The sequence below is a fragment of the Hyperoodon ampullatus genome (assembly GCF_949752795.1).
Source record: "Hyperoodon ampullatus genome assembly, chromosome: 1".
Taxonomy (NCBI): Eukaryota; Metazoa; Chordata; class Mammalia; order Artiodactyla; family Ziphiidae; genus Hyperoodon; species Hyperoodon ampullatus.
In genome coordinates, this window is record NC_136914.1 from 105,905,202 (window position 1) to 106,049,380 (window position 144,179).

General features: G+C 36.4%; 2 protein-coding genes across 2 annotated transcripts in view; both read right to left on the reverse strand.

Annotated features, from left to right (window-relative positions):
- Nucleotides 1–14,378: 14,378 nt before the first annotated feature.
- On the reverse strand, nucleotides 14,379–63,300 carry LOC307057796 (transmembrane protease serine 11D-like; the record flags this gene model as incomplete). The annotated part of the gene is made up of 10 exons (XM_079711063.1): nucleotides 14,379–16,309; nucleotides 19,862–20,004; nucleotides 21,123–21,382; nucleotides 23,748–23,925; nucleotides 26,561–26,599; nucleotides 29,902–30,059; nucleotides 43,201–43,268; nucleotides 60,778–60,896; nucleotides 62,776–62,897; nucleotides 63,290–63,300. 10 exons carry the CDS (start codon nucleotides 63,298–63,300, stop codon nucleotides 16,148–16,150), a joined length of 1,260 nt encoding a protein of 419 aa, XP_079567189.1. The 3' UTR covers nucleotides 14,379–16,147.
- Nucleotides 63,301–105,280: 41,980 nt separating this feature from the next.
- LOC307057805 (transmembrane protease serine 11A-like) overlaps nucleotides 105,281–144,179 on the reverse strand; it is a gene marked incomplete at its 5' end in the record, with an annotated part of 41,908 nt that continues 3,009 nt past the window's right edge. The window contains 10 exons of the mRNA XM_079711073.1: nucleotides 105,281–105,553; nucleotides 107,338–107,480; nucleotides 111,518–111,777; nucleotides 113,976–114,147; nucleotides 116,069–116,107; nucleotides 120,441–120,601; nucleotides 122,550–122,617; nucleotides 124,553–124,624; nucleotides 134,906–135,024; nucleotides 137,040–137,158. Of these exons, the coding sequence (XP_079567199.1) occupies nucleotides 105,392–105,553; nucleotides 107,338–107,480; nucleotides 111,518–111,777; nucleotides 113,976–114,147; nucleotides 116,069–116,107; nucleotides 120,441–120,601; nucleotides 122,550–122,617; nucleotides 124,553–124,624; nucleotides 134,906–135,024; nucleotides 137,040–137,158 (1,315 nt within the window). The 3' untranslated portion in view covers nucleotides 105,281–105,391. The remainder of the gene's footprint in view (nucleotides 105,554–107,337; nucleotides 107,481–111,517; nucleotides 111,778–113,975; nucleotides 114,148–116,068; nucleotides 116,108–120,440; nucleotides 120,602–122,549; nucleotides 122,618–124,552; nucleotides 124,625–134,905; nucleotides 135,025–137,039; nucleotides 137,159–144,179) is intronic.

Consider the following 144,179-nt stretch of genomic DNA (forward strand, 5'->3'; position numbering starts at 1 on the left):
CTGCCCAATATTAAACTGTTCACCTAGAATCTAGATGCTGGCAAGATCAAAACCAGAAAAGTTGTTTAAAAATTGTTAAAAACACGAGTCGGGTCCAATGTGTTTATCAAGGTGTGCATTTTGGAGTGACAGGAAGGACTGTAATTTGTACGTGAACATTTATTTTTGTGTGCTAATTTGATTAGCTTAAGAATCAAAAATTATTTGTCCATCTGTGTGCTATGGATCCAGTCAGCACATTTCTTTAACTTTCAGGCCAGTTGCTATCTAAGCATGTGGCACTGCTAATGGAAAGAAATAAAATGTTTTTGTTCTTGTTTCCAACTGAAATATTAAATTACACCAGTAAAAATGTATAGCAGTGAAACAGTGTGATGTTTCAATGATTAACATTAAGACCTAAACTTTTATGTACCACTTTCTATAGGTAAAATAGCATATTATAAACATAAATATTAATGTCTCTGTATCAACACACATCAAGAATAGATACATATAACTATCTTGTGTTCTTTCAATTTTCAAAGTGAAATTATCTTTTAAAAAGTAGAATGCCCCAATTTTACTTCAGAAATTTCAGCAATTTATACATATACTTCTCATGAATGTTTTAATTGTGATGGAAATATTTCTCACAAAAACTAATAAGCAAAAAAGACTCTAATGATTAAAATTTATCAATCATTCTTATTTTTCTTTTATTTAGAGTACACATTGTTTCTTCTTCCATATAAAGTTCATTTTGAGACTATAAAATACAAATGAAGCTACTTTAATGAATTTGATCCCTTCATAAAATTTCCCTGAGGAGCAAGGGCAAGCCCTCCTGCTGCCCAGCCCATTAAGCCCACCTGTTCTGTGGTGGTGTCCATGCCTGCTCTCTCCACAGAGGTTGTTCCTTTGTCATCATCTCCCCAAGTGCTGTGCAGCACAGTCATTCTCCACCTATTTAGCTTACAAGATACTGTGACTTTTACGTGTTTTATGATAATGGTGTAATGATAATACTTAGCACTCATACAACTTTTCATCTTCAAAGTACTTTCTGAGCATTTCCTATTTGTACATTAGTAAAACATGAGCTGTATATATGCTGTTCCATAAATAATAATCATATGACCCAAGTTAAAACTCTCAGTTGTTGCGACTGAGGAAACAATAAGGTCACGTGGTTTGAGAAGGACAGTCAGCCTTTATTTAGTTTTGCATTTTGTGAATCTAAAGAGAGCAGCTGCCCTTCTTATTCCCTAGATTGTGGCAGTTTCTTTATTGCTTTTTGGTGGAAGACCAATGGCTCTCCAAGTTCTCACCCTCCACCAGAATCTGAATGCTTTCCAACTCATAACTCTTGTCTCCTTTGACTCATATCATCCTTTCTGAATTCCTCCCTGAAATTTTTACTGCTACCCTAACACTAGCACTCATTAAAGAATTTTTCATTCCCTGATATCCAAAGGGTGTTGATTTTTTATTAAAAGTATACATGGGTTTAACCAGTAATTTTTCAAATTTTTAGATAGCATTCTTGTTCTTAGCAGCAAATTTAGATAGTGTTGTGGAGACTAGATTTGACACATTCTAATGTTTACCCACTTGGAAGAAAATGAATTTGCCAGAGGCCAGGGACCAGCAGTAAGGGAAAATCCAGTTATGCTGGGAGAGAAGGCTTCCTTGGATAACAGTCTTTGTTAAAGAGATTCAAACTTATATGGTCGAGTAGAATCATTGTTCTAACCTGTGCTTCCCCTCTTTTTTTCCTCCCAAACATTAAAGGTAAAGGTCATCAGAGTAATGATATTTGTATCAGAATGAAAAACCATAATGGTGGTTCTCGTATCAATTATTAATAGGACCTGGATCAGAAACATTTGCATTCTTTAACAATTTCTACTTTAATTGTATTTATTTGAGTATTCTAGGCTAGGCTTTTGTACTTTTCTTCAAAATATCTAGTATGCTCTTCTCACTCGTCTATGTAAATCTATTCATCCTTTAAGATTAGGTCAGTCCCTACTTTTTCCATGTGAGCTTCTCAAAATATACTGCTTAATCATTTGAAGTTCATAAAGTCATGGGATCTTGCACCTTCCTGAGTTCTTTGTGCCATCATGGTGTTTAAGCCCTTGAATAGAGAGACTTCACAGTGTATTAAGGCAGTGAGATTCTGAGGTAGGCTTGATGAGTGTGATGGTGACTGAGAAGAGTGGGGGATAATAGTCTATTTATTCTATGCTTCTAAGCACTGTGTAGAAATGAACGTGTGAGAAAGCTGACTGACCTGTAGATTGTGCCAGTGAGGTGACAGTCTGGACAGATTATGACTGTAGATCAGCCCCCTCAACCCAGTGCTTTGACACTATGTAAGCTGGGTCACCTGGAACTTAGAGAACAGGGAGGAGTATGGTAACTTGCTTGAGAAAACCCCAGACTGCCTAAGAAAAGCCTGAATTGGCTAAATCTACCAAAAATAGAGTGTACAGCTGCAGTCATTAGGCAGAATGGGAGTTTGAAAGAGAAATAATTAAGAAAATTACTTTTCTGGGGAGTATACTTGAGTTTATGGCAAGAAAATATCATACCAGCTAAAGAAGCACGTTTGAGTATGAGCTTTAAAAGGCAGATTTTAAGTTATACAAAAAGGGGTTTTCACACTAATTTGAAAAGATTCATGCACCCCAATGTTCATAGCAGCATTATTTACAATTGTCAAGATATGGAAGCAACCTAAGTGTCCATCAACAGATGAATGGATAAAGAAGATGTGGTATGTATATACAATGGAACAGTACTCAGCCATAAAAAAGAATGAAATTTTGCCATTTGCAACAACATGGATGGATTTGGAGGGTATTATGCTAAGTGAAATAAGTCAGACAGGGAAAGATAAATACTGTATGATATCACCTACATGTGGAATATAAAAAATACAACAAACTAGTGGATATAACAAAAAAGAATTAGACTCACAGATTAGAGAACAAACTAGTGGTTACCAACGAGGAAAGGAAAGGGGGGGGCAATTCAGGGGTAGGGGATTAAGAGGTACAAACTATTATGTGTAAAATAACCTGCAAGGATATATTGTACAACACAGAAAATATAGCCAATATTTTAGAATAACTATAAATGGAGTATAACCTTTTTAAAAATTGTGAATATGTAAAGCAACCATACTCCAATAAAAATTAATTTAAAAATTGTGAATCACTATATTGTACACCTGTAACTTATATAATATTGTACAGCAACTATACCTCAATAAATTTTTTTAAAAAGCAAAAAAAGGGGGTTTTCATAAAAGTATTAGTTTTTAAGCAATGAGTATCAAGGAAAAACACAGGGTCATAGCTTTAAAAAATTATATAGAAGAAAGATTCCAGAGAAAGGGGCTATATGGAAGTTACAACTCCAAGTTTCTTTTTAAATGCCATAATTTTATGTGTTTGAAAGTGTCTTCTCTATATATCTAACATTTGTGATGATGTACACTAGAACACTTTCAAAAACTCATTTTTTTTCTTATTTTCTTATTATAAATCTAAGTGTCCACTTCAAAAGCTATCATTAAAAATCAACCAATCAATCATTGGATTGAGATGAGAATTATTTAAAAACGATTTTTTAAGTAAATATTAATGGACGCATTGACATATAAAGTAAGTGAAAACCTAAAACCTTTTGATCATTATCATGAAACAGCATAAACTAATGTCAAAGATAAAATATAAAGTGAATAAGGCAGAATACAAAATTGTTCTGTATTGTTGGAGGAGGTCATGGAAAGGACATGACTGCCAGCTGACTCACAATCTGGACCTGGGCAACTGGAGGCTCCTCGCCCCTCTCCTGTCCTTGGGATGTATGTTCTTCCCACTGTTCCCATAGTGGGAGCCATTTTCAAGGACACAGCCTTGAGAGAGCAATGTGTTGCTGAGATCATCCGGACTGTATATGTGACTGAGCTCAGTTAAGGCCTCTAAATACTGTAAACTTTAAAGATTTTGGTGGACAGGTGTGGAGATCTGCTCTTCTTGCGGCCATCCAAGACAAGCCTTGAGTGTAAGTTCTCTTGTTTACTAAAATTGCCACCTACCAGTCTGAGGTGGTCTGCCTCTTTCTTCAGTCTGTCCTTTCCTTCTGTGTACAGGGGCTAGTTTGGTAACCAAAATTATGATTACAAACTAAGTAAAATTATACATATATTTGGATGAGAACTGGAAGAGAATATGAGAAAGTGAAAATTGATATTATTAGCAGTCACTGTTTTTTAAAGCTTTTCATTCTTTTCCATTATTATAACATTGTTTACACAATACATTCCTTTAAAGTATATATTTTTAAAAATTATGACTTATTCATGTATAGCCTTTTTTTTTTTTTTTTGCGGTACGCGGGCCTCTGACTGCCGTGGCCTCTCCCGTTACAGAGCACAGGCTCCGGACGCGCAGGCTCAGTGGCCACGGCCCAAGGGCCTAGCCACTCCATGGCACGTGGGATCTTCCTGTACCGGGGCACGAACCCGTGTCCCCTACATCGGCAGGCGGACTCTCAACCACTGCGCCACCAGGGAAGCCTTCATGTACAGCCATTTTTAACATTTCCGGTGAAATTTTAAAATGGATCTCTCTTTTTTTTTTAAAAAAAAAATCTGTATTGGATTATAATTGCTTTACAATGGTGTGTTAGTTTCTGCTTTATAAAATGGATCTCTTTTAAAAATAAGTATAAAATACATGTTATGCACTTTTCTGTCTAGTTTTCAAATAGAAGACATTTAATGAAGGGAAAGTTTGAAAAATCACAAAGGTTAAAACATAAAGATATTTCCATCTTTAAAAAGTACTTGGGGCTTCCCTGGTGGAGCAGTGGTTGAGAGTCCAGCTGCTGATGCAGGGGACGCGGGTTTGTGCCCCGGTCCGGGGGGATCCCACGTGCTGCGGAGTGGCTGGGCCCGTGGGCCGTGGCCACTGGGCCTGCGCATCCGGAGCCTGTGCTCTGCAACGGGAGAGGCCACGGCAGTGAGAGGCCCGCGTACCGCAAAAAAAAAAAAAAAAAAACTTGGGAAAGAATAAATTTTATTGGTTTTTAAATTTAATAAATAAGCCATTTCAAAGATACTGTTCTATGCAAAAATTTTTATTTAGAATACCTTAGATGAGGGCTAGTCTAAGAGGTAATCCTGGAATACATGCAATTCATGATTTGAGAAACAGTATTTTTTTTTGTTTTGTTTTGTGGTACGTGGGTCTCTCACTATTGTGGCCTTTCCCGTTGCGGAGCACAGACTCTGGACGTGCAGGTTCCACAGCCTGCATTTTCTTAATGAATATATATTGTGTATACTCACTGTTGATAATTCTTATTTTAACTATTTTTGTAAAAATTGTTTAACTCATAAAAACTAATTATTCAGGGCTTCCCTGGTGGCGCAGTGGTTGAGAGTCTACCTGCCGATGCGGGGGACATGGGTTCATGCCCCGGTCCGGGAAGATCCCACATGCCGCGGAGGGGCTAGGCCTTTGAGCCATGGCCGCTGAGCCTGCGCGTTCGGAGCCTGTGCTCTGCAATGGGAGAGGCCACAACAGTGAGAGGGCTGCGTACCGCAAAAAAAAAAAAAAAAAAAAAAACCAAAAAAAAACTAATTAGTCAAATTCTCTATTCTTATCTGAGAATACTTTCTTTGATCTTTTTGTTAATGTTCATATGATTGTGTTGCTATGAATATATATAATTCCTTTAAGTTCCATAATTGTATATGTTTGAAAGTATCTATGTCTCTGTGTCTGTATCTCTGTATGTACTTGTCTCATCCATTAGCTCTGTAACCTTTAGTAACTCAGGCTATACACTTGGGAAATTTTTGACAGAATGTTTATTAAAATTTAGAACAAATGTATTCTAGATTTTTTTTTCGAAATGTACTTTGATTTTGGAGGCCATAATAAAAAAAATGACTGCATGTAAGATAAAGTTTTTTTGTGGCTACAATCTCCATCCACTTTGAGAAAAAAAAAATTAATTTTTCCTTCAATGCCATTGAATTTGAATTTTCATTCATTCATGTATACAAGCATTCACTGAATGTCTATTTTCTGTTATGCATCATGATGGGATTTCTGAGATGAAAGGCAACTATGTCTTAATTTATTGAAAATTTAAATGCTGTAAGAATTTTGTGGAAAGTCTGTGTACATCTTCTGTGTGATTGTGTAAATCTCATGAGAAACCTGTGACATAAACTGGTCATAAGGTTAATTGCTATATATTTTTGTTTCCTCAGTCCCAATGATTATATCATTCACTATTATTGAGTTCCATAAGAAACCTAACCTGTAAATATACATACACACATCTTGCTTTCTTAAATGTTAAAAATTTACTTGAACAATTAAAATCCAATATGTCAAAATGTAGGATCCTATTAAACTTCTCCATATGTATGTAATTTGAAATATATACTCACATATTAGTAAATATTTTCTCTTAAGTGTTGGATATCAAGTCTGCTTGAGGCAAACATTATCCTGGAGAATATTCTCATAGACTATAGGCCCTCTAGTTCTTATTCCTCCTTTTTCTTTGTCTCATTTATGAGCCTGTTTATTTGGTCCAATTTTAAATTATTATTTAAAATTTTTCAATTTTAGTTTTAAAATTTAAGAACGTATTTTATAGGAGTCTGATTAAAAAAATCTTATTTTTGAGTCAGGGTAGAAGAATCCCTTTAATTAGAGGGGTCCTTCTCTTAGAGTTATTCTAATTTTCTTAATGTTTGCCTTGAGTTGAGTCCTACAATTATATCTCTAAGCTGGCATTTATCTAACAGATTATATGAACCTACAGAGAAATGAAAGTCACACTTACATCTGGGTATCTAGAAAGGAAGTCTTCATTTCAATCTCATGCCATTGCTACTGACCCTTTGGAGTCGGGCCCCAACAAGGGTCCTCCTGACCGATGTTTTACTCACTAATATAATGAGACCGAGTTTGGTTCAGAAGCAAAGGAAAGCGTCGTTCTAGGATCCAAGAACGGAGAGTTTCGAGCTCCAGCTGTAGCATACCGTTCTCCCTGACAGGCCGGCATCAGGACTGCTTTATAGGATTCTCATAGGCTGGCAGAGTTCTCTCAGGTGGGCGCAGTTCTCGCGAGGTGGGCGCAGTTCTCGCGAGGTGGGCGCAGCTGTGCTGCTCACGCCCAGATCACAGTGCCGGGCGGGCGCAGCCTCTCTGCACACGGACCTCCGCCGCCATCTTGGACTGGGGTGGTGTGTGTGGTGCTTCTGCATACAGCCGCTGAAGTGTTCGGCACAGCGTTTTTATTCTGGGAGTGCTAACCCAACGTGTTAGGTGCAAGACTTCTGCACGCAGCTTCTATAGACAAGTGAAACTAGACTAAGCACAAAAGAAGGTAAACCTTATCACCTAGGTTCCATCGAATTTTTCCCAGGGGTCCCAGAGGGCTTTGCCGGCGACACCATGGGTAAGTGTTGCCCTAAAGTTAAGGGCATTTCATTTTGCAATTGATGTTTCCTGAGCCAGGTTTGGAAAAATAATGAAGTTACAGTAGATTTATATAAGACATGCTTGACAAGTCTTCTATAGAGAAAAGTTTTAGAGAAGGGATTGTAAAAATCTTCAGAGTTTTAGAAGAAAAAAGTTTTCTTGTTCTGATAAGTGCTACAAACCAAATGGAGATTTCTTTTTTTTAACCAGAATAATATAATTATATAGACCTTAACATCTGTAGGATAATTTTAAAGTTTTTTTTTTTTAATTCGTCCAAGTATGTGGTATAAACATCTTTGGAGCTAGTGTTGATGAGTTCTTTATAATCCTATTTTTATTGCTTATGATTTTGACAGTTCATTCAAATTTATATCTTTCTCATAAAATTGCTCTGTGAAAAGTAGAGAGAAGGTGATATATTTAAGGTTGAAAAGAAACAAGGTTGCATCCTAAGCCTGTTCAGGACGACAAAATGTCAGTGAAATTACCCTGTGAGGATGCATAAAATCATCACAAAAGGAGCAAAAAGCAGGTTTTTTTTCAAGTGGCCCATACGAGTATGAGAGGTATTGAGTTAGGACAGCATTAGAACTAGAAAGGAAGTTTAAAAACTCAGAAAAAGCTACAGTAGTTTAAAAACTGTAATAGAACAAACACTACTTATGGCTGACTCACTTGAAACCCAGAAGATTTTACCAGTACCTTTTGTACCTTCCCTCTCAGCATCTGCTTTCATTGCATTGATATGTATGGACGCTTTAGTTTTCTTTCCTTCCATCAAGGGAGTTTTATTGGAGGCAGTGGCTAGGGGGAGTTCAGAGGATGTATCAAGTCGCTGGGGTTGTCCACTCTTATAAGAGTTAAGGCCCAAAACAGAAGCACATTTTTAGTATAATAAGGAGTTCGGTGAGATTTTAAGGAAGGGGTGTATTAGTACAAGCTGAATGAAATGTTCAAGAAATATTCTGTTTACAAACAAACAAAACACACAACCTTTTATTAAACCATTTTTATTATTTCAAGTACAATTATTTAACCTGAATCATTTAACATGAATAATTTAACTCTGAATCATTTGATCTGGCCTCTTGTTACAAAATGGGATTTTATGTATCTTTTTATTTTACCCTCAAAAACTTACAGTTTAGGAAAATTAACTAATTGTGGAAGAAATAGAATCAGATGTTTGAATAATACCATGCACATTAGAAATGTTTAAGTATAGTAACAATGTTAACACTAATAGGCGATCCTGCTAGATGTTTAAAATTCAAATAAAAACAGGTTTTAAAAGATTAGTGTGGATCATGAACAGAAAGAAAATGCTTTTTTTCTGCTGTCATGATATATACCTTAAAAAAAGTTTCATATATTTCCTTCAAAGATTCTTTCCTGAATGACCTAAGAATTACAGATTGCTTCCCCTCACCATGTTTGGAATGCCCACAGATGTTCTGCATCAGAGATGTGAGAAACAATACACATATACGAAAGCATGTAAAACATAAACGTACAACTTAATGGCTTGCTATAAAGTATATATCCATTGAAGTTTACTAACAAACCAGCCTTTCCCTTCGTGATTACAATTCTACCCTTCTTCTCTAAAGGTAAATATTGTCTTGTATTTTTTGGTAATAAATTACTTGCTTAAAAAAAAAAAAAAGCTTTTAATGAGTAAGAATGAATCCTAAACAATGTAGACCTTTAAACAAATAGTATAGTATGCATTCTTTAGTGACTGACTTCTTTTGTTTAACTTTGTGTTTTTTTAAAGTTCAGCCTTGTTGTTAGGTATGACTCTAGTCCATTCATTTTTTTTGCTGTATTGTATTCCATTGTATGAATATAACAAGATTTATTTATCCATTTTACTGTTGATGGGCATTTGGTCGTCTCACTGTTTGGCTATGAAGAATAATGCTGCTTTGAATATTCCTGCACATGTGCACCCATTTCTAGAGTATTCACTTTGGAGTAGAATTGCTAGATCATAGGATATGCATATGATATCCATTATTTGATAATGCCAATTTTTTTTCCAAGTTAAAGCAATTTACACTCCTCCATCCTTACCAGTGCTTGATATCCTCAGACTTTCCATTTTTATCCATTGGTAAGTGTGTAGTTGTGATACATTACAGTGGCTTTATTTTACATTTCCTTATTTCTAATAAGCTTGAGCCCCTTGTCTTACATTTATTAGCCATTAAAATTTCTCTTTTGTTCTGATATGCCTGTTGCAATCATTTGTCCATTTTTCTATTGAGTTATCTTTTTCCTTTTGATCTGTGGTCATTCTCTACACATTCTAGATACAAGGTATTTGTCATGTGTATTGCAAATATCTTCTCACTCTGTCATTTTACCTTTTCATTCCTTAATAGTGTCTTTTGAATAGAAAGTTCTTAATTTTAATAAAATCAAATTTAACTTTCCTTTAAATCCCGTTTCGTTCTGATACTAAAATCACTCTTTCATCTTCTTTAGATATCAAAATATTTCTTGATCATTAAGATATTTCCTTATATTTTCTAAAAGCTACATTTCCCACTCCCTCTTCTAATCATCCAATATGGCTTTTGTCTCCTACTTCCCTGAAATTGTAAATGCCATCAGATAGATATTTCAGGTCTCAGTCCCTCCCCTGAGCTACAGATGTGTGTTCATAGTTGTTTACCTCACGTTATTGCTTGCAAATTTCAAACGTAACAGATTCAGAAAGAAACTGTTATAGTTTCCCCACACCCCAAACTTGCTCCTCCCAAATTTCCTATCTCAGTGGTTCAGGCCCCAAATTTGAGTCAACCTAGATCTCTTCCTTTCCCTCAGTCCCTAAATCTAGTCTATTAGAAATTCCTATTATTTCTCCCTACAAATATTTTCTGAATTCCACTATTTGTCACCGTCTTCACTGTTAACTCCTTAATCCAAGTCAGTCCCATCTTTTCCCTGGATTACTGCATTAGTCTTCTGACTCATCTCCCTTCTTTTGTACTCTTGTAGCTCTTTCTCTTTAGGGTAGCCAGTGTTACCACACCAAGTTCATTTGCCTGATGCACAGCAAGTCAAATATCGAGACTGCAGAGGGTTGCAGCAGAGAAAGGGTGTATTTGTTGTTGAACTCAAGTTTGTGTGCCTGATGCACAGTGAGACCAAACAAGCTGACACATTGGAATTTGAGACAGAAAGGTTTATTGCAAGGGCCAAGCAAGGAGTATGGGAGGCTCATGCTCAAAACACCCAAATTCCCCAATAGTCTTCTGGGAAGAATTTTTTTTAAAATTTATTTATTTTTGCTGTGTTGCGTCTTTGTTTCTGTGCGAGGGCTTTCTCTAGTTGTGGCAAGCGGGGGCCACTCTTCATCGCGGTGCGCGGGCCTCTCACTGTTGCGGCCTCTCTTGTTGTGGAGCACAGGCTCCAGACACGCAGGCTCAGTAGTTGTGGCTAACGGGCCTAGTTGCTCTGTGGCATGTGGTATCCTCCCAGACCAGGGCTCGAACCCGTGTCCCCTGCATTAGTAGGCAGATTCTCAACCACTGCGCCGCCAGGGGATCCCTGGGAAGAATTTTTAAAGACAAATTTAGGGGGAGGGCTGCAGGATGCATGATTGGTTGGTGGTGAGGTAACAGGGTGGTGGTCCAGGAATCTCAGTCATCAGCCTCCTGGTTCTAACTGGTCTGGGGTCAATGTGCTTATGCTCAGCCTGAAGTTACCACCCTCCACCTGGGTGAGGGTTTTAGTTCCTGTCAAAGAACTCAAAAAAAAGTATCAGACTGTTGTGTATATACTTTGAGGAGGAACTAGTATTCTACTTTATCACTGCACAGTTTTCTCTTCACTGCTTTTCTTTGTTTCTGTATTCCCTCACCTCCCTAATTAGTAACTGTTTGAATCTGCTCTTTGGAAATCAGGGAAGGCCTATGAGCAAGAAACAGAGGGGACATGGTAAGACTTCTGTGCCTAGGAGGACCCCATAGGGTCTTTCTCAGTGTCAGTCCCCCATTTTCTTTGATACTTCTCAATCTTGAGGGGGAATAGGTATGGGGCAAAAAAGGGAACAAGTTTTGGATAGAAAGGTTAATGATAAACTCAGCAGAGGAACTCAGCTTTACAGGGACTGTTTCATATTCATGAGACAGCCAAGTGAGGAGATGGGAGAACAAAATCTCAAATCGGCCTCCCCAAAGGGAGGAGGGAGAGGCTTGGGATATTTATGGGATAAAGAAGCAGGGTGGTGTGAGGTGTGGGGAGCATGGGGAAAGATGATTGGAAATAAGAAAAAGGTGAGGTAATCGTGGTGCTGCACAAGTGTAACTAAGCTACAGGCTTCTTCACAGTACTCATGGTCAGAAAATGGTGGTGTTGGCATGTTCTGAGGGTGCCAGAACACCTAGCCCTCTGACATTAAAAGGTCACCAGGTGGTCATTCAGGCATGTGCAGTTGGAGGGTCAGTGGTCCCAACCAGTCTTAATTGGCTGGAGCTTGAACTGGACACAACTTGGGCAAACATCTTATTGTTTAGGTTACATGCCACTTGGAGGGCATGCATGTTTTTGTAGTAACAATTAAAGGGAGCTTGATTAGTGAAGGCAGGTTACAGGTTTAACAGATATAACTGATGATTAACCTTGGTTTCACCAGTTTAATCTTTAGAAAATAGATCATATAATTTCCCTTCAGAATTTTGCCTTCACATTTAGAATAAAATAAAAAGTTCTTTAGATGGCCCCCACACCTATTTCTTCAACCTCTTCTAACACTAGTCTCATATTAGTTTTGCTCTAGTCACATTGACTTCTTACTGTTCCTCAAACCCACAAACTTGTAGTCACCTCAGGACTTTTACACTTGCTTCTTCCTCTGCCTTTCTTGTTCTTTCCTTGAAGTTGACTTGGCTAGCCTACAGTAGTGCCTGGCAAGTTGTCAGTGCTCAAAAGCTATTGATAAACAAATGAATGGGTTAAAAAATGAATGGTTAGATGGATGAATTTTGCAGGGAAAAAACTTTTATTAATACTATATCAACAGATTTTTATTGCATAAGTAATTTCAGTCTAAGTTGTATGATTGGAGGTAGGAAAATGCCTGAGCTCTGTCTGCTTTTTGAATTAATTTCTCATTTCATTCAGTTCTCTTTTTCTCCAGAATGGTTTTCTACTTAATTTGAATTTTGATCAGTTTGATTTCTTTGCTCTGGATGATTTGTTTCATGGTTGTGAACCAGATTAAACAAACATATCCTAATATGCTGAAATTCTTCTTTATCTCAGATGTTATGCTCCCTCAAAACTATTTGCTTATCATGGGTAGAATCTTAGTCTGGAAATCACCATGGAAATAATCTGCTTTTAAGCCTGACCCATTGCAGAAATCTTCTAAAACATTTCTTCAGGTTATTATCCAGCTTCTGCTTAATTATCTCTCATGATAAGAAAACTGTTCCTTCAAAAGACAGCTGATTCTTACAGAAATGAATCACTGGAAATGTGGGGGAGTGGGGATGATCTGTTTTCCCCAAAGGAGATTAATTAAACTGATTAGAAGCAGAATGGACTGGATTTTGAGATTTGGATTATGTGGACATAAAAAATATAAAAAATTGTATTTTGGCTCTGTTTGAAGATTAATGTTTAGCAAATAGGAAAATAGGAATTGAATTGTATAAATTAGAGCTTGTGACATATTTAAATAAATAACCTGAGGAGTTCTTAGCTCCCTTCTCTCTAACCACACAGTAATTAGTATCATTCATGGCAAATTGATGGTCTGGAAGACTCACTTTTGATATTATTATAAGATATTTTCCCTGAGTCTTATAGAACTACCCCTTTTTTGTTATCCTATAATAAATATCCTACTCTTTATCATTGCCTCCATTATATTATATTTCTGTTTGTCATTACAGTATATTGAGTGTCTTAAAGACAGGGACTATGTCTTGTTTATCTTAGTTTCATTAGTGTATAGTAGAGAGTAGTGTAGTAGAGAGCCTGAAATATATAGGGCTCAATAAATTTGCCAAATGAATGATCTACACTCTGTAATTAACACTTCCCAGGAGTGAAATAGTCAATTGCTGGCTCTAAACTTTCTTGAATAATACCCTTTTTATTAGTTCTGTTGACTATTTTAAACTCAGGAGTATTCAGTTTGAACATCAAATATTCACTTTGTTTGCCATTTTAAAAAATTGGTTCATCTGTGTGTTTTCTCTATGATGAAAAGGATTCTCCCTGGTATTAATAACTCTTCCTGGCACTGAATTAAGGTTCTAGAATGTTTCTTCCAGAGTTTCCAGAATGATTTTTTAAGAACCGAAAAGATTTATGAATCACCATGCCTTCCATAAATATTCAAAATTGCTTTCATGGAGTTACTTAGCTATCAAGAAGATAGATCTCATCAGAACATTAAAAAAATCTCTTAAAATAGGTGTTCTTCTGGTGTTCAAATATCTTTTCATAAAACTATGAATATTTACTATTTTATTTTCAATAAATAATTGAATTTGCTCTATTTTCTGCTAAATAAGTACTTTCCTTTATATAGCTTTCAATGTCTAGAAATAAACTAGTATGTTTATGATTATGTGAAGGCATATGCACACACATACAAACACACCAACACACCCATGCACAAACACGCTCCCCTGAGGCTTACTGTAAATGGCCAGTTTAATATTGTCCTCACAGGGCGCAGCCAGGGAGTTTCAAGCTGGACGCTTGCCTTAGTTACAGAGCTTGATTATAAGACAGCAGAAAGTGCCAAGCCTTCAGAATCTAGTTGGCCATTCTATTTGAGAACCAGTTAAATTGTTTTGGATTGTCCTTCATAAGTCATAACTTCCGTAAATACTTAGGCAGAGAAATGATTTTAAAATAGTTTATTTGAAGTAAGGTATACCAATGATTTATTTGTACATTTCACAGAGTTGGTTAAATTTTCAACTTCTGTAAAGTAAGTGACTTCAGTGTAGGTCTCTTCACAATTTTACATGAAGAAATACAAGACATTTTCATCACAATGCATGTAGTTGTTCTGATACCCAGGTGTCATAAGTTAGCTTTTAGAATGAGGAAGCTCTGACACATAGATGATCATGCGTAAGCGAACTTTAACTCTGCTAGAATCCCGTAAAAATTCAGTAACAGTCATAATTCAGACTGTATAAATTGCTGTGCCATTAAATGTTAATAAATTTTATTTGTGTTCTTTTGGTGTGTGTGTGTGTGTGTGTGTGTGTGTTTAAGGGAGGGAGGGCAGGAGAGAGGGAGAAAGAGAAAGAAAGAAGGAGAGAGAAAAGTTTCTTCATTAAGATAATTTTATTGAAATTAAGCTATTTAACTTTTTGGGTTTTTTTTGCAAACCAACTCTTGCCATTCCCCCCGCCCCCCCCATGGAGGCGATAAATTCTCTCATTCACATAGATAAAGAATATTTTAAATAAAAGTTATCATGAAAATTATAATTCTTTGGGTCTATGGTGAGGAGTGAATATTCTAGCTTTGATCGTAAATGCCTGAAATTCATTGGTTAGTTCCTATGGGAGCATGTTCCTACAGGGTAATTAAGATTGCTGTAGGACTGTACAATGACTTCGTACTTGTACTTTTAGGATGTAACACTTCCTATAAAATATTAAGTAACCAAAAATGTTAAAAAATAGTATTTTTCTTTTCTTTTCTTTTTACATCTTTATTGGAGTATAATTGCTTTTTACATTGTTGTGTTAGTTGCTGCTGTATAACAGAGTAAATCAGCTATACGTATACATATATCCCCATATCCCCTCCCTCTTGAGTCTCCCTCCCACCCTCTCTATCCCACCCTTCTAGGTAGACACAAGGTAACGAGCTGATCTCCCTGTGCTTTGCGGCTGCTTCCCACTAGCTATCTATTTTACATTTGGTAGTGTATATATGTCCATGCCACTCTCTCACTTCGTCCCAGCTTACCATTCACCCTCCCCGTGTCCTCAAGTCCATTCTCTATGTCTGCATCTTTATTCCTGTCCTACCCCTAGTTTCTTCAGAACCATTTTTTTTAAGATTCCATGTATATGTGTTAGCATACAGTATTTGTTTTTCTCTTTCTGACTTACTTCACTCTGTATGACAGACTCTAGGTCCATCCACCTCACTACAAATAACTCAATTTCGTCTCTCAAAATATAGTATTTTTCTTGTCTCATACTGTTCTGTCTTAAATGTTATCTACAACTTCTTCCTTTGCAAGTTTGTATACTTTGCCCATTTATCAGCTTTGATGAGACTTCCACAGAGGAACCTCCTCTGACCTTGCAGACTTGTGCAGTTTCCTTTAGTTTCCACCCTCAGGATATCTGTTTCTCTCACTACTAGTATTTATGTTATCACAAGTATAGTATAATTGTTACCTCTGTAACTAGTTTACAGTGTTCCCTCTGGCACATTACTATGCAACATTCATATAATTTTCTTGAGAAAATATAAAACCCATTGTAAAAGCTAAAAGTTAAATAGTATTTAATCTTTAGTATTTATGTAACAGAATGTTAAAATAGGACACCTTATTTCTTTTTGCAGCTGAAAAGTTTTAGAATTTTAGACAGGCACATCTGCATTCAGACTCTGCAACAGAGATGTTGTTTATTGCACTAGATCTCAGCGTGTTGGTATATCCAGTCACGGTAGGCTGTCACTAGAGTATACACTCCTGGCTTATCTGGCAGAGCACACTGATACCCCCAGCTTACTATCCCCACGAGGAACCAGAGCTGCCGTGCGTCTTCTTGTACGAGTGGGCCACCAGAGTCCCCCTGAAGGAAACAGAATGATTGATTATTTAAGTGTGAAAACAATGCCAAAGTATTCAGTTTACTTCTATGGCAGTAGAAGTCACATCCAGTATGACAATAAAGTTAGTCTGACATTTCCTGTTGAAATACTAAATACCAAGTCATGCGAAAATTAACAGAATCTTCCAAGTACACGTGTTGTTCCTTCAGCAACTGTGAGAAGATGAGAAGCATATTTTCCAGACTCCACCAGTCTGCTACCCATCCCAGGCTCACCTCCTTCAGGGGGCCATCCCTCACCAGCACCTTTCCTCCCCACTGTCACCGCTTCCAGCTTTGGGCTAGATTAGTTTTTCACTGCCTGCATTCCCACATCCTGTGGGTACTTTCACTGCTGCTTCATTATTTTGTACATGCACATTTGTGTGCCTGTTTGAACTTACTCCCACTGGATCAGCTCCCCTCGTTGTAGCAGCTGCACATCTCTGCAACTCTCATTGCATTTATGATACTTGTTCAGTGTCTGTTTTTCAGGCTCTACTGTAAGGTCCATAAGGGAAGGGGGCATACATATCTGGACACTGCTATATGCTAAGCCTCTAGCCTAAAGGAAATGCTAAGAAAATGTCTGTTGAATGAATAAGTTTTTAGAAATCTCACTTATCTTCCTATTCATAGCATAATGCATGGTGTTTGATATACAGTGTATCAAAAAGTATTCTTTTGGTGAATAATAGAAATTTAAATGGCAATGAGTAAAACACTCCTTATGAAATATTTACCAGCAAATTATAATAATAAGCCAACCAACTAAATATTTGTGCATGTAATAATCTATTTGGGGAGAAAAATTAGGATATCTTACATGCTGTATAATGGGTTAAGTCTGTGGGTTCTGGAGTTAGCGTAGGTTTGAATCCTCTACTTACTAGCTATATGATTTTCAGTAAGCTACTTAATAGCCCTTTGTACCTCAGCTTCCTCATCTGTAAATAATATTTTTATGTGTTTAAATGAGTTTAACATGCGTAGCAATCTGAGTATAGACTGGTAAATAGTACTAATAAAACTCAGCTGTTATTACCAAGTGTGCTTCTAGAATAGTTTGCTATTCATTTGATTGCTCTTAATAGTAGCTAGTTCTTCCATGCCTACTTAATTACTGGTTTAGATGGGGAGAAGGGTTAGTGTCTGAATTACCAGCTTGATGGCAAGCACTGCATGGAGGTGATTGGCATCTGCCTCCTTTAGATCTTGCACGTGTGCTCCAGTTTACCAGTTCTCAGCACTCTCCCATCATTGTGTTTTTCTTCTACTTCTTCTATAGTAAGATATTTCTTTGCATAATGTCTTACCAAGAGTGGGAAAGCAAATATTAAACTAAGTGGGACATGTAATTTTTCCTATATCTGGGCAGCTTCACTGCCTGATTGGGCAGATATCTGAGCCTGTGGTCTCTCTTCTAGACCATAGACTTACTGAGTTCAGGTGATACTGTGTAAGCACAGAGTGTGGCACATAAAAAGTAAATAATGCAATATAAAAAAATGAATGAACAAAAACAAATAGGATCTCATAAGCTCTTATGTAAAGTGCTATTTTTTTGAGGCATAAACTCTATGCATTATATATAGTATTTCAGCTGAAAATCAGTGAGACCCAGAGTGGAACACACAGGAAAGTTTCATGGTGAGTTATGGCCTGAACTGAGCTTGGAGGAAGAGCAGAATCTGTATATGCAGAAGGTAAAGTGTATCATGAGTAAAGCATGAATAAACACCCTTTTATATCTCATGTATATCCTTAAGTCAGTTCTAATTGATGCTCTTAGTAGATCTGAAATTATCGTGTAGAGGTTTGTTGCTTACTTGATTGGTGAATTCTTTGTAAAACTACTATGAAAGTTGAGAATTTGTTGTTACAGGGCTAGCACTAGAAAATAATAAAATGGGAAGTGGAACAAGAAGCATTCCCTACCATCAAGACATCTCCACTTAAAGTGAATAAAAACCAGTGGGTAATTAACAGTGTCTTGAAAATTGATAAACAATTTCCCTCCACCCCCACACAGCTTGTAGTCAAGAAAAATGTTTCATTTTGGGGAAAGTGCTCATGGATTGGGGTCTTTGCCAAAACTATGTAAGAACTACTACTTATCCTCTTTTTCAAGAGTGTAAACACTAAATATAAAAGTGAGCAATGTTTGAGAAAAGAATAAACCTAATTTTTCTGCTTATGTAGTCAGGAAAGCAGTAGCAGATTCATCAAGAAAACAGATTGATTTTTCTTAATTCCAAAAATGTAATTTTGGATACTAAGTAGTTGTTGCTGTTACTGTATGGGGTTGGGTTTCAGACATAGGAATAAAATCTAGTAAAAAATAAAACCACATCAGTTTAGTTTAATTAAAAATTTAGTATTAAAATCTTATTCTAAGAGAAAAACAAATACTGTATGCTAACGCATATATATGGAATCTAAAAAAAAAAAAAAAAGGTACCGGTGAACCTAGTTGCAGGGCAGGAATAAAGAGGCATATAGAACGGACTTGATGACATGGGGTGGGAGGGTGAAGCTGGGCTGAAGTGAGAGTAACATCGACATATGTACACTACCAGATGTAAAATAGTTGGCTGGTGGGAAGCAGCAGCATAGCACAGGGAGATCGGCTCGGTGTTTTGCAATGACCTAGAAGGGAGGGATAGGGAAGATGGGAGGGAGGCTGAAGAGGGAGGGGATATGGTGACATGTGTATGCATATGGCTGATTCGCTTTGTTGTGCAACAGAAACTAACATGGTATTGTGAAGCAATTATACTACAGTAAAGATCTATTCAAAGTAAATAAATAAATAGCAACATATCTTCCAAAAAATCTTATTCTAATTACATTAGAGTAAGAATTCATATTTATTGTTAGTGTTTTTATATTTGGTTGAAAAGTACAAAGTAGATTTAAATAGTTTTTTTTTTCCTTCATTAGTGCTATTTTACAATTGTGGGAGCTATGGTGACTCAAGTAACTAAGCTCTTTGTATAAATTTTTTATATTCAGGTGTTATTTATATTTTTAAAATCAATTTTCTACAACTCTTAGATGAGTGATTTATTTAAGTCTTCATAGTAGAAGGTTGAGGTGAAAGTTACTGATGTCAGTGATCATGGTCTAGTAGAAATACAACAGTAGAAATATCTGAGATAGCTGAGCTTTCTTGCTTAGTGTGTGCCTGACATATTTAATCTCTATCTAATCTTTAGTGGTACCTAAAAAGTTAGATACTATACTTATCCCGATTTTATAGATAAAAGGATTGGTAATAGAGGTTAAGGAATTCAAACCCGAGTCTGTCTGGTTCTTGAGCTTGATAGTTAACCACTTTGCAACTTGGCTTCTCAGAATCAGTGTTTCATGATAGATCAACTTCATATAAGAATCTGTAAAATCTAGACCATACATTTTTAGAGGATCAGGGCTGTGTATTATAATGATACCTCTATGTCTATCACAATATGACATGCTAGTAAGTGCTTATAAACTTGGCTGAGGACATGGATAACACTGTCTTGAACTTACCTGGCATGCATCCACTCCACCTTGAAGTAGTCCAGCACATAGCATTCCAGGCAGGATGGCTCCATTATAACTAGATGGTGCATTACATACATTAGTACTTATTATATTGACCTGTGCTTGTTCTAGATCTGGAACTGTGCTGCCTGTTAAGTATAAAAGCAGAATGAAAATGGACTTCAGGGTAGATACATTAATGATTCTATGGTGAATATAGGAAGGAATAATTGTACTCCAAACATTATCTCTTATTCAGCAAAGAAGGCTATTGAAATGTACTAGTAGTTTTTTCTCAGCAAAGATTTCCATAGTAGAGATGGATTACCCCTTTACATAGATCGGTGTTTTTCTTTTTTTGCTTTAGGTCTGTGATACAGTGCCCCTTAGACCTTAAGAAGGGGAAAAAATCTGCTTACTTAAAATTGACTAGTAGATTTTGAAATATCCACTGATTAACTTTGAATTAGAAAATTAAATATTGATTAACCTTTAATATAGTAACAAAAGAGAAACAAATCTTGTTTCATGGCTAAAGAATGAATTTATTTTATATTGATATTCCTTCAATATGGCACTGCCGTTTTTGTGATTGGCACAAATTTTATTTACTACACCAGATTACTTTGGGCCATGAAAACACAATGAAATATTTTCTAGGACAATTCAGCCTTTGTTTTGTTTCTTGGAGACATGATCTACAACATAGTTAGAAACCCATGGATATTGTTAATGCTATCCTTCCACTCCCTAGCTGATACTCATTTTCCCCTTGGCTATATTTGCTCTTTCATGTCACCCTTATTTCTTTTTCTCATTTTATTTGCTTCATAAATAAGTGTGAACAATACTTATGTACACACAGAGTTTCTTGTTCTGAAGGCAGGATTTCTTTCACTTCAGAATACCTTAAAACCCTTAGAGAATACCTATCTAAACCCTCTCATAAATTTTTAAAATTTTCTTTATAGGGGAGCTATTCAAGTCTGTAGAGTCTCTGGATTATGGAAGAACTCATGTTTCTGTATCACTTGCTTTTACATTTTCCTATTACTGTGTGTGAGAATTCTGTATAGTTTCTAGGGACATTGCTTTGATTTGCTGAAGGAACTCTAGTTAAATCTTAGGATGACCAGACTGTAGCATGGTTCTGTATAGAACCATAGAACCTACCCTTCAGGTGTTCCTTAATTTAAAAAAAATGCGTACTAGCAAGTACCAGGAGATATTGCTGTTGTTTTTGTTTTATTTTTCCTGAGATACTCACCGGTGTATCTTTGAGATCCCCATCCTGTTACATAAGCAGTGGTACCAGGTGGAATATTCTGGCTAGCGTCTGGGAGGCACACCATACGGATATTTCTGGTAAAGGTGACTTCTCTATCAAGTTGTAAAAGTGCAATATCATTTTCATGAGTTTCAGGTTTATAATTGTTATGGATTAAAATAGTCTTTATTCCTCTTCTCTCTTTAGGAAATGTTGTGGAAATACCAAAGGTGACAGTCCATTGAAGAGTATCAGAGCGGCTAAAAATATGAAAACATGTTATTTGAATACAGAACTTGGGAGAATTTCAAATACTTGGTTTTTGTGTTTGTCCCCTCCACCCCCAATCTAGGAAGTATTCGACCAACATTTCTTTGTGATCTATTTCTGTAATTCTTTACTGGCACAATGAGTGATCATTTGTCTAAAGAAACATAGAAATATTTTAGAAAACATATCTTGGGGTGATGAACGTCCTGGTGTTCCGTTATTCCAATAAGGATATACTGACACTTTGATGAACACTAGTATAACACAAAACTTTTCTTTGATTTCTCCCTTTTCTACATCCTTCCATTCAAGCAACTGAGAAATCTGAAATAATGTTCACTTTAGTTTTAACTCTTTCCTTCCAACTGTTATTTTTTTCCTTTCCTTTAGCCAGAAGTTCCATTTAAATAGTAGTGATGATAAGGGGCTCCTTGTCTTATTAATTGATGAATGATTTTTCTGTACTAAGTGTGATGCTTCTTGAAGATTTTGGTGTGTGTGTGTGTGTGTATGTATTCATACACACACACACACACAGAGAGAGAGAGAGAGAGAGAGAGAGCGAGAGAGAGCACTAATATAAAAAAATATAAGGCATTATCTTGCTGACCTAGGAATAGGGACTTTTTAGTCAAACTCCCAAAATAGAAACCATACAGTTAAGAATGGATGAATTTCATGAGATCAAAATTAAGTGTATCATATATAGAGAACAAACTAATGGTTACTAGGGGGAGAGAGAGGGGGTAGGGGCAAGATAGGTATAGGGGATTAAGAGGTACAAACTATTATATATAAAATAAATAAGCTACAAGGATATGGTACAATGCAGGGAATATAGCCAACATTTTATAATAAATGGAGTATAACCTTTATAAATTGTGAATTACTATACATACACTTACAATATATAATATTGTGTATCAACTATACTTCAATAAAAAGTATGTAGCATAAAAAAGAAAATCAATTAAAAGACATAAAAAACTGAAAACAAAATTAACTGTACCATAGACATATTTATCAGATGAATGAGAAAAGACTTGCAATGTTTAATATCTAAAATTTTTGTAGAATATACAGAAGTCTGTAAACCAGCAATAAATGGAGGGAAAAACCATTATACAATGAGCAAAAAATATTAATAGGTATTTCATGGGAGAAGCCCAGACAGCCTGTAGACATATGAAAAGATACTCAAACTCACTAATAAGCAGAGAAATGGAAATTATAACAATAATGAGCATCTAATGTATATTCATAAGAATGACAAAAAATTGAAAAAATAGTATTGTGTTGGTGAGAAAGAAGTTCGAACTCTTTTGCATTACATGTGAAGATGTAACATTCTGGAAAGCATTGTAGTGTATTTAGCACACTGTATATATACTTCTGGGTATGTATGTCAGAGAAATTCTTGAAGGTTTATAGAGAGGCACATATGAAGGCATGAGAGAAAGTGTATATGTGTTGCTCTTTGTGGCAGTGGGAAGTTGTAGCAACCTAGCTGGATGAAGGGATATGGTGGATGCAGTGGTGAACCAGATTAAAATTCCCAGGATTGAGCAAAAACAGTAAGGAAATATGAGACTTATACACAATGCTACTCATATAAATTAAAGACACACACACCCACACACCCCAAAGTTTTGCAGGTAACTGCATATTTAAAGACATGTCAAATATTTGTGTGAGGCCTATGGGGGCAGGGAAGGTAACAGAAGTGGAATACAGGTATGACAGGAGAAAAATAAAAGGAGAGCAAGGTCTTGTACAAACTGATGAAAATAAGGATCTATGAATTGGAAGGTTGATTAATGCAACATGCTTTTAAGGTTGAATGAAAGCAAAATGTAACCAAATAATTGGAGGGTTTTGTGGAGTTTAGATAGTGGAGTTATACAGAAAATAGAAATTATATATCCAGGAGATACTTTCATGAGGTACAGTAGCTTGCAAAAGAGTAAATGCTAATTAAAAATTCTAAAGAAAAAATATTTGACAACAAGAAAATACATGAATTTTTTATATTAAACTTCTTTTGCCTCAGGGTCTTTATAGTGAAGATTTTAAAAGCTACTCTTCTTTCTTTCTTCCCTGTCTGCCTCCCTCCCTCCCTTCCTTTCCTTTCTTTCAGCAAATGAATAAGAGCATGGTTTTGGAACCAGTTGAATTTAGATTTGAATCTTGGCTGTGTCGCATATTGGCAGTGTTATTCAGGGCAAGTTATTTGATATCGCTAATGATCAATTTTTTATGCATAAAATGTGATTGATTGATACCCTCTAACACAGATGTAAGTATTAATTGAGACAACTAAGGTATGCCAAGATGGGTAGGTAACTGTGGTCTTACCTTGTGAAGCAGTGAGCTGCTGACAGGATCCACTTTTTACTGATCAAGACACCTCCGCAGTGGTGAAGATTACTCCACTGTAAACTGACTTGCCATGGCCAGTCTCCTTCCTTAGCTTTAGTGCCTCCTATGATTCTCTCATCAGACAATGTTGTTAGGTCTGGACGGAGCCCACATTCTAATGGGAAAAGGGAATTAATGTACTGAGAAGATCATGATTCTTACACTTGGCAGATGCTTTAAGAATTTCACCATCATTTATGACTTTTATGTCTTTTATGTATTCTTTCCCAGGACATGCTAGGCTTTCCAAAAGCATGATCAATATGTTATATTTTTAGAGTACTTATGTGACTGTTGCCTATAGACTGCATTTTAGAGAACATTGCTGAACTTAATTGGCATGGAGGTTTCAAATTCTGGAGCAGCTTCAGAGTTCTCTGGAATTCCTCATGAGTGGGGGTTAAGATAGGTCAGTGCTGGAGGCACCAGTTCAGGCTACAGGTTCCCAAGGAAATTTCCATCTTCTCAGTAGCCTTGCTACTCAAAGTGTGGTCTGTGGATCTGCAGCACGGGCCTCCCCTAGGAACTTTTTAGAAATTTTGGCTCTGTGTAGAAACAACCTAAGTGTCTGTCAGTGGATAAGTGGATCAAGAAATAGTGGTATATATGTGCACATAAGCATGCACACACACAGGAATGTTATTCGGCCTTAAAAGAGAAGGAAATCGTGTCACTTGAAACAACGTGGATGAAACTGTAGGGTATTGTGCTAAGGGAATTTGCCAGACAAAGACAAATACTGCATGGTATACTTCACCTATATGTGGAAATTAAAGTTGAACTCCTAGAAACAGTAGAAAGTGGTGGCCAGCGGGTCGGAGAAATAGGGAGAGTTTGGTAAAAGGGTATAAACTTTCAGCTGTAAGATGAATAAGGTCTGAGAATATAATGTATAACATAGTGACTATAGTTGACAACAGTGTATTGTATAATTGAAATTTGCTGAGAGAGTAGCAAATTTGCTGAGTTCTCGCTAAAAAAAAAAAAGAGAGGTGATAAATACATAAGGTGATGAATGTGTTAATTATCTGGATGAGGGGAATCTTTTCATAATGTATACATGTATAAAATCATGACATTGTACACTTTAAATATCTTGTAATTTTATTTGTCAGTTGTCCCACAGGAAAGATGAACAACAATGACAAAAAAAAAATGTTGACTCTCAGAGCCACATCAGGGAACAAATCAAAAGCTGCATTTTTTTTCCTCCAACTTTATTAAGGAATAATTGACAAATATTGATACAATGTATATATATTTAAAGTATACAGTGCGATGATTTGATATACATATACATTGTTGAATGATTACCAAGTTCAAGATAGTTAACACATCTAACACCTCACATAGTTCTCTTTTGTGTGTGTGTGTGTAAGTGTGACGGGAATACTTATGATCTACTCTCAGCAACTTTCAAGTGTACAATACCATATTACTAACTCTAGTCACCAAGCTGGGCATTAGGTTCTCAGAACTTACTAGAAGCTGCATTTTAACAAGTGATTCATGTGCACAATGAAGTTGGAGGGAAACTGCTCTCATCATGCAGACTGTAGAGGTAATTCAGGTTCACTGTGGACAGTTCAGTCCACATCTGTAACTTACTCTATCTTACCAAGTGTGCCCTGGAAAAGGAGTTACTTTAGGTCCACAGAATATTCTCGAGGGTAACTGAAGGTTTCTAAGTATCTAGATGAGGTTTATTTAAATATTTTAAGAGAGCCCATGACTCTCTAATGGTCAAAGCTGAAATGGGCTGGAGTGGGCTGGATCACTCAACTCCTCTTAACTCCCACTCCCATGGTTTATTTCCTCTTGTTTAGTCTATTACTGAGAAATTAGTGGTAAATCACCACCAACAGTTTCTATTGCTGGACCAGCTCTGAAGTAGTGACATTGCTTCAATAGGACACCATCCAAAGGCATTTTTTCTAACAGATCTCCCAGATAGATTAGGACTAGACTTCCATTAAGAATATACATGGAATATAGGTTCCTTTGCTACATTCTCCAACCAAATTCTCTAGTAAATTATTTAAGCACATTTTAATGAAAAAGAAGCATGAATTAAATATATAATGAAGTTGAAAAACACCCACAGAGGAAGCATTAACTTTAACATCACTTAAGTATGTGAGATAGGCCAGCTATCAAGATATATTGAACTAATTTCTAACTACCTTTTATTAGCCAGAGAAGTAAACTGCTGTTTTCTAGGGGCTATATTTCTGCTATCCTAGCCTGAGAGTATACATAAGGACATTGGAAAGCAGTGACTTTTCTAATATGTTATAGACATAAAACTGATATTGCTTTTTGTAATTTTTTTTTATTATACTTTATGATTAACTTAAATCCACAACAAAGCAAGCTATTCTGGTGGTTAGGAGAAGGCATATAAATGATGCAACTAAACATAATTTGCAAGTCTACTGAAATGCTGCCATGGAACCAGGACAGGAAAAACTTCCTAAAGCTGCCAAGAAAACTTTAATGAGACCAAACTTGATACAGAGTGGTGGAATGGCATTGCTACTTCTTCCTTCTAAAAGGAGGGGAAAACTTAAACATCACTTCATAGGCCAACAGAATCAGCAATATCTTATCTCAACAACAACCCACATGAGTGAACTAAGAATAAAGATACCATCTCAATAGACACTGCCTTGGCAAAGACTACAAATCACTTGAACATTTACTCTTTTTATTTTGGTAAACCACGTTTACAAAGTAATTTAAAAGCTTACCTTGAGTTAAAATATTTTCTGTATCCTCGTCAGTTATTTCTGGTGTTAAAAAAGAGAGAGAGAGTAGGATCAATACAAAAAGGACTGTATACCATTTGACCTTAATTTCTTAACGTGTAGTCCTCAGACAACCATAATCAGAATCATTTAGAGGACTGCTAAAGTACAGACTCCTTGGCTCCATCCCAGACCTGCTGAAAGAATCTGAGTCATGGGCTTCAGAAAACTGTTTATAATATTCCCTTAATTTATTGTTTGCACACTAAAGTTTGTGCTTTAATTTCTCATCAAATGCTTAAAAGATAGTTAAAAGTTATTTAAAAGATATTTCTGCTCTCAAGTCACTCAGTTTACTTGGGAAAACAGCAACATAGTCATGGAGATACAATGTAGTAAATGCTGTAAGAGAAGTTAATTTTTCATTTTTTTCTAATATATATTTATGTACATATAACTATATCTGTATTACTTTTCTGATACTATTTGTAGTACTGCAGGTATAACAAAATACAGGGGGTCTGCCATCACATAATTTATAGGTAGAAATTGATCAAGAAATCATTCAAATAAATTTAAGTGCAAAGTAGAGAGGATAAAGGAGAGAGTTACTAATGATTCTGGTTCACAGATGTTATCATGATGAAAATAACATTTGAGTTGTATTTTGAATACCTAAAAGGAGTTTTTCAGGCAGGCAAGAGGTGAAAAGGCATTCCAGATGAGAGATATAGTGGGCACAAATGCATGGAGCTGTAAGATGTTTGTGGAGCAATAAAGTCAGTAGAGCTAATACAAGTGTTGCATGTAGGGAAGTGGTGGGAGAGCACAGAAAGGAAAACATGTTGGTGCCAGATGGTGATAGTTTGTATATTCCAGTTTAATGTCTGCTTATAGAACAGTTTTCTCTGCATGTCCTACAGCCATCGCAAACTCAATGTCACCAAATTTTACTCCAAATTTGCTACTTATATTTCCTCCTTTAGTAAATGACACCACTTCCACCAATAGCTAGAAATCTGAAATGGTCTCTAACTCCTTCTTTCTCATCATTTCCCACATCTTATTGCTTTCCAGATTTTGTACCTTCTACCCTCTAACCATCCTTTGCATTAGCACCATCTTCCCCCTCCCTTTGGCTGCTACTTTAGTTCATGCTTTCATCATTTGACACCTATTCCCTGCCTCCACTTTTGCCCTTTTTAATGCATCCACCTCTACTTTACCAGACTGACATTTCTAAAAATGTAGATCATGTCAGAGTATATTCTCTGCTTGAAATCTTTTAATGAGAAATCAGCTTCTTATTTCCTATAAGATAAATCTAAACCTCTCAGACAGGTGTTCATGTTCTCTAAAGTCAACTTAAACAAACTTTTTTGCTGCCAGAAGTTTCACAGGGCTTGGGTATCACACCTGCTTTGTAAGTGTTAGAGGAGGCAAAACATCCTTTTGGAGAAAGGAAATAAAAAGAGCTGACCATTCCTTTTCATTCTTTGAGCAAGAAAGGCTTTATTTCAATACTGGCTCCCCTACATGCTGCCTGTATGCCCTGGGCAATTATCTATCTTTTCTGAGTGCAGACAATAGAAGGATCCATAACATGTGGTTGTTGTGAGGGTTAAACAAACTGTAATGCATGAGCATCAGCTAGTCAGGAAGGACACAGCCACCCATGGAGCTGGATCAGTGTCTTGGAGGTCCTTGCTGTGCTAAGCATTAATGCTGTAGTTGCAAGGGGAGAAGCTGGGAGTCCAAGATAGGGATGGGAGAATTTGGAGGGGTTGGGAAGGCACCTTTGTAGGCCTGGTGCAGTGGTTATTTACCAACAGATAGGAAAGAATTTCAATATTTTAACAACTAGTAAAACTATAACAGGTATTTGCTTATTAACTACCAGTCCAATGTGGGGGCCACCAAAATCCCTTAATTGTGAGCTTATTATGAGGGGAATCATGGTTTCTTAAGCTAGCAGTACATGACAAAGTTGAAGGAGTGTCCTTAAATTCTATGCATATATTAAGTAATTCCTTCTTTTTAAAAGTCATGCAAAAATATGAATGGAGTACTTATTATGTGCTAGACACTGGGCAGCAGAAGGACAGTAGGATGAACAAGGCAGACTGGCCCTTGCCTTTAGAAAACTAACAGAGTAGGATGAAGACACAGAAATAATATTGTAGTTTCAATTGTGATAAACTCTGTGAAGGAAAATGAAGGTGTGTATGACAGAGGTAAATAATTTAGTACTGGAAGTTAGAAAAGACTTACATTAGAAAGAAATGATTCAGATGATACTTGACAGATGCAAGGGGGTGATCTAACCTGTGTTATAAGAAACTGGAATAATGTATGCAAAGGCCCTGAGGCACGGAGAGAATTTTTACAAGCAGAGAAAGTGAAGGTGTGGCCAGATTGTGGTGAATGAGGAGGAGAATGGTATAATAAATGGCTAGAGGGGTAAGTATGAACCAGATCATACAGTGCTTTAGATGAGATCACCATATCATTTATTGTCCAAACCAGAAAACATAAAGGCTAATATTAATAATGGTTCTTGGACAATTGGCATGAACCCAGGACTGTCCTGGGTAAACCAGGAAATATGGCATTCTTCTTACATGTGGTGTTTATGTTTTGTTTTTATTTTTGTTTTGTTTTGTGGGAAGCCATGGGAGCTTTTAAGCAAGATTGTATTTATATTTTAAAATATTTCCTTGATCAGTATGTGTACAATACATTGGAAAGGGCCAAGAAAGTATAGAAGCAGAGTAGCTTGGAGGCTAGTGCTGTAGTTCCAGTAAGAAATGATGTTGGCTTAGACCAGAGTGATAGCAATAGGGATGAAAAACAATGGAAATAGATTCCATTCTAGGCAGAAGTAGAGAGGATTTTCAGAGAGGAGGTAGGAATATTGTTAAATCTTCTAATTTCCTTCTTTATTCTACAAGTATTTACCAGACACCTTCCAATTGCATGCTCTGTTCTCAGATGGATAGATCCTTAATTAAATTGTTCTCTGACCTCGAACAGCTATTTACCATTCTTATAACATACCTACAAATTGAACATCTGACAGCAACATCCCTTACAAGGAGGGTTGAGAGGGAAATATAATAAAGAATTTTTAGCAAATAAAACTTACTCAATGAATGCTAAATGATTCTTTAAAACTTTAGAATATTTTATATTGGAGAGCTATATATTATAGTTAGCTTCATAATACATTGTTTTCATAGTTTAATTCCAAGGGAAAAAAGTCAGTCTCTCATTAAATCGAAGCATGAATTAGAACTGGTAGAGAGATATATTGAAATGAGATGGCTAAAGAAAATGATACTTGCGTGCTAACTCTCCTGAAGTGTTCATTTCCAAGTTTTCAGAGTTATTCAGAATTTGTTGTAAAACAGACTCAATTCTCCTTTTCACTGATGGTTCATTGTTATTCTTCGTGAATTTAAATTTCATGACAATATCTGCTATCACATCACTACCACTTTGCCTGAAAAACCATAAAGATATTTTTTTAAATGTATAATTATGATAATTTTCTGTCGTTCTCTTTATATACTTTTCTTGATTAAGCATTAAAAACATTACTTAAGAAATTTAACGTTAGGACAGATTCACAAAACAGTGTTTCTGTATGTAATGATATATCACAATGCTACCCCACAAACACTAGATTTCAGTGCATAGTACACTGTACCCACCATTCAGGATAGCTTGTTTTAAAGTCAGAATGGCAGAGTTTGAACACCAGCTCTGCCATTTACTGTTGGAATTTAGGTAAGTTTTTTGTTTCTTAATCTTTCTGTACCTGTATCCTCACATTGAAATGGGTTATTATGAAGATTATATGAATTAACATATGTAAGACTTTTGGGAAGAGTACATAGCATACAGTAAGTATGCTGTAAGTATTAGCTATGGTTAGACTTCGCAAATCTTCAAAAAACCCCACTCATCTCATTAAACAAACTTATAAAGAGATGAACTTCCAAGTTTATGTGACTTATAGTCTCAAGTTAATTTTCTGGTACCTACACCCCCTTATCTGGCTACAAAAGCAAATTTTAACTTCTGTAGTCATATGTTAAGATTTTTATCTCTGTTTTGATTAACTGTTGATATTTCTCACAAGAACCTTGATAATTTGGCTAAAGGTTATAATTCTCTAAAATCAAGATAATATCCATTTCCTCCAATGTAAATTACCATGTAAATCACTTCCTCCACCTAATATTGGCGCTCTCCTTTTCTGAAAATGAATGTGCATTAGGCACATTTGGTTTTGATGCTCTCATACACTAGGCTGCCTCCTCTCATCTCAATTGCTAATTTTGCCATAATATTCACCCCAGATATTAATTAATATTTACTAGGTAAATACTAAATAAGCACCTTTTTTGTGCTGGGCATTATTCTTAGTTTCAGAAATTAGCTATGACCAAGATTCACAATTGCCATTCTCATGAATAGCGCAGTTTAGATGAAGAAGCAGACACTGAATAAATAATTACATATTACATTTCTAGCAACATGAAAACCTAAATAATTTTAAAAAGCTTTTCATATAAAACAACCAGAAATGCTAGCTAAAATATAATAAATTCTATTTGAAATGCAAAGTTGGGCTCCTGTGAAAATAAGGGAAATCTTAGAAGACTAAAAATAAAGAAGAATATGAATATTACATGGTAAGCATTAGAATTGCAATTGTTTTGTGTTTCAGCATTAATAGATACTGGAGATGAGGTCTTGGGCTAGTACAAAATAGGGAGACGGTTATGAGGTTTCAGAATAAGGTTAGGTTTCTCAAAGAACTAGGCATTCAGTGAAAGCATAGATTAGAAAGAAGAAGAACTCACATCATAAAAGAGAAGTGTAGTTGTCTCAGAGGTCCAGGTCTGGATGGAAAAAAGGTTCTCCTGAGAATTCATAATCATGAACCTGACTTAATGAAAGTTTTGGATTTACATTAATACCACCTGCATGGTCCCAGACACTTTAATCTAAGAAATTAACCAAAAAATAGTCCATGTGATGCCAATCCTCCTAGAGTATCTGATAGAAGCAAATGCTTTGGAGGTATGTATGTTAAATCCAGACTGCATAGGATCCCAATCACAAAGTGGGATTAAAGATAAGCATACAACCTCAGTGGTAAACAATACCTCGTGAGCTAAAATCAGAACAAGAAGAGCATCCTCAAAAAGTCCACATAATAAAATTAACAGATGTTCAGATAAGTAAATTTGAAATGACAAATGACATAAAAGAGGAATTATAAATATGAGAAAAGTATAGTACTTTTTCAAAACAGGTAAACATAGTCAAACATACTTTTTAATTGAAATGAAAACTTGATGGATGAGTTACACAGAATAGTAGACAAAGCTGAAGAGAAACTGGTTAACTGAAAGAGATGAAATCACACAGAATGTAACATAGGTAAAGGTGTGAAAAAGATCAAATAGAGGCTAAGAGACAGGAGACATCTCAAAGTTTACCTAGTGAAATGTTAAAGAAGAGAACAGAAAAATAAATGAGCAGCAGTATTACAAGAGATAATGAGAATTATCTGGAATTAATAAAGACACTAAGCCTCAGATAGAGATGAGTCTGAAGCATACTCAATAAAACAAAGCACACACACAGATACATCATAATAAAACTCTGAACTCCAAAGGCAAATGGAAGATTTTCAAACAATAGAGAAAAAACTAGCTACCAAAGAAAGTTTTGACTGAAGGACAATTTCTTAATAACAGTGATAAAAGGCAGTATATAATTCTATTTTCAAAATGCTGAGAGAAAATTGCTATCAGCTTGGAATTTTATAGCCACATTAAAGTGTTATTCAAGAATGAGGCTAAAATAAGGACCTTTCACGCATCACAACAAAAACAAAGCTAAACAAAAGTGTAGTTTATTGTTCATGTACTCTTGTTAAAGAATTTATGAAGGAAGTACTTCAGTAAGAAGGAAATTGAACCCAGAAGAAAGGTGTTTGTTAGGTACAGAAAGACATAGGAAACAAAGAAAATGGTAAACTGGTAATCTAAAAAGACATTGACGGGGGTGGAGTCAAGATGGCGTACTAGGAGGACGTGGAATTTGCATCTCGTACAACTGGGGCACCTACCAGGCACTGGTGGGGCACTGTGGACACCTAAGGGGATGGTAGGAACCCCCAGGCACTGGGTAGGACGTGGGGCCTGGGGGGAGTGAAGGGGAGGAGAAGTGGAGGCAGGGCGAGACTGGCGCCCCTGAGGGGTGGCTGGGGAAGGGGAAGGGATCCTACGCCCGAAGCAGGAAATTGGGGAACCATTGGAAGGGCAGAGGATCAAAAGGGAGCATGGCCAGTTTTCCCGTGCCCACTTGGACCCCCGGGAACCTGCTGAGATCCCAAGCCTGATCCTCTGCCCACGGAGGCCCCCTTTAGCCATGTCGTCCTGAGGGAGTGGGAGGGAGGGAAGGGGGAGCAAAAGTAAAGGCCAGACCTATGGGACTGGAAGCCCTGAGGGGTGGCTGGGGGAGGGGAGGAGTTCCTACACCCAGGAGGACCCACCCATGGTTAGGGGTCCAGTGGCAATGGGGGAGACCCTGGGGGAGGGGTGTGAAGGAAGAGAAGGGAACACAGCCAGTGCTTCCCCTATCTGCTTAGCAGCTGGGGAGCCTGTTGGGCTCCCGGGCCTAATCCTCTGCCCTCGGAGCCTCCCTCCTGCTGCACAGAGCCCAAGCCCTGCTCCTACACACCCACCCAGGGCCTCACCTCTACACTCGGAGACCCCCTCTGAGACCCCTCCAACGCACTGGGCCTAAACCCCACCCACACACACTCACCCAGGGGCCTACCTCTAAACTCTGGAACCCCACACTGTGGAGGCCCTCCTTTCCACGTGCTGCTTCTCCCCTTCCACACAGGTCCTAAGCAGAGACCCCTTGTGCCCCCATGCTTGAATTTTGCCCTGCCTAGGCCCCGCCCCCAGGACTTTTTCCAGCTACGTGGGTCCTGAGCCTAGGCCCCACCCCATGCACAAACGTCAACCCCCCACCCACCTAGGTCCTGCCCCACACTGAACCCTGCCCTTGCCTAAGTTCCACCACACCTAAACTCCGCCCCCATAGCCAAGGCTTTTTTCTTTTTTTTTTCTTTATTCCTCTTTTAGATTTGGGTTCTGTTTTACCTTGTTGATTCGTTGTTGTTGATTCTTTCATATTTTTATTATTCCTAATATTTTTCAAACTTTATTTTATTCTTTATACTTTGCTACTGTTCTCTCCTTCTGGCTTGTATCCCCCGCCCACTTTTTGTTTCCTTTTTTCTGTTGTGGTCTTATTTTTTTCAGTTGTTTCCATTATAGTTTTATTTTTCCTAATATATTTTTTATCTTTCTAATTTTATTTTTTATTCTTTGATATTGTACTGCTCCTTTTTCTCTTTTTTTTTTTTTTTTTTTTTTTTTTTTACTGTGCCACAAAGCTTGTGGGAACTTGGTTCCCAGGCCAGAGGTCAGGCCCAAGCTCCTGTGGTGGTAGCACCGAGTCCAAACTGCTGGACTAACAGAGAACCTCAGACCACAGGGAATATTAATCGGAGTGAGATCTCCCAGCGTTCCTCATCTTAGCACCAACCCCGGCTGTATCCAACTGTCTGCAAACTCCAGTTCTGGAGGTCTGAGGCCAAACAACTAGAAAAACAGGAAAACAGCACCACCCATCAAAAAAAAAAAAAAAGACAAATATGTTACAGATGAAGGAACAAGGTAAAAACCTATAGAACAAATAAATGAAGATGAAATAGGCAACCTACCTGAAAAAGAATTCAGAGTAATGATAGTAAACATGATTCAAAATCTTGGAAACAGAACGGAGAAAATACAAGAAACATTTAATAAGGATCTAAAAGAACTAAGGGGCAAACAAGCAGTGATTAACAACACAATTACTGAAATTAAAAATTCTCTAGAAGGAATCAATAGCACAATAACTGAAGCAGAAGAATGGATAAGTGACCTGTAAGATAAAAGAGTGGAAATAACTGCTGCAGAGCAAAAAAAAAAAAAAAAAAAAGAGAATTGAGGACAGTCTCAGAGACCTCTGGGACAACATTAAACACACTAACATTCAAATTATAGGGGTCACAGAAGAAGAGAAAAAGGGTCTGAGAAAATATTTGAAGAGATAATAGATAAAAACTTCCCTAACATGGGAAAGGAAATAGTCAAGTCCAGGAAGTGCAGAGTTCCCATACAGGCTAAATCCAAGGAGAAACACCCCGAAAGACATATTAATCAAACTTTCAAAAATTAAATACAAAGAAAAAATATTAAGGGCAGCAAGGTTAACAGCTTATCTTTCAGAAACTCTGCAAACCAAAAGGGAGTGGCAGGACATATTTAAAGTGATGAAAGGGAAAAACAACCAAGATTACTCTCCCCAGCAAGGATCTCATTCATATCCGATGGAGAAATTAAAAGCTTTACAGAGAAGCAAAAGCTAAGAGAATTCAGCACCACCAAACCAGCTTTACAACAAATGCTGAAGGAACTTCTCTAGGCAGGAAACACAAGAGAAGGAAAAGACCTACAAAAACACACCCAAAACAATTAAGAAAATGGTAATAGGAACATACATATCAATAATTACCTTAAATGCAAATGGATTAAATGCTCCAACCAAAAGAAATAGACTGGCTGAATGGATACAAAAACAAGACCCATATATATGCTGTCTACAAGAGACCCACTTAACCTACAGACACATAGAGACTGAGTATGAGGGGATGGAAAAAGATATTACATGGAAATGGAAATGAAAAGAAAGCTGGAGTAGCAATTCTCATATCAGACAAAATAGACTTTAAAATAAAGACTATTACAAGAGACAAAAAAAGAACACTACATAATGATCAAGGGATCAATCCAAGAAGAAGATATAACAATTGTAAATATTTATGCACCCAACATAGGAGCAGCTCAATACATAATGTAAATGCTAACAGCCATAAAAGGGGAAATCAACAGTAACACAATCATAATGGGGACTTTAACACCCCACTTTCACCAATGGAAAGATCATCCAAAATGAAAATAAAAACACAAGCTTTAAATGATACATTAAACAAGATGGACTTAATTGATATTTAGATGACATTCCATCCAAAAACAACAGAATACACTTTTTTCTCAAGTGCTCATGGAACATTCTCCAGGATAGATCATATCTTGGGTCACAAATCAAGCCTTGGTAAATTTAAGAAAATTGAAATTGTATCAAGTATCTTTTCCGACCACAATGCTATGAGACTAGATATAAATTACAGGAAAAAAAACTATAAAAAATGCAAACACATGGAGGCTAAACAATACAGTACTAAATAACCTAGAGATCACTAAGAAATCAAAGAGGAAATCAAAAAATACCTAGAAACAAATGACAATGAAACGACTTCCCAAAACCTATGGGATGCAGCAAAGTAGTTCAAAGATAGAAGTTTAGAGCAATACAATTGTATCTCAAGAAACAAACATCTCAAATAAACAACCTAAACTTACACTTAAAGCAATTAGAGAAAGAAGAACAAAAAAACCCCAAAGTTAGCAGAAGGAAAGAAATCATAAAGATCAAATTGGAAAAAAATGAAAAAGAAATGAAGGAAACAGTAGCAAAGATCAGTCAAACAAAAAGCTGGTTCTTTGAGAAGATAAAGAGTATTGGTAAACCATTAGCCAGACTCATCAAGAAAAAAAGGAAGAAGACTCAAATCAACAATTAGAAATGAAAAAGGAGAAGTAACAACTGACACTGCAGAAATACAAAGGATCATGAGAGATTACTACAAGCAACTGTATGCCAATAAAATGGACAACCAGGAAGAAATGGACAAATTCTTAGAAAAGCACAACCTTCCAAGACTGAACCAGGTAGAAATAGAAAATATAAACAGACCAATCACAAGCACTGAAATTGAAATTCTGATTAAAAGTCTTCCAAGAAACAAAAGCCCAGTACCAGATGGCTTCACAGGCAAATTCTATCAAACATTTAGAGAAGAGCTAACACCTATCCTTCTCAAACTCTTCAAAATATAGCAGAAGGAGGAACACTACCAAACTCATTCTACGAGGCCATTACCCTGATACCGAAACCAGACAAAGATGTCACAAAAAAAATTCCAGGCCAGTATCTCTGATGAAGATTATATGCAAAAATCCTCAACAAAATACTAGCAAAAAGAATCCAACAGCACATTAAATGGATCATACACCATGATCAAGTGGGGTTTATCCCCGGAATGCAAGGATTCTTCAATATATGCAAATCAATGTGATACACCATCTTAACAAATTGAAGTATATAAACCATATGATAATCTCAATATATTCAGATAAAGCTTTTCGCAAAATTCAACACCTATTTATGATAAAAACTCTCCAGAAAGTGGGCATAGAGGGAACTTACCTCAACATAATAAAGGCCATATAGGACAAACCCACATCAACATCATTCTCAAAGGTGAAAAACTGAAACCATTTCCTCAAAGATCAGGAACAAGACAAGGTTGCCCACTCTCACCACTGTTATTCAACATAGTTTTGGAAGTTTTAGCCACAGCAATCAGAGAAGAAAAAGAAAATCCAAATCGGAAAAGAAGTAAAATCGTCACTGCAGATGACATGATACTATACATAGAGAATCCTAAAGATGCTACCAGAAAACTACTAGAGCTAATCAATGAATTTGGTAGAGTAGCAGGATACAAAAGTAATGCACAGAAATCTCTTGCATTCCTATACACTAATGATGAAATATCTGAAAGATAAATTAAGGAAACACTCCCATTTACCATTGCAACAAAAAGAATAAAATACCTAGGAATAAACTTACCCAAGGAGACAAAAGATCTGTATGCAGAAAACTGTAAGACACTGATGAAAAAAGGATGATACAAACAGATGGAGAGATATACCATGTTCTTGGATTGGAAGAATCAACATTGTGAAAATGACTATACTACCAAAAGCAATCTACAGATTCAATGCAATCCCTATCAAACTACCAATGGCATTCTTCACAGAGCTACAACAAAAAATTTCACAATTTGTATGGAAACACAAAAGACCCCGAAAAGCCAAAGCAATCTTTAGAAAGAAAAATGGAGCTGGAGGAATAAGGCTCCTGGACTGCATACTATACTACAAAGCTACAGTAATCAATCATACAATACTACAGTATGGTACTGGAACAAAAACAGAAATATAGATCAGTGGAGCAGGATAGAAAGCCCAGAGATAAACCCACGAACATATGCTCACCTTATTTTTGATAAAGGAGGCAAAAATATGCAATGGAGAAAAGACAGCCTCTTCAATAAGTGGTGCTGGGAAAACTGGACAGCTACATGTAAAGGAATGAAATTAGAACACTTCCTAACACTGTACACAAAAATAAACTCAAAATGGATTAAAGACCTAAATGTAAGGCCAGACTCTATTAAACTCTTAGAGGAAAACATAGGCAGAACACTCTGTCATAAATCATAGCAAGATCCTTTTTGACCCCACTGCTAGACAAATGGAAATAAAAACAAAAATAAACAAGTGGGGCCTAATGAAACTTAAAAGCTTTTACACAGCAAAGGAAACAATAAAGGAGATGAAAAGACAGCCCTCAGAATGGGAGAAGATACTTGAAAATGAAGCAACTGACAAAGGATTAATCTCCAAAATATACAAGCAGCTCATGCAGCTCAATGTCAAAAGAAGACAACCCAATCCAAAAATGGGAAGAAGACCGAAATAGAAATTTCTCCAAAGAAGATATATAGATTACCAACAAAGACATGAAAAGATGTTCAACATCACTAATCATTAGAGAAATGCAAATCAAAACTACAATGAGGTATCACCTCACACTGGTCAGAATGGTATCATCAAAAAGTTTGTAAACAATATATGGTGGAGAGGGTGTGGAGAAAAAGGAACACTCTTGCTCTGTTCGTGGTAATGTAAATTGATACAGCCTCTGTGGAGAACAGTATGGAAGTTCCTTAAAAAAGTAAAAACATAACTACCATGTGACCCAGTAATCCCACTACTGGGCATATACCCTGAGAAAACCATAATTCAAACAGTATCATGTACCACAGTGTTCATTGCAGCACTACTTACAATAGCCAGGACATGGAAGCAACCTAGGTGTCTATCGACAGATGAATGGATAAAGAAGATGTGGCATATATGTACAATGGAATATTACTCAGCCATAAAAAGAAACAAAATTGGGTTATTTGTAGTGAGATGGATGGACCCAGTCTGTCATACAGAGTGAAGTAAGTCAGAAAGAGAAAAACAAATACTGTATGCTAATACATATATATGGAATCTAAAAAAAAAAAAAAAGTTCTGAAGAATCTAGGGGCAGGACAGGAATAAAGACACAGACATAGAAAATGGACTTGAGGACACGGGGAGGGGGAAAGGTAAGCTGAGACGAAGTGAGTAAGTAACATTGACCTATATACACTACCAAATGTAAAATAGCTAGTGGGAAGCAGCTGCATAACACAGGGAGATCAGCTTTGTGCTTTGTGACCAGCTACAGGTTTGGGATAGGGAGGGTGAGATGGAGATGCAAGAGGGAGGAGATATGGGGATATATGTATGCCTATAGCTGATTCGCTTTGTTATGCAGCAGAAACTAACACACCAGTGTAAAGCAATTATACTGCAATAAAAATGTTAAAAAAAAACACCCTAAATGTAATGTGGTATATATATTGAGTTGGATCCTGAAATGGAAAAAAAGGACATTAGTGGAAGAACTGGTGAAAACAAAATAAATCAGAGTCTAATAATGTATCAATGTTAATCTCTTAGTTTTGACAAAAGTACCATAGTTATGTAAGATGTTAACATTAGGGGAAGCTAGGTGAAGTGTATGTAGAAACGTTCTGTACTGTCTTTGGAACCTTTTTGTAAACTTAACATTATTCCAAAATAAAATTTTTACTTAAAAAATTAATAAAATGAGATTGAAAGTATAATTACAGTGATTTATTTGCAGGTGTTACAAATAAGGCGGAACTAATACATCAGTAATACGTGAATAACAGTTCCAAGTTTCCTGTATTATTTGGAAGAAGGGTAGTGGATTAAACCAACTCTCCTTATTTGTAAGAATTTTTAAGAATAATCACTAAAATAAGATAAATGGAATGTAGAACTTGTAAATTAGTAAACGGAAAAAAGAAAATGAAGAAAATACAATCATACAAGAGAAGGCAAGATAGTAGAAAAAAGCATTAGAAAAACCAGGATGAAGAACATAAGATAATATGGAGGAAATAAAGCCAAATGTAACTGTCATCAGAATAAATTGAAACTGACAACTCTCTAGTTAAAAGCAAAGATGGTCAGAATGCATTTGAAAATGTAATCTAGCTGTCTTCTTGTTTTAGGAGAAAAATTTAACCTGTAAGGATATATGAATGTTGAAAATGAAGATAAGGTCTGTTGAAAAAAGAACCATATGATAGTCAGTGTAGCATAATAGTATCAGATATAAGAGATTTTAAGATTGAAAGACATTAATTAGTGATAAAAAGGATTAATACCTTGTTAAAAGAAATAGTTCATGAGGCAGATATAAGAATTCTAAACACATAGGTGCTTGATAATATGTACTCAAAATATATTGAACAAGGAGAAATAGGCAAATCCATAGTGCTAGGTTTTATTTGAATGACATAATTACTAAGCTTAATTGGAAGGAACAGAATTCCTATAATTAAGTCTAATAGGAATCCAGAAACAGACTCATAGACATATGTAAACAATATACTATAGAAGTGGTATCACAAATCTGAAGGAAAATAACTCATGTAAAAAATTAAAAATCTTCCTCATGTCACACACAAACAAAACACTTGAATAGGAACAGCAAAAATTTAAAATTTATAGTCAAATACAGGAGATTTTCTTTATATACAAGAGGAGAAAGGATTTCTTAAGAGACATTTTGCAACTGATTTTCTACAACAAAAGATGCACATACAAAGTGTTAAGCTAATGCTATAGACAGGGAGAATATATTTGCAACTCAAAGTAACAAATGTTTGGTACCTCCTATAGACACAGAACTACAGATCAATAAGAAAAAGACAAATCATAGAAAACAAACAGAAAAGATGAATATGCAATTCAAAGAAGAGATATCTTTAGTGAAAGATAAACATGTAAATAGATACTCAAACAGGACTGTGTTTTATACTTCATTTATTTGATCTTCATAACAACTCTATCAAAGAGCCATGTACCTTCCTCTTGGGAACTGTGAGTAACAAACTCTCTTTCCAAAAGTCATCATCTCCTGATTTGTTGGCTTTACTGTACCTCAAATTTTCTATTGATGCAGTATATTTTAAAACAGAAGGGGAAGGGAAAAAAGTGGTGTGTGTGTGTGGATGTGTATTTCAGACAGAGGGAATAGCTTATATAAGAAGATCTTGAGGTTAGAGACAGTGAAGAACTGAAAACAGGCTAATGGGACTTGTGAGTAAAGAACCAAGTAGAGAGTAGTAAAAGACTACCCCAGAAATAGAGATGGTAGGAGAAAACCCTATATAGGAAGGTTTAGTAAACTTTGTTTTATATATATGTGTGTATATATATATATATACATACATATATATATATATATATATATGTATGTATATATATATGTATATATATATAGAGAGAGAGAGAGAGAAAGAGAGAGAGAGACATATATATCAAGAATACATATATCATGCACATATACATGTTTATATATGATATTTAACATAAGGGTAAGGAATGGCAGTTAGAACTTTAAGCAAATACTATGTTTAGCATTTCATTTCAAAAAATCTTTCTGGTTGCTATGTAGAATGTGGAGTGGATCAAGACTGCAGGAAAGGAGACTCATTAGGAGGCTGTTCATAGACAAGGAGAGAGATGGTTGAGGGCAGTGTGTTTGAAGTTATGGATCTTAAACATAATTAAGAAATAGAATTGTGAAGGTTAGATGGATGGATGTGTGGATTGAGGGAGAGATAGGAATTTAGAGATAACTGATATTTCTTTCTTGAGCATCTGGGTTGAAGGTGACACCATTGACAGAGGTAGGCAATACTAGAAGAGTAACATATTTGGTGGGGGAGAAATGATAGGTTCTGGTCTGGACTTATTAAAGTTGAGTTGTCCAAGATAGCCATATGACGATATCAAGTAGATGGCTGTGTATATTCACATCTCGAGATGAGAAGAGAGGACTGGCCCAGAGATACAACTTTAATAATAATTAGCATATAGGGGCAATGTAGCCCCTAAAAGGAGTTTCTGTGTGAACTGAGAAGATGAGAGGCTTACAGCACAGTCTGACAACATTTGAGGAAGAGAAGGAATAAGAACTAACAAAGAAAATTGAGAAGGAATAACTTGAGAGATAAAAGGAAAATCAGGGGTGTATAGGGTCATAGAAACCAAGGGATGGTACTATTTCAAAAAGGATTGAAAGGTCCAAGAAGAGGACTGATACAATTTCTTTGGAGTTTGTGATTCAGATGTCATTTTTGAACTTGGCAAGAAAAACTACTATTTTGTGGTGAGGTCAGAAGCCAGACAGCAGTGAAATGAGTAGTAAGTGGGAAGTGAACAAAAGGAGAAAAAAATGCAGATTCAGTCCTACAAGTATTGCAAGCTAGTGGCTGGTACAGAGAATTTCTCAAGAAAGTACTAAGGTGAATGTGCACTGAACTGACTGAAATGCATTTTGGAAAATGCTCTTCCTATGGATTCTTCTTACTTCTTGAACTCCTCAGCAAAACTTAACTGACCAGAGCTCTATGCTCCTGGGTACTTAACTAGGTGACTCTTCAGAGAATAAGAAAAATTAATTTTCTTGTGGTATTAGTATTTGAGAAAGACTTAGTATAATTTCTCGCCCTTCTGAAGAGCTTTTGTATATTATTTGAAGGATTGAGCAATATGGACATTTGAGACATTTATGGTAGAGTCAGTAAGGGTGGCTATTTTAGTTGATAGGGATATCACATCACATCACAAGGTTAAGTCCATATTCAACTAAGGTAAGAATGGCAAATAACTAGCTTGTGTGCTGCTACTTCACCTATTATTAATTTATAGCAGACACGTCTGTATTTGGCCACAACATCCTTTATATTATAACATTCCAGGCAGACAAAGCCCAAAAAGCCACTTTTGGTGTTGGTTTAGTGTTCCAATCGTGCCCAGGACCACAGCATTGCACACCTCCACAAGGCATTGTTTGCTACATAGACTGAATTGTGAATAGTATCCCCTGGAGTTATAGAATAGAATAACCCTGTTGCTGTACCTTTACCCAACTCTCTACCCTTTCTTCCTTTTCTCACCAAGAACTGAAGTAATATGGTTATTTACATTAGTAAGTAGATCGTATGTGACATGTTTTGTTTTTTGACATTGGTTTTTAAACTGCCCATGATACTGTTTTCATAATATTGCAACACATTGTGTGAACGTCTCATTCATTATCTATGCTGTGAACAAAATCAAATGCACCAAGTTGTATCTATGCTTATAGATATGTTTTGTTGTAGTTCCACTCACCTCACACTGATAACATGAGCTCTGATGAACTGTTTTCTTAAATTTGACTCTTCGAACCCTCTAGTAATCTGTAGAAAGAAAGGAAAAAACAACCTCTCTGTAATTACTGTTCTTTCTCTGTTTCCTCTTTCTGCCCAACCTTGCAACATGGTTGTTAATGGGGAGTTGACTATGTTAATGAGGAATAGAGAGTTCAGTTTAGTTTAGTTCCATCTCAGAACACATGGGAACGATTTAGGCAGGTTAATAACCTTCTGATGCAGTGCCTGTTTCTTCATCTATTACACAAAGATGATAATCGACAGGATGCATCTTCACTAGAAGCCATTCTAAACATAGCAGATGTTTTGCTCAATGAGAGCCCACGTTACGTGATTTGGTGGCTGTTCCAAAAGAGGTGGGCGCATGAGCCAACCCAGCACTAGGTGAGTCCACTGATACAATTTACAGTGTGTGATCCTGCAACAACTGTTCTTAAATGGGTAAAACCAGATTAAAATGAGTAGGAATGGAGAGCTTGATGAGAAAGAGGAGAAGAAATAAAGGGCAGTCTTTTCCTTATTGTTTCTGATTAATGCCTAAGCAACATAAGTTATTTTTAGCATCAGTTTGTATTTCCTGACCTAACTTTAACTTTCCCCCTGAATCATTGCTCATTGCCAGCAAGGATGGTCCTCTTGAGGTATAAGGTTTAGCTTCACAGTAAACTAGTAGTGATTCTGTGACTGGAACAGTTCTGCCAAGATGCAGGGTGAGATGTATTGAGCTTTCATAATGGGGAGTGGATTCTATTGGCTTGTACTGTGAGGTTGGACCAAGGTGGGGATGAACATGAAAAGGTGAAGATGGGGAAATTAAGTAGCATGTTGAACATTACATTAAGCCAAGATTTGAAGCCAATTCTTCTTCAGACTAAAGTTTATGCAATCTCTATTACACTGCATTATATCTTATTTTTTCAGTATCCATTCTTTAGGCTTATATCAGACCAACCAGTTGTGAGACAAAATAACTTTTTTTTTCTTTCTAGAGGCCTTGAACATTTTTAAGAGTTATGAGGCTGTTAGTTTTTCAAAATAATTTCCTTTTTAAAAAATTCAAGAAGTACTAGTAAGTGTTAAGAAGAAAGCAAAAATCACTCAAAATTCTATGATCTAGAATGACAATGCAATCATTTGGTGAGTATTCTAGTTAACTATGTAGAAGGATAGATTTTAGTGTGTTTATTAATATGGTATATTGTAAGAGGGAGTTTAATAAACTCATTTGTGTTTAATATTACTTGCCTTTAACAGAAGTAAAAGGAACTGACCTAAAACTGAAGGAATTGCTAAAATTTAGATGTTTCTTTTAATTATATTTTAATTCATGATTTGGTATTGCATCAGCATGGGCTACACTGGACCAAAATGTTAAAAATATAATTTAATTATGACATTTTTGTTATGTGGAAAATATTGATGTAATTTAGTGAGGACTAAGGTAATAAGCAACATAAAGAAAGCAAGTTGATTAATTGGCTGATATCCATATACAAGGATAAAAGAAGAGACCTATGGATAAGAATCCGTATTTCATAGAGTGGGTGAAAATTTTATAGTCTATTTCATTAGAACTTATCAAATACTTGGTAGAAAATCAGTGAGCAGATGCCTGAAGAGGAAGCCAATAGGAGAGTGGAAAGTGTAGTAGATAGGGGACACAGAGAAAAGTTAGCTTGCTATGAGAACTTGAACGAATCTTTTAAACTTTCTTCCTCTCAGTTTCTTCATCTGTAAAAGGAAAACCGTCCAAAGTGTTTTTAAAAAATTGTTCTGTACACAGTTGACTACTGCAACTCCCAGAGGCTATGCATCTACTTTCAGTGACCTTTACATGTAACCTTTGGGCTTTTTCACTCCCTTCAAACTTATTATTGATTCTTGTTTAATGGGTCGGATGAGTTTGCTTTCATACTTCTTTGATTTTGTAACCTGTATTATTGACCCTTTTATTACAATGGACACAAAATCAAGTAAACAATGAAAAAAGAACTATTTTATATTTCCCTCCTGATAGAGGGTGACAGTACTATCTTTGTGTGTTTTTTTTTTTAACGTCTTTATTGGAGTATAATTGCTTTACAGTGTTGTGTTACTTTCTTCTGTGAATCAGCTATACATATACGTATATCCCCATATCTCCTCCCTCTTGTGTCTCCATCCCACCCTCCTTATCCCACCCCTCTAGGTGGTCACAAACACGGAGCTGATCTCCCTGTGTTATGCAGCTGCTTCCCACTAGCTACCTATTTTACATTTGGTAGTGTATATATGTCCATGCCACTCTCTCACTTCATCCCAGCTTACCCTTCCGCTTTCCCATGTCCTCAAGTCCATTCTCTACATCTGCGTCTTTATTCCTGTCCTGCCCCTAGGTTCTTCTGAACCTTTTTTTTTTTTTTTTTTTAGATTTCATGTATATGTGTTAGCATACAGTAATTGTTTTTCTCTTTCTGACTTACTTCACTCTGTGTAACAGACTCTGGGTCCATCCAACTCACTACAAATAACTCAATTTCATTTCTTTTTATGGCTGAGTAATATTCTACTATACATATGTGCCACATCTTCTTTATCCATTAATCTGTTGATGGACACTTAGGTTGCTTCCGTGTCCTGGCTATTGTAAGTAGTGTTGCAATGAACATTGTGGTACATGACTCTTTTTGAATTATGGTTTTCTCAGAGTATATGCCCAGTAGTGGGATTGCTGGGTCATAAGGTAGTTCTATTTTTAGCTTTTTAAGGAACCTCCATACTGTTCTCCATAGTGGCTGTATCAATTTACATTCCCACCAACAGTGCAAGAGGGTTCCCTTTTCTCCACACCTTCTTCAACATTTACTGTGTGTAGAGTTTTCGATGATGGCCATTCTGACTGGTGTGAGGTGATACCTCATTGTAGTTTTTTTTTGTTATTTTTTTTTAAGAAGATGTTGGGGGTAGGAGTTTATTAATTAATTTATTATTTTTGCTGTGTTGGGTCTTCGTTTCTGTGTGAGGGCTTTCTCTAGTTGTGGCAAGTGGGGGCCACTCTTTATCGCGGTGCACAGGCCTCTCACTATTGCGGCCTCTTTGTTGCGGCGCACAGGCTCCAGACCCGCAGGCTCAGTAGTTGTGGCTCACTGGCCTAGTTGCTCCACGGCATGTGGTATCCTCCCAGACCAGGGCTTGAACCCATGTCCCCTGCATTAGCAGGCAGATTCTCAACCACTGTGCCACCAGGGAAGCCCCTCAGTGTAGTTTTGATTTGCATTTCTCTAATGATTAATGATGTTGAGCATCTTTTCATGTGTTTGTTGGCAATCTGTATATCTTCTTTGGAGAAATGTCCATTTAGGTCTTCTGCCCATTTTTGTATTGGGTTGTTTTTTTCATATTGAGATGCATGAGCTGCTTGTATATTTTGGATATTAATCCTTTCTCATCTGCTTCGTTTGAAAATATTTTCTCCCATTCTGAGGGTTGTCTTTTCATCTTCTTTATGGTTTCCTTTGCTGTGCAAAAGCTTTTAAGTTTCACTAGGTCTTATTTGTTTATTTTTGTTTTTATTTCCATTTCTCTAGGAGGTGGGTCAAAAAGGATCTTGCTGTGATTTATGTCAAAGAGTGTTCTGCCTATGTTTTCCTCAGAGAGTTTAATAGAGTCTGGCCTTACATTTAGGTCTTTAATCCATTTTGAGTTTATTTTTGGGTGTGCTGTTAAGAAGTGTTCTAATTTTATTATTTTACATGTAGCTGTCCAGTTTTCCCAGCACCACTCATTGAAGAGACTGTCTTCTCTGTTGTATATTCTTTCCTCTTTTCTCAAAGATAAGGTGACCATATGTGCATGTGCATAGAGGTTCACTCTATACCTACTTTCTGGGGAGCTTTTTTATCATAAATAGGTGTTGAATTTTGTCGAAAGGTTTTTCTGCATCCATTGAGATTATCATATGGTTTATATCCTTTCATTTGTTCATGTGGCATATCACATTGATTGATTTGCGTATATTGAAGAATCCTTGCATTCTGGGGATAAACCCCACTTGATCATGGTGTATGATCCTTTTAATGCGCTGTTGGATTCTGTTTGCTAGTATTTTGTTGAGGATTTTTGCATCTATGTTCATCAGAGACATTAGCCTGGAGTTTTCTTTTTCTGTGAAATCTTTGTCTGGTTTTGGTATCAGGGTGATGGTGGCCTTGTAGAATGAGTTTGGTAGTGTTCCTCCTTCTGCTATATTTTGGAAGAGTTTGAGAAGGTTAGGTGTTAGCTCTTTTTTAAATGTTTGATAGAATTCACCTGTGAAGCCATCCATTCCTGGGCTTTTGTTTGCTGGAAGATTTTTAATACAGTTTCAAATTCAGTGCTTGTGATTGATTTATTTATATTTTCTATTTTTCCTAGTTCAGTCTTGGATGGTTGTGCTTTTCTAAGAATTTGTACATTTCTTCCAGGTTGTCCATTTTATTGGCATATAGTTGCTTGTATTAATCTCTCATGATCCTTTGTATTTCTGCAGTGTCAGTTGTTACTTCTCCTTTTACATTTCAAATTCTGTTGTTTGAGTCTTCTTCCTTTTTTTCTTGATGAGTCTGGCTAATGGTTTACCAATTTTCTTTATCTTCTCAAAGAACCAGCTTTTTGTTTTATTGATCTTTGCTATCATTTACTTCATTTCTTTTTCATTTATTTCTGATCTGATGTTTATTATTTCTTCCCTTCTGCTAATTTTGGATTATTTTGTTCTTCTTTCCCTAATTGCTTTAGGTGTAAGTTTAGGTTGTTCTTTTGAGATTTTTCTTGTTTCTCGAGGTAGGATTGTATTGCTATAAACTTCCCTCTTAGAACTGCTTTTGCTGCATCCCATAGGTTTTGGGCCTTTGTGTTTTCATTGTCATTTGTTTCTAAGTATTTTTTGATTTCCTCTTTGATTTCTTTAGTGATCTCTTGGTTATTTAGTAGTGTATTGTTTAGCCTCCATGTGTTTGTATTTTTTACAGTTTTTTTCCTGTAATTGATATCTAGTCTCATAGTGTTGTGGTCAGAAAAGATACTTGATACAATTTCAATTTTCTTAAAATTACCAGGGCTTGATTTGTGACCCAAGATATGATCTATCCTGGAGAATGTTCCATGAGCACTTGAGAAAAAAGTGTATTCTGTTGTTTTTGGATGGAATGTCCTCTAAATGTCAATTAAGTCCATCTTGTTTAATGTACCATTTAAAGCTTCTGTTTCCTTATTTATTTTCATTTTGGATGATCTGTCTATTGGTGAACATGGGGTGTTAAATTCCCCTACTATGATTGTGTTACTGTCGATTTCCCCTTTTATGGCTGTTAGCATTTGCCTTATGTATTGAGGTGCCCCTATGTTGGGTGCATAAATATTTACAATTGTTATATCTTTTTCTTGGATTGATCCCTTGATCATTATGTAGTGTCCTCTTTGTCTCTTGTAATAGTCTCTCTTTTAAAGTCTATTTTGTCTGATGTGAGAATTGCTGCTCCAGCTTTTTTTTTTTTTTTTTTTGATTTCCATTTGCATGGAATATCTTTTTCCATCCCCTCACTTTCAGTTTGTATGTGTCTCTAGGTCTGAAGTGGGTGTCTTGTAGACAGCGTATATATGGGTCTTGTTTTTGTTTCCATTCAGCCAGTCTATATCTTTTGGTTGGAGCATTTAATCCATTTCCATTTAAGGTAATTATCGATATGTACCTATTCCCATTTTCTTAATTGTTTTGGGTTTGTTATTGTAGGTCTTTTCCTTCTCTTGTGTTTCCTGCCTAGAGAAGATCCTTCAGCATTTGTTGTAAAGCTGGTTTGGTTGTGCTGAATTCTCTTAGCTTTTGCTTCTCTGTAAATGTTTTAATTTCTCCATCAAAACTGAATGAGATCCTTGCTGGGGAGAGTAATCTTGATTGTAGGTTTTTCCCTTTCGTCACTTTCAATATGTCTTGCCACTCCTTCCTGTCTTGCAGAGTTTCTGCTGAAAGATCAGCTATTAACCTTATGGGGATTCCCTTGTATGGTATTTGTTGCTTTTCCCTTGCTGCTTTTAATATTTTTTCTTTGTATTTAATGTTTGAAAGTTTGATTAATATGTGTCTCAGTGTGTTTCTCCTTGGATTTATCCTGTATGGGACTCTCTGCACTTCTTGGACTTGACTATTTCTTTCCCTATATTAGGGAAGTTTTCAACTCTAATTTCTTAAGATATTTTCTCAGTCCCTTTCTTTTTCTCTTCTTCTTTTGGGACCCTTATAATTCGAATGTTGGTGCATTTGATGTTGTCCCAGAGGTCTCTGAGACTATCCTCGATTCTTTTCACTCTTTTTACTTTATTCTTCTCTGCCATAATTATTCCCACTATTTTATCTTCTGGGTCACTTATCCATTATTCTGCCTCAGTTATTCTACTATTGATCCCTTCCAGATAATTTTTAGTTTCATTTTTTGTGTTGTTCATCATTGTTTGTTTGCTCTTTAGTTCTTCTAGGTCCTTGTTAAACATTTCTTGTATTTTCTCCATTCTATTTCCAAGATTTTGGATCATCTTTACATTCATTATTCTGAATTCTTTTTCAGGTAGACTGCCTATTTCCCCTTCATTCATTTGTTTAGGTCGGTTTTTACTTTTCTCCTTCATCTGCTGCATATTTCTCTGTCTTCTCATTTTGCTTAACTTACTGTGTTTGTGGTCTCCTTTTCACCGCCTGCATGTTCATAGTCCCTTTTGTTTTTTGTGTCTGCCCCCAGTGGGTAAGGTTGGTTCAGTTGGTTTTGTAGTCTTCCTGGTGGAGGGGACTGGTGCCTGTGTTCTGGTGGATGAGGCTGGATCTTGTTTTCTGGTGGTCAGGACCTCATCTGGTGGTGTGTTTTTTGTTGTCTGTGAACTGATTATGATTTTAGGCAGCCTCTCTGCTAATGGGTGTAGTTGTGTTCCTGTCTTCCTAGTTGTTTGGCATGGGGTGTCCAGCACTGGAGCTTGGTGATCGTTGAGTGAAGCTGGGTCTTAGCTTTGAGGCAGAGATATCTGGGAGAACTCTCCCTGGTTGATATTATATGGGGCTGGGAGGTCTCTGGTGGTCCAATGTACTGAGCTCGGGTCTCCCACCTCAGAGGCTCAGGCCTGACACCCAGCTGAAGCACCAAGACTGTGTCAGCCATGGGGCTCAGAAAATAAGGGAGAAAAAAAAGAAAGAAAGAAAAATAAAATAAAATAATATAATAAAGTTATTAAAATAAAAATTTTAAAAACTATTAAAGTAAAAAAAAATAATTTAAAAATAAAGAAGAGAGCAACCAAACCAATAAACAAATCCACCAGTGATAAAAAGTGCTAGAAACTATACTAAGATAAACATAAAAATTAAAGTAGTCAGTCTCATGCAGCAAACTCCAAGTCTACAGGTGCTCCCAAAATCCACCACCTCAATTTTGGGATGATCTGGTTTCTATTCCAGTGTTCCACAGATGCAGGGTACATTGAGGTGATTGTGGAGATTTAATCCACTGCTTCTGAGGCTGCACAGCGAAATTTCCCTTTCTCTTTGTTTGCACAGCTCCTGGGATTCATGTTTGGATTTGGCCCTGCCTCTGCATGTAGGTTACCCTCTGGCATCTGTTCTTCGCCCAGATAGGAGTGGGTTAAAGAGCGGCTGATTAGAGGGCTCTGCCTCATTCAGGCTGGGGGGAGGGAGGGGTACAGAATGCAGGGCGGGCCTGCGGCTGCAGAGGCCCACATGACGTTGTAACAGCCTGAGGCCCGCTATGTGTTCTACCAGGGAAGTTGCCCCTGGATTACGGGGCCCTGGCAGTGGCGAGCTGCACAGGCTTCCGGGAGGGGAAGTGTGGACTGTGCTTGCACACAGGCTTCTTGGTAGCTGCAGCAGCAGCCTTAGCATCTCATGCCCGTCTCTGGGGTCCGCGCTGATAGCCGCAGCTCGTGCCCGTCTCTGAAGCTCGTTTATGCAGTGTTGTGAATCTCCTCTCCTCGCACGCCCCAAAACAATGGTCTGTTGAGTCATAGGCAGTTCCAGACTTTTTCCTGGACTCCCTCCCAGTTAGTTGTGTCACACTTGCCCCCTTCGTGCTATGTTCACGCATCCAACTCCCGTCCTCTCCCTGGGATCTGAACTTCGAAGCTTGAGCCTCAGCTCTCAGCTCTCACCCATCCCGGTGGGTGAGCAGACAAGCCTCTCAGACTGGTGAGTGCTGGTTGACACCAATCTTCTGTGCGGGAATCTGTCCGCTTTGCCCTCTGCACCCCTGTTGCTGCACTCTTCTCTGTAGCTCCGAAGCTTCGCCCCCCGCCCACCCCCCTTTTCTACCAGTGAAGGGTCTTCCTAGTGTGTGGAAACTTCCTCCTTCACAGCTCCCTCCCACTGGTGCAGGTCCCATCCCTATTCTTTTGTCTCTGTTTTTTCTTTTTTCTGTTGCCCTACCCAGGTACATGGGGAGTTTCTTGCCTTTTGGGAAGTCTGAGGGCTTCTGCCAGCTTTCAGTAGGTGTGCTGTAGGAGTTGTTCCACATGAACACATATTTTTGATGTATTTGTGAGGAGGAAGGTGATCTCTATGTCTTATTCCTCTGCCATCTTGAAGGTCTCCTGACAATACTATCTTTGAATTCTAGAATAGTCTAGAATCCTCAAACCTCAATAATATTCCTAATCGATAAGAATTGAAGTGAGATATAGATTATTTAGGTAAATTCTAATAAAGTAACCATCATTAAACTGGTTAATAGGTGAGGTCATATAAAGGGTAAGACATTACACATAGAATGTCTATAATTTTCACATATTTTTCATCTTGAGGGAGAAAAGATCTTATTAGCTACCCCATGAAAGTAAATCACCTTCTTATTTTCAGTACCTTCTTACTTGGTAGGTATATTTTTTGTTTTGTCTTGTATTTTAGTATTTAATGATGAAATTACATGAACAACTGATGAGGTGGAAGCATCTCTCACATACCTACCTCATAACATTTCTCAATAGGTACAGTTTTGTGCATAATATTCATGAGCTGAATAATAGTAATAATGCTGTTTTTGTTATTTCAGTCACCCTTCAGTTACAAACTTTCTTTTCTGTTTAATCAGAAGATCTGGAAACTCAGTTTTCAAGAAAAAGATAAAATACATGGCAATATAATCTACCTATTATGACAATACTCTTCAAATATATATATATATATATATATATATATATATATATATATATATATATATATATATATATATATATATATATATATATTTGGCAGCATGTGGGCCTCTCACTGTTGTGGCCTCTCCCGTTGCGGAACACAGGTTCTAGATGCGCAGGCTCAGCCGCCATGGCTCATGGGCCCAGCCGCTCCGCAGCATGTGAGATCTTCCCAGACCGGGACATGAACCTGTGTCCCCTGCATCAGCAGGTGGACTCTCAACCACCGCACCACCAGGGAAGCCCAGAATTTATAATTTTTGAAACACTGTGATAAAATGACCCAAAGGTATGATTCTAAGTTTAATCTAAATACTTGGTCTGAAGCACTGAAGAAGTTTCCACACAATTATGTGGCTGCAGATGCATGAAGTTCATTGGCAGAACTTAACAAATCATGACACTAAGTTGTCAGTCCCACCAATCATGCAAAGGTTTTGTTGAAGTTCAGCAAGTGACTTTCCATCTTCCCTGATTTCAATTGACTACCCTTTCAGATCAAATCAAAGGAGTTTCATTATATTTATATACATATTTTAAGAAATGTGTTCAAAATCAACCAAACATGGTAGGTAATTTTTGTCTCCCAAATTTTTATGTTTGCATGTCTAAGCCCTTGATTTTCAGTAAAACAAAACAACTGAACTCAGTCATCTAATGCTGGACACATTGTTAAACATGTATTTCCAAAGTTATCTCTTATTTATTTAAAAAGCAGTTAATTTCTCACACTTATACCTTGAAGGGACAGGATGTGTGTGTGTGTGTTTAAACATCTTCTAAGAAGCATTGCTTAAACCTGGCAGTATGGCTCTAGCCAGGAATAGAAGATTGTCAGTTCTTATGTTACCTAACTGTTCATTTACTTATTCATTACTGTATATTGCATATTCATTACTGCATATGAGGGTTATCTTCAAATTGCAGGTTTTTAAATTTATTTGTGTTTTGCAGGATTCTTCTCAGTCCTCATATTAATTTTGGGGGTTAGTTTACTTTTAGAGCTAGATAATATAATTTTAAAATCTAGTGGAAACTGTGTATCATTTAAATCTATTGAGAGCCGGTAAAAGTGTGCTGATGCCCAGTCAGTTCTACTGTGTTACTGCCCACCCCATCCCTCAAGATATTTTCACACACATTGTGTGGAACTACTTGACATAAAACCAAACAAAGTTGCCAGTGTCAATCCATTTGTTAAATAGTAACAAAGCTAAGTTTGTTCATTTGTTCCTTCACTCCTTCTCTTCCTATTTTCTTTTTCTTCTTGTTTACAAATTTTTTCGTAAAAGAGAAAAACACATGTAGAGTGACATTTGAGTATTTTCTTCCATGACTCCAATAAAATTATTGTGAATCCCTCCCTGGTATGACAACTCCATCTTGGAGACCATTGTGGGCTTCATCCTGACTGCAATGACATCTTTATTTTGTGTCCCTAGCACTTAGCACAGGAACCAACAGATAGAATGTATCATTTATTCATTCATTCAACAAATATTTGAATGCCAACTATGTACCAAATTCTCTTTTAGGCATCAGGCAACAATCAGTGCTTATTAAATGGCTGTACTAAAAGCCCTGATGGTATAAGGGATGTGATAAGATTAATTGCAAATTGATACTGATGTCTTTCTCTTCCTGTGCCCTAGTTTTTTTTTCATGGTACAGTCATTAGGTATATTTTGGAAAAAATGGCAATTGTTGTTTGCAGAATCTGTTGCAATACCACCCCTGATGCCAAAGGGGAGTTTCAATGGTTCAGTTGATCCCAGGTATGAATCCTGATTGAAGTCCCTTGTTTTATTTGGAGAGGCCCATTCAATCAGAATGCACTCATAGTTTTGATACACGTATTTTGCAAACAGTTGCTCTCATTATTTTGAAATCACCTTGTTCATTTTTTCATTCATTCAACAGTTTTTGAGCACCTCTTATGCCTCACGCTCCCTCTATCAAGCACTGGGTTACACTGGTGGAGAAAATAAGACAGTCCTTGCCATCATGGAGCTTACATCTAATGGGGGAGATAGGCACTAATCAGATTATCATCCACATTTAAGCAGAATTATAACTGTGATAAGTGCAGCAATATAGTAGAGGGATTTGATCCAGTCAGTGAGATTAGAGAGGCTTCTCAGAGGAATGCTTATGAAACTGAGATCTTCAGGAAGAATCAGAGTTAGCTGGTTGAAGAGAAAGGAAAAGCCTCACAGGTGGAGTGAATGGCACATACAAAGTCCTGAGGTAGGAACAAGCAGATTGTGTTTAAGGAACCAAAGGCCAGAACAGTTGTAGCCTAGAAGGCAAGGAGGCTAGAGTTATATAGAAAGGCCAGACCATGAAAGTCTTGTTAGTGTGTAAAGCATTTGGTCTTTACCATAATAATGGGAAGACACTGAAGTGTTTTAAATGAGAGGATAATAAAATCAGATTTGCAATTTGAGAACAATCTCTCTGGTTGAATGTGGATAAACAATTTTAGGTACAAAATAACGTAAATTAGTTATGGTACTATTTTGGTACTTCAGTGTAGAGGTCATGGCTTGGATGGTTATGGTGGTAGTAGATATGGAGAGAAATGAATGGATCTGAGAGAAATACAGGGGATAAAACCTACAGGGGTTGGTAATAGATTGGATATTTGGAATGATAGAGAGCAGTATGTCAAGGATGAATTCCAGGTTTCTGGTTTGGAAAACTGAATAAATGGTATTATCATCAGTGGGGTTAGGATTATGGGAAGAAGGCTAGTATGGCATGGAGGGATCATGAGTTTGATTTAGGGACATAATATATTTGAGATGTTTTTACAACAGCCAAGTAGAGATATTAAGCTGGCAGTTGGGGGAAAAGGTCTGAAGTACAGAAGAAAAGTCTGGGCTGACGACAGCATGAGTCATTAGTATATAAGTGTTGGTAGAAGTAATGGTCATGGATGAGATCATCTAGAGATAGAAAATAATGTGAGAGGAGAGGAGTGCATAGGTCAAAGAGTTGGGGAATTTCAACATTTAATGTCAGTTTAGAGGAGGGTGAATCTATAAAAGATACAGAGGAGAAGGAGTGACCAGAGAGGCAGTATGAGAAAAACAGGTGGTTCGGTGGCATGGATATCTTGTGTGAAAATCACATAATCATAGACTTTTTGAGGTAGAATGTACTATAAAAATCATCTAGTTCAATGATTTTATTTTACTAATGAATAAACTGTGAACCAGAAAAGTGAATTGCTTAATATAATAGAAATTCTGGGATTATTCCACTGCTCATTAAGTATTAATTAACACTGCTGACTATGGAACAAGGATAATGATGGTACTCATGTTACCACTGGTAAGTGGTATGATTCTTGAACTTGAAATCAGGAGACCTTGGTTTGAATTTTTGTTCTATCACTTTCCAGTTGAATGGCCTTTGTCATGTTTCTTAATCTCTCACAGTATTCACTTACCCATCTATAAAAATTACATGCCCATTGTGAGTTGAAGGTTAGATGATATATGTAAAAGTGCTGTATGAACTATAAAGTACTATATTAGAGTATTATTCAAAGTGTTTCTACAGAAGTATGAATAAATGAGATTAACTGTAGACATCATACATCAGATGAATTTCAAGGGGAATCTTTCTCTGTCAGATGTTTAATTATAAAGCCACAGTAAATAGCTGGGTACTGGTACAGGCAAAGACTAGTCAGTGAAAGAGAGGGGAGTACAGAAAAAAGAAAAGGAGGAATTTAGTGTATGATAAAGATGGCACAACAAATAAATCCATTGCACTATTTAATATACTGTTTTGCTACCACCACCTAGCTCTTTTAGGGGAAAAAGCTGGATCTCTATCTTATTACAAAATAAATTACAGGTGAATCAAAGATAAAATTGATAATTTTGGCTACCTAAAAAATCTATATGGCAGTAAAAAAAGCCCCTAGATTATAAACAAGGTTGAAAGTGAAATCTTATTAGATAAATATATGCAAATGAATGACAGGCACATTTTAATATTTTAACAAAGAAAGAATTTTTTTCCCCCAGATTTATATAAAAACACAAAGACTCCAGTAAGAAAATGGGCAAGGTCGTGACCAGGCAATTCACAAATGAAATTATAAAAATGACCTATTACTATAGGGAGACAGATTAAATCTTACTAGTAATCAAAGAAATGCCAACCAAAATAATAGTGAGATATCACTCCTTACCTATTGAATTAGCAACAATTAATAAGATTTACAATGCATAGTGTTAATACTGTGGGGGAAATAAGCATACCTATGCATACTTATATACTGGTGGTAAGAATGTAAACTGGGGCACTTCTGGAGTGCAATCTAGAAATTAAAATAAATGTTAAAAATGCATAGATCACTATATTGATATAAACAAATGGTTGAATTAGTACATGGAGAAACTAGACAAACAGAAGAATTTCAAATATTCTTTAAATATTCAAAGCATAACTCGTTACTCCTCCACTTCTTATGTGTGGCCTGTACATAGTGTCTTTCTTCCAAAGAGTATAATATGGAAAAGGGAGGGAGTAACTTTACAGTGTAGAAATCTGGCCAACACTACTTCAGCTAGGTGATCAAGGTCAACAGTGGTAAGTCATGTTGATATTATGTACCCCACTTCATATGATGTAATGAAAATGACCCTTTTCCTCTATAGTCTTCCTCCTTAAAACCCCAAACCCCAGTCTAACTGTAAGAAAAAACATCAGAAGGCCTCCAATTGTGGGACATTTCTACAAAATACCTGACTAGTATTCCTCAAAACTGTCAAGGTTATCAAAAACAAGGAAAATCTGAGGAACTCTCATAGTCTACAAGAGCCTAAGGAGACATGACAACTCTGTAATTTGCTATCCTGAATGGGATCAGGAAACGGGAAAGAACATTAAGTAAAAACAATGAAAATCTGAATAAAATACAGAATTTGGTTAATAACAATGTATTAATATTGGATCATTAATTGCAATAAGTATACTATTGTAATATAAAACGTTAATCATAGAGGAAACTGGGTGTGATGTATATGAGAACTCTATATTATCTTTGCAACTTTTCTATAAATCTAAAATGCGTCTAAAATAAAATCTTTATTAAAATTGAAGAAGAAATTTAAAAATCTCTAGAGAGAAATAAAAGCATAAACCCTATATTCTCATAATTCTACTTCTGGGAATATGTCCCAAGAATATAATCACTCAGGTGTGCAAGGATGTATCAACAAGACTGGTCATCAGAATATTGGATATAATAGTGAAAAACTGGAAACAATTTGAACATCTCTCAACAGAGGACTGGTTAAATAAAATATTGTCCCTTTACGCACTATGATACTATTTAGTTATTTAAAATGGTGTATTTCTTCATTGATATTTAAATGCCTCTATGACATATTTTTTGAGAAAAAAGTAGTAGTAAACAAGCATGTATAGTCTTATTCCACTGACAGAAAATTGTATGTGTTTGTACATGGATGATTATGCAGTTTTCATGAAAAGTACTTGGAACATCAAAATATTAATAGTGGATATATGAGTATTGAGATTTTGTGTATATTTCTTTCTCTTTATATTTCTTGAATGCCTTGACTTTTCTACTCTTTTATTATCTTTACAACAAAAGACAATACTAAAATTATTTTCATTTTGATAACACTTTATACGTTACAATTTACTTTATAGACCACTTTTGAGAGTAATTTAAGAATAACAAATTAGATTGTATAATTTTTTTGTCATTGGGATTGGGTTTTAAAGACTTACTGAATATCTTCCAAATGTGCTGGTAGTACTTTTGAAAAGAAACTTAGTTTATGTTTTTCACATTGCTGAATATGTACGTTGTGCTTTATGCCTTATGCCGTTTCTCTCCATATCAGTCTTCTGCAGTTTTACATATGCTCTATGAAGGATGCGCTGACCTAACATATCTGATCTGTCTGGCAGGAACTGAGTGACCTCTTTAGGGCTGAGGATGTCTCTGGCATCTTGCTTTAATGACAAATAGTTGGGTTCTAATTCCCTATAATGAAGCTGGGATTCTCAATATACACACTTACAGTTTTCTCCCTTTTATTAGACTGGGTAAATAGCTGAAACATTACATGATGTCTTTGTGTGGATGTGAGGACTTCATTATGAATAACTGTCCTCAGACTGGCCTCCTGATATGTTTGTCTCTAGTATCTTCTTCAAGAAATTTAAGAATGTCTCTTGCAGTGTTAATCACAAGAAAATCTGTTCGGATTTGCAGGTTGCCCTCTGCCTGAGACAAAGGTACTCACAGGCTCTTTGTATTTGTCTGTGTAGTTTGTATTTGTATTTGTGGGGTCCAGCCTCAGAGTAGTATTACTAACCCAAGCACCGATTGTTGCATAAATCAGCACCTTTCAACATCTAAACTGTGTGGGCAGTCAGTCGTGAAGTAATTCATTACTAATGACAAAGTACCAAAGTTTTTAAAAACTGGCATTTTTAAATAAATGTGAATAAATTTAAGGATATTCTTTAAATACTAAAAAAAAAAAAGTCTCTTGGTTTGAAGTCTAAACAATGGGCTCTCATGATGCAAATGATGTAACTAAATATTCTTATTGATTTTTTTAAGAGCAGGTTGGGAAGAGAAATTAGGAAGTTGGGGAGGTGGATTGCTTTGGTAAGCCTAAAATGGAAGTTTTATCTGCATTTTCACATTTTCTGGAATATGCCCTAATTCAAGTTTTAACCCCTTGGCTTACTTCTGGACCACCGTAATGAGCTTCTAACTAGCCTTAGTGTGTGCAGGCTCTTCTCTTTATAGTCTAATTTTTACATTCGGAACATGAATCTATCAGATCCTGTTTGCATCATTCTGCCTCTAGCTCAAGACTTTCTCTCTACAAGATAAAACCCAAACTTTTTAGCTAAGCACATTCTCCTCTCTATGCCTTGGCTCATATTTTAGCTGTGGTGTGCCCTACTCATTCTAAAAGCTAACCTGAAAAGTCATCTTTTATAAGATGCTGTCTCTGATCTCCATAATTGGATATCATTTATCCTCTTACCACAAACTTACATCTGCGTTGCTCTCATGTCACATACTCACTGCATACCTTATATTATAAATATTTGTAAGCTTGTTTAATCTCCCATGTTAGACTAACCTCCATGAGGGCAGATCCAATATCTACTCCACTTTTTGTATGCCCACAGCATTTGACAGGATTGATGTTTAATAAAATTTATTGAAGGAACAGGAGGCTCCCACTTCTGACATAATAAACTGATGTTCCCCAATATTAACCCCACCTCTGCCTCCTGGCCTAGATTCTGTTCCCAGATTATTCTGATTCAGCTGTTTATTCTGATTATACATTTAAATAATATACTAACTTCCCTTGCTCTAATTTAATGCTCACCAAGCACTTTTCTCAATACTTGGCTCCCAGTGTAGTTTGCCCCTAGGGGAAAAAGGTGTTAGACAAGTAGATGATTCAGTCCCCCAGCCATGATAATTCTCATTATAGATTAACTCAGTGGTTCCCAAAGTGTGGTCCCTGGACCATAGCATCAGCATCACCTGGGAACTTGTTAGAAATGCAAATTCTAACTACTGAGTCAGAAACTCTGACACTGGGGCCTAGAACTCTATTTTTAATAAGCCTTCCAGGTGATTTTGCTAAAGTTTTAGAACCTTGGATTAATTTATAACCTTAGGAATCTTAGAAAACGTAAGGGTAAGTGAGCAACCCTGAGATTGTTCAGCTCTGACTCTGCAGGGCTGAAGGCCGAACCCTGGTCTGTGATGATAAACCAGTGCTAAGGGTCTGCTTGTGAGGTTTCCTGGTAAGCAGCCTGGGGGCCTTTTCAAGTGAGAGCCCAGGCTTTCTTTGCATATTTTCTATGTCGATCATTGAACCAAAGTATGACGTTCTCCAAACTATGTTAATATGTATTTTAACACCTACTACCTGTATGTTTAGTTGGATAAGAAAAAAGGAAAGAAGGCAAAATGAAAAGGATTTAAAAAGACAATGTCGAGGGTAGGAAAAATGCTCAAATTGCATAAACAATAGACTTCCAATCTTTGAAGTCATAATCATAAAAAAATATGTTTACTCATGACCTAAAACTTTTCACTCATGATGTAAGAAAATATGAATAAGAGCAAGTGTACAAGCAAATTGACTTGGAAAAAGCACAATGAAACACATCTTTCACCATTCGGGGAGGAGAATATGCAGAGCATCTAGGAGTTGCAAATATATCACAAAATATTAGGTATATTATCATAATTGTTTTATGATATAATAAAGAGGAAATGCAAATATTAACTTACCGTAGACTCAATTCTTCCACTCAAAGTCCTATATTTCTGTGTAACTGTTGAACTTAGCTCATCAGTATATTGAACATTTAGGATTTGAAAGCTGCTACGGTAAAAGTAATATTTTTGCCCTGTAAAACAAAGAAAAGGCAGAATCAATCTCACATTACTAAGTACTTTAATCTGTATTTTATACAGGATTATGGGAGGCTATGTTATACAATTAAAAAAAATTTGATTCCCTTGAAAGAAAACTCTAAACAATATAATGTAACTATAATAAAATTATTTTTCTTTCAGTTTTTAAAAAGATTGGCAATGCTGGAACTGTTAAAAATGCATGAAAATCAGAGCAGCATTATTTGAGAAATTGTTCAGTAGTATCATAATTTTCATTCTTACTATATTTTAGGGAGATTTGTGATTACAGATTTATTCATTCATGAAATATTAATGTCTATAATGCACTATTATTCATTTATCATTAAGGAATAAAGTAATTCTGAATAGTTTTAAAAATTATTTCAAATACTATTCTTTTTAGAGGAATTAGTGACTTATTGGTTCTCTGGATTAAGCTAGAAAATAACTGTTCTGATAAGAAAGCTAATCTGGTTGTTCAGTGTGAATTATTTCCATCAAAAAGCATCTTCCAATGGATATGTTAAGCTATGTGAAGGAAATAAAAATTCCTAAAACATACTTGTCCTTACCTTAGAAACATTATGAACATGGACATAACCTAACCTGTCTCAGGAAAAAATTCCCTGATTCCATTTGATCATTCATATACATAATTTATGCAGAGAAATACCTCAATCAGTGAAAGCATTTGAGATCCTGGGGATAGGGTTGTGTGGACCTTTGTGGCAGAAGGACAAGTCTTTCTAGGGCCATAAGTGGTCACTGGTATACACTTTGAAGAGGACTTATTTAAGGCCTCGCCCTTTGTGTTTAAGTGTGACAATACAGTGCTGTTAAGAGCGAAAATTCATTAGTTTAATCTGAAACTTGATGTTTGTTTTTCCTTCTTCCATAATTCACCTTGGACATATTTGTCTCTAGGTGATTTGATAGCAAAATGTAGTCAAAAGCAAAATTTAGCCACAACTTTATAATTAGATTGACTGAAAAGATTATTCCTAGTTACTGGAATAAATAAATTTGTTCTTGCTCAGTCTCCACACTCACACATACCCATATGCCTCCACACACTGCCCCACCCTGCCCCAATTATTTAAATAATTTAACAGGATTATAGCAAAATTAAAAAAACAAACAAACTCAAAGTGTTTTTTCAGGTGAAGAAAACAGATTATAACATATATAATCTAGTGAAATTTGACACATTTTATCTACATTAAAACATCTGAAAGAATATTCACTGAAATATTAAGTTGTTTGTGAATGAGCAGGGTATATGCATTCTTTATATTATTTCTTTGTTTCCTATTTTTATGATGTAATGAAAAATTAAAGAAACTAAGAGAAACAAAAAGGAACAGAATCCTTTTTAAAGTTTGTTTTAACCTCTTTCTACTTCTTAACTTCAAATTCATCTCCTATCATAATTGTTCTGCTCCTAAGATTATTTTCAGGAGACACGTCGTGAATTAACAAATATTTAGCTAATCTAACTTTTAGATGTTGAAACTTAAGGTCCTTTGCAAATTTTAAATGAAGAAGGAAATCATGGTATTAATGAAAAAACAAAACAAGTGAACTCTAGCATCAGAAAAATACTGAGTTTTTTCCCTTGGCTAGAATAATTCTTGTCTGGGTTTAATGTTGTTTGGTATACTAAAAGAGGCCAAAAGAAAAAGAGAAAAAATACTGAATTAGAGAAAATATAGACATGAACATATATTCAGGGGTATATGAATAAAATATATAATTATGTTGTATTAAGAAATAGAAGTGGCAATAAAAGTGAGAATGCCAACTTTTAATCTGAAAATATATTTAGTTAATTCATCTGAAAAGTGGTATATCCAATCTTCTGGTACTTACCAAAAGCTAAAAAGTAGACAAGTAGAGATGTGGTCACTGCCAGGATCACCACAACTGCGATGACAACAAAACATACTATGTATGGATTCACAGATCTTGAGGCCGATGGCACCCGTGATGGCCTTAGAACAAGGGAAAAGATGAAAGACCACTCATTTCACTCAGAGAAGCAATCATTTCAGCTCTCATGATCATTTGCTGCCTTCCAAAGTCTCTTAGCTTGCACATGGCTCTATTATAGAAAACCGATTGTTTCTTGATAGGAATAGAGTTCTGGAAATGAAATCTAACTGAACAACACTCTCCTTAATGGTTTTTCTTTCATTTTTTTTTCAGCACTAAAATGTTGATATTTTGAGTTTGATAGAAGAATAAGGAAATCTGACCTCTGGTTTGCTATGGCTTTTCCTTCTTCTGCCAGTTGATGTAGTTCTCAAGAATAACAACTATTTCTGTTTTACTACAACTCCTTCTAAGACCCTATGTTGGACACTACTGTAGTAAGCTCCCTTACCTGGGCACCATCCTCAGGGATGTGCTGAAGAGAGATCATTTTGGGTGGGGAGAGGGGTGGAGGGAGTCAGAACAGTAGCATTTCTCACTGTAATATTCTCTGGGTTATTAAAATGGGGATATGTCTAGAGGCTGAGAGCTGAGATCCAGGAGAGTAATAAGCACCTGTAATTAATTAGAACTGTACCAGCAGCAGAGGATTTGCTTAATTTTTTCACCCATGAAATCATCAACAGCAGTGTAAGCCAATAGATTTGTACTAACAGTATCTGGTATTATATTAGGCATATAATCCAAGTACTTCCTCATGGCCTCTCTCCCTACTACACACACACTCACACTGGGGAGGTCAGCAGAAGAGCTGAATGTGAATTCCTGTTCTATCCCTTGTTTGCTTGGAGATCATATTGTCATTTATCTGAGATTTTCTTCATCTGAAAAAATGGGAATAATACTGCCTCACAAGGCTAATTTGAAGATCAGTGAGGTTATGTTCAGTGTATAAAGTATATATTTCTATTAAATAGGTTATCCACTAGACTGTGAGAACCTTGAGGATAAAGATGGTATTCATGCATATGTTTCTGACAGTTTGTAGGATACCTGGCATATATAGGTGGTCCATAGATATATGATATTTATAAATATTTGTTGTATGTGTTAACTCCTAGGTGTGTTTTAGATTTAAAAGCCTTAACAGAACTGAAAAGCACTTACATTTAGCTAGAATATAGTCAGATTTCCATTTTTTCTATTTGTTTTGCTAACATTCTGGTATAAGTGGGAAGGGAATGCTCTGAGAGTCAGCGATTCCCAGACTTTAGTTTTCACAGCAGGGTTGCCTGATATTGTTTGGGCTCTACCCACCTCACATACTGATGAAAGGGCATCTCCTGGTATTTTACATTGTACCACCTGCACATTGTACGCTATGGCTATGGGACCAGTATCATTTCAGAAGATTATTGGAGGTGGACATAGACTTGCCAACTTTCAATTTTGTTGAATAAACACATTAAACATTACAAAAATTGACCACGCTCAAATATTATTTTTTAATAAAAGGGCATTTAAATTGATAAAAGTAGGAAGGACATAATCTCATAATAACAAATAAGATGAATAATTTAGCTCTAGCTTAATGATGTCTTTTTACTACATTGCTCTTATTTGTTCATTTTGCTATGGTAATCAAAACTGACTTTCAGCGACACTGGTCCACAGTCCAACATTTGGGAATGACTAACTGTAGTAATTTTCTAGGAGGATACAATTGGCCGATTGACATTTGCTGACTTTTTGAGCCTCAGTTTACTCTTCTGTTTCCTACTGGGTTTGTTGTGCCAGTGACATGTGGTCACAGTTGCACAGTGTTTGGCATTTGTAAGTTCAGTAAATATCAGTGGGTACTCAGCAGGGGAGAGTCAAAAGAAGAGCTGGAAGCAAGCCAACCCAAATAAGTTTCATACTGATTGACCCCCTACCTCAACAACAAGGGACTGTTTCAATTTACATTCCCACCAACAGTGCAAGAGGGTTCCCTTTTCTCCACACTCTCTCCAGCATTTATTGTTTGTAGATTTTTTGATGATGGCCATTCTGACCTGTGTGAGGTGATACCTCACTGTAGTTTTTATTTTCATTTCTCTAATGATTAGTGATACTGAGCATTCTTTCATCTGTTTGTTGACTATCTGTATATCTTCTTTGGAGAAATGTCTATTTAGGTTTTCTGCCCTTTTCTGGATTGGGTTGTTTGGGTTTTTTTTTGATATTGACCTGCATGAGCTGCTTGTAAATTTTGGACATTAATCCTTTGTCAGTTGCTTCATTTGCAAATATTTTCTCCCATTCTGAGGGTTGTCTTTTTGTCTTGTTTATGTTTTCCTTTGCTGTGCAAAAGCTTTTAAGTTTCATTAGGTCCCATTTGTTTATTTTTGTTTTTATTTCCATTTCTCTAGAGGTGGTTCAAAAAGGATCTTGCTGTGATTTATGTCATAGAGTGTTCTGTGTTTTCCTCTAAGAGTTTTATAGTGTCTGGTCTTACATTTAGGTCTTTAATCCATTTTGAGTTTATTTTTGTGTATGGTGTTAGGGAGTTTTCTAATTTCATTCTTTTACATGTAGCTGTCCAGTTTTCCCAGCACCACTTATTGAAGAGGCTGTCTTTTCTTCATTGTATATTCTTGCCTCCTTTATCAAAAATAAGGTGACAGAGTGAAGTAAGTCAGAAAGAGAAAAACAAATACCGTATGCTAACACATATATATGGAATCTAAAAAAAAAAATTAAAGTGGTTCTGAAGAACCTAGGGGCAGTACAGGAATAAAGACGCAGATGTAGAGAATGGACTTGAGAACATGGGGTGGGGGGAAGGGTAGGCTGGGACGAAGTGAGAGAGTGGCATGGACTAATATATACTACCAAATGTAAAATAGATAGCTAGTGGCAAGTAGCTGCATAGCACAGGGAGGCCAGCTTGGTGCTTTGTGACCACCTAGAGGGATGGGAGAGGGAGGGTGAGAGGGAGATCCAAGAGGAAGGAGATATGGGGATATATGTATATGTATAGCTGATTCACTTTGTTATAAAGCAGCAACTAACACACCATTATAAAGCAATTATACTCCAATAAAGATGTTTAAAAAACCCCAAAAAAACAAAAAAACAAGGGACTGACTGTATTTCCAGAGGTGAATAGAAGTATGAAGATTTATGAGTGTAGAATGAGAAGTTACTAAAAAACAAGGCTTAAGTTGGAAGCCAAAACACCAAAAACCAAAAACCATAGGCTAGAGTCAGCATATGCTTTAGCTTGGATGAGCCTCCCATGGGAATGGCTTTAGAACCAACTTTGCTTCAGTTCATGGAAAATATATTAAACCCAATGGCTAAAAAGCACCATGAGACATGTGACTCAATAAACAAAGGGTGTGGAACTCAAATTACCTTAATCTCACAAGCCAAAATTAATTACATAAGAATAGGTTGTTCCACCTTGTAGAAACTGCTGAAGAAATATCTGCTCTCTTGTTAGCAGTGCAACTTGTCATTGAACCTCTGTATGTGGCTGATTATAAAGCTTATGCCAACACACACTAAATTGTGTACAATATTTGCTTTGCAAACTATTAGAGAAAATATATTTGCAAACACTGCCTGAATTTTGATTCATATTCAGTGGAAATCTTCAAGCAAATACTTTGCTTTTAAAGCATGATCCTGATCAGTAAAATTTTTAGTGGTTGTGTTTAAACAGCAAAACAAATATGCAGTTGTGAAATATTTAACCAGCTTCCACCTCCCTCTTTCTCTCTCTCATTGACTTGGAAAATTACATGAATTTAGAAAACTTATTCTATGCTCTTATTATGAGAACCTAAGTGTAAGACTTTATACATGCTTATTGCCTATCTTCATAATAGTCTTGTAAGAAGGGTATTATGATCCCTATTTGGAAGATAGGAAAACTGAGGTTCAGAAAGTAACTAACTCAGGAATGACAGAGCTGGAAATGGAAACCAGGGTGGTTAGAATAAAAGAACATTGACTTCCTCTGATGTAGACTTCCTCCCTCACACTAAAAGAGAACGGAAAAAATTTTGGGACTCCTATCTCTTGTGACATCACTTGGAGGAAGCAAAGGGAATCAACATCTATTGAGTGCTTATTAAATTGAGTGCTAGGATTTTGTTCTTACACATAGTAAATGTGCAATAAAATAATTGTTGATTTAATTTTAATTTGAAAGTGCACCTTACATTAATATATCAGATTTATGTAGGAATACTAGTTAACTTCTGCCATTGACACATAGTTAGAAGCAATATATGGTTGTGGATTAATAGAGTCACTTGGCAATAACTTTCCATTATTTGTAAGAATAGAGGAAAACAGCAACAGGGTAATTGCAAATTCAGATATACATAGTATGTCTGTAGAGGACTTTTAGACAATTTTGTGTCCATTTAAATAAGATTTCAGGTATGATAGTAACAAAGATTTGGTCCACGGTTTTCTCCTGATGTGTATTCTTCCTCAGTGATCCCATCCTATGCCCTGGTTTCAGCAAACATATAATCAGGTAATATTTTCTAAGATAGATCTTCAGCCCAGACTTCTGTCTTTGAGCTCTACATCATTATTTTCAATTAGGCATTGGACATCTTATGGATGTTTTAGAACCTCCTTAAATATAACAGTTCAGTTCAAAACTGAACTTGCTATCTTTTTCTCCAGCCTGCACTCATGTCCCACTATTTCTAATATTTGTGAATGTCACTACCATCTATCTAGTACCGTTAAAGATCCAGAAATTGGCTGTACCTGTTCCCTCTTGGTAAGTTCCCACATTCAAGAGGTCATTGGTGCTTATACCTACTGCCTAAATCTTTCTGTCCATCACCTCTATCTCTTTCTTAATTCTGGCTGCTATTATTTTGTATTATGTGAAATACCTCTTAAATGTTCTCCCTTCTTCCATTATCAAGAGACATTTGGTGAGTGCCTGCAATGTTCTAGGCAAAATGTAATTTCTGGGAATACAATGAAAAGAATCATAGCACTCCTAATAATGGGGGGAGAGAAATGAGTAAGATAAATAAATAAAATAAAGGGGAAAAAAAGCAAAGGAGTAGGAAGAAGTATAAGTACGGAGTGCTGAAAATTTAGATAGAGTGGCCAGGAAAGACTTTGTTGAGGAGTTGACATTTGAGTAAAGACCAGAAGGAGGTGAGTGAGCAAGCCATGAAGATACCAGGGGGAGAATTATCTAGGCGGATAAACAGCAGTTTGAAGGCCCTGAGCAAGGAGCTCATGTGGTAAATTTGAGGACCAGCAAGAGAGACAGCTGAACTGGAGTGGAGTGAGAAAGTTAGGGGTGGCGGATACTAGAGGAAAATAAAGTCAGAAAGATAATGATCAGGCAGTCAGTGGTTTGGGGAAGATCACTTAAGGCTTTGAAAATAAGGACTTTGGTCTTTATTCTCAGTGAGACAAAGTCTTTGCGGGTTTTGAGCAAAGACTGACCTCAGATCTATTTCTTCAGTAGGATCACTCTGGGTACTTTATGGGGAATAGTGGGACTGGATGGTGTGGGAGACCACTTAGGAGGTCATTAAATAATCGAAGTGAGAGACGATGGTAGTTTAGACAAGGGTGGTAGCAGTGGAGGTGGTAAGATGTAGTCAGAGTGTGGATATACTTCGAATTTAGATCCTAGAGGATTTGCTGATGATTCACTTACGAGATGTGGGAAAAAGAGAAATCCAGATCGAATTCAAGATTTTTGCCTCTTTCCAATGAATTCAAGATTTTTGCCTCTTTCCAATCAACACTTTAAAATCCTTCAAGGGATTTAAAAAAATGTAGATCTTAGGGTCTGACATCCTCCCCTTCCAATACCTCATTTGAAATTTTTCTATAGCTCATGAAAATCCTCAGATGGCATTCAGATCTTCCATGGCATTTAAGGCCAATCATATCACCCCTGCAGCTTCATCATCTGCCACATCCTCACCTGCCCACTTGACCCCAGCCAGATCAAATGTCACAGCCCCTTCTGTATGTGATGTATTTTGCGTGGAAAATGTCATACCTGGTTAATTCTCATTATATCCTTAAAATAACTTAAACGTCTTTCATTTCCCTACAGGTAGTTACCTTTTTCTCCTCATCTGATCTCATAATGCTCAATGAATTTCTCTGTTGCAGTCCCTTATCCCCTCATGTGCCTGCATCCATATCTAGGCTGTAACTCATGAAAGGTAGTGATGCATCTTGTCTGCCAGGATATGCCCCATTCCTCCATAATACCCATTACAGAGTCCACACAGGCATTGCTATGGAAAAATTTATGAATGACTGTGCAAAGAGGGTTTTAAAAAATAATTTTATTGTAGTTTGGAGGGACTTTATGTAAGATTGTATGCTGTGCATTCTTATTTTAAATACTGACAAAAATATAGATCAGAGAATAATCTCTGCCATCTATTGAGTGCTTACCATGTACTGGCTGAACTTTTCTACATCACTTAATTTAATCCCTATTAAAAACTCTTGTTTACAGGTAAGAAACAGAAGCTTACTCAGCTAGTAAGAGAGCTGGAATGCAAATACAGGTCTGTCAGGCTCAAACTACAAATGGCCACTTCAGATGAGAGGAAGTTTTCTGTTAATCATCACGTTGTTGTTATTAATTTCTGTCACACTTACTACCTTATTGTTGATACTAAGAAATGGAAAGTTCAAAAATATTTCTATAGCCCTTGTATTACAGGATATACAAACACATATATTTGAGTGTGTGTATTTACATTTTATGTTGGGGTTATGAAGAATATGAGAAATGGTTCCAAAGTAGAAGAACTTACTCTATTTTAGTCCCTTTCATTAACTTTGGATGGTGTCACGAGGCAGGCAATAGAGACTATCCAATTCAATGATTTAATTTTTTAAGTTGAGACATACTTTGTTCAAACAAGGTCTTGAAAGGCTTGGAAGCTTAATGATTAAAACAGATGAAAATGGTGTAGCTTCTCTGTTTGATTTTAAGTTATGGGAAAAGGACCCCTTCCTATTTCCAGCAAATCACTGATCTAGTACAACACTTTTATTTATTTATTTCTTAACTTTTTTTTTTTTTTGATTAATCTTGATAACCTTAGGTGTGCTCCGAAAGAAGAGACACAGGATTATTCAGGATTGCACAACTGGATGATGGTATTATTCAGGATTGCACAACTGGATGATGGTAGAGTAAGTGCCATAGTTTTAAGACTTCTTGAATATGTTTGTTTTATTAAAACATGATGCATACTGAAAACTCTGGGTTCATATGGAAGATAAGTTTCCTGTCCTTGAATCACAAATCCGCAACATTTTATGTGCATGTACCTTTGGAATGCACTACATTACTTTCATTTAATTCAAAGGTTTACCTTCCAACTTAACTTTATCTTGGGTAACGTTTAAATAAGTTTATATTCCTTGAGGATATACAGCACTTTATACCAGTTGAGGATACAGAGACTGTGCAAGTGGTAACGGACCTGAGCAAGCCTATACAGTGCTTTTGTGAGAATTTGGAAAAGGCAACTTCTCTGGAAAACAGAGACAGTGGTGTTTCTTGGTCTGCATGCAGTTCTACTCTGGGGTAGACAGCTTGTCAGGGAGCATAGGCACCATCTAGGCTTCCAGTCTCTCCCTGAACCAGCATTTCTGTGCATTGCACAAACTGCACAGCTGTGTACAAAAGACCTGAAATGATGTGTCAAAGCTTTGGAATCTGCTGCTAGTGGGAAAAGCCAATCTAGGATTCATTTTATTCTCATAAAGTTTGCAAATTGATATGGACAAATGACTAATAGGTATTATGTAAGCATATGCCTATGTTTGCAGGTATGTAGTAGTTGAGTTAGGGGGTTGATGATGGTTCAGGGAAACCTGCTGCCAATGAAGCTAAGAGTGTGGGCTCAATAGCTTCACAGGCTAGTTAAGTTCTTTCTTTCTTAGGACTCAGGCTGTATCCTGGAACTCAGGCTCTTTTTAACAGATCCAGGCCACAGAATCAACCCCATGAGAGAGTGTGGCTATAATAAGACAAATCCATCCTTATTGCTGGGGGAAAAATTAATTCCTTCCCTATGATGCTCTATTCATACTTTGTCTAATTGGTTCTAAACTTGAAGGAATCAATTTTTCATATACTCAAAGTTCATGGACATTCCTTTTTCTTGGAGCAGAAAAAGGTTTATTTCAGGGCCAAGCAAGGAAAATGGGCAGCTCATGTTCAAAAGCCCAGAACTCCCATGGACATTCTTTCTCCAGTTTATTATTATTATATAATTGGAATATATTTTAAGATGTTTTATAGCAATTGTTACTTGATTAAAAAAATTCACTGAGTTCTAGTGTTTGAGGATAGATCTTGGGCTGCATTAAACAATTATTGGAGAAGGGAAAAATTATAGATTATACTTCAGCATAGTATATCAAGTTTTAATTTACTTGGACCCAGCTACATTGAAAAATAGTTCCAGTTTTGTAATACATTCTTTGTTAATAACCTTCACTTTACATTTCTGCAATAAGTAATGAAATTAAAAATTATTTCTTTTTGAGATTTCCTTCATTCTAATATCAGTCATGTTTTTGAAATGAAAGACCTGAGATATAAAAGATTCCTTTCATTGACTTTAAACTTCTGAGCATAGTGTTTAATTCCTGCATTGTAAAAGACTTCTAAGGTGATGTAGAAAGAGAACTGGAGTTAAAAGATGTGGATTCAGGTTCTCTTTCTGTCAAATCTAAGCTATAAGGTCTCATGTAAATCATAATTTTTTCAAACTTCAGCTGTCTTATTTTAAAAATTGATAAAACAATACCTTCCCTAACCAAAGAGAAGAAAATAAAATGTATGTGACAATTATTTGTAAAATTCTGAAAAAGTTTTTCAGAATATAAGGCATTATTATAGGGACAACTGAAGTATACTAGAAAGATCTCAAGAACTGAAGATTGTTATTCCAGTAACTGTTGAGTGATCTTGAATGAGTCCTTCTAACATGGTGGAGTCTCAGTTACCCCAGCTGTACCATGGTGATAACAATACCCACCGCACAGTATTTTGTGAGAATTAAAGCAGATAATATGCATGCTATATAAACTATAAAGTGCTAAAGAAGCACAAGGCACCTTTGGAGTAAGAAGAAATTGTTTTCATTAATCAATTTAATCTTATTTATTACCCTCTGTTCATATTTAATTTATACTATCAAGAGAAGAAAATGTATTTCATTTAAAATATTCAGTTTTACCTATTTACCTATTCTACTCTATCTCCACTATTTTCAAGCTTACTTTATACACATTCTTTTTCAGAGATGACTTCTAATTTATATCTTTAGTTGTAATGTTTTTCATGAGCTCCAATTTCTTCCAACTGACACCTGGGTGTTATCACATATATACCTTAGACCAAAGGAAAAGAACATGTCCACAGCTGCCTCTACTGAAGTCCTTTTTGTAGTAGAAGAAATTTAATATTAGTTTTCTACTCTTCTTATATAGTCATTAATTCCTTTATTCAGAAATATTTATTGGTTTTACATGCCTGTTATTTTGCCAGACATGTAAAAATGAATAAAATTCCTTAAATAACTAGAGTGATAGGTAAAAAGTGGTACATAAGCACTCCAAATGCTATAGAAATTGAGAGGTCAGAGAAGTAACTTTTGGTTAAAGGAAAGATAAATTGTTTCCAGTCTTCATGGAAGATATGGCATGTGAGCTATGCTTTGCAAGATGGGCAGGACTTCTGAGTAGATGAAGAAACAAGAACAAAAGAGAAAGTGCAAAGTGTGCTTGGGGAATAGTAATTGGCCCTGTATTGTACTTATAGATTAGTAAATGGAAAATAATCTGGAAAACTAAGTCAGTCAAGATTATAGAAGACACTAAGTGTGATGGATTTGGAGTCTTTGCTTGCTTTAGGACATCACTGAGGTTTATGAAATGAGTAGTTACGGAAAAACAGTAGTGTTGTAGAAACGCTAATCTAGTGGCCTGATTGGGCCACAATGGGAGGGAGTTGGGAGGCAGGAGGTCTTACTGGGGAGACTAACTCATTAGTCTGTGAACGGGATAGGATGGGCCTAGGGCCTTGCAGAGACTGTGGGATGGAAAGGGAGGGATGGAGGGAAATATGGAAGATGGAAAACTAGGATCAGTCCCTGCTAGAGAATTCAGTGCCAGAGGCAAGAGGAGCAGCCCAAGATGAGGCTGAAGGCTCAGCCTGAGTAACTTAGGAATTAGTTATACTAGTTATATGAATAGACAATTTGATTTTTTTCAGGTATTTTAATAATATTTAATTTTAGTAACTAGCAGTACTTGTATGATATTTCCCAGCAGTTAGCTGGAAAGGTACGTCTAACCTAAGAAAAGATCTTGGGACTGGAGGTATCCTTTCTGAAGCCATTATCTGAGAGAGAGTAATTTAAAGCTCTGAAAAAGAGAGCGTGAAACAACTCATTTCACTAAATTTGGATTAAAAAAATACAATGTAAATGTCTAGGCAGATATGAATTTGATTTCATAAAGAACTTCCCAGTACTACAGCCTTAGGTATGCAGTAATAAGTGAAAGCACTTGGCATTATGAAAATCAGTATGTGTATATAATTTAGGCAGCCATCAATTAATATTTACTAAATACATATAACTACACCATTGTCCAAAGTGAAATAATTTTTACATATGAGACTAAAAATTCAATGAACCATGACCCAGGGAAAATGAACTTTTATTGTGGCTTAAAAATAGAAAAGAAAGAAATACAAAATTTTGTCTGTACTTCTTTAACTAGCCTACACTTTATTTATTTAGATTTTTTGTTTTTGGCTGCACCGCATGGCATATGGGCTCTTAGTTCCCCAACCAGGGATCGAACCCACACCCCCTGCAGTGGAAGCATGGAGTCTTAACCACTGGACTGCCAGGGAAGTCCTAGCTAGTCTAAAGAGGCACGAATAGTCAAATGAATGAAACAACATAAATGACTACTCATGCTGGGTGCTTGGGTGTATGGTTATTTAAACAGTTGATTGATGGTTTAATGAAGTCGGAATTGTCCTTCAGTAGCTGATTATTTTGTGTACTTATGGCATGATATAATGAGACCAAGGTCAAAGGTTTCATCGCAGATAGATTTTCCCAACCAGTTCAGAGCTATAGGTTGAGCTTTTGTTCCTATTTGCTATTTTGCTGGTGTGTTCCTTTTGTAGTACAGAGCTGGCCCCCTCACCCCTTAAAGAGTAAGGAATTGGAACATCTAATTAAACAAAATGGTCTTGGCACAAGCTATACCACCAAGGTGGCACATTGATCACCCCAATAAGGGCTTCATGCTGAATGCTATGTGCTTTTCTTGTGTGGGCAATATTGTTTTTGTATATTTTAATACTTTCTTACATCTTCAAGATTAAGAATGCTGATGCTGAAATGTTTATCATACATCCAAGATAACCCTGTATATTTATCTTGTAATATTTTGTCTCAATTTCTTGGTGCTGCATGGTGATGCTACTTCCATGTATTTCTAATGTGATTCCATGTTTCTTTATATTTTTGACCTTATCTCTTACTTCTTTCTACCTCCGTGTTGTGCTCCAAACATCCTGGCACTCTCCATCTCAAGGATTTTGTGCTTGCTGTTCCCTCTCCTTGGAACACTTTTCTTAGGTTTCCCCAGGGCTCCCTCCCTCCCTCCCTTCCTTCCTTCAAGTCTTTGCTAAATTGACACCTTCTCAGTGAGGCTTCCCTACTTAAAATTGCTCCTCCTCCCCTAGTAATCTCTACCCTCTTTTCCTGCCTTATTATTTTGCAGAGCACTTAGAGTCTTCTGATATACCATATTACTTATTTAGTTTGTTGTCTGTCTCCCCTCATTGATTTAGAAGCTCCAGGAGGGTGGGGATTTTCCCTTCCTTCCTTCCTTCTCTCCTTCCTTCTCATGAGTAATGTATTTATTTTAAGAAGGCTGGTCCCATTACTCTGGTTTCTCTATATTCAACATATTCAAGAACTGTTCCAAGAAAGACATTTACTAGAAGCAGGAATTAATTCTGATATTGAAAAGACTGTAAAGGAATGTGACATACACCAAAAACAAGAGTCTTTGTTCATGAGTCAGGCTGATTTCATAGGCCTTTTCAGGGGAAGAAATTCTTGACTGTGGAAGACTTATCCAAAGAAAATCAAAGTTATTCCTTTTCAAATCATAGCCCTAATACAGCCTTGCACCCATTGTTTTAAAGTAAGCATTTCCAGATACTTGTTTCTGATCTTTCTTTGATATTTATCTTATTTTAGACTAAGGCAGGAGATGGTACATCTGAATTGTCCCACTCATGCTCATTTTCCTCAAGCAGATGGTCTGGTTAAGAGAATAGAATGTACTGCTGAGGAGGGTTTGAGGAATGCTGCTGGACATAGATCAGTAAAGCTTGCCAGGTTTCTTTTACTCAGTATATACCTCCAAATTCAATAAAAGGGTTAGCCTTGCATAATTATTAATAGAGGATATTTGAAGACTCCTAACTGACATAGAGTCAGTTAAAGACTTAAAGGCATATTCTGGTTACTTCTCTGCTAAACTTAATATACACTTGCTTTTATAAGGAAGGCCAACTTTGCTGGAACTATATAGCTGCCTAAAGGTGGGTCCTGATTCTGTAACTGAGATTATGGAGCCTTTTCCATGTGCAAATAGGCACAGTGGCACTATGGTACATGGTGGCACTGTCTGCAAAGGTGAACCTGCGTGGGTGATCTGAAAACTACAAAACAGTTGAAATACTTCTGGAACTTGACAATGCTTATATTTTAAGAATATTTCTTAGGAATCACCAAGTCCACAAAGTCATGGGAGCAATGCTGTCTTGACTCTACCACTGTCAAAAAATGTGTACCTGGTGTTTCAATACCAACAACTGTGACAGAGAAAGTCCTGACAGAGGTTACCTATCTCCTTGCTGATTAATGTTAGGGAGAGCTTAGCATGTACTCTAGAACAGGGGTCCCCAACCTCTCGGCTGCAGACCAGTACCAGTCTGAGGCCTGTTGGGAACTGGGCCACACAGCAGGAGGTGAGCAGTGGGCAAGCGAAGCTTCATCTGCTGCTCCCCATCGCTCTCCATTGCTCGCATTACCACCTGAACCTTCCCCTCCCCTCCACAATGTTCATGGAAAAATTGTCTTCCACAAAACCAGTCCCTGGTGCAAAAAAGGTTGGGGACCGCTGTTCTAGAGGGCACTGCTCTTCTATGTTAGTTTTCCACCTGAGTTCTAGAAAGTGTAGCTAGCTATTGACAGAACCATTGAGCCCAGACTAGTTTCAGAGCAAGAAATAACTATTTAGTTGAACATTTTCTTCCTTGTCTGTTTTCCTCCAAATAGTATATTTTTCCTATATAGATTTAGTTTTCAAAAACTAAATTTTTTGGTTTAGATTTTTTCAAAAACTAAAGAGATTTTTTTCCTCTTTCCTTAAAAAAATTTTTTTAAACTAAAGATAGTATTTAACCTTTATCGGCACCAACATTATTTTGCCATCTTTCTGCACATTACAAAGGCATATTCTTGACACTATAAACATGTGATAGTTTATTGTCAAAACACTCTTTTAAAAATGTGTATTTGAAATTAATTTTTAAAATTAAATGTATCTATTGGGATGATGAAAATGTTCTGAAATTAGGTTTTGGTGATGTACAAATCTATAAAAATACTAGAAAGCACTGAACTGTACACTTAAACAGGTGAACTTTATGATACATAGTTACATTTCAATAAAGCTGTTAAAATTGTTTATCTTTCAATGATTCTTAACTTACTGCAATAACAAAATTACCAAACTTTCAAAGAGTAATTGACAGTGAGGGTGGACTTGAACTCACAGAGACAGAAAAGGATTCAATAACCCGTTTAGTTCAAGTTTCAGTGTCATTTCCTTAAAGCAATTCTCATCTAGGTATTGGAATACAGCGGTGTGTTATTCTTAATAACAACAACAATAACAAACACCTTGTTACAAATAATAGTTAAAGCATCAGAGTTTTGAAATGATTTACTTCTTACACAATTTAGAGCAGATAATTCTAGCATAACATTCCTCTCACTCATTTGTATTTTCTTCCTTCCTTTTTTTTTTTTTTTTTTGAGTGGAGTTACAAGGAGTGCATTAGGAATTGCTTATAAGCCTGGTTAGATCCAGGGGGGTGTGTCACACATATTACTGTTACTTGTCAGGGTGGAAAAAAATAACAAGAAGTCCTAGAGAAAGACTTATATTTAAATTTCAGCTGCTAAATGACAAAAAAGCGATTCATTTTCTGTGCATTCCTCAATTCTCTTGGGGAATTCTCAATTCCCCGATTTCTTCCTTTCTTAAGCGGCCTGACCTGCCTAGATAGCAGTGTCTCCCAAACTTATTTGAGCTCAGAAACATTTATTTCCAAAATACCTAACATTTTGAGGAGCACAGTGTTCCTGGAACTCAGTTAGGAAAATGCTCCTCTGTGAGTTGTGACTTGCCCAAGGCACTAAAGTGTTTCTGCAGGAGAGGAATGGGAAATCTATTGCACACACAGGTTAGAGGACATGCTCATTCATATTTAAACACACAAAGATGCTTCTTGCTGTACCTCTCTCTCCATTTTAAATACTTGGGAAACTACCTTGTAGCTGTTTAGTTTAGTTGAAGTTGTTTTGTTTAGTACTTCTTATATTTTAATGTATGTATCAGTTGCCTATTATGTAAACTTAAACTTAATGAATCTGGGGTTGGGCCCAAGATTCTGCATTTCCAACAAGCTCCCAGGTGATGCTGATGCTATTGGTTGCAGTACCACACTTTGTGGAACAAAGGCTTTGGATACATTTAAATCAGAGTAGCTCCAAGACAGAACAGAGTGATTTCTACTGAAGACATCCTAGTTTCTTCTCTGTTTCCTAAAGTCCAAGTACGGAGACAATCCTTTTCTGCTATAAGATCATTATGAAATGTCCAAAACCTTAACTTACTGCTTTGTCAAAATAAAACTAGATACATATTTGCTTTCTATAGAAAATAAATGGGTGAAATATTTGGGGGCCCTTACTCCTAGCTCATTGTGACCTGATTTGTAATACTAAATTGAAAGTATCAGGATATTCCCTGTTTTATTGTTTCTACAAAGTGTGTCCCAATGAGGTGAGAAATTTGGTACATCACACTCTGGAGAAGCACAAGGCAGCATTTTTTGCCCCAAATATGTTCATCTTCTAATATTTGATTTGATTGTTATATATAGACCCAAATATTAAAAAATTCTAACAATTACCAAGGAGACATTCCTGTTTAATTTGTATAGAGAGATTATATACCAGATTTTTAACATTGTTTACTTGGGGCTGGTGGGGCAGGGAGGCAAGAAAGGAGGTACAATGAAAAATGGGGTTGAAGAAAGAAAAAAGAAATGTACAAGTTAAGTAAAAATGTATTAGTTAAGGGTCTAAAGCAAGAAAGACATTTCAGCACAAACTAGATGAAATGTTAGTAGGAATGATAGAATAGAGAATCTAGAAATTTACTGAACTATTCTCTCAGAGCTACTAGTTAAGGGTTATTACCAGTAACTGGGAAGAAGTGGAGACTGAAACCAGAACCCCATATGTATTTATCATGGTTAGTTCTATTTAACTATATCCAGTAAATGATGATTGTTCTCATAGAAAAAAAGTAGCTTCTAATGAATCATGGACCAAACCCAAGATTAGTTGTTTCAAATGCTCTTGAGTAACATTTAGTTGTATCAGTATATTTTTAAAAACGACATCTTGTACTCAAACCCATCTGAACTTAATCCTAGTGGCTTCTTGCCCAGATTTTCTAAAGAAGCAGGGGAAAGAATTGAGATTCTCAGTATCATTTTCCCAGGATGATTTTGTGTCATAATGAAATTAGCAGAGTTCCAAGGTCTATGACACTAGTATTTTTGGAGCCTACATAATCAAATATATTCCTCAGAACTTAGTAAAAATGCTGCAGATATATCTCTCACCTTGGGAAGCAGTATACAGAATGGGGTGAAAACACTGTTGAAGAGATCAGAAAAGCTACTTGACATTAGGCAAATCCCTTCTCTGGACTTCAGTTTTCTCCTTTTTCATTGAATGAAGAATCACTGAGTTTCCTTATCACCTTCACAGTGTTCTTTCCTTTTCCCTGCTTCACGTGGATGGTTCCTTCCCTCTCCATGACCACTCTATTAGGTAGATTCTCTCATGTCTACTACACACTCTCAATTTTTGCAAACACTTTATTCCCTTAAGAATGTCTGCTTACATGTTCCTTATCTATCTCCCCATCCCCACATCACCTCTCTCCCCTCCCCAGTAGACTAAGCTCTGTGAAAGAGGCTGCAGTTGAGAACACAGATTCTAAAGTGGACTCCATGGGTTCAAGTTCCACTTTTGCCATCTACTTGCTGTGCGAACCTGGGAAGTTACCTTACTTCTCCTCATTTCCTTATCTGCAAAATAGATGTGACAATAGTACCTACCTCAAGGTTGCTGTGAGGATAAATAAATTAAAAATTTGACATTTGACCCTATGTCGGTGTGTGGTCAATCAAATAAATGAAGGGAGGGACTGATTGTGATTAGTTCTCCATTGTATCTCCTGAAGTTTTTGATGGTCTGTGTGTAAGTGTATCTGCACAGAGAGAGGGTGGATTAGGTGATGGAAGTGAGACACTGTCTACTCTGTGAGCATTGCCATGGCTTCTAACATGGGCATGAAGAGCCATACATATGAGATTCCTTTCTGTCTTGTGAACAAATGTATCTATTTATTCAGGTTTTTAAAAAAATTTTTTTACAAGTAATATAGAAAGATAATATAGTACAATAATGACAATCACAAGTTTTGTATTCAGACAGACACAATGTGACCATGCAAGCAACAAAAGCCGTAGTTTCCTCATTCATAAAATGGGGATAATCACATGCTTCAGAGGGTTGTGAGAATTAAATGGGGTCCTGTTTGTAAAGTATTTAGAACTCTGGCCTGTATTCAGTAAGTGGTAAATTCTACATTCCTCTTTTAATAGCTTTTTTTTTTTTTTTTTTTTTTTTGCGGTACGCGGGCCTCTCACTGTTGTGGCCTCTCCCGTTGCGGAGCACAGACTCTGGACGTGCAGGCTCAGCGGCCATGGCTCACGGGCCCAGCCGCTCTGCAGCATGTGGGATCTTCCCGGACCGGGGCACGAACCCGTGTCCCCTGCATCGGCAGGCAGACTCTCAACCACTGCGCCACCAGGGAAGCCCTACATTCCTCTTTTAGGTAGAACCCAGCTTTGGCTGCAAATAATATCATTTTTTGTAATGGCATTTTATAAGAGTAATAACATTCTTCAGAATCACAGAATGTTAGCAGTAGAAGGGAACTTCAGGAATATCCACTCCATCTTATCCATTATCCAGATGAATCGACTGATCTAAAGAGAGTTTAAGTGGTGGTACAGAGATGCCTCTTCATTTTTTTAATCTGTGGTTTTTTTCTGAAGTCTTATTTATTTATTTTTCAACCCAGGACATGGTGGGCACTGTATTAACACAGTGTTTATTGAATGAGTGGTGGAAAAATCAATAGATATTGAGTACTTATTATGCCATTCTGCTAGACACTGGGGACTTTAAAACAATGGCCAATTGTCCTTGCTTTAAGGCACTCATGACTTTCTGAGGGAAGATAAGATATAGCCTATTAACAGGATTTCACACCCTTGACCACTCCTTTTTATTGAAACACTCTCTTTCTATTAATTTCCATGATTCCACACTCTTTTTATCCTTTTGACTCTTCTTTTAAATGTCTTTTGCTGGTTGCTCCTCCTCTATTCAACCTTAAGAGTCCAGTGTTGCTCCATGCTCTGTCTTTGGGTGTTCACTTTTCTCTGTAGTTGATCTCATTCAGTCAACTTCAATTACCATCTAAGCTAACAGTTCTCAAGTTTTTGTGTGTGTAAAAATGAGTTGAGAAGTTTGTAAAAACCATGGAACTGGATGGAATCACACAGAAAGTAAGCAGAGCTACAGAAGAAAAGAAGTTATACCTCAAATTACTTAGAATTTGGACAACAGTAAAATGAGAAGGATCCAGTAACATAAACTCAGAAAGTTTCACCAGTGGGATAGGAGAAAAATCAAGGGAGAATGATGTTTTGGAAGCTTTGTGAAGACTGTGTTTCAAGGAGGGAATGATCTGTTGTGAAGCTGTTAAGTAAAATGAACTCTGAGATCTGACCACTGGATTTTGCATGATCACTGGAGAGCTAGACAAGAGCAATTTGAGAGCTGTGGAGATGAGAATCTGTTTGTAATGGGAAAAGAGAGAATAGGTAAAGATAAACGTGCATACACTCTATGGTCCAGAAAATTCATTTGCAGGAACATACACAAGAGAAACTCTTGCACATTTGTACCATTGGACCCATTCAAGAATGTTCAGAACTGTGTTATTTGTAATGGTAAAATCCCCAAGCAGTGGATATGTAGGTTATATTATACTCCTACAATGGGATATCATATAGCTGTGAACATGAATAAGTTATTACTATACATCTTATAAAACCTAATTTTGATCCCATGTAATGAATTTAAAATATAGGTAGAACTAAGCAGTATGTTCTTTAGGGAGATACACACACACACACACACACACACACACACACATATATATATATATATACACACATATATGTATATATATGTTTTTTATATATATATATATGTATCATAAAGATAATCAAGGAAATTTAGATACCACGACAGATAACAGTTACAAGGGCAGTGTTGGGAGAGGGCAGTTAGTGAACAAGATGTAATTGGGGAGGGGCCCAGAGGGTCTTCTAAAGTACAGTGATACTATTTTTCTTAATAAATGCTGAGTACTCAGAGGTTCATTTTTAAATAAGGCTTTGTGTGTGATATATTTCATAATTAAAAAAATTTAAGTAAAAAAAGTGAATGGGAGAAGAAAACAGAAATGGTGGCAGTGGGTCTAAACTTTTACAAGAGTTTTGCTGTTAAGGGGAGAAGATGAGAAATGAGGAAATAGCTAGAGAAGAGTTGTGGATCAGGGAGGAATTTTTTTTTTAAAACTGAAGATAGCATGGTATGTCTTTATACTGATAGGAATATTCCAGCAGAGAAGGAAACTATATGTTTTAATTTGTTTAATTCAGAATAAAAAAATATCCAGGTTAGAAAAATGTTCAATGTATCTATTTATCCACTGACTTGAAATTTGAGATCACATATCCTTTTATTAATCATTGATACACTTTTTTATACTTCTGGCACATAGATATTGAAAATATTATATTGAATCTGCCATTTCTTTCTGCTAAGTTATTCATCAGTGTAAACTTTTCCAAAGTCAGTTTTATTTTCAATGATCTTAGTTACCCAGTGAATGATTTTAGACTTGGGATGGTACTTTAATTTTATATATCATGAGCACATGCTAAATTTAGACTTAATACTATGAAAAACTGAAATTATGGCAAGTTTTCTTTGCTCAGGAGAATGAGATCCTTCAAGCTGGAGCAATACCTTTTAAGGAATTGGATTGGGTATCTTTAGGTTCCCGTACAACAACAGATACAGATTCTTGTCCTCATGACTTATTTTAGGGGTGTCAACCGTAGCAAACCCTATGGTGGCATGCAGTGGCATAAGTCAGATAAGTAACAAATTTCTGAGGAAGTAACTTGAGTTCCTTCTGGAGGACAAATTGGCAGTGGATATAAGAGAATTTGCTAGAAAATACATGATTCTAGGGGACTGATTGCAGTCACCATGTATTATAATGACATCACCACTCCCCAGCCTGTACCAACATTAGAAAAACAGTCTGGCCAAATGGGCAACTGGTTTAGCATGTGGCTTGAGGCTTTTATGGGTAATACCTTATGCTTTAAATGTACCATTTTGGGCTCCATGACTGTAAAGGTAAGTTGGTATCCACTTGTCTAGTTTCTATTAAGAAATATGTCCTTTGCCTACTGATTTACAATTTTAAGCATGGTTTTGGAAAATTAAAATAGCAATTCATAACCCAGAATTGAAGCAACAGGAAGAATTTGGAATACATTTTTGACAGTTACATCCCTTTTTTTTCCCATGGCATTTGATTGGCTTTGGCATGTCTCTCTGGTCAGTTAATCATATCAAGAGCACAAACAAAAAGGAAGAAAATGGAAATAAGATTTGTTATGGTGGGAGGAGTCCTGCTAAGACCTGTCTGTTCCTGAGCTGAGATATGCTCATTTGCCTTAAATCTTTCCTTAAACTACATTCTGAATTCCAGCTTTTAATCTTCATCCTGTTTTCCAAACTTCATCTCATACTTTTTATGTAATCCAGTGCAAAAGGCACTCTCTTAGAGGACCTAAGAACATCTGGAATACTTAAGGATTTGAAATGAATAATAATTATATCACGATAACAGAGCTGCCCGGGTTCCTGGGTCCTCTGATAGGATTTCCCTCTTCAGAGAGGGGTGAACAGATAGGTAAAGAAAGAAACACACCATCTTTGCAAGCTTCAGGAGAAGACAACCTAAAAAAGGTCTGGAAGTTTAATTTATACATAAAAGTAATTAAACCATTCAAGAGACCCCATTCTCAACAAAAGGTATCACAGAATTACCTGAAGATTTACCTAAAATTACCTAAAAATGACATAGAATTACCTAAAAACATATTACTTTCATTTCCCTTCCCCTACCCAATTTGGATACCCTGCTCCCTCAGAGCATATGGAGGAACTGGAAAATAGTGAAGTTTGAGTTTTTTTCTTTTAAATTGAAGATAGTGAGGTGTGTCTTTATGCTGATGGGAATATTCAAGTAGAGTAGGAAACTATGTTTTAATTCATTTCTTGCACTATTAAACTCAGGCATGTGTCCTGTCAAAATAAAAATTTGGGACTTCCCTGGCGGTCCAGTGGTTAAGACTCTGCGCTTCCAGTGCAGGAGGTGCGGGTTTGATCCCTGGACAGGGAACTAAGATCCCACGTGCCTCGAGGTGTGGTCAAAAAATAAAATAAAATAAAAATTTGTCTATTTTTAAATTACGCAAGCCATTTGAGTATACTCTTCTCTTCCCACTAAAAATTCTACTCTTTACTCATGTTGACAGAAGACATTGTTTTCTAGTCATGGGTCCTCAAATTGATGAACAAGGTCCATAAGTTATTTTCAAAATTTCACCAATTTGGCACAGTGACTCTGATTATCTTGTTCCAATAAAAATCAACCAACCAACCAACCAATGAACAAACCTAATTGTGAGTTATATATTTTTAGGTTAATAAAAAAGGAAAAACTGATTATATGTAGATGCAGCTTATTTTTAAGAGATAAAATATTTCAAAGTGTGATCCATAGAAACCAAATTGCAAAGAAGAGTTCTTTGTAATTATAAAATTTGGTTCTGGTTGAGTGTAAGGATAGATCAATTTAGAAATTAGATTGATTCAAGGCATTCTGAAATTGTACATCACTTTCATTATTTCCATTATTTCCATGTTTCCCTTTATTGTCCTTTGAATGACATTTAGCTGTTTATGAGATTCAATTTCTTTAAAAAAATCAGAGAAATTTCTTTGCAAAATTAAAAATGTTTCAGCAAAATACATTTCAAGCTCTATTGTGTTTACCGAAACAATACCAGATTGTTATAGGAGGTTTAAGAATAATGGGAAAAGTATAGTTCATAAGCTCACCACTATAATACAACAAACACGATTAGTGTTTTATATTTCTCATAGACTTTTTCACATGTATAGTTTTACAAAGTGTTAATCAATGAGTGAATAAAATTTTGTGATTTATTTTCACATAAAATGAGAATACATAATATATAAATTATTTCATAGATTTTAACCTATTTTAATGGGTTATTAAACCTATTCTTTCTATGAATATGAAATAATTTATTTTTATTATTTTCTTATATTATTACTTGTTAATTATCATTTATTTTTGGAAAAATAGATTGCTATCCATTTTTTATTCTTTTATATATATTCAAATGCACATAATTGTACATATATTTTATTAAAATTATTTGAATTTTGATTGAGTTTTCTAAAGTTCAGGAGATTTAAAATAAACACAACTACACTTAACATGGCCAATAGATTGTCCATATTTTATTTATTCCTCTTTTAAAATGACTTACCAATATCATACTTTTCTTTGTTCATGGGAAAACAAAATGAACAATATACTCATAGATGCAGACACAAACACATCAAATTATGTAATTTTGAGATTGTACCATCTAACTCTAGATTGTGCTACAATTTGTTGCTTTTTTTTATGTTAAAGTGTATGATCATAAGTAGCTATTAATTGAAAAGAAAACTAGGCAAATACTATTTTTTTCTTAAGTATCAACAAGAACTTGAAATTAATGATATCATAGTATATAATAGGTAGACAAATATAGTCTTTGCTTTCCTAAAGAGGACTTCAGGATTCACTGCATATTTAATAGCTAGTAATAATATTGCAACAGGAGTAAAAATAGAAAATCCTTAAAAAACTTTAAACAACAGAGGAATTTTTTACTGATTACATTTTAAAAGCCACACATCAGTTTTTTGAAAAATTAAATATGAGAAAACAAAAACACTTACTTATTCAAACATGTTTTCATAACGCTAAGCCATCTTTTTAGGTTTATTCATTTTGTTACAAATTCAGTCATGCAGTCAAGCACCTTATTTAAACAATATCAAGCATGTTATCTAAACAATATCTAAGAGTTTCAATGAAGTTTTGAAAAAAGTAACTAGAAGATTGCTAGACACAGCCAAAATTTCTTAAGCTTCTGTACATTTTTCAAATGCTTTATGATCTAGTCAAAATTTCAGAACTACAGTGGCAAAAATAGGACTTACCTAAACATTTTAATCCTGAGTAATAAAGAGGTCCTTTTTTCTGCCTGTCCAACTGCTCTGAGATTTCCACTCAAATGAATGACTCTTGTGTGTTATATGTGATCTATGAAAGAACTGAAGACAAAGGAGGAAATCCCACACAATTAACACCTAACTTGTTAAACAAGTCTGAAGGAGTCAACTTGAACCAATCATGTGACTTGTGGAATGGAATCAGAAGTAGACAGGAAATTTTACAAATCAGTAAAAATTTTATTTATACTGGTAAATTGTGATTACACATCATAACAGGTGATAGGTATTTTGTGAAAGCTTGAAACTACTCCACAGGCTGTAGTGTCATAGTTTTTCATTTAAAAAGGATATGACACTCGCCCATATTATCATGTTGTCATACAACTTATTCTTTGCCACAGCAAGCCAAAGACTATCAGAAAATACTTTCCAGATATTAATTGGTAGTACTACCTTTGAATTCTCCCTTCTCTGTGATAAAATTCTGTTTTTCTCATAGCACTTGAAACAGAGATTCAGAGAAGTAATTGATTACATATACAAAATTGTGGGATAAGCAAGTAGAACAGTTGGAACTAAAATTCACTTTGTCTTTTTCACTATGCCTTTTTAAAAAAATATTCTAACTCAATACTGCTAGTGGATGAGTGGACAGCAGAGTGTAGTACGAATATTCCATGTAGAATAGCATGGAAGTGAGAAAGGACATTCCTGTTTATTGTGTTGGGAAGGACAGGAGATAAATTTGGAAGGTTATGCTGAGGTTACTTTGGGAGAACTAATTAATGCTAAATAATTAGAATGTGTAACAGAATTAGGAAATTTGAATTTTGGTCTCAACTTTTTCATCAACTAGTTGCAAAGCCTAAGCAAAAAATCACTTATTACTCTATGAGTCTCATTTACTTACTGAGACAATGAGAAGGTGAATCACGTGGTTTTAGAGGACATTTTTATTTCTAAAATTCTATGACTTTATCTTGTAAATCAGTGATAGCTAATGTCTAATGGATTCACTCCAGTACTTCAACTCCAGAAGTGTTCAATTACTTATGCATTTTTTATATAATGTGCATACCATACAACAGGAAAAAGAATGCATGGGCTTCTCCCTGCCCTTCCCCCCTATATATTTTCATCATATCCTGTATCTCATGCCTGCTATTCTGACCTTTTTTTTTTTTTTAGTAAAAAGAATAAAACAATATATTAAAAACATTTGAACAAAGTTACCTAAACAAACCATTTTCATTTTATATGTTAACCTTTAAGTACTTTTCACATGTACAGCTCTTTTTCACACGTTATATCATAATATATAGCTTTGTATTGTGCTTTTTATTATGCTCAATGTTATTTGATAAGCATATTCTTGTGTTACTAATTTTTATTTCTAGTAGCTGTATATATTATTTCTGGTAGCTGTGTATCTGTCTAATGGCTGCATAAAAAGTATAACTTTTTATTTTGATATAATTTCAAACTTACAGAAAACTTGCAAATATAGTACCTAGATTCATCAATTATTAAGAATTTTAACAGCTGCATTTTAAAGGGTGAATCCTATCACACTGAACAGATTCATCATAAAATACTGAAACCACCTCCTAATGTGAAGTATTTTGACCACCTTCACGAACGTAGTCTTTTTTTTTTTTTTAACCTGCTGCTGAATTTTTCCTTGAAATAAATGAAAAAGAAAAAATAGTGTACTGGGGCAAATTATTTAAATATTTTAATGACATTTAAAAATTTGCTTTTATTTTAATATTTTTTTTAAAGATGAGAAGTATATTGTCTTCTGGTTTTTGTTGACAGTACTTTCCCCCAACTATGTGTGCTCTTTCTTCTCCATCTTTGTATTTCCTGGAGCAATCATCAAAGTCCTTTTTAATGAGAAGGTACTTAGCACACATTATTTGAATGTCCAGTAACTGAATGAATTAATGCAGGTCCTGGTTTTGCAAAACTGTTCACAGCAGAACTTGGGAATGAGTCAGGGGAGAGGCATGGGGTAAACTGCATTCAGTCTGAAAGCAACTTCCTGCTTTCCTGTGATGAGCTCAACACAGGAAGAGAGGTGGGACATGAAATTATGGTTTGTGAAAGCAGAAATAGAGTCACAGATGTAGAGAACAAACTTATGGTTACCAAAGGGGAAAAGGGGGCGGGCAGGATGAATTGGGAGATTGGGATTGACATATATACACCACTATGTATAAAATAGGTAACTAATGAGAACCTGCTCTATAGCACAGGGAATCTACTCAATGCTCTGTGGTGACCTAGATGGGGAGGAAATCCAAAAAAGAGGGGATATATATATATATGTATAGCTGCTTCACTTTTCTGCACAGCAGAAATTAACACAACATTTTAAAGCAACTATATTCCAATAAAAATTAATAAAAAACAAAAAAAATATGGTTTGTGAGGCAAAGGAATTGCTCTTAACAAGGACTTATTCAGAAGATGTCGACTCTTAATTTTCCGATCCTCAGGGAGTGGCAGGATAGGCCTTGACCTTTTCTATTCTATAGGGGAAGCCATTGCAAGAATAAGGAATGTAGAATGACATTGTACAAAAAATATCAGAATCCTCTTCTTCCCTGCCATAGGCTTGATTTTATTCCTCCAGCTGTACATTCACAAACCAAGACAATGTGACCTAAGACTGACAGGAACAAGCTTCAGGGAAATATCAATAGCAGAGATCATTTGTTTTGATGGAGGATAAATCATGTAGTGTAAACACTATCAAGATTGGTTCTTTTGCCTGCCTAGGCTGAGTGGGGAGATCATGGTAAAGACAGTATCTCCAAATACACAAATGTCTGAAAATAGACCTAGCTTTAAAAGAAGTATGAGTCATTCAGTGGAACCCGTCACAACAATATGAGCAGAAGAAAACAACCAAAAGGCAAATGATGTAAGAAGGCGTGGGCCAGAGTGTTTTCTTTGAATTTGGAGATTGTTTAGTCATCATGTCCAGGACAGCACTGTCGTATGGCTATGGCTGGTAATGAATATGTCATGACCTCCTTCACAGAGTTATTATATAGATAGAAAAAGAAAGATAATGGATGTGCCCACCATTTGAAAGTTGTAAATGTTGTTTAAATAGAAATGTTTACATTTAGTATAAATGTAAATTTAAAAGTGGGGTAGTAATTGGATTTCCTAAGTGTGGCCAAGTCTATTTTATTTTATTTCTTACTATGTGCAGGTTCTTTTTTTTAAATTAATTTTTATTGGAGTATAGTTGCTTTACAATGTTGTGTTTCTGCTGTGCAGAAAAGTGAATCAGCTATACATATATACATATATCCCCTCTTTTTGGATTTCCTCCCCATTTATGTCACCACAGAGCATTGAGTAGAGTTCCCTGTGCTATACAGTAGGTTCTCATTAGTTATCTATTTTATATATGGTAGTGTATATATGTCAATCCCAATCTCCCAATTCACCCCATCCTTCTTTCCCCACCTGGTATCCGTACATTTGTTCTCTATATCTGTGCCTCTATTTCTGGTTTGCAAATAAGTTTATCATTTTTCTAGATTCCACATATAAGCAATATTATATGATATTTGCTTTTCTCTTTCTGACTTACTTCACTCTGTATGACAGTCTCTAGTTCCATCCATGTCTCTGCAAATGGCACAGGTTCATTCCTTTTTATGGCTGAATCGTATTCTATTGCATATAGGTACCACATCTTCTTTATCCATTCTTCTGTTGATGGACATTTAGGTTGCTTCCATGTCCTGGCTATTGTAAATAGTGCTGCAATGAACATTGCAAGTGTCCTTTTGCATTATGGTTTTCCCAGGGTATATGCCCAGGACTGGGATTGCTGGGTCATATGGTAGTTCTATTTTTAGTTTTTTAAGGAAGCTCCATACTGTTCTCCATAGTGGCTGTATCAATTTACATTCCCACCAACAGTGCAAGAGAGTTCCCTTTTCTCCACACCCTCTCCAGCATTTATTGTTTCTAGATTTTTTGATGATGGCCATTCTCACCGGTGTGAGTTGATACCTCATTGTAGTTGTGATTTGCATTTCTCTAATGGTTAGTGATGTTGAGCATTCTTTCATGTGTTTGTTGCCAATCTGTACGTCTTCTTTGGAGAAATGTCTATTTAGGTCTTCTGCCCATTTCTGGATTGGTTTATTTGGTTTTTTGATATTGAGCTGCATGAGCTGTTTGTATAGTTTAGAGATTAATCACTTGTCAGTTGCATGATTTGTAAATATTTTCTCCCATTCTGAGTGTTATCTTTGGTCTTGTTTATGGTTTCCTTTGCTGTCCAAAAGCTTTTAAGTTTCATTAGATCCCATTTGTTTATTTTTGTTTTTATTTTCATTACTCTAGGAGGTGGGTCAAAAAATATCTTGCTGTGATATATGTCAAAGAATGTTCTGCCTATGTTTTCCTTTAAGAGCTTAATAGTGTCCGGCCTTACATTTAGGTCTTTAATCCATTTTGAGTTTATTTTTGTGTACGGTGTTAAGGAGTGTCCTAATTTCATTCTTTTACATGGAGCTGTCCAGTTTTCCCAGCACCACTTATTGAAGAGACTGTCTTTTCTCCATTGTATATTCTTGTCTCCTTTGTCATAGATTAGGTAACCAGAGGTGCGTGGGCCTATTTCTGGGCTTTCTATCCTCTTCCATTGATCTATATTTCTGTTTTTGCGCCAGTACCATATTGTCTTGATTACTGTAGCTTTGTAGTATAGTGTGAAGTCAGGGAGCCTGATCACTCCAGCTCTATTTTTCTTTCTCAAGATTAGTTTGGCTATTCAGGGTCTTTTGTGTTTCCATACAAATTGTACAATTTTTAGTTCTAGTTCTGTGAAAAAGGCCATTGGTAGTTTGATAAGGATTGCATTGAATCTGTAGATTGCTTTGGGTAGTATATTCATTTTCACAATATTGATTCTTCCAATCCAAGAACATGTTATATTTCTCCATCTGTGAATGTCATCTTTGATTTCTTCTGTCAGTATCTTATAATTTTCTGCATACAGGTCTTTTGACTCCTTAGGTAGGTTAATCCCTGGTATTTTATTCTTTTTGTTGCAGTGGCAAGTGGGATTGTTTCTTTAATTTCTCTTTCTGATCTTTCATTGTTAGTGTATAGGAATGTAAGAGATTTCTGTGTATTAATTTTGTATCTTGCAACTTTACCAAATTCATTGATTAGCACTAGTAGTTTTCTGGTGGCATCTGTAGGATTTTCTATATATAGTATCATGTCATCTGCAAACAGTGACAGTTTTACTTCTTTTCCAAATTGGATTCCTTTTATTTATTTTTCTTCTCTGATTGCTGTGGCTAGGACTTCCAAAACTGTTGAATAATAGTGTTGAGAGTGGACATCCTTGTCTTGTTCCTGATCTTAGTGGAAATGCTTTCAGTTTTTCACCATTGAGAATGATGTTGGCTGTGGGCTTGTCATATATGGCCTTTATCATGTTGAGGTAGGTTCCCTCTATGCCCACTTTCTGGAGAGTGTTTATCATAAATGGGTGTTGAATTTTGTCAAAAGCTTTTTCTGCATCTATTAAGATGATCATACAGTTTTTATTCTTCAGTTTGTTAATGTGGTGTATCACATTGATTGATTTGTATATATTGAAGAATCCTTGCATCCCTAGGATAAATTGCACTTGATCATGGGGTATGATCCTTTTAATGTGCTGTTGGATTCTGTTTGCTAGTATTTTGTTGAGGATTTTTGCCTCTCTGTTCATCAGTGATATTGGCCTGTAATTTTCTTTTCTTTTTTTTTTTTTTTTTGCTATCTTTGTCTGTTTTGGTAGAATCTTTGAGCATCTTTTTATGTGTTTGTTGGCCATCTGTATGTCTTCTTTGGGGATATGTCTACTTAGGTCTTCTGCCCATTTTTTTGATTGGGGTGTTCGGTTTTTTTTGATTTTGATGTGCATGAGCTGTTTGTATATTTTGTGGATTATGACTTGTAGGCAGTGGGAGGTAAGGGAATAAGTATGTCCTACTATGTTTCAAAGGCTTTTATCTATTCAGAAGGCATGTAGTAGAAACAGTACACTCTTTGGAATTAGAATACACCGGGAATCAAATCTTGGTTCTTCTATTGGGTGCGCCAAAACGTTCATTTTTTTTTCATAAGATGGCTCTAGTAGCACTTAGTGTGTTTAATGTCATTCGAAACAATTTTGTTAGGTTGTATGTGACAGCTGTCATATCAACGTGCATTAAAAAAAAGACATCAAAATTGGTGAATTTTTGTGTAGCCATTTTAATATTGAAGATGGAAAAAAAGCAACATTCTTGGCATATTACTCTATATTATTTCAAGAAAGGTAAAAATGCAACTGAAATGCAAAAAAAGATTTGTACAATGTATGGATAAGGTGCTGTGACTGATAAAATGTGTCAAAAGTGGTTTGCGAAGTTTTGTGCTGGAGATTTCTCGCTGGACAGTGTTCTACGGTCAGGTAGACCAGTTGAAGTTGATAGCAATCAAATCAAAATATTAATTCAGAACAATCAATGTTATACCATGAGGGAGATAGCCTACATACTCAAAATATCCAGATCAAGCATTGAAAATCATTTGCACCAGCTTGGTTATGTGAATTGCTTTGATGTTTGTGTTCCACATAAGTTAAGTGAAAAAAACCTTCTTGACCTTATTTCCACATGCAATTCTCTACTGCAACGTAATGAAAATGTTCCGTTTTTAAAACAAATTGTGACGGGTGATGAAAAGTGGATACTGTACAACAATGTGGAATGGAAGAGATAGTGGGGCAAGGGAAATGAACTACCACCAACCACACCAAATGCCGGTCTTCATCCAAAGAAGGTGATGTTGTATATATGGTAGGATTGGAAGGGAGTCCTGTATTATGAGCTCCTTCCAGGAAACCAAACGATTAATTCCAACAAGTACTGCTCCCACTGAGACCAACTGAAAGCAGCACCCAACGAAAAGCATCTAGAATTAGTCAACAGAATACGTATAATCTTCCATCAGGATAACGCAAGACCACATGTTTCTTTGATGACCAGGGAAAAACTGTTAACAGCTTGGGTCGGAAGTTCTGATTCATCTGCTGTATTCACCAGACATTGGACCTTCGGATTTTCATTTATTTTGGCCTTTACAAAATTCTCTTAATGGAAAAAATTTCAATTCCCTGGAAGACTGTAAAAGGCACCTGTAACAGTTCTTTGCTCAGAAAGATAAAAAGTTTTGGGAAGATGGAATTATGAAGTTGCCTGAAAAATGGCAGAAGGTAGCGGAACAAAAGGGTGAATATGTTGTTCAATAAAGTTCTTGGTGAAAATGAAAAATGTGTCTTTTATTTTTACTTAAAAAGCCAAAGGCACTTTTTGGCCCACCCAATATTTACTACCGAGTGGGGTCCAACAAAATTGTTTATCTGTGTATGCCTCAGTTTTCTTATACATACAAATGAAGTTAAAACACTATTCTCATGGAAAAATGAAAATTCAGTCAAATCCAATCAAATGAACTAACAAATGTAAAGCACCTGGCAATGCAACAATTTATAATGTGGTCACTCTTTCAACACTTATTCTCGAGGCAGTGTGTGTGTACATGTGTAGAAGTCACAATTTCTGAGAGGTGGAAAGCACATACAGTTTGAAAATGGCCCTGGGTGTTTCTAAAATACCCCCTCCCTAGATTCACATATGTGACCATGCTTCTCCAAAGTAATCTTATTCCTACAGCATTCCTTCAAACATGGTTTAAGAAATCCAAAGAAGCTTATTACAATCTATGATGGCTTTTATGTTGAGAGCCAACTATTTTCTTGTGCTTTCCACGTGTAAAGTTTTTTAAGCCAGTTTCTAATACTAAGAGGTCAAAGAAGCATCTTGGTTATAGATACCTTTTTATCTTGTTAGAGGAGGAAGCATGTAGCCTTTACCCCTCTCCTAAGTTCTCCACATCAGTCTCCCTTGAGCTGCATAGAGTCATTTTCTCCTATAAAGGGTAATTCCTGTATACATATGAAAGTTTGACTCTTGCTCTTTTCCCTCCACATTCAGAGAGGCAATCAGGGCAAATAAATATAGTACATATTAATATACAAAGTAAGTCATCTGATCAATTGCAAGGTCTGGCTGGTAAACTCAAATTAAAATTACCCAATATATCCACAAAAGGCTTTAAGTGATCTTTTATTTGGTCGATAATGAGAACAGTATGAATATACATAACCGTTGTAAGTATCTATTTTAAGATTGATCCCATTATCAATTTATAACTGCTGGTCTTATCTGGCTCTTCACTACTGCCCAGCAATATAGCTAGGTTTCTATGGTCGGTGTTTAGTGTTTACAAAAACCGTTTCATATCTTATCTATTCTTCCCCAAATGTTTATTTTCTATCCCTTACTCTCTGCATTTGCTTTCAACAGATGACTTACAGTTCTACTGCTGGAGAAAAAGATAGAACTTTTTCTATCAACAGGTGAAGATAGAACCACCTTCAGATGGACACTCCCTCAACTACTTGTTATTGTATCTGTAAATTTTATGCAGCTGCCTATATCCTTCTTATTATAGTGGAAGATGTTTTTGTCCTCCCTTGGGAGGCTAATCTTTTTACTTGTTCTTTACATGCACATCTTTATGCTTCCTCTTCCTAATATGCTTCTCCAGTATTTCCTATCTCTATAAGTCACCTTCCATTCACCCAGTTTCTCACACCAGAAATCTGAGTGTCATCCTTGACTCCATCTCTTTTCTTAATGTCTTATGTGCATAAATATTTATTGAACCCATTTCCCCCTTGTCCTAATACCCACTGCCACTATATGACTCCAGGCCACTCTGAACTTCTAGCTGGATTACTGCCCCAGTCTTCTGATTAGCTTTTCTGCCCATATTTTTTTTTCCACTCTAGTCTTTTTTTCATACAACAAGAGTGATCATTACACATTGAGTTTTGTCACTACCCTCTTAAAAACTCTTCAGTAGCTTCCCTTGCATTTAAGAGAGTTCACTCTCCTTAACAGGGGTGACAGAGCCCTGCAGCATCTAGACTTTGCCTACCTTTTCACCCTCCTTTCCCACCCTGCTTCTAGAACTCTACACTATACACTGAATTTCCTTTAGTTACTTGAATATACTGCCCTCTCTGTCTCCCCCAGCTCTGTTCCCTCAGCTTTCCTATTGTTGCATACCTCTTTCAACAAATTTCTTTTTAGTGTCCAAATCTGAATAGTCTTTCAGGAATGCTTATATGCTTTTCCATCCATGAGGGCTTCTTCACACTTAGGAGAGGTTGGTTCCTCTTCATTGTGATCCCACATCTGTTTGCTTCTCCTCTCATACTCATTACAGTGTTCAGCACACCTTTTGAAATTATTCTACAGTAGACCATAGGGCCCATGGTGGAAAGGACTGCTATGTTTTCAGAGCCAGTCATCCCTAACTGGTATGTGGTTAATTTAAAAAAGTAGTGAATGAAATAGTGAATAAAAATTCACTGCTTTCTGAAGTATTACAGCTATGATTGATCCATTTTAAAAAATCTCTCCTGTAGGACACATGGAGGTAGCCTTCAGATCATCCTTCAAGACAAACTGCTCAACTGCAAAGAGTATGAGTACCTATATTTTAAAACATAGATTTCATTTTTATTTAGGTAAGGTGAGACTAGCAGATCAGGAGATGATTGCCATTGATTGAAAAGATAGTTTATTATTTACTGTTCCCAAGAAGGGGACATGTCACACCATGCAGGGTCACATGGGGAAGCAGAGTCAGGAGGCAGAGGGAAAAAGAAGGAACTATGTGCAAGAGCCTTTATTGTGATTTCCATCAGAAGGACAGATGAGTCAGGGTAAGCAGGCTGATTATTGGCTAGTTGAAATAATTTCAGTGGGCTCTGTGGCATAGGGGCTGTCGCCAGTTGTCTGGTACCTGGCCCTGGTGTGGGTACACTATAATACTGCATACAATATTCCCTGGCCGAGGAATGATGGCCCAAAGTATAAGAGCTCAGAAAAAGGAGATGGTTGGGTTATAAACTCTGGGTTGGTTGGTTTGCATATCGAGGACATGCTCACAGTGGAGTCATTTGCCATCTCTGGGAATTAGCTGGCCCTGGAAGAGGCATTCCCTCCAGGATCAGCAAGGCCTCAGATATCAAAGTGTCAGAGTAAAAATATATGCTTAATACAACCTGACAGACTCTAGCTGTTAGCTTTGTCAAGGTTTGCCTCAGTTTTCAAGCTCAGGGCATTTTCTTCTCTGGGTAGCCCTCAGCCAATGACTGAGCAAGGTAGTGGTATAAAGGTTTAGTCATTTCCACCCAGTGTGGATTTCTCTAACACATTATTTACTCCATAGTTCCTAGTTGGTCTGGAAGAGACTTTTGTCAGATTGGCGTTGCTGTCTGATAGCTTTCCCTGCCAGATCCTGCTTCCTCTCTTTTCCTTTAACAAGTGTTACTTCTCAATAAACCTTTGCACATTTACTTTGTTTAAGTGTCTAACACCCAGAAAGCCCAATTTGTAGTAGGTAGTAGGTAGTACTGAAAGAGCTCCAAGAAAACTGATGTCAAGATGAGATTTGGGGGCTGGATCAGTCACCACTCAGCTGGTGCTGGTAATGAGAACTTGGTGGTAGGTGGTATGCTGACAGCTTCTAGCTCAGGCAGTGGTGTGATTGTTAAAACTTTCACCACTGGCACTGGTAGTAGAGGTGAGTGCACAGGTCAGTGCCAATTCATACATTTTAGGGTTAGAGGTGATAAACATAAGGACAGTGGAATTGCATGGTTGCTACTACTTTGCAATTATGTGCAAGAGGTGGATAATGAAAAGTGGAGGGCAATTAACATAATTGAAAGCTGAGTTTGAGATCCAGAGATTCTCTTTGGTAGATTATTAAAAAGCTCTCATCTCATGCAGTGTGTGAGCAGGAAAAGCTGAATACCAAACACAGGACTGGATAGAGTGGTTGAACTGCATTGATGGTTGGATGCTCAACATAGATCTGGTGATACAAAGTCAGAGCCCTAGTTGATAAAACTTGGGACCTGACACATGGGATGTGGCTATTGGGATAGATAACCTGAAATTTTTGACTCTGCAAACTTTTTTTGTTTGAGCCTTCTGAGTTTGCAGAAGTGGGTTCTCTCTCTCCGTTGAGCTAGCATTGTGCAGGGATATTGCAGAAACTTCTTCCCCACAAGGCAATAGCTGTCCTCTCCAGGAGCTGCATGCCTTTTCTCTCCTGGCTGCCAAGCCTATTAACAAAGTTAAATCACAATAGGGGGGAATTCACTGGAGAGCTAGGACAAGTAGGGGTGTTTTGGGAGATAAAATTACATAAAGTATTAGTATAAAACATTTTTTTCATTTTTGTTTTTAGATGCTTTAAAGGAAACAAAGCATATTTGTCTAAAACAGAATGATTAGACTATTATGAATAAGATGTAGAAAATCTCCCACCAAGGGAGGGGAGTACCTAGAAGTATTTACTGAGGTCTTTATTGCTCTGGGGATGGGTGTGTGTTTGGGGAATAAAATAAAGATAATGAAGAAATTAGTCATAAGAAACATAAGAAATAAATGGTAGAAAGAAAGGTGACAGAGTTATACCAAACATAAAACTTATGCTAATATACATGAGTAGTTTCAACAGATGGAGTAAAAGGCAAAGACTCTTTGATGGTTTTAAAAAGAATATCCAGTTTTCAGAAGCCTATACATTGACATATATACAACTAAAACAAAAAGTTAAAGAGAAGGAACAAAGATAGCAAGCAAATATACGGAGATAGTAAGGATAGAGGTCCAAAGCAATAACAGTAACCAGGATAAAGAAGGTTATTTATATTGATTAAAACACACAAATATATAATACAGCAATTTAAAAACAATAATAAGGTAACAGCTGATGTAGAAGAGATAAGAATATGTGAAACTCTACCAAAAATATTTAGTCTCAAGAAAATAAATTTCTGAAAAAAAAAATTATTGAAATTGACTCAAGAACTAGGAAACTTGAACAGAAAAATAACTAACTGTGGAAGAAATAGAAAAGATTATATAAATTTTTTTTTCCTAAAAGCATCAGGACTCATAATGTTTTCAAGAAACTGTTATTTCCTATGCTCTCTTAACTGTTCCCAAGGACAGAACATGCTGAAAACTTTTCCGTGAATTTTACACTGCTGACATTATCTTGGTTAATAAAATTCTTGATAAGACACTAAGAAATGTATCAGTCTACCCCTGAAGAATTATTAACATATTTGAATTAATAAACCCCATGGCTCTATCTTTTCTAGATAAGCTACATAGGGTTGCCTATGTAGACTACAAACCAAACACGTGTAATTTAGAGTGTTTGCCCTTATGATCTTCAATTTGGGGTGGGTATTTGAAAATCCCGTATACATTTTTGGTTTTACTTGCAATATACATGACATGTCCTACTAGATCTTCAGTTACATAGACCTTTTTTTTTTTTTAACATGTATCCGTAATAGACTTATTTATTCTATTTTATTTTTTAACATCTTTATTGGAGTATAATTGCTTTACAATGGTGTGTTAGTGTCTGCTTTATAACAAAGTGAATGAGTTATACATATACATATATCCCCATATCTCTTCCCTCTTGCATCTCCCTCCCTCTCACCCTCCCTATTCAACCCCTCTAGGTGGTCACAAAGCACCAAGCTGAACTCCCTGTGCTATGAGGCTGCTTCCCATTAGTATTTTACATCTGGTAATGTATATATGTCCATGACACTCTCTCACTTTGTCCCAGCTTACCCTTCCCCCTCCCCGTATCCTCAAGTCCATTCTCTAGTAGGTCTGGGTCATTTTTTTTTTTTTACATCTTTTTTGGAGTATAATTGCTTTACAATGGTGTGTTAGTTTCTGCTTTATAACAAAGTGCATCAGTTATACATAAACATATGTTCCCATATCTCTTCCCTCTTGCATCTCCCTCCCTCCCACCCTCCCTATCCCACCCCTCTAGGTGGTCAGAAAGCACCGAGCTGATCTCCCTGTGCTATGCGGCTACTTCCCACTAGCTATCTATTTTACGTTTGGTAGTGTATATATGTCCATGCCACTCTCTCACTTTTTCACAGCTTACCCTTCCCCCTCCCCCTCCCCATATCCTCAAGTCCATTCTCTAGTAGGTCTGTGTCTTTATTCCTGTCTTACCTCTAGGTTCTTCATGACTTTATTTATTTATTTTTATTTTTTTGGCAGTACACGGGCCTCTCACTGTTGTGGCCTCTCCCATTGCAGAGCACAGGCTCCGGACGCGCAGGCTCAGCGACCATGGCTCACGGGCCTAGCCGCTCCGCGGCATGTGGGATCTTCCCAGACCGGGGCACGAACCCGCCTCCCCTGCATCGGCAGGCGGACTCTCAACGACTGCGCCACCAGGGAAGCCCCATGACTTTTTTTTTTTCTTAAATTCCATATATATGTGTTAGCATACGGTATTTGTCTTTCTCTTTCTGACTTACTTCACTCTGTATGACAGACTCTAGGTCCATCCACCTCATTACAAATAGCTCAATTTTGTATTTTTTTATGGCTGAGTAACATTCCATTGTATATATGTGCCACATCTTCTTTATCCATTCATCCAATGATGGACACTTAGGTTGTTTCCATCTCCTGGCTATTGTAAATAGAGCTGGAATGAATATTTTGGTACATGACTCTTTTTGAATTATGGTTTTCTCAGGGTATATGCCCAGTAGTGGGATTGCTGGGTCATATGGTAGTTCTATTTGTATTTTTAAGGAACCTTCATACTGTTCTCCATAGTGGCTGTACCAATTCAGATTCCCGCCAGCAGTGCAAGAGTGTTCCCTTTTCTCCACACCCTCTCCAGCATTTATTGTTTGTAGATTTTTTGATGATGGCCATTCTGACCGGTGTGAGATGATATCTCATTGTAGTTTTGATTTGCATTTCTCTAATGATTAATGATGTTGAGCATTCTTTCATGTGTCTGTTGGCAGTCTGTATATCTTCTTTGGAGAAATGTCTGTTTAGGTCTTCTGCCCATTTTTGGATAGGGTTATTTGGTTTTTTGTTATTGAGCAGCATGAGCTGCTTGTAAATTTTGGACGTTAATCCTTTGTCAGCTGCTTCATTTGCAAATATTTTTTCCCATTCTGAGGGTTGTCTTTTAGTCTTGTTTAGGTTTCCTTTGCTGTCCAAAAGCTTTTAAGTTTCATTAGGTCCCATTTGTTTATTTTTGTTTTTATTTCCTTTTTTCTAGGAGATGGATCAAAAAGGATCCTGCTGTGATTTATGTCATAGAGTGTTCTGCCTATGTTTTCCTCTAAGAGTTTGATAGTTTCTGGCCTTACATTTAGGTCTTTAATCCATTTTGAGCTTATTTTTGTGTATGGAGTTAGGGAGTGTTCTAATCTCATACTTTTACATGTACCTGTCCAGTTTTCCCAGCACCACTTATTGAAGAGGCTGTCCTTTCTTCTCTGTACATTCTTGCCTCCTTTATCAAAGATAAGGTGACCATATGTGCCTGGGTTTATCTCTGGGCTTTCTATCCTGTTCCATTGATCTATATTTCTGTTTTTGTGTCAGTACCATACTGTCTTGATTACTGTAGCTTTGTAGTATAGTCTGAAGTCAGGGAGCCTGATTCCTCCAGCTCTATTTTTCGTTCTCAAGATTGCTTTGGCTATTTGGGGTCTTTTTTGTTTCCATATAAATTGTGAAATTTTTTGTTCTAGTTCTGTGAAAAATGCCAGTGGTAGTTTGATAGGGATTGCATTGAATCTGTAGGTTGCTTTGGGTAGTAGAGTCATTTTCACAATGTTGATTCTTCCAATCCAAGAACATGGTATATCTCTCCATCTATTTGTATCATCTTTAATTTTTTTCATCAGTGTCTTATAATTTTCTGCATACATGTCTTTTATTTCCTTAGGTAGGTGTATTCCTAGATATTCTTTTTGTTGTAATGGTAAATAGGAGTGTTTTCTTGATTTCACTTTCAGATTTTTCATCATTAATGTATAGGAATGCAAGGGATTTCTGTACATTAATTTTGTATCCTGCTACTTTACCAAATTCATTGATTAACTCTAGTAGTTTTCTGGTAGCATTTTTAAGATTCTCTATGTATAGTATCATGTCATCTGCAAACAGTGACAGCTTTACTTCTTCTTTTCCGATTTGGATTCCTTTTATTTCCTTTTCTTCTCTGATTGCTGTGGCTAAAACTTCCAAAACTAGGTTGAATAAGAGTGGTGAGAGTGGACAACTTTGTCTTGTTCCTGATCTTAGTGGAAATGCTTTCAGTTTTTCACCATTGAGGACGATGTTGGCTGTGGGTTTGTCATATATGGCCTTTATTATGTTGAGGAAAGTTCCCTCTATGCCTACTTTCTGGAGGGTTTTTATCATAAGTGGGTGTCGAATTTTGTTGAAAGCTTTCTCTGCATCTATTGAGATGACCATATGGTTTTTCTCCTCCAATTTGTTAATATGGTGTATCACATTGATTGATTTGCGTATATTGAAGAATCCTTGCCTTCCTGGAATAAACCCCACTTGATCATGGTGTATGATCCTTTTATTGTGCTGTTGGATTCTGTTTGCTAGTATTTTGTTGAGGATTTTTGCATCTACGTTCATCAGTGATATTGGACTGTAGTTTTCTTTCAAAAAAGGGCTTTGATCAGAAAAATATAACTATGGATATCTAACAAGGCTTTTTGGAAGTACCCAGACCTGTTTTGTGAGGTCCATGAAAGGAAAAGGAGGAAAGTCTTTGTAGATCAAATAAAAACAAAAAAAAGGAAATGGGAGATTTGGTTTTTGGCCTTATTTCCAAATATACCTATGGGTTTGGAATGTGCTCATTTAAGGGATATAGGGAAAAGTTTTTTATTTAGAGGGGGTCCTGAAATGTCAGAGACTCGCCTTACTGTATTTTGATTGCTTCTGGTGTAGGCAGACAGCAGGAGATCTTTAGAAACATTCAAGAATGTGCGAAGCAGGACCAGCACAGATTGTAAGGCAGTGTAAAAGAAGGTGACCTTGAGGAAGGAGTTAACAACTGAGAACTGAGGTGTCTTACCTTCATCGAAATCATAATTAACCTCTATTAATTTATTCTTTCACTAAACACAATATATACAGCATATTGTCCTAAATACTGTAGGGAATACAAAAATGAGCAAAGCAGTCTTTAATGGAACTTAAAATGTTTGCAGACATAATAAATTTACATATAAGCTGTAATACAGAGTAAAGTATGAGAAATGCTCTAGGGGAAGAACAAACACATTCAAAAAGTGTAATTTTGTCTGGGATAATAAGCGTATTCTCAGTAGAGGTGATATTTGAGCTAGATCTTGTAGAGTGAAGAGAACATTGCATGCCCCACTATATATGTGTTCAGGAAATAAAGAGTAACATTCACTGTTATAAGAGCACTGAGTACAAGTGAAACAAAAATTTTATTGGTTTTTGGCAGATTGTAAAGGACCTTACAAGTTATGGTGATGTGGATTTAGACTCTATTTGTCAGGCAAAGGGAAAATCAGTGAAGATTTGAGTGCATGAGAATAGCATTATTGAATAGCATTATAATCTAGCTACAATTTGCTAAATGCAGTAGAGAGAGGTTGAAGGTGGGGAACGCAGTGGGAAGAGGTGAGATCATAACAATATGGTGTTAATAATAGTGAATCATCATTCCAGAATGTGTTATAGGAACTGCAGATTCACAATCTGACTTGTTATATTGTGAAATCAATTTAGTTGGTGGGGCAAGCATTTAAAAAAATGAAATAGAATAGAATAGAAATATTAGATTTTATTGTATTTAATAAGGTAGGTATTGTTTTATGAAACTTGTTTCATTTTTTCATACATGGAATTTTGTTACATATTTATGGAGCTGTGATGTAAAATATATTTCTTGCTGTGGATTGTGGTCAAGATAGAGAAACTCTACTAGAGGGTATATTCATAGAAAACCTATCTTCACAGCAGTGGTTGATGGTTCTCTATGAATATACTGTAGGCAGGAGTATGAGAGAAACGCTAGGCACATTGTGTGTGGGAAGATCACTCTGTATTTGAAATAGCCACTGACTAAAGCATCAGTCACTTATTCTGCTGTTTCTTTTAGGAACATGATAGTTAACATACAGTTTGACCAGGAGACTATAGTTTTTGAATGCTCAGTGTCATAATTTTGAGATATCGCTGGCATTTCTGAAAATAATCAAATGTCTTTGGAACAGTAGTTCTCAAAAAGGAACAAGTTCACCCCTTAGGAGACATTTGCCAATGTCTGGAGACATTTTTGGTTATTATAATTTGGGGGGAAGGAGTGTATTTCAGGCATCTAGAAGGCAGAGGTCAGGGGTGCTGCTAAAATTCTACAATGCATGGAGTAGCCTCTTAAAACAAAGAACTATCCAGACCAGAAGGTCAAAAGTGCCAAAGTTGAGAAATTCTGCTTCAGAGTGACCCAAACTAGTTATTTAAAAGAAATGTAATTTTTAACACAAGTTGAAAGAAAGACTCATGTTATTGGCCTAACACAGATTCAATGATATTATTTGTAGAATGCTCTGATCACCAACTTTATTATTAGATTTTAAACAGTATATCAGTATTTGTTTACATGTGACTCAGGATTAAGTGCTTCACAAAACAGTTTAGAAATATAAAGTTATAACTCTAAGATCATTTCTTGAACCTTAACACTAGAAATCAATTATATCTTGCCACCATAATATTGAATAATTTATATGCCTATGTATATTTTTATATAAGAAAAAGCAGCTTTATCTTGAAGTGAGTTCAGAGAATTGGCAGCCAGCCACCTAAGTGAATCACATGGTTTAAAATTGAATTTAAAACAGATTCAATAGAACTCACTGAAATTTTTATACAGCTGATGATTCAATAAATATAGACAATCATAAAGATATTTTGTAAGAAAAGGGCCTGTGAAATTTGTACCTGGGTTTTAGGCCCCCTGGGGATACAAATTGCCTACAGCTTTACAAAGTTATTTACTTTTCCTGGCTTCACTTCTCTGAACCCTAAGTGTACTGGCCCACATGACATGTAGTCTCTCCTAAGCTTTAAAATTCTGTGAGTCTAAGTTATGGATCAATTTTTATGGTGAATAAATTTTAAATCTCTTTTAGATTATTTTAGGATTTTTAAAAATTTTTATTTACTTTATTTATTTTTGGCTGAGTTGGGTCTTCGTTTCTTTTAGGATAATTTTTATGCCTTATTAATAGCACATGGGAGAGATTGTTATAAAATCACTCAATTTTCTAACAGTTTGGCTTATATCTGGACTGCATGAGTAAACGACGCCCCACCTATAAACCCTGATGTTTAGTCAGCATTGTCACACAGAGTAAGTTTACACAAAATCTTCACTTAATTGTATCATGGAATACATGAGCCTGACTCACCTAATGTCTTCATGAGACACTTAGGGGGTTCATTTAATCACTTTGTTCGTGTGTTCTGTATGGTTGGTCCTCAAATTTTATATTTATTAAATTAAAACAAAAACTATTGTTTCATGGTTGCAATAGTCAGGCTGTTGATGCAAGCCTTAGGAGATAATTGGCTGCAGCAATACACAGGAATAAACTTTTTCTTTCTGTGTGGAAGGATAATGCTCATTAATTCTTCAACATATTAACAAATTCTCATTTTTTCTAGGCATTTAAGCTTACAATAATGTACAAAGCTGCCTCCTGGTGGTCCAAGCATGTAAACGCTGTGCCATTTTTTTCGGACTGCTCATGAAGTTACTATCACCTTCCCCCCAATTTTTGTAACAAAAATACATCTTTGATTAGCTAATTACTGTATATATTCATTAAGCAGGCTTTTTCTGGGTATATCTGAAGGTAGGGATATTCTCTGTGTGTGTGTGTGTGTGTGTGTGTGTGTGTGTATGTTAAAGAATCACTGAAAAAATTAGGGAGATTTTGCAGCAGACAAAGGTTGTAAGATCTCTGGCTTGATTTATCATCATACTTTGTTTCCTAGATATAACTTTTTAAAAAATTAGGATCCCTCCAATGGATTTATAAATTGAAAGTATGGAAAATTTCTTTGGAAAATCTGTAAGAACTAGAAAAATGTATTTGTGACCTCTGGAGAAATGATAGAAATTATGTAAGGGTTTCCTAAACTCAGAGTTCAAAAAGTTTCTCACTTAAGGGAAAAAGACACTCTAAAAATCTTACAGATTATCCTCAAAAATTTGCATTGCTCCTCTTTTATACTCTAGCTTGCTGATTTAAAGAGCTCAGTATCTCTGCTGTATTTTTCAAGCCAGGCTAAACTGACCCAGTACCTTATAAATTTAAATCCTTTACAAATTGGCTATGGGATTTTGATTGATTAAAGTGATTCTGAAATAAATCATATCATTTAATCTCACTTCATTGTACTACAACCACAGAATATATGGATTCTCATACATGTATGACCTGCATACAGCTCTCAATGTTTAACTTGTATAGTGAATTAGAGGCCTGTTCTTGAAGTAATCCAGTTTCGGTAATAAGCCACTTTTGTGTAGACTCCAGGTTTGTTCTTTTGCCCACAGTTATCTCCCCAGCTCACAATTCCAATGAGATACCAGGTATCTTTAAGATCCTTTCCAACTAAAGGTCCCCCAGAATCACCCTGAAAATAAAAAAAGAAAAAAGAGAAAGAAAATTAGCTAAATGTAAAACTTATTACTTAAGATATTTTGATGAACCACATATTTTATTATTAGACAGTATATGTATAGATTACCAATTCTAGGATAATTAGTTGAAACATGGGTTTCAAAAGTTATAAAAGCCTTAAAGTTCAATTTCCACATTTTATTTTTTTATTTTTTCAACTTTATAGATATATAATTCACAAATAAATTTATATATATTTAAAGTGTACATCATGATAATTTGACATATATACTTTGTGAAATGATTACCACAATCAGGTTAATTAACACATCCATCACCTCACAATACTTTGTGTGTGGGTGGATGTATGTGTGTAGTAAGAATGCTTAAGGTCTACTCTTAGCAGATTTCAAGTACACAACACAGAAAGTCAATCTGATGTTAGTTTTTTCTGACTTCAACTAAGGTGCCTGGGCTTCTGTTTTATCAGGCAGATGAAGCACCTCCCGATGTACCCCAGTAGCAATCCCTGTATTCCTGCTTAGACCCCTATGCCTGAGTCACTTCCTCGATAACTTCCCCAATTTTTCTATGACTAGAGCTTTGCCTTATTATGCACTGAACAGTCATGGGGAAGGAATCTTACCTCTGCTCCCCAGTCCATGAAAGCTCTTTATGACCACCAATCTTTCCAGAGGCGTATCACTGATCTCACTGTTCGTCTAGATTCCCATTTTCAGTGTGTTCCTGTCACCACCTCCCACTTGCCTGTCATGGCATGAACCTCTCTTTGGCTTCCCTGAATTCTAGATGCCTCCTCCACATTCTCAGCAACCAGGGCTAGATTCTGCTCTTGCCCAGCGTGTATGCTGCAAAACTCCCTGCTATTTTTCTGACAGACGTTGTCTATGTTGTGTAATTTGTGGGACTCTGGGCAGGGCTTTCTGCCACCTGATAACAATACAATTCCCATCATTTTAGCATGTGGAGTCACCTCCTTGGAGTTTTCAAGAATCTCACATTATAAAGCAAGTGCCTCCAGGAAGAAACACACTTTACTCCTTTGTCCAAAAATATACATGCAGGATAGATGCTAGACAACAGAGTAGGCCACTGGAAAGGGGACTAGATATTCACACCATGGCCTAATCCACCTTCTCAGCATCAACAGCTTCTCACCTCTCATCCTCCTTAGGCTGAGACCCAACAGATTACTTGGAGTTGCCTCAAATATGAATTATAATTTCACACCTTCAGAATTTTAGCTATGCTTTTTCTCTTTTCTATAATATTCTCCTCTTATTCTATAGAGTAAGTGCTTTTATCCTTCAGGCCTCATTGAAGTATCATCTCTCTAATACTTGTTCCAGAAATGTTCCTTCAAGCTAAAAATGTTTGTTCTCCACACTTGAAACTAACACAATATTGTAAATCAACTATACTTTAATAAAAAATTTTGTTCTCTGTTATATAATTTATAACATTACATCATAGTTCATTGTTCATAATTGTTTCCTTTCTAAATATGAGCTTTTTAAGGAAAGAGACTCTGCTTTATGAACCGGTGGATTTCTGGTATTAGAAAATTTAATTTTGTTGGTTGTTTGATAGCATCAAAGAAACTCTTTGCTTATTTTGTTTTGCTTAATAAAACATTTAAAAATATGTTTGTGTTTGAGATTTGCATTTATAAAGTTTTGAACAGGCAAGATCTCTGTATTTTACTAAAATAAAGAGCATTTTGAGCCAGATAAATTTTTTGAGTTCATAATATCAAAATAATCTCTCTCCACCTACCATACAGGCATCATAAATTCCTTCCAGATAGCCAGCACAAAGCATTCCAAATTTTATATCTCTGCCATACATATGTGGCTGCTTGCACACATCATCACTTATGATTTTCAGTCTGGCTTCTCGAAGATCATTTTGGGATTCCCCTTAAGGAAAAACAAAGTAATTTTAGTGTTTACAATAAACATCCTTAGATAGAATGAAGTGTGGACATTTTCCCGATTTTTTTTCATACTAAAATTGTTGATACAGAATGAGGTTAATGTAAGCAGTTCCTAAAGAAAAAAATTCTGTTTAATATCTGGCATATGTAAATGATAATCATCCTTATCTCATTTTTATAAATACCTATACTAGCAAGGAAATCATTTTGTTTTTTTTCTGGAAAACCTTTGTACCTTAAAAAACAATCAGTTAATGTATTTAGAAAGACATTTTAAAAAAAATAAAGTTTGTATTTGTAGATTCCAGATTGTTCCCAGAAACTTTTCAGGCCCAGTTTGCTCCCCTGGCTTGATAAAATAACTATATGCATTTATTTTATCCTTTACATTTTATGAAGAACTTTCACATACATAATGACATTTAAAGGCAATGATTTCATTACCTCTTACAATTTTAGGACTCCAGATCATAAACTAGATGCTGAGTTGTAGAAACCAGTATTAATGCAGAAGACAACTATTTATGATGGAAAACAATAATATCACAAGCATTCAGGGTTTCGTTATATCAACCATATGCTGATTGGGAAACTGATCATGTAGTAGGCAGAATTCTACTATAATCCCCAAGATTCCTATGTGATCTCCTTTCTCTGAGGTATGGGTGGGATCTGTGAATATTATGGATGTCATTCTTATGATTAGGTTATGTTCTGTGGCACAGGAGAGGGAATTTTGAAGCTTAATTAAGATGTAGTCAGTCTGACAGTGAGTTCACAAAAAGGGAGATTTTCCAAGGTGGGCCTGACCTAATCCTGTAAGCCCTTTTAAAAAGGGCTTAGGCCTTCCCTAAGTTCAGAGAGTTTTCCCTAATGGTTTTGGAGAAGCAAGATGCCATGAGCTCTGCAGCTGCAAGAAACTGAGTTCCATCAGCAACCAGCTTGGAAGAGAACTCAGAGCTGTAGATGAGACCACAACCCCAGCCAGCACTTTGATTGCTGTTTTGTGAGACCCTCAGAAGAGAACCCAACTAAGCTATGTCTGAACTTCTGACCCATGGAAACTGTGAGATAATAAATGTGTGCTCTTTTAAGTTGTTAAATTTGTGGTAATTTGTTACACAGCAGTAGAAAACTAATATAGACACTAATTTCTGTAGAATGCCAATTCAGGATTCATTTCTGGACAGGTGTGTTTGCTAAAATGTTTAAAAAATGCTCAAATTATTCTGTTCTTTGAATATAAATGGTGTAATTTTTTTTGCCTACTACATTATCAATTAAAAATAATTCATGTCGGGCTTCCCTGGTGGTGCAGTGGTTGAGAGTCCACCCGCCGATGCAGGGGACACGGGTTCGTGCCCCGGTCCAGGAAGATCCCACATGCCACGGAGCAGCTAGGCCCGTGAGCCACGGCCACTGAGCCTGGGCGTCTGGAGCCTGTGCTCCGCAACAGGAGAGGCCACAACAGTGAGAGGCCCGAGTACCGCAATAAATAAATAAATAAATAAATAAATAAATAAATAAATAAATAAATAAAATAATTCATGTCCAGTGCCGGGAAGGGTAAGATGAAATGCATATTGTAGGTGACAGTGTAAATTCATAAATCTTTCATAAAACTAGTTGGCAAAAAGTTATAAAAAGTATAGTCTAACACAACATTGTAAATCAACTATACACCAATAAAAATTAATTAAATTTTAAAAAACCCCATAAGAAACAAACAAACAAAAAGTATAGTCTATAAGTCCTATACATCCCTGAACTGTTTCTCAACTATTGTGGGAATGCTTAATGACATTTCTCAGAAAGTATTGATTTTTTTCAAAGAATCAGCTTTTTATTTCATTAATTTTCTCTATTTTTTGCTTTTGATTGAATTCACTTTCACTCTTTATTATTTCCTTCTTCCTGTTTATTTTAGGTTTATTTTGCTCTTCTTTTCTAGTTTCTTGAAATGAGAACTTATGTTATTGATTTGAGACCTTTCTTGTTTTCTAATGTATGCATTTGCTATGTTTCCCTCTCTCTTTACTGTCTTAGATGCATCGTGCATGTATTGATATTTTTTCATTTTCATTTTATTCTATGTATACTTACAATTTTCTTCAAGATTTTCTCTTTGACCTATGAATTATTTAGAAGTGTATTGCTTAATTTTTAAGCATTTAGAGATTTTCCTGTTATCTGTTACTGGTATCTAGTTTGATTCCATTATCATCAGAGAACATACTATGTGTGATTTCCATTCTTTTAAGTTTGTTGAAGATTGTTTTATGGACCTAGATATAGTCTATCTTGGCGAATGTTCCATGGGTGCTTAAAAAAAGTAGGTATTCTGTTGCTCATTATAGTGTTCTGCACAAGTTAGATTCTGTTGCTACTCAAAAACTATTATGGCAGGTATATTTCTATGCCAACCTCAAACTCCAGGCCAGAAGTGATTCTTTCCATCAAGCCAAAGGGAATCTGAGGTGCCCTTCCCATCAAGCAAAGAATGCAACTCTATCTTAGGAGAAAATCCATCAGAGAGAGTGAGCACATGGTGGTGTCAGGCTCACAGCTCTACTAAGTTAACCCTAGGATTATTAAGCTATGGATAATAATTTCTGTGGTTGGTAATATGACCTTAAAGAAAGCAATACATATCTCAGCTTGTATAATATGGAGTGAAACCAAATGGGACATCTGGAGAAAATCTAGAGACCATCAAGCCCATTCTCAGCCACATTAGTGAAAGGTATTCCTGGTTCCTTAGTGGAGAATGAGAATTAAAGGCTTATTCTTTAGAGTTTATTGTACATAAATTGTATAGAGCTCTGTGAATGAATTTTTCATTCTCAAAAAGTCCTTTCTTACCTTCTCAAGCCCAGAGTTAAAGAAACCCTCTCGCTGTTGTTATATGTATGCCCCTGGACCAGATTTTAGAATCCAGAGTATATCTGATTAAATATGCCCCTAAAACATTAAAACATGAAATCATTTTTATTTCTTAGGAGATTAAGTTAGTATATCAAGTTAAATCATCTTAGAGAGGTCAATGGAAGCTTTATTATTAGAGACGACTTATCTCTATACAGTATTCTTATCCCTGATAACACCTAATTAGCCGCTTTAGTTCTGAAGCAGATTTTGCTGCAACTGAAGATCGTAGCTGAGCAAAGAAAACATTTTTGAGGTGATTGAGGAAACTGAAAAAGTGATGGAGCAAACTAAGGGGAAGAGGAGATGAAAAAAGGGAGAAGAGGCTGACAGAGGTGGGGCTCAAAGTGAAAAAGTCTTGGAGTGAAGGTGGGCATGAGGGTTATAGCATATCTAGTATATACCTGGCATTGCATAGAGAATGGTACATAGAGATAGATTTTAGTGTTGCTGAAGGAACCTTCTTTTCCTTTATCTTCCTTGAAGCTTTCCCTTTTGGAGCTGTCTTTCCCTTGTTCCATGTGATTCTGACTAGGCTGCCAATCACACACCTACCTTTCTTGCTATAGGCGTAGGAGTGAGTATTTGAGTCAGCCAGTCAATCTGGTACTCCTGGACACAAGCTGGGCCAAAAGAGACCTTTTCAGGGATTAATGTAGTTCTGACAAAGAGAAGGCACATGCTCTTTCCTGGCATCGACTAGGTGAAGACGTACACCCTGAGCTGCTGTTGGCTACCTTTACCACTAGGGAGCTAGAATCCCTCTATATGAAGGTGAACTGGGGAAAACAGAACCAAGTAATGGAAAGACTCAGAGATTCAGAGCCTGATGACATCATACAAACTCCTGAATCCAACTGTATCTGAAGCCAGACTCATCTCTTGACTTCCAAATGACAAGGGCCAAATTTACCATTTTATTATTATTTTTTACTTTAGTTAATTTGAGTTGAGTGTCTGTCACTTGCAAAATAAGAGCCCTAACTAATCCAACCAAACTGTGTGGAAAAGTCTGACAGAATAGTATTGATGGACATTAAATCACACTGCCATAAATAGGGCTTAGTGCTCCATGATTCATTTTGGGATACCCACCACCATGAAAAAGTGCTCCAAATCCTGTGACATAGACAGTTGAATTTGGTTGGAAGGACACAGAGGCTTCTGGCAAACAAACTCTTCGGATCTCATCAGTAAAAGTGATGCTGGATGATAATTGCACAACAGCAATGTCATATTCTCTTGCTGGGAAGTGGTACCCCTCATGGACAATAATTCTTTTGATATTTCTTTTCATTAATGGAGGGTTGATTGTTGTTCCAAAGCTAACAGTCCATTGATGTGGATTTGCTTTACTGGAAAAGGTTAGAAATGAACAGAATATATGAACTGTATTACAATAATTGCATGCAGGCTAATAAAGGAGAAAATTCCACCCTAAAACACTTGGTTGCAATGATAGTTTTCTTTGACCATATAGTCTTTTGCTACTGTTTTGAAAGATAAAATATATACAAATGGCATCTTTGAGCTGAAATTCAGTATAGAATTATTGAATTTTAGAACTGTAAAGCACATTAAATATTATTCATTTATTTCTTCAGCAAATATTTATTAAACATCTACGTGTTGAACCTTATTTGAAGTGCCGGGGATAAAGTGGCAAACAAGATAGAAAGGTCCCTGCTGGTGGGTGTATTTGATTTCAGTGGAGGAAAAAGAGCAAAACAAATTAATGAATAGATAAATAATTTCCCACAGTGATAAGGACTATGAATAAAATAGGGCAATGGAATAGAGTACAAGGGGGTAGTTAGATAAGTCTCTTGAGATCATGGCATTTGGGTTGAGACATGGTTGATGAGGAGTCAGCTGTGAGGAGATGGGGTGACAAGTTTTCAGGCAAACATCTCAAGGGCTTAGACCAGACAGGCTGCAGTTCAGGACACAAGGGAATTAGGATGAGGTCGGCGAGGTAGGCAGGGGCCAGATTTTAGAGTGTCTTATAGGTCATGAATAAAGTGATTAGATTTTATTCAAGTGATATGGCAATTCACTGGATGATTTTAAGCCAAGCATAATGTAGTCTCATGTTAAAAAAAAAATCACGTTGGTTCTTTCCAGAGAATAGATTGTTAGAGGGCAAGAGTGAATGAGGCAAAGCTGTCGTAAGTCCTATGAGAGATGACCAAGTGTGGGTGACTTCTAGCTTATGGGCTTGAGCAGCTGGTAGATCATGGCACATACAGGGACTGGGAAGGTCATCTAGTAATGAAAGGTCCTCTAGTAAAGGCTTTGTTTTATACTTAAGGAAAATAGGGCCTAGATGGTTTAACTTATATGCCTAGTATCACATGGCTGCTTTTCTCTCTTTGTTCCTTATAGGATACCATCTCCCACCAAAATGTATTATTAATAATGAGATTAATGTTCCTTAACTAATTAATTGAACTAACATCATCCAAGAGGGGTAAGCAAAGAGACAGGTACTGCCGATATAGATACTTGTTTCTGAACCTAATTATTTCTTTTTTTTTAATTGAAGTATAGTTGATTTATAATGTTTCAGGTATACAGCAAAGTGATTCATCATATATATATATATATATATATATATATATATATATATATATATATATATATATATATTCTTTTTCAGATTCTTTTCCATTAGCGTTAATTACAAGATATTGATTATAGTTCCCTGTGCTATACATAGGTTCTTGTTGTTTATCTATTTTACATATAGTAGTGTGTATCTGTTAATACCAAATTCCTAGTTTATCCCTCCTCCCTTTCCCCTTTGGTAACAATAAGTTTGTTTTCTATGTCTGTGAGTCCATTTCTGTTTTGTAAATAAGTTCATTTGTATCTTTTTTTTTAGATTCCACATATTAGTGATATAATATGATACTTGTCTTTCACTGTCTGACTTACTTCACTTAATATGATAATCTCTAGGTCCATCCATGTTGCTGCATATGACATTATTTCATTCTTTTTTATGGCTGAGTAATAGTCCATTGTACATATATACCACATCTTCTTTATCCATTCACCTGTTGATGGACATTTAGGTTGTTTCCATGTCTTGGCTACTGTAAATAGTGCTGTTATGAACATTGGGGTGCATCTTTCCGAATTAGAGTTTTCTCTGGATATATGCCCAGGAGTGGGATTGCTGGATCATATGGTAGCTCTACTTTTAGTTTTTTAAGGAACCTCCATACTGTTTTCCATAGTGGCTGCACCAATTTACATTCCCACCAACAGTGTAGGAGGGTTCCCTTTTCTCCACACTCTGTTCAGCCACAGTTTCTTTATTTAAAACCTTAAGGACCTGATACTAGGATAATGACTACTACTCCTACTGACTTTCCAAATAAGTGTAAGTGTAACACAATTTTAGAAAAGAAACTGAAAGAAGTTTTTCTCATTTTACCTCAGTAATATTTGGGGACATTGATTATTACTCAGAAGATAATAAAACTCAGAGGTTTTTTTTTTAAGCAGTAGTAGTAGTAGTAGTCGTAAGTTAACGTCAATCACTTACTTCCTAAAGCAGTGCGCTGCGGTAACAAGCCACGTATTACTAATCAAGGTGGCCCCACATTGATGTATGTTATTATGCTGAAGGGAAGCTTGCCAAGGCCAGTCAGACTTGCCCACAATCTCTCCAGACATTATCCTGTTCACTATTAATGGAACAACTCGTTTACCACAACCTGAAAAAGATGAGATCATTAAGTTGTAAGAAACATCTCTATAATCCCTGATACAGAGAAACTAGTAGAGTACTGCAGTGCAATATTTGCATGTCATTATATAAACATGTACAATATTAATATCCATACTCTGTATTTCCTGATAGTTGATGTTTTGCTCACTCCCTCCCTTTAAAGATGTGGATATATATTGCCTACTGAAGCTATGTAAGGCTGTAAAGTGTTGACACACCACAAAGTGTATGTCCTGAGGACCTGCAGTGTCAATTATCCAGGTGTTCTGGGAGCTCCTACTAAGATTATTGTTTCCCAGTTTTAGATGTTCCCACCATGTTACTTTGACATGAAGCCCTCACCAAAAGAACTAGTCAGAGAAGTAATTGCTAATTCCTTGGAACTCCTACCCCCATACATTTTTCTGAGTGACTAGTTCCTAAAGTGAGCACGGGTTACTGTATCATGACCAGTCTCTTACTCTTTGGGATGGAGGGTTCTGTGTTTCCACATAAACATCACATTCACTGTTGGTAGGGATAAATATGTACTTTATTATGTGCATCAGATCAGAGAATAGTTTGATGCTTAGGGTTCCTGCTAAGAATTAAGCCTGTTTAAAGCATGGTGCTCATAAGGAAAACATGGTAGGTTCAATTCTTGTTCCAACAAATTATGTATCAAAAATGAAATTCACTTTACTGGTACTGATTACACTCCTTCTGTGGCCAGTCATTTTAGAAATCCCCATCACTCTGCCATCTCTAGTTTAGACTACGATTTTTCTCACCTGAAGGACTGCAATAGCTTGCCTGTTCATCTCCCTGCCTCCAGCTTTGCTCTTCCAGTCCGTTCTCCACACTGAAAACTGAGTGACCTTTCTGATGTGTGTAAAACCCTTCAGTGACTTCTCGTTGCCCTCCAAATAAAGTCGAAATGTTTTAGCATGGTTCTGGTCCTTGATAATTATTAATCACACCCCTTTCCCATGCCCACCCCATTCTATATTACAGCCACACTGACATTCTTCAATGACAAGAAATGACCGTGTTCTTGCTTTTCTGAAGACATTTTTACATTCTGCTCCCCCTGCCCGAGACACTAATTCCACCTGTCACTTGATTTTCTGTCCTTCCTTTCTCCTCAAGGATCACTTTCTGGCCCCACAAGACCAGGTTAGCTGGCTCTGATTGACTCTCATAGCACTGTGCTCTGTCTCTGTCATAGCGTTTATCACACTGTTTTAACACTTCCTGACTTATTTATATCTTCTCCTACCTTCAAACTCCTAACTTTAGAGGAGGATCATGTCTTATTGACACTTGTATTCACTTTCTGGCACTTGGTAGATGTTAAAAAATTATTTATTGAATGAATGAATAAAATGTATAGTGTGTTTGCAAGAAACAGATGAAAATGAAAGAACAACTTTCCTAAAATTCATCACTGCTATTATAAAATCTTTCAAAATTTAGGTCACAGTGATATAAAGTGAGTGAGTGGAGCTGCTGTCAACCATCAGGATGGGTATAATAAGTAAATTTTATAGGTCAGTCACAAATTATGGGGTCTATCTCTTTCCCATTTATCACTTTCTCATTTTATTTCTCAGTAGAAAGTGGTTTGCGAAGTTTTGTGCTGGAGATTTCATAGCAGTCAAAAATTAGCTAGGCAAGTTCATTTATTCCAAACCAGAAATATATAATTTCTTCAAACTGCCCCCAAATCCCCACCATGTAAAATGTTTTTCTTGAACATTACAAAAAGATGTCTTAGGGAAAAAAAAATGTTTTCATCTCTTACTCAATTGTTATTCTCTCCCAAAGAAAATGTGGGACATGGGTGGGAGATTATGAGCTAATATTTGAAGATATTATCCTCCCTGATATGGAAATTGAACTTGTTTTTATAAGCTAACTAGACTTACATGATTGGACAGTTAGTTTCCCTGTCGATGAGCTCATTGCTGAAAAACAAAATAGAGCAAAGAATGATAATTTGATATTCTTCTGGTTGGTCTCAATGACCAGAAATTATCAGAGGATACTGACCACATATGGATTCTAGAAACTTGAGCACATAGATCAGTCAGGAAAATGGTTATCCGATATAACAGAATATGTGTACAGTTCTTGTAGAGATTTATAGGCAACCACTAATTAGCTGGGTAATACAAGCAGTAGGTGATTAAGGCACAAATATTGGATGATCAAAACCCACAAATCATTTGTATTAATACAGAACAGTGGTTTTCCAATGGTGCAGGGTAAAGCTTCTTTGGATTTTATTTAAGGAAATAGAGAAAGTGGGGAAAGAGGGAGCAACTTGATGGGGTCTTCAGGTCAAACCCAAGCTCAACCAGAACAGGTCTGCTTTTATCTCTTCTCTTTATTTAAGATTTCACATAAGCCTTTCTTTGGTCAAAGGGTTTGAGAATGGAAAAAAAAAACTTTGAAAACTACCACATAAACTATATTTAAAATATTTCTAAAACACGGTTCCTAAATTATTAAAATGATTTTTTTCTGAGGAATAAACTACTGTATATTCTTATCAAACACCAGCTGGATATTGGTAAAGGCCAATTATTGGACAGAATCTAAGATTAAATTCTGTCATTTCCAACAAAGTTAGGGATCTGATAAAGGAAATACAAACATTTAAACTTAAGCTGATGGATGGTTGCATGAAAACTGTGATGGTTTTCAAAATAAAAGGGCTTAATGAGTAGAATGAGGGTAGATTGGTTTTACTTATTTCTACCAATGCCATGTTTCTCAGACTCATATTCTTTGTATCTAATTTCTCATTATACACAATAAGAATGTTTCTTTCTACTTACCTTCTATAAATTTCACTTGGGAAACTAGTGATGATGAACTCTACAAAGTGGGATCTCTTGAGAATATCCAATTCAGGGATACCCTTAAAGGCATACCTAAATCATTATATGGTGAAGAATCAATTTCTCAGGTCAGATTCTCAGTATTTACTTATGAAAGGAACTCAATTTTCAGTCAAATATAGTTTTAAGGTAATAAATTTCTTATTTTATGTTTGTAAATGTAGGCATACCTTGGAGATATTGTGGGTTCGGTTCCAGACCACTGCAATAAGGTGAATATTGCAATAAAGCAAGTCACAAATTTTTTGATTTCCCAGCGCATATAAATGTTTACTTTTACACTATACTGTAGTCCATTAAGTGTGCAATAGCATTATGTCTTGAAAAAACTATATATATATATATATATATATATATATATATATATATATATATATATATATATATATATATAATTAAAAAATACTTCATTGCTAAAACATGCTAAAGATTATCAGACACTACAGGGTTGCCACAAACCTTCAATTTATAAAAACACAACATCTCTGAAGTGCAATAAAGGGAAGTGAAATAAAAAGAGGTATTTTAATATGCCACATGTTAGTAATAAATTAAAATGGAAAATAGTATAATGTTAGACTTCTTCAGTTAAAACTTCTTCAGCTTAGTTTGAGCAAGATGCAAATCACCCCCTTCCAGGAATGATACCAGGGTGAGTATAATAGTTGGGAGTGTAATTGGATTTTTAAGGAAAGAGTTTTAGAGAGAATGATTACACCTGAAACTAAACTACCCATACACAAGTAACTAGCTGTTTCACATTTCCAGTTTTGACCAAACACTTTTACTTTCCACGTCTAGAAGTGAAAAGAAACATTAACACCTTAGTTTTGAAAGTGACCCTCTAACGCACTTCTGAGTTGGGAGTAATCATATTCAGGTCAGTACATGCTACAAGTAACATGATGATAACTGGAACCCACATCAACAACATGTAGGCGGTGAGCCGCTCTTCCACAGCCACGGTGTTTGCAATTCAAAGGAGCTGATTTTAATTTTGCTGTGACACATTACATCACGTGAAAGACCCACACCACACACTTATTTGTCAAGCCAAAACACAGATTCTTGACAAATTATGGAATCTTGGGCTGCAGGGCTGTTTCTAGACTTGGTCTAGAATTTCTGCAGTTCTCCATTCATTTGAAGTCCACCAAATTAAGTTTTGCTGGAGAGCAATGTTTTTGTCTGTAAGAATTGCCTTGAGGATTCTACTGAGCTTTCTACTAAATGGGCCTTTGCTAAGTGCTAGTAAACACTGCTCTTTTTATATTTGGAAATTTGGAAAACTTCAAGGTTATAGCTTTTTCTACCACCAGTTACTCACATTAATGCTTTCAGGTTTCCAACATATATGCACAATTTGCTAGCTTTCTAAGAGGTAATGACCTATATGTTCCATATTCTATTTTCTATTTTCTTGTGTATCTTCATGGTATTTCTGTGACTTCAGGAATAACAAACATTATCATTGCAAGTTTATAGTTGAGAAGTTGGAGGCAAAGTCATGGGCCAATTACTTGGGTGTTCCTGCAGTGACTCAGTGGAGTTAGAATTAGGTAACTCTCAAATCAGGTTCTCCAGCAGCACATCCTGCCCTTTAATCTACTATAGTCATTAAAATAAGCTGCAGGTCACAAACTGAACCTATAAGAAACAAAGAGCCCAGAAAACTGATGACCATTTCATACTTCATTTCTGGTTTCAGATAGCTCAGGCTTTTAAGTTCCTGGCAAATTAACTGGTTGTTGGAAATTACATAGAACACATCATGTAATTTATCAGAGCTTCCACTATTTCACAACCTCGATTCATTTGTTTCCCCACAAACAAGAAAACAATGAAGGTGGATTAAGCCCTTGACAGGTTCTTCCCTCCTGGGTTGGGAGAGGTCCCCAGGTTTATTCCCTGACTAGCTGACTCTTTGTCTCATCAGCAAACTCCTGCCCATCCCATTCCTGCAGATTTTCACTTCCTGGTCAGGTTTCCTCTTAAAGGGTCAACCAGACCCTTGCAAGGGCAGGGCCTTCTGTTTCACATCTGATATTGATCACACTTACTCTGAATCTCTTCTGTGACTCATAAGTCTGGTGTCCCCTGGAATTTGTATGGGAAATCTGCACTTGTCTTCCAGAAATAGATGCTTGTGGAAGCAGCTTAATGTACAGGGTTAAACAGGTTTCTGTCTAGCTGGTCTCCTCAGAGTCTTTAGTATGCTAATATAAGGGATGAATTTCCAAGAGGTGAATATCATAGACTGAATTTCTGAAATGCGTTTGACCAGACCCTTTTTTCACAAGCTTCTCAAGAAAGTAGTAATCTAGATTTGAATGTTTGCTCCTTTTTAAAAAAAAGTTATTTATTTATTTTTGGCTGCACTGGGTCTTCATTGCTACACCTGGGCTTTCTCTAGTTGCAGCGAGTGGGGGTTACTCTTTGTTGTGTGCACGGGCTTCTCATTGCAGTGGCTTCTCGTTGCTGAACACGGGCTCTAGGTGCACGGGCTTCAGTAGTTGTGGCATGCGGGCTCAGTAGTTGTGGCTCGAGAGCTCTAGAGAACAGGCTCAGTAGTTTGTGGTGCACAAGCTTAGTTGCTCTGCGGCATGTGGGGCCTTCCTGGACAAGGGCTCAAACCCATGTTCCCTGCATTGGCAGGCGGATTCTTAACCACTGCACCACCACGGAAGTCCCGAATGTTTGCTCCTTTTAATTATTGGAATCCTTAGCCTTTTTTGCCCCTCTTTCACATCTATAAAGGTGAGTTTGCCTAATTCATAAGAATATAGAAATTAGATGCTGCATGTAAATGATATAGAGAAGGGCCTTGATAAAGATTACTTCTCTTTTTAGAGAAGCAATAATGGTATAATTATTCCTATGATTTCTTTTCTAGTTTAGTGATTTTTAAAGCATTACTTACAAGAAGGCTTTAGTGGCTCCAAAATTGATTTACCATTTTCTCAAATGCCCATAGGAAAAAAAGTTAACATAAACTTCATAATTTCACTGTTTACAGAAATGATTCATATTTTTAAAAGGCAAGAAATGAGTTTATGTTTTAGAAACAGAAAAACTGTTTTTGCTAAACACTTGGTATTTTCACTTGCTTAGACATGGAGGAAGTGGCTGGCTCAGATTGACTATGTTAGTGGTGAAGGTTTGATTTTATTTCTGGCAATCAATTACTACAGAAAAAATCACTTGACAACTAACTTCAGACATGCTTTCATCAGAGAATAATAACACCTTTAAAAGTCACTTTTTTAACTTGAAATTTTTTCCATCTGAATTCTTGCTATTATTTGGAATGGAAATAATGGTAAATAAGTTTATGATTAGACATAAAATGGACTTAATAGAGAACTTCACATCACATAGAAAGATACCTACTTACCATTAACTTCAACTGACGAGGCATTTATTGACAAAGCTCTGGTGTTACTTATCTTCTCATTTAAGATGCTACGGATTTTCCTTTTTCTCACTGCCCTTGACTCAGCAGAGCGGAACTGGAACACCATAATGACATGTACTGTCACACCATCTTCCTCTGGACTGCAAGAGAAAGGTACTTGTTCAAAGAATACATCCAGTATTATCTAACTCTCTTTTCTGTATTGTCTTCTTCTAAATTATGCCTCAGTTGTTGAAAGTGTCAAGAGCTAATCATCTCACATTGATAACTCATATATGTCACTTTCTGACTCAAGATCATTTCATATGTTCCCTCTTCAAGTTTTCATTATGTTCTGAGTGAATTTTCCCCATTAATTTGAAGGCTTGTTATAACATTTGAGTTAGACACCAAAATTTTATCATCAAAATTATAAACCCTGAGGATTGGAAAAAACTTTAATGGTGTCTTTGGCCAGTCCCTTGTGTGATACCTTCATCAGCTCTACAGCCTCCATGATACGTGGTCATCTAACTCCAGCACAGTAATTTAAAAGATTTACTTCTCTAAAGAGGGTATTTCTCTTTGGTCGGCTCTGACTTTAAGAGACCTCTTCACTTGGAGTTGAAATATGTCTCCCTAAAGCTTACATTCCATAGGCTTAGGTCTACCATTTGGGACATACATAAAACATCAGTTCCCTCTTCCACATAAAATATTTGAAGACAGTGATATTCTTGGTGTCTGAGTCTTCTCCAGATTACACATGTCCAGTTCCTTGAACTTTTTTCATATACACAAGTTCAAGCCCCTTCACTTGTGGGGTTGAATTTTTCCATACTCTTTAAGCAGGAAGACCAAACAATTAAAGGGCTTTAAGAAAAATGGAAACCTATGTGTTGATCTGCCATGTGTTTTATTTTTACATTTCAAAAGATCCAAGCTCTAAAATGTACTGAAGCCCTATTTTCCTGAATTCTTCGATTTAAAAAAAGAGGGAATCATATCAGTTTGAAGGCATTTTATATATTGTGCTTCATTTAGGCTTTGGAATGTGAAGATATAAATAAATAGAATTTTATGTCAAATTGGTAAATATACAATCTAGTAATTTTCCCTCTTTTTAAATCAGAGGGAAAACATTGTTTACCAAGTGGGATTTCTCTGGACCCACACAAAAGCTTACAAAATGATAGTGGCTACAAATTCAAAGGAGTTCATAAGACTATGATAATTTTGCTAGGCTGCTATGGCAAGTCAGAATTTAAAAATGGAGGGCATGAAATCTAGAAACTTTCAGCAAATACATGCTTTTTATCTCCTAAATATTATAAAATTTATCTAATATATATTGTAAAATCCTTCTGGAGGTCACTAGTTACTTGATAAAGGTATAAGGAAATTGGGGTAAGTCTGCCAATAAAGCATTAGCCTATTGATGAGAAAACCGATTATTATTTCCTCCAGATAGATCTGACTATATTCATTTTCTTTAAGAAGATGAGTCACACAGGCCCATATGTTTGTATCTGTTATGTATATGTTCTGCTATGAGCTTTCCAAATAACACAATTGAAACCTCTGAGCAATTTCTGCAAATGACAGGAGTCTTCCCTCTCCACCACAACAAGCAGAAATTCATTAAAACAGGAACATCTTTTTGTTTGGGTATGGCTCCTGTAACTAGCTAGGCTTCATTACAGGTAAGACTTATGATCCCATTTTGTAGTCAACTTTGCCTTCTTAATACTTTTGAAATGACATGTGTATTGAAAGAATACAACTTGGTGCATGCAGTGGCATGCTGCTGGGTTTTCCCAAAGCTATGGTTTCTGGTAGTCCCAGGCCTTATAATCAGTTGATGGGATTTGAATCCTGGTTCTTTCACTTGCGGAATTTTGAACGTATCACTTAACCACCCAGAGTCTTAGTTTTTGTGTTTACAAACTGGTGGTCGGCCCTGTATCTCGAGACTGTTGTCGAAATAATATTTATAAGAAATCCTAACCAAAAGCCAAGCTCATAGAGGTAACAGTATATGAGGGTTCCTATCTCTTTTGCCCTTTGTCACTCCAGGATGTGAATCCACCTTTGCCCAAACATACATACGTCAGTCTGACTACTTGGTTCTTGATATAATGCTTGTTCAAGGCCGAATCTATAAATATATCATCCACCTGTTATTACAATAAGAGAGAAACTATGTGTTAATATTTTATAAGAAGAATATACCCCTGATTAAATGTTAAAGCGATAGAAAAATGAGTAATATCATGATTTAAACCAGTGGTTCTCAATTCCAACTGTGCAACAGAATCATTTGCAGAATTAAAAAAAAAAAAAAAAAGACTTAAAATGCTGGGGCCCCTCTCCCAGAATTTTGGTTATAAATCGTCTGGAGGGAACCTAAGCATTTGTATTTGTAAAAATCTCCCCAGGTGACTCTAATGTGCTGACATAGGTATCTGGGGTAAAGGTTATCTTCCTAAAACTCCACAGAAGGTGAAGCAGAAAGTTGCAGAGCAGAGATGGGACATGGAGGGAGGCCTTGAGAAGTGGTGGAGAGAACCACTCAGTGCTGGATTTGAAGCCTGCTTATCCTGCTGCTCATGAACTGGGTGACCTTGGAAAAGTTGCTGAACCAAGCTGAGCCTCAGTATCCTAACCTCTAAAACAAAGATATTGCTATGCTACTCATAGGGTGGTAAGGATTAAACACATATAAAATGCTGGGTATATTTTGGTAGTAGACTGCCGGTGGATCAGGTTAGCCCCCATCCTGGCATCACAGGTCTCAGATTTCTCTGCAGGTCTTTGGCTGTAAGTACAGGGAAGAGGCATTAGAGATTTAGGAATGAGCTAACAATTTTCTAATTGTTGTTGATTCTGAGCCCTAGGGTAGGCCAGGAAGGAAAAAGAGTAAGGTGGTTTTACAGGTTTAGGTCAAAGTTGTGTTCCTCAGTTTATGTCAACAGGGAAGGAGAACAAAAACTACTGTTTGGGGTCCATTTGCACAGAATTTTAATTGCCTGCCAAGACATGATGTTGTGACTTATCACACCTAGATTTTTGCTTGCAGTATCCCCCAGTGACCACTTGGTGGCAACAGTGTCATCTGAATGCAGGTACTGCATTTCATATTTGATAGTAGATGAGCCAAATGTGCTCATCTATTTAGCACAAAAATTATGTCCTAAATCCTTAAGAAAGAGACAAGAAAACCACCTCTCATTTTGAAAAACCCAAAGAATGGAAATAAAAAAGAAGACTGTTTCAGAGATCAAGGAACAAGTTGTGACTTCCTTAGCAGTATCAGGCATTCGTAAAAAGCTTAATTGGGAAACAAAATATATATCCCCCTTACTCCTTATAATAACTGTATGAAATAAGAATTATTTGATTCTTATTTCATTTGAAGAGGAAACTGACACTCGGAGACATCATGTGAATTTCCCTAGCATCATGTGGATTAATAAACTGGGACTTAAATCTAGGTCTTCTGTCTCTAGGTCCATCTCTTATCAATCACACAACCTCCTTGTTAAATATGATGTACATTTTACTTCAATTTCTTTCATAGAACATACGACAATAAGTTATAACATAAACAGTCGATTGACTTAAAGTATAAAAGTTTTAAACATATATTTGGTAATATATTTTTAAACTTTAGATCAAAGACAGTATTTAGAAAATAGAGAAATTGCTTGTATCCAGAATATACACTTACTTGTATTTAAATAAGAAAAGCTTAAATGGACTGAAGAAATGTGGGGTTTATATGTTAGAAATGAAATTATTTTGTAAGATTTTTTTTGCAAGACCAATAATTGTTTTAATCATTTCTCTTCCGACATACACAGCCAGTCCTATTACTCAGTATCTGGGGGAAATCCAAAAGAAAAGAAAAGACTAATCAAAACAAAGGGAAGAAAAATGACCAGTATTAAAAGGAAAAAAGTAAATAGTGTTTGGGTATCTAAAGAAGTTTGGTTTGTAGTTATCCCCTGAAATTCTACCCGCAATAGATCCCTTGGCTGTTTGTGACTTGTTGGTGAAGGTACTGGATTAAGTTTTTGACTCTGGATGACATCATTCATCTGGCAAAATGTCTGCTGAGAAGAATATCTAGCCCCAGCATCCATTCCATCTTCAAATAGTTCAGCTGTCTGGGAAGATAGGAGCTAAAAAATTAACATAAGAAGAATCTAGGTAGGAGAAACTTTGGTAATCACAGAAATATAGAAGTCTCTTCTCTATAATTCAAATTCCAGGACCGTGTCCCTATAAAGCCTCATTGGTTGGGTCTGGGGTGAAGCCCAGGATCTTTATGTTATCCTAAAAAATGCTGGGGCACAGAAACTAGCTAACAGGTTTCCTACACTAAAGGAATTTAAAACGGGAAATCAGAGAAAACATGAACGTAAACTTTATTGCTGAATGGAGTTTATGTAAGAACTAGCTTTCTAGAGACCCCCCAAAAATGTTTCCTTTACAGATTAAGGCCTATTTCATCAGAAACATTCTGCCAGCACTTTGGCATTCTAATTCTAAATTCTCAGAAGTTTCAAAGGACACTTTTTTTAAGCTGTGTGCCAGCTTGTTCTAAGTTTATTATTTACATATCTTAATAGAGGTAGTGATTTATAAATCTATCTTGCTCCCATTTGGAGCCATTTGTAGAGTTTTGTAGTTGGAGTTAGTCCCTCATATTGAACAAAAGACCTTCTTTCAAGGTAGTACCTCTTTATGTTTGATGACTTTGAAATGCTGGCAGTTGCACTGAGACTAAGTTCTAAGAGGGCAATTGAAGGTTAGTTGGGTGTTTAATGGAAGAGTTAGGGAGAAGCCTTCAATTCAAACAAACATACGGGCCCAGCCATTTAGCTCTCATTCCCAGACTACCTCTGTTCACACATGTAGCCCGCCTTTCAGTTTAGATGCTTCCCAGCTTGCTCCTCTCACAGCAGTCTTTGTACTCACATAGGGGCGTTTCAGAGCTGAGACCACTAACTTCAGAGAGATATGCCACTGAAGACTAGCCAATGGAATATGAAGGCAGTTTCTACCAACATCACACCAGATGAGTGCCTGAGAACTAAAAGTTTAGAGCCAAAACATGCCAAGAAAAAAAATTCAGATCCTGTTGCTTTCTCCTATAATACGAGTGGCACACAAAAGAGGGTATAAGAGATGCTTTTTAAAAAACACACCTTTAACCTTAAATAAGGTTTAATTGAAGTTGCTCTACTCCAGGGCTGAACTCAAGGTAGAAATAGAGATTAGAGCACAATTGCATTTGAGTCTCTGGTCACAGAGTCATATGTTCAAGGGCCTCACCATCTGTCATTCATCCCCATACCCACAACCCCCATCAACAACACCATTACCTTTCATGCTTGGTAGTGCTGTTTTCAGGCATGTCCTGTTTCCCTGTGTACTTGCCCTTCTCAGGCTATTCTTTTGGTCTGTAGTCCCCTCTCTGATTCTGCTGGCTCTGCTTTTCTGAATCACAACTCTCCTTCAAAGTCTATTTCAGATAAGACCTACTTTGGGTTTATTCCTTGAACCTCAGAGTAATCTTTCCTCTTCCTGTCCTAATTGTTCTTATTCCTCTTATATCTTCTACTCCTTAATATAGTTATTTATGAAAATATATTATCTCCTCTACTAAACTGCAAACCTTTTATGGACAGGGACAATCATTCTTCTTTTCATACTCTACAATATGTAAGAATTCAGCATGCTTTTTTTTTTTTTTTTTTTTTTTTTTTTTTGCGGTACGCAGGCCTCTCACTGTTGTGGCCTCTCCCGTTGTGGAGCACAGGCTCCGGACGCACAGGCTCAGCGGCCATGGCTCATGGGCCCAGCCGCTCTGCAGCATGTGGGATCTTCCCGGACCGGGGCATGAACCCGTGTCCCCAGCATCGGCAGGCGGACTCTCAACCATTGCGCCACCAGGGAAGCCCCAGCATGCTTTTTTGAATGAATTAATAAAAGGAAGTGAAAATTTATTTATCAGAAAGCCTTGCATTTATCAGGAAGATTTTTATTAGTGTTTTTAATGAGATTTACATCAGATTGAGATCAGTGCTCCTAGAGAAAAAAGAAAACTGCACATGAAGTATTTGAGGGGATTTTTTTCTCCTTGTTGACATTTTCAGTAATTTGATTCCTATGGACTAAGAGCTCCTACCCACTGATATGTACAAGCAACATGTAATGGTTACCCCTCTCCAAAGGCAGCCTATATTCTTTGCCCTCTAAAAATAAAGACCATAATCTTGATCGTTCTTATTGCAATCCTTTAAAGTTGTTATTCTATCTATTTAAAATCCAGATTTTTGGCAAAACACAAGGTTTAAGAAGTCAGCTGTGAATCATTATCCTAAGCCTATGTAGAACATGACCAACCTGAGCACTGATGGTGCTCACAGGATTTTGAGGCTTACTGGACTTTTGATCTCTTTACTCCCCAAGGAACCAGAAAAAGAACAAACTAAGACCAAGGCTAGCAGAAGGAAAGAGGTAACAGAGATAAGAACAGAAATAAATGAAATAAAGATCAGAAAAACAATAGAAAAGATCAACAAAACTAAGAGCTGTGTTTTTGAAAAGATTAACAAAGTTGACAAAACTTTAGTGAGACTATCTAAAAGAAAAAAGAGAGACAAGACTCAAACAAAATCAGAAATGAAACAATAGACATTATAACACAAAAATACAAAGGATCGTAAGAAACTATGAACAATTATAAACCAACAAATTGGATAATCTAGAAGAAATGGATAAATTCCTAGAAAAATACAACCTACCAAGACTGAATCATGAAGAAATAGAAAATCTGAGACCAATAATGAATAAGGAGATTAAATCAGTAATCAAAACCCTCCTCAAAAGGAAAAGCCCAGGACAAGATGGTTTCACTGGTGAATGTTACCAAACATTTAAATAAGAATTAATGCGAATCCTTCTCGAACTCTTCCAAAAAATCAAAGAAGGAACACACCCAAACTTATTTTGTGAGGCCAGCATTACCTTTATACCAAAGCCAGATAAGGACACTACAAGAAAATAAAACTTCAGACCAATATTCCTGAAGCAAAAATTCTCAACAGTGTATTAGCAAACTAAATTCAACAGCACATTAAAAGGTTCATATACCATGATCAAGTGAGATTTATCTCTGGGATGCAAGGATGGTTCAACATGTGCAAATCAATAAATGTGACACAACACATCAATAGGATGAAAGCTAAAAATCATATGACCATCTCAATAGATGCAGAAAAAGCATTTGACAGAATACAAGGTTCTTTCATGATAAAAACACTCAACAAATCACGTGTAGAAGGAACATACCTCAACATAATAAACTCCATATAAGACAAATGCACAGCTTACACCAAAATTCAACAGTAAAAGATTGAAATCTTTCCCTCTAAGATCAGGAACAAGATAAGAAGTGTGCCCACTCTCACCACTCCTATTCACCATGTTACTGGGAGCTCTAGCTAGAGCAATAAGGCAAGAAAAAGAATAAAAGGCATCAAAATCAGACAGGAAGAAGTAAAATTGCCTTTTTTTGCAGATGATATAATTTTATATATAGAAAATCTTAAATATGCCACCAAAACACTGTTAGAACTGACCAATGAATTCAGTAAAGTTGCATACATATCAACAGAGAAATCAAACATATAGAATCAACATTCATAGTGTATAGAAATTAGTTGTGATTCTATACAATAACAACAATATACCTGAAGAAGAAATAAAGAAAACAACCCGATTCATAATAGCATCAAAAACAATAAAATACTTTGGGATAAATTTAACTAAGGATGTGAAAGATCCTAACAATGAAACTTCAAGACTTTGTTGAAAGGAGCCCTTGTGCATGGTTGGTGGGAATGTAAATTGGCATAGCCACTGTGGAGAAAGTATGGGGAGTCCTCGAAAAACTAAAACTACCATCTGAGCCAGCAATCCCACTTCTGGGTATAGGTCCACAGGAAATTAAAACAGGATCTCAGAGAGATATCTGCACTCTCATGTTCATCACAGTATTATCTACAATAGGCAAGATAAGGAAACAACCTAAGTGTCTGTCAAAAAATAAATGGATAAAGAAGATGTATATACATATATATACAGTTGACCCTTGAACAACGTCGTGGCTAGAGGTGCTGCCCCCTGTGCTGTTGAAAATCCCCATACAGCATAACATCCCTCTGTATCCACAGTTCCCATATGGTTCTCTGTATTCATGGTTCTGCATCTGTGGATTCAATCAACCATGGATCAAATCATATAATCCTACTGTATTTACTAATGAAAAAAAATCTGCATATAAGTTGACCCTTGCAATTCAAGCCCATAGTGTTCAAAGTTCAGCTGTATATTCCTCAGCCAGGAGAAAGAATGAAATTCTGCCAACATGGATGGATTTTGAGGGCATTATGCTAAGTGAAATAAGTCAGACAAAGACAAGTACTTTATTCCAGTTTTATGTGGAATCTAAAAAGTGGAATCCATAGAAACAGATAGTAGAATGGTACTTACTAAGGCTAGGGGATGGAAAAAATGGAGAAATATTGATCAAAGAGTACAAACTTCTGGTTACAAATTAATAAGTTCCGGTATCCCATGTACATTGTAATGATTATACTTAATGACACTGTGTTATATACTTGAAAGTTGCTAAGAGAGTAGATCTTGTGTTCTCACCACACAAAAAAATAGTAATTATGTGACATGATGGAGGTGTTATGGTGGTAATCATTTTGCAACATAAGTGTATCATATCATCACATTTTACACCTTAAAATTACACAATGTTATATGTCAATTATATTTCAATAAAGCTGAAAAAATTGATACAAGGAAATGTAGAAACTAAGGATGAAGACATCTTTATATAATTAGTAATGTAATCCCAATGTATTGGCTAAGTAAAAGTGATCTGACAGAGCATATAAATTTATAATCTTTATGAATTTAAAAATTAAATGGGAGAAGAATTGATGTAGAACTGAACTTCCTATTATAGCTTAGTCCCTTCCTGACAAATAGAATAATTTAGTGGAGATAGCACCTGTTGGAGTTAACCTATATGGCTTCAAATCTCCGCTCCTTGATTTACGAACTGTGGACCTTAACTTCAGAGGCTTAGTTCTCTTATCTATTTATAAAGTGTGAATAACAATGCCTCATTTGCAGTGTTATATTGAAGATTAGACATGAAATATACAACAGTTAGCTTTTTCTTTCAGTATTCAAATTTAACACATTGAAGGCAGAGCTTGTGATACACATTTTCCTCTTTTAGTCATACCTAATCTTCAGTTATGAAATGAATGTGAGTTTGAGCTCCCAAGTAATAACTCAGTCACATTCTACACACAATTTTTGTAACCTCTGAACACAAAGTTTTTTGTTTGTTTGTTTTTTTAATAATTGCTGCTTGTTTTCTTCTCTAAGCTTCCAAATAAGCTTTCAAATTCATCTCTTTTTTAGGCATAGGACCATAGGCCTACACCAGACATTGGGCCTCTTACTTCTCTTACATTATGCAACTCCAAACTTTAGGTAGTCTAATAACTTTGCTAAGTTGTTTACCTTGACCCAGTTGCCTTTTCTCAAGAGAAGAGCTGCCTGCTTCAGAGAGCCACGTCTCTCACTGGTGTCTTCAAGGTCCTTTAGAGAGCGTTCCTAAACTACATTATCTCCTTACATCACTTCTGTTTCCAAGTCCTTTGTCTCTACAACTCTAGACATATAGTCCAAAGGATAGTTTGAGGATCATTTCAGGCACTGTTTCTGGTGTTCCTGGGCACAAAGAAGATAAAATTTAGGAGTGCTTTGGGCACAGGAGAATTGGGTTTTTTTGGAGACAACACTAAGAAAATTCCTAACTGGTGCCATTGTTAATTCAGATGGTGGTCACTGGCACATGCTAATACTATACAGTATTCAATGACCATTGAACCATGTGGGGGGTTGGGTCAAAAATCTGGATATAACTTCATAGTTGGCCCTCTGTATCCCTGGTTCTGCATCTGTAAATTCAACCAACCACCAATCATGTAGTACTGTAGCACATATTTATTTATTTATAGCATGTATTTATTGAAAAGACTGCATGTAAGTGAACCTGTGCAGTTCAAACCCATGTTGTTCAATGGTCAACTGTAACTGAAAGGGAATAATGTACCAGGAATAGCTACTTGATTTCTGGTGTTTTGTGGGATGGTAGATGGGAAGTAAAATCACACAGAAGATTCTCATGGATGACAAAAATGTATTAAGAAAATGTAATCTAAAACCCTAACTATATCGTTTACTAGCTGAATGATCTTGGGTAAATTAACTTTTCTGTACCTTGATTTTTCAATTTGTAAAATTGTGGTAATAATTATACTTACCTCATAAGTTTGTTTTTGAGGATTAACTAATAATACAGATACAGTGCTTAATGTGCTAAGCTAATTGAGTGCTTGGCATTCAGTATATGTTAACTAGTGTTATTGCCATAGTGTTACAAGTTTTTAACTTTCACATTTGTAATGATCCTATACTTTAAAAATATTTCTGAAATATATTTCTTCAAATAAAGTGCTCGCTCAGTCAGTGATCCTACTCAAACTTATAATAATAATAAAAATGACCTACCTATTTAGGAACATCATGGTGTCTGGTTACTGGAATATTCTCTGAAGAATGGTATGAAAGATGAGATATGTCTGTGCTACTATCTCAAGGAACTAGAATGGGTTTTAGCAGTATCTGAGCATGAACTCATTTTATTTTTGCATCTCCGTTTCCATTCAAATCAGTAAATTCCCAATTATGAGGAAAAACAGGACCTACAACCTGTATTTCTTGGCTGTCTAATTAGCACACACATAGGTCAGAGAGAAGAATCTGGTTTCACTCATTGGCATTTAGCAACAGTAAAAAGGAGTGGCTCAGAATGAGGCATGAACACTTCCTGTAATTCTCCTGAAGGTAAATTGGTGGGGATTGGAGGGAAAAGGACATTGTCTCACTTAAACAGGGCTAAAATAATACACAGCCTTTCCTGACCATGTGAACCCTAGTTGATCTTCCTTTTCTTTGAAGTTCTTCTGCACTTATAGTCCTCAACATACAATTTAGTCCTTAATCATATCATGTCATGCTGTTCAGTTTCATGTGTGTTACTATCATCTCTCCAAGGAGATGGGAAGCAGTTTGAAGAGATGGATCATGGTTTTTTTCTGTGAGACTCAGGGGCTAAGAAGTGTCTTAAGCTGAATAATCATACCATATATTGGTGAGACAGATTGTTTAGTTAGTTACATTGGGAAAACTGGATCATTACCTGGGTTCCTACTTAATATCACATACAAAGGTGGACTTCAGATGCATTAAAAACCTTCTGTAGAAGGTAGAAGTATAGTCTAATAGAAGAAAATACAGTAAAATAATTTTATAACTTAAAAGAGGAAATAACTTTTTAAAAAAACTTTAAAAACACAACCATAAGGCTGAGAAAACTGATAAATATGATTACTTTAAAATTATGGATTTTTGTTTTATGAAGGGCAATTTGGTCCAAATTAATAAAAGATGGAATGGATAAGTGCAATGTCTACTACCAACAAACTGTTCCTATCTAGAAATCATAAAAGTCAGAGCAGAAATAAATGAAATAGAGATGAAGAAAACAGAAAAGATCAATGAAACTAAAAACTGGTTCTTTGAAAAGATAAACAAAATTGATAAACCTTCAGCTAGACTCATCAAGAAAAAGAGGAAGAGGACTCAAATCAATAAAATTAGAAATGGAAAAGGAGAAAGTTATTATACAATGGACACCACAGAAATACAAAAGATCTTAAGAGACTACTACAAGCAACTATATACCGATAAAATAAACACCTAGAAGAAATGGACAAATTCTTAGAAAGGTACAATCGCCCAAGACTGAACTAGGAAGAAATAGAACATATGAACAGACCAATCACCAGTACTAAAATTGAAACTGATTAAAAAACTCCCAATAAACAAAAGTCCAGGACTAGATGTCTTCACAGGCAAATTCTATCAAACATTTATAGAAGAGTTAACACCTATTTTTCTGAAATTGTTCCAAAAGAATTGCAGAGGAAGGAACACTCCCAAAGTCATTCTATGAGGCCAGCATCACCCTGATACCAAAACCAGACAAAGATACCACAAAAAAAGAAAATTACAGGTCAATATCACTGATAAATATAGATGCAAAGATCCTCAACAAAATACTAGCAAACTGAATCCAATAATACATTGGAGGGGTCATACCCCAAGATCAAGTGGGATTTTTCCCAGGGATGCAAGAATTTTTCAGTATCTGCAAATCAGTCCGTGTGATACCCCACATTAACAAACTGAAGAATAAAAACCATATGATCATCTCAATAGATGCAGAAAAAGCTTTTCACAAAATCCAACACTGATTTATGTTACAAACCCTCCAGAAAGTGGGCATTGAGCGAACCTGCTTTAACATAATGAAGGCCATATATGAAGAGGTGCGGCCTTTGGGAGGTGATTAGGTCATGAATGGGATTAGCACCTTATAAAAAAGACCCCAGAGAGCTCTTTAGCTCCCTGCTCTCCACCATGTAAGGATACACCAAGAAGTCTGAAGTCTGCAACATGAAAGAAGGTTCTTGCCAGAACCTGACCATGTTAGTGTCATGATTTCAGACTTCCAGCCTCCATTACTATGAGAAGTAAATTTCTGTTGTTTATAAGCCACTCAAGCTATGGTACATTTTTATAGCAGCCCAAACTGACTAAAACAAGGGATTTATAACACAAAGAATAAATTAAAACCATGTGCTCTGCACAAAACAAGAAAGTGCATTTTTGCAAGAATGAATACTAATAAAAGAATACATGTGAAATACAGTATGGTTGTCTGCAGGGGGAGAATGAGAGTGTGGTATGAAAATAGAAGAAATAAATAATGACAACTAGAGAAAGGCCTTGTAGGTCCTTATGATGATAATGTTTCATCACTTAACTCAGCCTTTGTACCTGAGGTTCTTTCACATCTAAAAACGTGTGCTTTAGTGAAGCTTCAAAGTCCACCTTCAAACACATAATGTTATAGACGTACCTCTATAAGTGAATTTCTTTCACTTTTTTTAAAAAGACCTACTTCATTCCTGTCCATTTACTTCAGTAGAAACAATGTCTTAGTTAGCCTAAAACAATGCCAACAATGTTGGCTGTAAAGAAAACAAATTTTAAACTTTCCTGTTAAATTATAAATATTTTTTCAAAGTTCAAAAAATTGTATATCTTTTTAACTAAGATTAATTTATTATTAATATTTTTACACTGAGGAGGTTTTGTGGAGTCACTCAGGGTCAGAGGAATAAAAGAGGTACTAGGGTATGTATCCAAGTTTTTTCTGGCATTCCTCAAGAAATGATCACAAATGCTATTTTCTAAGGTGCTCTGAATATAAAAGAATGGAGGATATGTATCAATCTATAAATGTAATTATTGATTTGGGGGGATGAGACTGCAAAATAAAAAACATTGCATAATTTAATGAGAATTGAAAATATAGATTAAAAACTCCATTTGTGATGTGGCTGTGAATATGTTGCAACTGGGTATGAATGTGGACAAGATCAAATAGTGGCATGAAAAAATTAAAATGGTTTGAGAAAGAAAGGAAATGTTTTGAGTAAAAAATGATTCTTTGACTAAAACAAACCAACACCTGACATTTCCACCCTTTTAAAATAATTTTATGCTCTGTGCTTCTTTGTCAAGGAAGTTAACTTGACCTTAGTTTTGGAGTGACGGTTCACACACATCGTGAGCAGAGCTGTTACGCAACTGAGTTAACTTTTTTTGGGGGGGGGGACAGTCTTGTATTTCAGTTTTAACAAAATCGGTGGCAGTTCATTTGAATATTGCACAATAGGTCTGGGTATTTTATCTTAATTAGTGTGTTTTTGAGATAAAATGAACATTTATAATCCTCTTTCCTTTTTTCATGTATTTAAAAAATATTTTAAGTCTTAAAATGTGGTCTAACAAAAAAAGCATGTGGTTTTACAAATAACCACTTCTGGTATGTTTAAGCTTTTCAGTTGGGTAGTATTGTGGTGGAATGGGGGAGCAAAGGGCTGGGATACCTTGGCTTCCATTCTCTCACTTTTAAATCAGGTGGTCTAAAAAGTGGTTTATCAAAATCACCAATTTGCTAGAATGCAGATTCCCTTACTCCCCTCTCCCTACCCGCCAACCCCATCAGACACTGATTCAGAAGATTTGGAGTGGGACCTGGGAATCTGCAAGATGATTCTGATGCAAATTGTCTGAAAATCATGTTTTAAGAAATAGTGGGGGAAATGATTCACAAAATCCCTTCCTCCTGCAATATTTTATGATAGAAACCATCTTATCTGACTTACCAAGTTTTCAGTCATCTCCTGTAAGTCCTTAAGCTGGTATGGGCTGCTTTGTCCAGAATTACTTTTGACTCGTAGATCTGAAATTTTAAAGGTGCCATGATAATACTCCATTTTCTGGCCTGTGATGAAAAGAAAAAATAGGAAATTAAGTGGTTTGAGGGTAGATTTTGGGATCTAAGGCCCAACTATAATGGGACTAATATGAAGTCTTGAATATATCTCTGAGACTTTAGTTTAATAATATAATAAAAATAGGGCTTCCCTGGTGGCGCAGTGGTTGAGAGTCCGCCTGCCGATGCAGGGGACACGGGCTCGTGCCCCGGTCCGGGAGAACCCCACATGCTGCAGAGTGGATGGGCCCATGAGCCATGGCCGCTGAGCCTGGGCGTCTGGAGCCTGTGCTCCGCAACGGGAGAGGCCACAACAGTGAGAGGCCCGCGTACCACAAAAATAAATAAATAAATAATAAAAAATAAAAATAATGATTAATGTATGTTAATAATAGTAGCTGGTATTTATTCAGTGCCTACTATGTGCCAAGCTCTGTTCTGGGCACTTTATATGTATTAATTCATTTGACTCTCACTAAGCTCTCTAAGACTGGCATCACCTTCATTTTACAGATGAAGAAAGTGAGGCAGGAGGCATTAAGTAACTTGCTCTGTGCTATACAACTAGTTAATGGCCTCTCCAAGTTTAAACCCAGACAAGTGTGGCTCTAGAGCTGGAAATATTTAATTACTGTATTGCTTCTTGCTGCGGTGAAATGTATACCACCTTGTACTCTACTGGAAGTAGAGGTAAATAAGTGTTCTTGTAAATTTTGGTTTTTAATGGGAGAGCCAGGCACACTAAGAAAGGTGTGAAAAGAAAGGCAGGGAAAAAACTGCCTGAGATTGGAGGTGAGAACAGTGTGTAAAAGGGATGAATCAATCAGATTTCTGCTCATCTCTCAGGAAAGGTTATAAAAAACAGAGCAGTGGAGGAATGTGGTAATCTTAGGAGTATGGCCCTGGTGGGGCAAGAAATCTACAAAGAGTTAAAGATAGAAAATGGAGCAACCACAGAAGCACATCTCTCCTTGGGAAGCTGTGGATCTAGGGAAGAAAGAGGACCTCAGGATGGTCTATCTCCTAGGGACATCTCGGGACTCTGTGGTGCTTTTTTGGTCCCCCCAATTACTAATCTATATAGTCCATTTGTAATTGAACCCTTTACTCGTAGTAAAGGGGCTTCTATACATTAAATTAGTTGACCTGAGAATCTTTTGCAATTGGTGTAAGCTACAGATGGGGTCGTTATATGGGCCCCAGAACTATGTTCTTAAGACCTTTAAAGCTCCTAAAAGAATCTTCACTCCCCCATCAAGTCTGAGGAAAGAGACAACAGATAAGTCCATTCAAGTAAGTCCCCTGAACTAGTTGTCTTATCACATACATCTGTGTGAGATTGACATTGTGGACGTTTGTCAAAAATGTAAATGGTTTGCACTCTGCAGAGTGATGCAATATAAAAAGAGAATTCTGCAGTGAATTTTTGTGGGATTATAAATATATCAGGCAATAGAAAAATAATCTCTCAATATTGTTTTGGAAAGAGTAAAATTTTTTCTCTAAAAATAAGTAATAATATTGTATCATATTTATACTTTACCAATAATTTTAAAATTCATTATTTCATTGGACATGTGATTTTCTTTTTTCCCTAGAAATGTTAGTGGGCAGAAAATGATGAGTAAAAGAGCCAATTTTAATAACTAATTCATCATAATTTTTCACTTACATATACATGAGTGATTAGAGTTTATTGTGATTACTAGTAAATTTTAGACAATTACTATTTTGGTCTTTTGTATAGATTCTGAAAAGAATACTAGATTGTGAGCTTCAAGGAGGTGGTAAATATATCTGCTTTGCTTAATGCTGTTTCTTGAGTGCCCTGAAAAGTACTTGGACATACTAAACATTCAGTAGTTATTTGTTGATGAAATGACTGAATAAATTTAAAAATTCAAAATGTGGACATTTACTGGTGAAAGTACATTATTTTTGGATGGAAATAAATTTACATTTATTCAAATGAAGCTTTACAGAAAACTGAAATCACACTGAGCAAAATCCACAATTTTACCTACCAGAGACTAAGAAGTGAGCCAGAAGACCAGTGGCCACAGTTACCACTGTCAGTAATAACACAATAAGGGCAATCATCCATGGTTTCAAGCCTCTGCTTTGGGTGCCAAATCCTACCGATCTGCAAAAAGGAAAAGTTACTCTCATGTTGTAATGGTTACAGGCTTTCTGCTTCTTCTTGGATGAGTGCACGTTGCTTTAGCCCACCTTTCCCAGCAAGAAGACATTTCTCTTCAATTTTGGGCAAGGTCATCTCGGCATGAAGGGAGGTATTAAAAAGATCAGTATCTGGGAATCCATGCTATTGCTCCTGGTTTCTATTTCTAGAGGCATTGGGTAGATTTCTGTGGTGGTCAGTCCTGACTTCTCTTAGCAGTGTGGTCCAAAGTAGCACATATGCTTGAAAAAGAACCATTCCTTCTTTCTCCAACAATTTCTTAAAAAAAAAATCTCTTTTATCTATCCTTTTAAAGTTTACAAAGTGATTTCAAATATATTGTCTCATTTATTCCTATCTTTCATTTTTAACTATTATGAAATTTTTCAGACACAGAAATGTAGAAAGAATGGTATAGTAGAACACCCCTATATTCATCACATCATTTTGTCAGTTGTAAACATTTTTGCTATAATGGCTTCATTCATTATTTTCTGCTGTATTTTAATGTAAAATAGGACTTCATGAGTTTTTACCAAATCATTATTATAAGCAATTAGGATATTTACAATATAACCACAATACCATAACACTCTTAAAAATTAACAGTATTTCTCTAATCTTTTTATCTTCTAATATAAAATCCATCTTCAGATTTCCTTTATTGTCCCTATTTACAGATGGATTGTACAAATCAAGGACCTCATAGTACCTTGGTTGTTATGTCTTTTAAGTCTTTTTTAATATAAAAGAGTCCAGCTTGCTTTTTATTTTATTTTATTATTATTATTATTTTTTGTGGTACTTGGGCCTCTCACTGCTGTGGTCTCTCCCATTGCAAAGCACAGGCTCCAGACACACAGGCTCAGAGGCCATGGCTCACGGGCCCAGCTGCTCCGCGGCATGTGGGATCCTCCCGGACCAGGGCACGAACCCACATCCCCTGCATCGGCAGGAGGACTCTCAACCACTGCGCCACCAGGGAAGCCCTGCTTTTTAATTTTTAATGGCATTGACTTGTTGAAGAGATCAAGCCAGTTTTTCTTTAGAATGTCCACCTCCTGGACTTGTCTGAATGCTTTCTTGTGATCTCATTTAAGTTGTTCTATCCCCCTCATTTCTTATAAGCTTAAATTTAGATCTAAAGATTTGATTAGATTTAAATTCATTTGGCAAAAGTACTTCAAAAGTGATGCTATATACTTTATATTGCATCACCTCTGGATTAGAGGAAATTTCCACAGTTTAGGAGAAAAAAAGTAACTCTTTGCTCTTCCTCTAGTTATGCTCAACAATAGTGATAATCACATTGTAGTAACTGTTTATTTTCAAGTATATTAACCTATACTTAACAGTGAACTCAATGGGTTAAACTAGTCATGTTCATCTTTTTATCATTAAGACCTAATAAGGTGCCTGGTACAGAGTAGGAATTTTATAAATCCATGAGAATCAGGCAGGTATTACACCAACCTTACATATGAAACAACAGAGGCTGAGAGAGAAGATGCCTTATTTGTTAGAGCCAGGAGACTTAAAAGGACCCAGGTCATCTAACTCATTTTCTAGTGCTCCTTCTCTGCAACTTGCCATTGTAGTCAACTTAATTTATCCCTTTCATTAGAATTTATCTTTTTGTGTGTCTATTGAAAAGCTAATTCTTTGGGGTCAGAGGTATTTTTCATGTTTCACAATATTTAGTGCATTGATTTACTCTAAGTAGACTTTTAATAAATATTGATTGATTTACAGGAATTTTTTTTAATATAAAATACTTTTATACATAAATGCCAGCATGAAAGGTATAAACTGTTTGGACCTAAATAGTTAAGAAGGTAATAGTTTTGGCATAAGTAATACATTTAGCCAATAAACTACTTAATCCTATATGAATAAACTTTCAACTTAATACCAACTTTTATGAATGTGCACAAGCAATGCATGAAAGCAAATATGCATCATCAACCTCCCATTCTGGAGAGGTCCTATTAGTGATTTGCATAATATAACTTCAGATTTGATAGGAAATATACTTAGTAAAGCCTTTGGAATCTAGCCTGTTTGTAGGTAGAGATGCTCAAGTATTCTTTTCCAAACACTGGTATATTAATCTTCTGTTGCTTGCTGTGTAAAAATTACCACTAGTGAAACTTGAGAGACCTGAATTCTGTTGTGTATGGAAAATACTGACAATGCACATTGACTGATTTAAAAGAATCTAGACAACTGGCTTTCGAAAGGCAGTTTTTGATGGACAAGACCAAAGGTTACAGAACATAAAAACAACAAACAGGAGGAGCTTCAAGATGGCGGAAGAGTAAGACACGGAGATCACATTCCTCCCCACAAATACATCAGAAATACATCTACACGTGGAACAACTCCTACAGAACACCTACTGAATGCTGGCAGAGGACCTCAGATCTCCCAAAAGGCAAGAAACTCCCCCACGTACCTGGGTAGGGAAAAAGAAAAAAGAATAAGCAGAGACAAAAGAATAGGGAAGGGACCTGCAACAGTGGGAGGGAGCTGTGAAGGAGGAAAGGTTTCCACACACTAGGAAGCCCCTTCGCGGGCAGAGACTGTGGGTGGTGGAGGGGGGAAGCTGCAAAGCCATGGAGGAGAGCGCAGCAACAGGGGTGCGGAGGGCAAAGTGGAGAGATTCCCGCACAGACGACCGGTGCCGACCAGCACTCACCAGCCCGAGAGGCTTCTCTGCTCACCCACCAGGGTGGGGCAGGCGGGGGCTGGAGCTGAGGCTCGGGCTTCGGTCGGAGCACAGGGAGAGGACTGGAGTTGGCGGCGTGAACACAGCCTAAAAAGGTTAGTGCGCCACGGCTTGCCGGGAGGGAATCCGGGAAAAAGTCTAGAGCTGCCGAAGAGGCAAGGGACTTTTTCTTACCCCTTTGTTTCCTGGTGCGTGAGGAGAGGGGATTAAGAGCGCAGCTTAAAGGAGCTCCAGAGACAGGGTGAGCCGTGGCTATCAGCGAGGACCCCAGAGACGGGCATGAGACGCTAAGGTTGCTGCTACAGCCACCAAGAAGCCTGTGTGCAAGCACAGGTCACTATCCACACCTCCCCTCCCGGGAGCCTGTGCAGCCCGCCACTGCCAGGGTCCCGTGATCCAGGGACAACTTCCCCGGGAGAACGCATGGCGCGCCTCAGGCTGGTGCAACGCTAGCCAGCCTCTGCCGCCGCAGGCTTGCCCCGCACTCCGTGCCCCTCCCTCCCCCCGGCCTGAGTGAGCCAGAGAACCTGAACCGGCTGCTCCTTTAACCCCATCCTGTGGGAACGAAGAACAGACGCCCTCAGGCGACCTACACGCAGAGGCGGGGCCAAATCCAAAGCTGAACCCCGGGAGCTGTGCGAACAAAGAAAAGGAAATTTCTCCCAGCAGCCGCAGGAGCAGCAGATTAAAGCTCCACAATAAACTTGATGTACCCTGCATCTGTGGAATACCTGAATAGACAACAAATCATCCCAAATTGAGGAGGTGGACTTTGGGAGCAACGATATATATACTTTTCCCCCTTTTTCTCTTTTTGTGAGTGTGTATGTGTATGCTTCTGTGTGTGATTTTGTCTGTATAGCTTTGCTTTTACCATTTATCCTAGGGTTCTGTCTGTCCGTTTTTTTTTTTTTAATTAAAAAAGTTTTTTCCTAATTATTTTTTATTTTAATAATTTTATTTTACTTTATCTTCTTTCTTTCTTTCTTTCTCCCCCCCCCCTTTTATTCTGAGCCCTGTGGAGGACAGACTCTTGGTGCTCCAGCCAGGAGTCAGTGCTGTGTCACTGAGGTGGGAGAGCCAAGTTCAGGACACTGGTCCACAAGAGAACTCCCAGCTTCACATAATATCAAACATCAAAAATCTCCCAGAGATCTCCGTCTCAATGCCAAGACCAAGCTCCACTCAACGACCAGCAAGCTACAGTGTGGACACCCTATGCCAAACAACTAGCAAGACAGGAACACAATCCCACCCATTAGCACAGAGGCTACCTAAAATCATAGTAAGTCAACAGAAACCCCGTAACACACCACCAGATGTGGACCTGCCCACCAGAAAGACAAGATCCAGCCTTATCCACCAGAACACAGGCACCATTCTCCTCCACCAGGAAGCCTACACAACTCACTAAATGAACTTTAGCCACTGCGGACAGACACCAAAAACAATGGGAACTACAAACCTGCAGCCTGTGACAAGGAGACCCCAAATACAGTAAGTTAAGCAAAATGAGGAGACAGAGAAACACATGGCAGATGAAGGAGCAAGGCAAAAACCCACCAGACCTAACAAATGAAGAGGAAATAGGCAGTCTACCTGAAAAAGAGTTCAGAATAATGATAGTAAATGTGATCCAAAATCTTGGAAATAGAATGGAGGAAATACAAGAAACGTTTAACAAGAACCTGGAAGAACTAAAGAGCAAACAAACACTGATGAACAACACAATAAATGAAATTAAAAATTCTCTAGAAGGGATCAATGGCAGAATAACTGAAGCAGAAGAACGGAGAAATGACCGGGAAGATAAAATAGTGGAAATAACGACTGCAGAGCAGAATAAAGAAAAAAGAATGAAAAGAATTGAGGACAGTCTCACAGACCTCTGGGAAAACATTAAATGCACCAACATTCGAATTATAGGAGTTCCAGAAGAAGAAGAGAAAAAGAAAGGGACTGAGAAAATATTTGAAGAGATTATAGTTGAAAACTTCCCTAATATGGAAAGAAAATACTTAATCAAGTCCAGGAACCACAGAGAGTCCCATACAGGATAAATCCAAGGAAAAACATGCCATGACACATATTAATCAAACTATCAAAAATTAAATACAAAGAACAAATATTAAAAGCAGCAAGGGAAAAACAAATAACACACAAGGGAATCCCCATAAGGTTAGCAGCTGATCTTTCAGCAGAAACTCTACAAGCCAGAAGGGAGTGGCAGGACATATTTAAAGTGATGAAGGAGAAAAACCTACAACCAAGATTACTCTACCCAGTAAGGATCTCATTCACATTTGATGGAGAAATTAAAACCTTTACAGAGAAGCAAAAGCTAAGAGAATTCAGCACCACCAAACCAGCTTTACAACAAATGCTAAAGGAACTTCTCTAGACAGGAAACACAAGAGAAGGAAAAGACCTACAATAATAAACCCAAAACAATTAAGAAAATGGTAATAGGAACATACATATCAATAATTACTTTAAATGTAAATGGATGAACTGCTCCCACCAAAAGACATAGACTGGCTGAATGGATACAAAAACACAATCTGTATATATGCTGTCTAAAGAGACCCACTTCAGACCCAGGGACACATACAGACTGAAAGTGAGGGAATTGAAAAAGATATTCCATGCAAATGGAAATCAAAAGAAAGCGGGAGTAACAATTCTCATACCAGACAAAATAGACTTTAGAACAAAGACTATTACAAGACACAAAGAAGGACACTACAGAATGATCAAGCGATCAATCCAAGAAAAAGATACAACAATTGTAAATATTTATGCACCCAACATAGGAACACCTCAATACATAAGGCAAATACTAACAGACATGAAAGGGTAAATTGACAGTAACACATTCATACCAGGGGACTTTAACACCCCACTTTCCCCAATGGACAGATCATCCATAATGAAAATAAATAAGGAAACACAAGCTTTAAAAGATACATTAAACAAGATGGACTTAATTGATATTTATAGATCATTCCATCCCCAAACAACAGAATACACATTCTTCTCAAGTGCTCATGGAACATTCTCCAGGATAGATCATATCTTGGGTCACAAATCAAGCCTTGGTAAATTTAAGAAAATTGAAATTGTATCAAGTATCTTTTCTGACCACAATGCTATGAGACTAGATATCAATTACAGGAAAAAATCTGTAAGAAATACAAACACATGGAGGCTAAACAACACACTACCTAATAACCAAGAGATCACTAAAGAAATCAAAGAGGAAATCAAAAATACCTAGAAACAAATGACAATGAAAACACAATGGCCCAAAACCTATGGGATGCAGCAAAAGCAGTTCTTAGAGGGAAGTTTATAGCAATACAAGCCTACCTTAAGAAGCAAGAAACATCTCAAATAAACAACCTAATCTTACACCTAAAGGAAATTGAGAGACAAGAACAAAAAAAACCCAAAGTTAGCAGAAGGAAGAAATCATCAAGATCAGATCAGAAATAAATGAAAAAGAAATGAAGGAAACGATAGCAATGATCAATAAAACTAAAAGCTGGTTCTTTGAGAAGATAAACAAAATTGATAAACCATTAGCCAGGCTTATCAAGAAAAAAAGGGAGAAGACCCAAATCAATAGAATTAGAAATGAAAAAGGAGAAGTAACCACTGACACTGCAGAAATAGAAAGGATCATGAGAGATTACTACAAGCAACTCTATGCCAATAAAATGGACAACCTAGCAGAAACTGACAAATTCTTAGAAATGCACAACCTTCTGAGACTGAACCAGGAAGAAATAGAAAATATGAACAGACCAATCACAAGCACTGAAATTGAAACTGTGATTAAAAATATTCCAACAAACAAAAGCCCTGGACCAGATGGCTTCATAGGCGAATTCTATCAAACATTTAGAGAAGAGCTAACACCTATCCTTCTCAAACTCTTCCAATATATAGCAGAGGGAGCAAAACTCCCAAACTCATTCTGCAAGGCCACCATCACCCTGATACCAAAACCAGACAAAGATGTCACAAAGAAAGAAAACTACAGGCCAATATCACAGATGAACATAGATGCAAAAATCCTCAACAAAATACTAGCAAACAGAATCCAACAGCACAGTAAAAGGATCATACACCATGAGCAAGATGGGTTTATACCAGGAATGCAAGAATTCTTCAATATATGCAAATCAATCAACATGATACACCATATTAGCAAATTGAAGGAGAAAACCCATATGGTCATCTCAATAGATGCAG